This window comes from Euleptes europaea, chromosome 1 (genome assembly GCF_029931775.1).
Source record: "Euleptes europaea isolate rEulEur1 chromosome 1, rEulEur1.hap1, whole genome shotgun sequence".
Classification (NCBI taxonomy): domain Eukaryota; kingdom Metazoa; phylum Chordata; class Lepidosauria; order Squamata; family Sphaerodactylidae; genus Euleptes; species Euleptes europaea.
The window spans coordinates 83,849,256-83,993,434 of NC_079312.1; the positions used below are offsets into that span (position 1 = coordinate 83,849,256).

Sequence of the window (144,179 nt, forward strand, 5' to 3'; positions counted from 1 at the left end):
CCACTTAGATCCAAACACCAGGAACATAACCAAAGCCAAAGCTACAATTATATCACAAAAAAATCAGCACAGGAAGCCAAAATATAATGAAATCTCCTATTTCTAATAGTATTTTACACATACAACAAAGAAAATGACGATTGCCCTATAATGCACAACTTGCTAAGACACTTTAAAGTCCAAAACAAATCAAAGGATCCACCCCCAATCCATCTTGGGTCCCAATCCGTCTTTGATCAGACTCGCCGCTTCACAAGGCGATCTCCATCCTGTATAGACGGTCATCTAGAAACATGCACTGTTTTGTCATCCAACTTCTTCAGTATAACGTAGAATCTGCCGTACAAGAGCTTAACCCATATATATGCAGTCATTAAAGAGCTATCTAACAATACATAAAGACTACAAAACAATTGGATGGAGATTGCCTTGTGAAGCGGCAAGTCTGATCAAAGACGGACCATCGTCATTTTCTTTGTTGTATGTGTAAAGTACTATTAGAAATAGGCGATTTCATTATATTTTGGGTTGTTATGCTGATTTTTTGTGATTGTGCTAATTTAGCATAGAGGTGTTCTTTTCATACTAAAGTTACAACTGAGCCAGAGTGGCACACTGTTAAAGCATGACTGATTTCAATAATGGGACTGAAATAGTCTGCATTTTGTGTCATGCCCCAGACCATTTTATAGAAAGATATCATCTTCGGCAATCTCTGTTGATATTGCTAACTGCTGGTGCTGTATTCTATATATGTAAAATATAGTACTACAGAGAAGAATTGTGGTTGCTGCTGCTGACTTAATAGTATAGCGGTAGAAGACAGATGAGAGCCAGCATGGCGTAGTGGTTAAGAGTGGCACACTCTAACCTGAAGAACCGGGTTCGAGTCCACTCTCCTCCTCATGAAGCCCGCTGGGTAACCTTGGGCTAGTCACAGTTCTCTCAGAATTCTCTTGGCCCACACTGGGTCACCATAAGTCATCTGTGACTTGATGACACGCACACACAGAGAGAAGACAGACACATTCCAGGTTCACAACTCTTTTAAAGGGTAGTTCAGGCTTTAAATATAGTTTTATCCTGAGCGTAAGCTCTTATTTGGAAGTAAATCCCATCGAAGATGACAGAACTTATTTTTAGATAAATATGAACATGATCCACCCAACATTAAAACACACACACTAAAAAACAGATAGATTTAAGTGTGACAGGTATAATAATGTTCCAATTGGAATCAGTGGGAATGTTGTGTATTATTGCTTAGTTTTACAAGTCATTCCACAAACATTTGTATAACTATTGTCACCTACCACATTTTCATCCAAGTTAGACATGGATGCATATATGTGTGTGTGTGTATAGTCTGTGGGCTTTTGTATTCCATTAATTTCAATAGAAAAAGTTGAAGCCTGTGCCTCTGCAATCAATTGGACTTATTAATTTATTGAAAGCATTTTAAAGCTGCCTTTCCCCCAAGGTGACAAACAATCAAAGACATTAAAACAAGCTCAGGAATACATACATACATATGTACATACACACATACATGTATACTTGTAAAAATTAAATAAAACACGTGGACACACAGATGCAGGCATAGGAAGGAGGGTCAGTGAGGGAACTCTAAACAAAACAGAAAAGTCTTCACCAGCTAGCAGAGGACCGTAATAGAGAGGGGGTGGATGAATCTACTTGGGGAGGGAATTTTGTTGTTTTGGTGCCATGATCACCAAAGCCCTTTCTAGGGTTGCCACCTAGCTTCAGATGGCTGGGGCACACTAAGTGTAAAAAAAGCTTAATTTACCCCTCCCCCCTGTATGTATGTTTAGGCAGCTAGAGTTGCATTGCCGAAGTATGTAAAGGGTATATGCCCTGCATAGCAGTATTTGTATACTGATCTTAAGCATAATCACTCAAGGGTGTCTGCATAGACATGCATAGCTGTACATGGAACAAAACACTACTTAGAGCCCCAAGAATTCATCATCTCTCATTTTGACAGGGGGGATGGGGGAACTCTCCCTAAGAGTTAAAGTGGCAAAGCAAACCTTTCCTGTTGATTCTAAATGAAAGGTCAGCACAGTACAGCAGTTTGCTTCTTCTTGGAGTTGCAGTACCCACTAACCCCCAGAAAATATCAAAAAGCACGACAGTATCTAAAGAAGAAAACTTCTCCAAAGTAACTGTTGCACTAGGAGCATCCAAGATCAGTAGAACTGCCAGCTGTGGGTTGGTAAATACCTGGAGATTTTGGGGGTGGAGCCTGAGGAAGGTGGGGTTTGGGGGAGGGGAGGCATTTCAGTGGAGTATAATGCCATAGAGTCCACCTTCCAAAGCAGCCCTTTCTCTAGGTGAACTGATCTCTGTCACCTGCACATCAGCTGTAATTCCAGGAGATCTCCAGCCACCACCTGGAGGTTGGCAACACTAAAGATCAGCAAGGCCTCCAGTACTGTGACTTTCCTCCTCCAAGGGCTATTAGGCACTTACCAGGAACAGGTGCAATAGAGCACCATGATTAAGGTGGAAGCTTACGTTGTGTTCCACAGGCCTGGCAAATTTACAGATGTACATTTTCATTTCTTTTCCCAGGAGAAGATTAGGAGCAGCCTCTTTGCTGCTAATTCTACTTTCCTGGTAAGATGTAGAACTATCTGCAACAATTAAATCTGATCTAGAGGACATTGGCTGCCTTGATGCAGAGATGAGAGGTTGCTAAATTTTATTTTATTTAGCAACCTGCTCACCAGTTGCATCGCAAGGGCTTGTCAAGACTGTGTTCCATATAGTTCAGATTTGCTTCACAATATAACACACCAGCAATAAGCAAGTCAGACCTCATGGCTTCAGAAGAGTTGCTTCAGGAAGCACAGTACGAACAACATCAAGGCCAAGTGGACTGGCCAAGAAAGACAGCCTCCCTTTGATTTCTTTCCACAATGCGGTGAGCCTGAAGGCCTCTTGGCAGATCATCTGCCTTCAGAAAGTCTGACCTCATGGAAGAACAAGAGCTTAGAGAATGCTTCTTGATAAAAGACAGGCATGCCTATATTACATTACAAGCAGATAGACAGAAGAACCCAGTAGTGGAAAGACATGTGCATACACAATCCAGCCACCTCAGAGATAAGCATATGTTCTTCCTGTAGGTCAAATTCTCCCATCATCAAGGGCTGAGATGCTATTTGAGGAGCGGAATATTTATTACATACACTACCACAAATCCTTTATGGTGGCGGGATTCCCACACAACCCATGGAAGTCTGTCATGGACAAATGCTTTGAGGTAAGGGGATCTGCAAACACAGAACTAACCCATTGATTTGGTCACATGACATATGATGTAGACATTTCACTGAAGCTAAGCTGGTCTGGGTTGGGTCAGTGCTTGAATGGGAGACCTGGAAACCCCATGTATGATATAATCATGGAAGGTAGTCAAGGTATAAATGCAATAAAATTGAAAGACCTCACAACATATTGTGCTAGAGGCAATGGGCAACTAAAAGTATCTTTTTTCTGGGTATAGGTGTTAACGTAGATAATGAGGCTGAAGGGTTTCATTGGATCGATAAATGAAAATCCCTCCAGATATCACCAGTGCTAGTGGATGCCATTGTTATCGGCTGCAATCATATACCAAAGAAGTATTTTAAAGTTACCACAGGCATAAGACACAAACAGTACTATTAAAGTATATCTGTAAGGAGGTAGTGGTGGAAGGTTTGATGGTCTCATTGACAGCTCAGTGCTCCAGTGCCAAAAACCGCATGAACACATGAAGCTGCCTTATACTGAATCAAACCCTCAGTCCATCAAAATCAGTATTGTCTACTCAGACCAGCAGAGGCTCTCCAGGATCTCAGGCTGAGGTCTTTCACATCATCTCCTTGCCTAGTCTTTTTAACTGGAGATGCCAGGGACTGAACCTGGGACCTAGGGCTGTTGGGAAAAAAAATTCGGTATAGTTCGGATTCAGATGAATTTGGTCCGTCTGGATTCGGGATATGCTGAAGTCCGAACTCCCCCGCTTCGGGTCTGTGCAATTCGGCGCAAATTCAAAGTTTGGGAAAAAAATTAGGCCGAATAAAGCCATTAAAAACACAACCACTCCTTTCCGCGGCTCCGGGGGGACATTTTTGGGGGTAGAGGTCCCAAACTTTCAGCGGAGCTTCAAAGGACTCTTCTTGCAAGACCCCCCAAGTTTTGTAAAGATTGGGTCGGGGGGGCTGAGATATGGGCCCCGAAAGGGGTTCCCCCACCCTTGATGTGCATCTCTGAGCAGAGCTTGCCGCCCACGCACAAAGCTCCCAGCCCCGACAAACAGCTGAGCTGCGGGGAGCAAGGGCGGGGCAGGTGCGAAGAAGTTTGCAAAGCAACACAACTGCAAAGCAACACAACTGCAAAGCAACACAACCATGCAAAGCAACACATTTACAACCATGCAAAGCAACACATTTGCAACCATGCAAAGCAACACCTGACACCTGGGAGTTTGAAAACCATGGAAAGGGACAGAGGCAGCTAGCTATGCATAATGAGCAGGAGGGGGTGGAATTTCCCCTTTTGCATCGGACTCGAGTCGGGACCAGGCAAATGCATTCTTTAAGTCACCATTTGAAAACCAGTTTTGAGCAAGCATCAAAATAGACCTAACCAATCTTATGATGGACACACAACTGAACCCCCCCCTCAAACCAGGGAGAGTGTGCCGGCGTAGGTCAAGGGCTGGGCAGTGCCCGCAGTCCTCAGACATGCGGGGGGGGGGGTATCTAGCCCCTTTCGGAGCAGGCAACAAAGATTCTGCTATCTCCCAAGGTCAGTATTCAGAGGCGTCGTCAAAACAGGCAGGAGTCAACGGCCGGAAAGATCAATCATAGCAGTAGCAAGAAGGCAGGGAAATTGCACGGTTGCTTCCGCAAAGTGAAAGCGTGCCTGCACTGCCTTTATCAGTCAGTGCACTTCCAAGCTAGGCTTCATCCTGCAACGACTCAGCACCAGTTCTCTGTCTGCTTAGGCTTTCCAGGCGAGCACTCCTTCGCCTACCCTGCAAAACTATACGCTGGCGAGTCCTGACATGACTATCAGGTTCAGGTGAGCTTGGAGGGCTGCCATTCTCAGCTTCCACTGCAGGAGTTGGGGGACGAGTAGCTTCTGTCTGCCTTTGTTCCATCTCTCTGCCTAGCTGTGGTTCCTGCTGAGTTGTTTCAGGCTCCTGTACTACTGACTGCAATGGAGGTACTGAAGGCCCAGAGGCAACCTGTTCCTCCACTTCAGCTTCAGAGTCCTCCGGGTCCTCAGCTCCGAAGGCAGGGCCCATGACAGAGAGAGAGACTCGAGGGGGCACACACACCCTAGGCAGAACAGGCAAAAGCCCCCTTTGGCTTCCTCCCCCCACCCACAGAAACTGCTCCCTCCCCACACACACACAGACTCTGCTTCTCCCCCCCACACACACACACAGGAGAAAAATTATAGATTAAAGCCCCCAAAGGGGTCTTACTGTGGCTGTCTTCTGTTCCATCAGGAGGGGCTGGGAGGACTGGGTAATCCAATATGATTCTATTTAAGCACGGGAGGTTTTGCCTTGGATTTGCCGCTCTGGAGATGCATACAGGATCGGGTGATCCATTCATCCCAATAGGGAAAAAGGGAAAGCCCATATCTTGGGACCACCTGACCCAATGTTTACAAAACTTGGGGGATCTCTTAACAAGGCTTGTCTGAAGCTATGCTGAAAGTTGGGGGGCTGCACCTCCAAAAAAGCACCCCCTGCAGCCACGGAAATGGAAAAGGGGGGAGGGAAAAGGGGTGGAGCCCATATCTTGGGACCCCCTGACCCAATATATTGTCGAAGGCTTTCACGGTCAGAGTTCATTGGTTCTTGTAGGTTATCCGGGCTGTTTAACCGTGGTCTTGGTATTTTCTTTCCTGACGTTTCGCCAGCAGCTGTGGCAGGCATCTTCAGAGGAGTAACACTGAAGGACAGTGTCTCACTGTCCTTCAGTGTTACTCCTCTGAAGATGCCTGCCACAGCTGCTGGCAAAACATCAGGAAAGAAAATACCAAGACCACGGTTACACAGCCCGGATAACCTACAAGAACCCCTGACCCAATGTTTACAAAACTTGGGGGGTTTCTTAAGAAGGCTCGTCTGAAGCTATGCTGAATGTTTGGGGGCTGCACCCCCAAAAATGCGCCCCCTGCAGCCACGGAAAGAGAAAAGGGGGGAGGGAAAAGGGGTGGAGCCCATATCTCGGGACCCCCTGACCCAATGTTTACAAAACTTGGGGGGTCTCTTAAGAAGGCTCGTCTGAAGCTCCCCTGAAAGTTTGGGGTCTCTTCCCCCAAAAATGTGCCCCCTGCAGCCATTGAAAGGAGAGAATGTGCACACGCACCCCCCCATGAGGATTTCTTTCTCTTTCTCTCCCCGGCTGGGCCGCGCAGCAGCTGATTCCTCCAGTACTCAATCCTGACTGATTGGCCAGAAGAAGACCCAGCTTGGCCACCGATTGGCAGGGGGAGAATGCTGCTTACTAACGGTTATGCTGCTGCACCCCGAATTTTCCAAATTTATTCATGAACTCCCGAACTCGCTGAATTCGGCTCCCCCGTTTTCCCGTTATTTTTGAGTTTGGTTCGTCCCGAACTAAAAACCGCTGAATCGGGAAATTCGGCTGTTTTTCGGTTCAGGCCGAACTGAATCGACAGCCCTACTGGGACCTTCCGCATGCCAAGCAGATGCTCTACCACTGGGCTACATCCCCTCCCAACCGTGCTCTACCAGAGTCCCACAAATAGCAAGGAAGAGGTGGACCTGCTATGACATTATCCAGCAGTTTGTTGTGATGATACACTTTTCTGCAAAGGCAAACCTCCCTTCACTAATGGTGGCACGTAAATGGTTTGGGTAACAGTACATTACGAGGAGTCAATAAATAACACATTTCAAACATGGTCATATATCCGCCGCATGGAGCAGCATACCAGCAAAGCTGTGAATGCTTTCCATTCCCTTCCTGTTTAGCTCATCCTTGTACCTTGTGACCACAATGAGATCATTATGTGCATTAAGTCCATAAACCTCTGCAGAACACAAATTGTATCAAAGAAGGACTGCTGAATCAGGAGTTGACCCTGAGCATTCACTGCTTATTAATGTCATTTAACATCACTGTGAATGCTGCATGTAGAGTCTCAGTCACACTATTTAAAGTTTTATGTCAACTTTTTGTTGGACAGGAAAGAAAAATTACCTCCCCCTTCTCTCTTACCCGGCAACAGAAAAGCTGCACAGTAGTATGAGGTGTGCCTCTTTGATCCTAGAGGCTAACCCTTGCCTTACATCATGTCAACACTTATCCCCGTTCAGCTTTAACTCTTGTCAAGACATTTTTCAAAATCTTTCCCCCCCTACTGTGGCTTAATTATTCCCTGAGAGGGGTTTTCTCTCCCCTCCTTTCTTGATCCCACCATCTACTTCCCAGTTCAGGGACGTGGACATGTGGCCATTTCTACAGCTGGTCAGTTTAGGTATTCCTGACATATTCAACGTTGTCACTAGGGTTGCCAGGTCCCTCTTTGCCACTGGTGGGATATTTTTAGGGCGGAGCATGAGGAGGGCGGGGTTTGGGGAGGGGAGGGACTTCAATGCCATAGAGTCTAATTGCCAAAGCGGCCATTTTCTCCTGGGGAATTGATCTCTATCGGCTGGAGATCACCTGTAATAGAAGGAGATCTCCAGCTAGCACCTGGCGGCTGGCAACCCTAATTGTCACCCAAACTAGTGGGTTACATGGCTGGCTTAAAGGATGGCAGGAGGCTAGTAAGAGGCCACTATGCAGAAGGAGGCTTAAAAGGATTCCATATCAGTGGATGCATTTGTTCTCTGCAGTCATGATTCAATGAACCAATAAATAATCACTGCTTTCTAACGGCTTCTGATTTACTAGCACTAGTATTTATATTAAAGCTTCCTAAGTGTCCAAAGAACGTCATGAATATTATTAGCGAGTCTTACCAACAATCTTGTAAAGTAGGTCTGTGTTATCTTAGCCTTGGTGATAGAGATCAAAAGATAGTTTGCCTAAACCCAAACTATAGATTAACCAGTGTTGAAATTTGACTGGGAATTTCAAACTATAAATGCTCTTAACTGTTACCCCCAAATCGCCATAATGCTATCAAGCTTTTCTGCGCAACCCCAAGGACTAGAAAATTAAATTATTTTAGTAGAAGCTGGGAATGTTCCATCCACTGTACTTGTTACATGACTAATAATTTGTTCTTAGTGTTTTGATAGCTCAATAAGCTTGTACAGTGAAAAGGTAAGCAGCCAGCCCTGCAGGGTTTTACCTACTCAGTGACTCATCTCTGCAGTTACATGTTTGGCCTTTTGGCAAATTATCTTGTCTTCCCCCCACCCTTCCCAAACACACGTTTTCAGAAAGTCACAGTGCCTGCTTGTTGTTTTTCTCGGTATTTATGAGACTGTTTATCTGATTTCAAAGGAGCCAGCTCTTATCTCCAAAGCAGCAAGGGAAGGGTTAAACAGAACAGCCTTGTAGACAGCATGGAGCCAAATAAAATACCAATCTGACAGAGGGGGGGGGGGGGATAGAAAAAAAAAGCTGGAATGGGAAAGGCAAGGGGAAGCAAAACTGAAATGAAAAGGGGCAGTGCCTTGCATCTCTGAAACTGTTTTCTCTGTTGGCTGGGCTTGGCTTAAGAAGGCTCTCTATGAAGCGTACATTACTATTGCTTTTCCATCTTAACCTGCCCCCAAAACAGAAGAACTGCCATTGTCCCAACTTTCTGAGCAAAAGGGAAATAAAATGTACTTTGGGGAGCTTCAGCCTCAGGCCTACTCCAAGAGCTCTCTACACACACACTGAGGAGCTGCGCAAGGGAACCCTTATTCCAAACTACAGTTGCTTGCTGCTTCAGAACTGCAGGTCCTGTTAACACTAACAAGACATCTACACAAACATTTCCATTCACTGTCACCAAACAGGAGGGCTCCGTGGGATCCCAGGGGAATGTTTTCAAGCAAGTAAGATTACCTTTTTAAGATATTACCTCCTATTCCCTCTTGACAGCACTTTACACACACACACACACACACACACACACACACACACACACACACACACGCCCTCTTGATGAATTTGAATGCACCACTGTGAACGGGGGGGGGGGGGTAGATCCACCAGGTAGATCTGCTATTACAACTGATCTCTAGCCGATAGAGATCAGTTCACCTAGAGAAAATGGCCGCTTTGGCAATTGGACTCTATGGCATTGAAGTCCCTCCCCTCCCCAAACCCCGCCCTCCCCAGGCTCCACCCCAAAAATCTCCCACCGGTGGCGAAGAGGGACCTGGCAACCCTAGGGGAGATATAGGGTTACCAACCACCAGGTAGTAGCAGGAGATCTCCTGCTATTACAACTGATCTCCAGCCGATAGAGATCAGTTCACCTGGAGAAAATGGCCACTTTGGCAATTGGACTCTATGGCACTGAAGTCCCTCCCCTCCCCAAACCCCACCCTCCTCAGGCTCCGCCCCAAAAACCTCCTGCTGGTTGTGTAGAGGGACCTGGCAACTCTAGGGAGAGATTACGTCTTCTTCTGTGTCTGTCTTAACTGCATGACAAGAAGTCAAATAGCGAGTTTCCATGTTCTGAAAACGGAGGCACAGTAACTGAAATGCAACCCTAGAAAACCTCCCTTCTTCAGAGAAACTGGACTTCTGTTAAGGACATAATTTTGAAAGGCATATATTTGTGCTAGCGTTGGAATATCTCTGTAATTTAAGTAATTATACAGAGAGGTGGAAGGGGCTTGTATCAATATAATCTCACAGTCTTCAAATTAGAGCTGCACTTGGGAAAGAGTTATTTGTTAAAATCTTGGCTTTATCTTTACTCAATATATATTGCAAAGAAGGGGGAGGGGGGCTGTGAGGGAATTTTCAAAGATATTTCCCCCCTCCATAAACCTACAGAAATCCTCCACAACCACCCATGCAATGGAGGGGTGGGGGAAACAGGAGCAACAATAAAAAAAGACACAAAAAACCAGTGCCCTGTTGTTATGGCTTCCTAAATGGCTGCTTGTGTCACTTGTACAGAAAATGGGCCCTAGTTACCATACTACAACGGGGAAGGTTATCGTCCAGCCCTTTTCATGTTGAGCTAGTTTCCTGCTCAAAGGGGAATTATTAATATAAGAAAATTTAATCCCTCACCTGCATCTGAAGTGGTATAGTCCATTCTAGCGCCTCAGCACTTTGCCACCTCATTACCACCTCATGTTGCTGCATGTGTAAATCAGACTGCACCCCTGCCCTAACACACGTGCCATTTTTATTTCAACACACTGTATCAAATTGATGAGGTATGTGTGTATGAGAGCAGTTGCGTGAATTCAGAATTTGTACAGAAAAAACCAATCCAGCCTGTATTGCCAGTGAAGGTATTCCCTTCAAAGATTGTATCCCGTGTGGCTTCTCCTAAAGGGATGAATAATACACAGTGCTTACATTTATTTTTAAAAACCCTAGTAAACTGCAAGCATCAACTATATAGCAAAGTAAAAATGTAAGAGATGTAAGAGATAGAAAACAAAACAAAGAATAAAAACATTAACAGTTTCAGTTACTTGAAAGATACTTTCCAAGATTTTGGTAAAGGCAAAGGAAATAATTCACTTTTAATACCTTAATGCATTTATAACTGGAAAACAATATTAAGATTCAGTGTAAGATACCGACATGAAAGAGTTCAAATTAAAGTATTTAGTAAGGTTAGATTACATGGCCATTTGGGGAGAATACCAATAGACATCACCATTATTCATTTATACCCCATTTTTCTCTACCATGGGTACCCAAAGGGGTTTATAACATTCTCCGCTTCTCCATTTTATCCTCACAACAACACTATGAGGCAATAGAAAAGAACAGGAGTCCAATAGCATCTCAAAGACTAACAAAATTTCTGGCAGGGTATGAGCTTTCATGAGGCACAGCTTACTTCTTCAGATATCTGAAGAATTGAGCTGTGGCTCACGAAAGCTCATACCCTGCCAGAAATTTTGTTAGTCTTTAAGGTGCTGCTGGACTCCTACTCTTTTTTACTGCTAGTGACATGGTGATCTATCTCCACTGTGAGGTAGGTTATGCTGAGAATATGGGACTGGTCCAAGGTCATCCCACAAGCTCCCATGACAGTGGGGGAGGGGGATGGAACCTGGGTCTCCCAGATCCTAGTCTGATTCCCTAACCACTACACAACACTGACTCTCTCAGGTCATCATTCATCATCAAAAATCAAATGTGTTTAAACTGGGTTCCAAATCCTATTAAAGGCCTAAAGTGCCCCTTTACCACTCAAACTAAGAGGTATAAGGCCCCTCGCGAGGCGGAACTTCGGTTCTAAACCTCAGGTGGTCGGCGGGCAGAGGGGTAAATTGCTGGGGGTTTGCCCGCCACCAGCGGGCACCTAGCAACCCTTCTGCTAGAGGATCTTACTTCTTTAAATAGCAGATCCAGGGGGTCCCCATTCAGATCAGGACTGCGATGCAGGTGTTGCTGGTGGTTCAAAGCTTATTCTCTGTGCAATTTTCCCCAGCCACAAATGGTTCTGAAGAACTATAATTTGCCCTGTTGGGGAAACATAGAAGTACTGATATGGGTACCCTGATCTTGTCAGATCTTGGAAGCTACGCAGGATCGACCCTGGTCTGCATTTGGAAGGGATACCAGGGAATACCAGGGTCGTGATGCGGAGGCAGGCAATGGTAAACCACCTCTGAATGCCTCTTGCCTTGAAAACCCCACAGGGTTGCCATAAATCAGATGTGACCCTATCACAAAAAAAAGGGCAGAGATCAGTGAGCTCAACTCATCTGTGGCAGCTGTAATTTTGATTCCAATCTGATTGGAGATAAAGATAGTTAAGACCTTACAGTGTGGCATTCCAAAGTAAAGCCAGAATGAAACTCTGCATAGATTCAAAATCTGATACTTTTAAAACAAGATGCATTATATTTTTTAAGGGAAAATGCTGTTATATTGCTAAACAGAATAATTTTATACCCTGCTTCCTAAAAATCCTTAAACCCAACAAGAACCATTATTGAGAATATTATATTTGAAAAAAACCTAATTACTTTGGAATATGTATTTGAAACTCTTGCTGCCAAATTTTAAGCTAAGAAATCTTGCTTGGGAATTGTATACCCATTTTTGTCCACTTCTAGATTATCAAAAGAAACCACTTGTATATGTTGTGTTCTTGCTCATGCAGGCAGGAGAACGCTTATGAGAAGGTTGCAGCCCTTCTCCACCCATCATTCGGACCACATATACAATTATTTCTAAGGTAAACCTTTACCTCAGGCCAATTCAATGCTTCTGTATGCTGCCTACTTATACACATCTACAAATGAGCTGTACATGTACAGAGGCACAAATGCCATCCTAAGCGTAAAGGATGACTGTGGGGACTGTGTTAATAGCATTGGTGTCATTACTATGAGTTATTTAAGAAAATAACCTGAAACTGTTATTTTAAGGACAAATAACAGCAAAGAGCTGGTAATTTAGGGTAACTGTGTCGAAGGAAAGAAAATCCTGTCACGGAGAACATTCTACCAGGTGCTGCTAATTAGGAGGCAAGGTGAGAACTGAGGCGAGGCCTACTCACACACTTAGGGCTGCTCCCATGAAGGAACGCATGAATGACATTTCCCAGGTGAAAACTCTAGTTTTGAAGCTGTGTGTGGGTGGGTGTCAAGTGCCGTCCAGTCGCTTCCGACTCATGGCGACCCTATGAATGAAAGTCCTCCAAAATGTCCTGTCTTTGACAGCCTTGCTCAGATCTTACAAACTGAAGGCTGTGGCTTCCTTTATTGAGTCAATCCATCTCTTGTTGGGTCTTCCTCTTTTCCTGCTGCCCTCAACTTTTCCTAGCATGACTGTCTTTTCCAGTGACTCTTGTCGTCTCATGACGTGACCAAAATACGACAGCCTCAGTTTAGTCATTTTAGCTTCTAGGGTCAGTTCAGGCTTGATTTGATCTATAACCCACTGATTTGGTTTTTTTTGGCAGTCCAACACTCTCCTCCAACACCACATTTCAAAGGAATCTATTTTCTTCCTATCAGCTTTCTTCACTGTCCAGCTTTCACACCCATACATAGTAATAGGGAATATGATGGCATGAATTAATCTAGTCTTGGTGACCAGTGACACATCCTTACACTTCAAAATATTTTCTAGCCATTGTTAACTTAAGATTGTATTATACTATGTACTATGCTTCCCATCCTCCCTCGTCTTCCCCTCCCTTCCTTCTTCCTCCCTTGGTCCAAGACTGCGGTCATAGACCTAATAATAAATTATTATAATTATAATATTTTCTAGCTCCTTTATGGCTGCCCTTCCCAGTCTCAATCTCCTTCTAATTTCTTGGCTGCAGTCTCCCTTTTGGTTGATGGTGGAGCCAAGGAATAGAAAGTCTTGAACAATTTCAATTTCCTCATTGTTAACCTTAAAGTTGTGTAATTCTCCTGTAGTCGTTACTTTTGTTTTCTTGATGTTCAGCTGTAGTCCTGCTTTGGCACTTTCTCTTTTAACTTTCAGCAGTAGTCGTTTCAAATCTTCACTATTTTCTGCCAATAATGTAGTGTTTTGAAGTTTTGAAGCTAGCTCTGTAGATATTTGTCTGTCATCAGTGTAACAACACAGAGACCATGAAGAAGAATGTGTGAGGACTATTAAGTAAGTTGCCATAGCATATGAACACTGTGAGGTATGCTAACTACATATGTAGTTCTTACACACTCACAGAGACTAAGGGGGCTTATGCCTTACACCATAGCATGTAAACAAAGTTCTCACCTGTGTCCCACACGAGCATTTACCATCTGATGACTGCAACACAGTGAGGACTTGAGGGCCCACCATAAATCCAACATGACACAGTCACATCAACTCACACAAATCAGTAAATCCAGTTTATGCATGCAGCGGATATCATCTTGCAGGTAAATCAAAATTTAGACTCCAGGGTGACCACATTGTGAAGGATACTTGTACTTTGTCTCCTTCTACCTCTTACTGTGAGGCGCTGGCAGACTTCAAGCAGGGAAGCAGATCTGAGTTCTGCTGGCAAAAAAGGCTTCAGCAAAGCATCATTCATGGACATTTAGGAAGACCAGTGGGATGGTTTTGTTCTTTTGGGAAGCGGGAGGAGAGGTGTCAGGGAAAAAGGGCAGTCAGCATGCCCACAAAAAAGGGGAAAGTGTGCATATGGGTGATTACATCAAAGTGGGGCTGTGCCACATCTCTTTTACCTCTCTTTTCCTTTGCTTACCTTTCCTTGTCATTTAAGGTGGCCCTTCAGCTCGAGAGATGGCTCCTTCAAGGAGGGAAATGGGGGCCATAATTTGTTTTTTATGTCAAGATGGCGTCAAAGACAAGATGGACGTTTCTGAGTTTGGGGACTAGAGAGACAGGAGAAATCCTGACCTGGGTCCGACCTCAGAGTAATGACCATAAGCTCCAGTAAATAACAGTTGCAGGTGAAAGATTTACAACCAGGCAATCCTTTGATCCTGGATCAGACTTGCAGCCTCTCAGGCAAGTTCCCAAATAAAATCACTACAAATGTCTTCTTTGCATTGCCTTCCTGCACATCAGACCGACACTACAATCTTCCCAAGAGATTCTGCAATTAGATTGTTCTATAGAGGATATTAGAACTCACATCTGAACAGCTAGCTGCATACTACTAAGTTTGGGGACTAAGGTGAGAAAACCCAGCAGGAGACTTTCCTAAAACACAGGTTAGACACATCCTTGGCTTGATCAAATCACCTGTATTACTTTCTATGCAAGGGTAGACTAGTCTCCTGTGAATGATCCAAGAAATAATATTACAGAGGTCCTACCACTGGTGCTTGATAGACTGATGCTGTTGATGGAACAGACAAGGTTTCTTATGCATGCTAAGTGCCCTCACTGATCAGACCACCAAGAAATGATTCATTTTATTAGGTTACCACACGCTTATTCTCTTTTAGAGCCAGCGTGGTGTAGTGGTTAAGAGCGGTGGAGTTTGATCTGGAGAACCGGGTTTGATTCCCCACTCCTCCACATGAGCGGCGGAGGCTAATCTGGTGAACTGGATTTGTTTCCCCACTCCTACACACAAAGCCAGCTGGATGACCTTGGGCAAGTCACAACTCTGATAGAGCTCTCTCAGCCCCACCTACCTCACAGGGTGTCTGTTGTGGGGAGGGGAAGGGAAGGCGATTGTAAGCCGGTTTGATTCTCCCTTAAGTGGCAGAGAAAGTCGGCATATAAAAACCAAGTCTTCTTCTTCTTCTTTTATTATCATGAAATGAAGCATGTTAGCCATGCAGTCCTGTGCAGAGTTATACCTTTCTAAGACCATTAACTTTAATGGAGCTATAAGGGTATAACTCTCCTTCGAATTGTATTCTATATATCTAATAGTCTTAAAGATGTAGCAAAACTCATTTTTCTGCATTAGTTTCACTATGGATCTAACAAACTCTGCTGAATGCTAGCACAAATATTACCCATCCTAGAGCAGATCATAAAACCAAATTGGCTGCAGAAATTGGTTTAACCCAAATAACACAGCAACACATGTTGAGTTGAAGGCAGCAGTGCTATTAGTATTCCAGGAAAAATGCCTTATCACCGGGCTACTTAACATTATCAACATTTATTGGAACAGACCAATAACCACTGGATGTTACCATAGTATCAATAGTAGTAATCATTTTGGAATACACAATCCTTCTTTTAAGTATGAGACCTCCAGCCTCAAAGATGTGATTGCCATTTTGCATTATTCAAACACATTAACAACATATTAAGAAAATCAAGTAAACAAGCAATTTTTTTATTCATGATTTTATTCATTCTGAATATAATTATCTTCTTGGTTCTCCATCCCAATCCCAAAGGTGCCCATTTATTTACTGGAGCAGCTGGGGTTCTTCAGACAATGTTTGACCCTTTCACACTCAGATTGTCACCATTACAATTTGGAGTACTTTTGCAATACTGAGAATGTATTCATTTGTCTGGGACTTTACCTCTGGTTTAGAAGGTGGAAGCCACAGTGCACTGAAGCAGCTGGCAGAGGCATGATATTGAATCTATGTCATAGCAAGCCTCAAGGGCCTTTTTACTACTGCTAAGAACACTATAAGCCCGCTTGGTGTGTGATGCTTATGTCACCCACCTCACAGATTTATTTTTGAAATATTTGTATCCCATCTTTCAATTGGAAAGTCCCCAAGGTGGCTTTGGGAAAAAAAATCACATTACAAGTTGAAATGACCATAAAATTTAAAATAAATGAAAGGACACTGACCACAGGTGAAAACAAAATACTCAGCTAGTTGGCATGCCACGTTATAGCTGCAACAGTTATAATTGAGGCAGGGAAGAACGTGGGCAGAGAAAGATCAAGATGTTGTGTTATAGAATTGCAAATTCATTTTTACTGAGAAAGTTGAAGGGCACAGACGAAGGAAGGTTTACGCCTCTGCACAATTGTAGTTCTGCAATAAGTTAAAAGACTTGAAGTTTTTTAACATCAGATTTGCCGTTCCACTTTAGAGTCCTCTTGACATCGAGGGGAAAAGGTGAAAATGCATAGCTCCACAAGCCAATGTGCAAACACTCATTTTAGTGTAATTTTGGTTTTAATAATGGCTTTTGTTCCCTTTGGCCTATCCTGATCTGTATTGCCATGGACTATTACAAGAAAAGGTAGAAAACCTTAAAGGCAAATAAAACTTTCTTCCCCTCTATCCTCCCGTTTTATAGCAGCCAAGCAAGAAGTCAATCATGTCTCTGTCTGAAGACTCTAGAGATAGAAAGTCAACTCTGGCTCTTGTATGAATGGGCTAGGAGATCTTCTTAGTCATTTCTTATTTTGTACAAAGGAAAAAATAAAATATTAACCTCAGCTATTAGAGTAGACTTAGGCCTGCTTGATAACAGATATATATTTTTAAAAACCCATTAAATCCCCATTTACATTTTCCTCTATCCCCCAATCTGTCCTTTATAACAGGGATGCTGAGCAAACCAAAGCCTGGTTTCTATCAAGCATTATGGAAAAGGTGGAGAAAAAGACTCCTTCAGGGATCCAATCCGCTGTACATGTTTCGTTTCATTCTCAACCAAGCCATTAAAAAACAGTCAATCCCTTTTTTATGATACCCACATCCCTTAATGCTGCATAATCCTACTTCCGGTATCTGACAAGAACCACCATTTCTACTGGAAAAGCCTTGTTTGTGACAGGAAAATGGCTGTGATCCCTATTACAATATCCCTTGCCCAATCAGCAAACAAAGAACAGAAACTACAGTTCAGGGATCATTACTATTTTAAGCACACACAATGTTGTGTTGCTTAGATGATACTGCCCTCATATGGTCAAAAAGTGCATGAAATGGAACAAGCAATTGTAATACTAAGAAGGATCATAGTCCAGAATTTCCAGTGCTCAGAAGGTAGACCAGTCCTTTAGCATTTGCTTGGCAGGGGAAAGTTCTGTAGGTATTACCTCTCCATCAGAGTACTACAATGACGGAAGCCATGCTGCCAAACCTCTCCTTGCAAATCAAGCAGTTTCAAAACTTGTCTTAGAGCTAATCCTTTAAGGTGGAGCAGCATGAAGTTAATTTTAGAAGGTAGCAAACCTGTTCTAGAAATATTTGAGAATTAATTTTGACAACTGTGCACAAGCAGTTCAAATGGTAAAGTCCGAAGAAAAACAAATTTCTTCAAAAATGCATCTGAACAGGAACCTCACATTAACCCCAAACTCTACTGTCATACCTATGAGTGGGTCAGGACTGGTGCCCTCCAGCTGCCTTTGTTGATATCCCCTACTACAGAACAGAAAGTGCATGATAAAGTGCTTATCTACCTGGTTTGGGTGTGGGGTGATTTGGCGTGAGCTTGCAGAATTGTATGAGAAACAAACTTGAAGTATACATATTTGGGCAGAATGTATAATAACTACACATATGTTTGAGATGTGGCAATTTTCTTTTCAAATTTTTATTACTTCTCAATACAAACTAACATACAAAACAAGTTCAAACAGTATTAACATATTTTACTTGACTATGATTCATAACTCTCAACCAATCAGACCACAGTGATTCACTAAATCATTCACTAAAAAGGTAAGTCTAACCATCTGGTAAGTATCATCCAGTTTATACAGCCATGCCTGTAACATTTGGAGATTCTTTCAGTTTCCAGCATTGTGAGAAATTTAATCTAGCTGTTGCAACTGAATTTAACAATATGATTTGCAAATTGCCCATAAATGACGTTACATAATTAAGTAGTAAAGTTTCAGGTGTCTTTGAAATAATCCCATTTATATAGTTTAGCAAATTGACAACTTCAGCCCAATAGTCCACAACTCTTGGGTAAAGCCACCACATGTACAAGAAGTATCCTGATGTAGTACCCACAATTGCCAAACGCATGAATTATAAATCTTTGCAATCAATTTTGATGTGAGATATAACTGAGAAATCATTTTAAAGACACCTGTTTCTCTTTGAAGTTCCGACAGAAAATGAAAAGCCTTGAGGTAAAGCAAACTTCCAGACATCATCTTCAATTTCACAGCCTACACTCTGAGCCCACTTACAAGTAAGATTACTTGTAGTAGTACAATATTAATCTAGTAGTACAATATTACAAGATTATACAACTCTGAAAGAAAACATTTCTGAGGCTACAAAATTATGTTTTCAAATTCGTTCATTTGCCTTAAGTGTATATAAGATGTAAGTCGTTTTTGCCAAAAAAGTTTTCATATCAAACCATGATATATGACCATCACTGTTTTCCTCACAAAATTGTAATGAATTATATTCCTCTGATGTACCAAGTTCTTTAACAGTCTAGATTGAATCTTTCCCATTTACTCAAGGTAGCTAGTTGAAACTAAATCTCTGGCTGATGATAGAGATGAGATATCTGGAGAAAGCTTTCTTTTGTATTTATCCCATACTAGTGAAAGATGATTAATTATAGGATTATAATTATTGTAAACTCTGTTCCTTGTCTCTTTGCCAGCCCAAAGCAAAGTTGCAAGTGGCATTTTAATCTCCGTTTGTTCAGTTACCAGTTCTGATGACCGGCTGTCTATACTCAACCACCTGCAAGCCCAAATGAGATGTGGCAATTTTCAGGCAACTGATCAAGGAGAGGGGGCAAACAAATCACATGCCCTAAAAGACAGCAGCAAGAAGAAACACACCTTCAAGGTCCAGGGACAAATATTACACAAAGCAAGGGCTTGCCTTTAGTTTGGACACTGAAAGGCTCACATGATCAGGTACAAATGCAAAAAAGTCCTGTCAATGAATGTGCTAGACCGGGGTCCCCAACCTTTTTTGAGCCCGTTGGTACCTTTGGAATTCTGACACAAGGTGGTGGGCATAACTACTAAATGGCCACCATGGGAGGTGGAGCCAACCACAAAATTGCTGCGATTATATAGGGTTGCCAGCCTCCAGGTGGTTTGGTAAATTTCCTTGCGGAAAAAATATATCAACACGCAGCCACTATATGCAATCTCTCTTTGTATTTCAATTGTTAAAGTTACTTATATATCTATTCTTAAAGTTACAAATTATAACACTTGCGAAATAGAACTAAGTGGTATAATTTGTAACTTTAAGAATAGATATATAAGTAACTTTAAGAATTGAAATACAAAGAGAGATTGCATATAGTGGCTGCGTGTTGATATATTTTTTCCGCAAGGAAATTTACCAAATTAGTTGTTCAGCACAGCCTCCAGGTGGTAGCTGGAGATCTCCTGCTATTACATCTGATTTCCAGGCAACAGAGATCAGTTCCCCTGGAGAAAATGGCTGCTTTGGCAATTGGACTCTATGGCATTGAAGCCCCTCCTCTCTCCAAACCCCACCCTCTTCGGGTTCCACCCCTAAATTAAATCCAAAAGAAGCCGAAAAGGCCTTTTTGGATTTATTTTCGGTTCAGGTTTATCGATATTCACAACCCTAGTAGTAATTTTAAAAATACACTGAAAAAGAAGAGTGAGAATAAAACCAAAAGCAACAGTATTTTAAGTTGCACACCAATCAGATCTCCAATGGCCAACAAGAAGCCTTGCTGGATAGGACTTGGAGCCCCCCCTAGCCCCACTTTCTAAAAACACTTGGCAAGCACCATGTTGGAGACCCCTGTGCTAGGCTATCAATTACTATGAGCTGCAATCACAAGATCACTTTTGGTAATTACAAATACATTAACATGGTAGTTAACAGGGAGAGTGACTGAGCAAATTCTTGCTTATGGCCATATTATGTAAAGCTGTACAGAACTACTGGTGGGGCATACTTCGACCAGCCTGAGGCTTCAAGCTTTTGGTCACACTACTAAAGGAGACTCTGCAAATGTATAATCAGTGTGAAGAACATGGCAAGCAAGCTGTAACAGAACCAATAAAAATTTCAACAGAACTAGTCTTTTTGTACTAATCTGACCTATAATATCTTCAGCCTGCAGGTGATTACTTTTTAATTGGTTGTCAAAATGGTCATTCATATAACTTGGAAAAAAATAGCCCAAGCAGAAGCAGTTTGTATCATAGTACCGAAACATTTGACAAGTTTACAAGCACCACTGAAAATGCAGGTGACACAACAGTCCAGAATTTACCTGGCCTAGGTGACACCAGAGATCCAACTCAGTGCTTCTGTAGCAAGGATCTCAGATGTTTCACTTTCTGTATCAGTCTGGGCTATTCCTTTCTAAAGGAGGCTGCCATATTCTTGCATGGCATACACTCTTATTTATTTATTTTATTTTCAGACTTATAACCTGCCCTCCCCAGCAAGCCGGCTCATGGTGGGTAACAACATTTAAAACATGGAATAACATTTAAAACATGAAATAATATTCAATAGTACATAAAATCACTAATAAAATCAAACAGTAAAACTCTAAAACCCCCAACATGATGGCCCACTAATCCCCAAATATACTGCATGCGCCATACAGGTGGCACCCCTTCAAACTATATAATTCCCATATTCAGAGGGGAAAGGAAAGGGGGGAGGCCAGTAAAGATGATATCAGCGGCTGCCCTCAGTTGTAGACCTGGTGGAAAAGCTCTGTCTTACAGGCCCTGTGGAACTCTTTTAGGTCCTGCAGGGCCCTGATGTTACCAGGCAGGGCATTCCACCAGGCCAGAGCCATGAGGTTGTCCTCTTGTCGAGGACAGCCACATGTTCTTAGGGACAGGGATAAAACAGAGTTGCACTTACCTGTAACTGCTGTTCATTGATGTCTTCGGTGCAGACACACATGTGGGGGACTGCGCCTGCGCACAGGCCTACCGCCGGAAAAAACTTATTAGCCTTAAGCCTCAGACTGGGGGTGCCCCTCCCACCGCAGGCGGGGCCGGCCTTCGCGCCGGAATCGCCCGCATGCTGCTGGGCGGGGCATCCCCCTCCCTCCTCAGCTCCTTGCCCGCCGCCGACCAAAGCAAAGCAGGTAAGTAAGGTGAACAAGTACTAACATCTCTTATCTCTCTCTCTCTCTCTCTCTCTTTTTTTTAGGTCGACAGCGGGGTCGGAAGGGAGGGATGTGTGTCTGCACCGAAGACATCAATGAACAGCAGTTACAGGTAAGTGCAACTCTGTTTTCATCTTCTGTCTTCGGTGCAGCCCCACATGTGGGATTTTAACTAGCTTACCCATAAGGAGGTGGGGTGGACTATGAGAATAACGACTGAAGAACTGCTCTGCCCACTGCTGCATCCTTTCTGGCCTGCAGATCGAGTGCGTAGTGCTTCACAAATGTGTCACCGCTCGCCCACGTAGCTGCTTTACAGATCTCACCAATCGGGATCCTTCTGTGGAGAGCGGCAGACGAACCCTGAGCCCTAGTGGAATGAGCCCTGATCTCTAGGGGACATGGAAGGTGTGCTTGAGAGTAAGCAATCTTGATGGCAGAGACCACCCATCGTGCTATGGATTGGGCGGATGCTGGGGAGCCCTTCTTGGGGCCTTGCTAACAGACAAACAGTGTCTTGGACTTCCTAAAATGTTTAGTTCTGTCAATATAATAAAGAATGGCTCTTTTCAAATCCAATGTGTGGAGTGTCTTTTCAGCCCGGGAAGTTGGGGAGGGAAAAAAGACTGGTAGGATCAAATCCTGAGCTAAGTGGAAAGCAGAGATGACCTTAGGTTTACACCTGATACTGGGGTGAAGGACAACCTTGTCCAAGTAGACTTTGAGGAAGGGGTCATCCATATGCAAAGCCGCTAACTCCCCCACTCTTCTAGTAGAGGTGACCGCAATCAGGAAAGCTACCTTAGCGGATAGGAATGAGAGATGAACCTGGCCTAAGGTTCAAAGGGGTTCAACATAAGCTTTGCTAAAACCAAAGATAACGACCATTGGGGGGTCAACTTGGGAGTTGGAGGAAACAAGTTAGTAAGGCCTTTTAAGAACCGCTTGGACAAAGGGTGAGAGAAGGTAGTATAGCCCTCTACCCTGTCATGGAAGGCTGAGATGGCTGCGAGATGGACCTGCACCGAGGAGACTGAGAGGCCGCTCGTGGTCAACTCTAAAAGATAGTCGAGAACCTTAGGGAGTGGGCACAGAAAAGGTGAATAACCCTTAGATTCTGACCATGTCCGAAATCTTTCCCATTTTATATCGTAAGAGTAACGTGTCGAGGGTCTCCGAGCCTGCAGAATGACTTCTTGAACCGACTGGGAAAGGCCTACATGAGAGCGGGAAATACCCTCCATGCTGTAAGATGGAGCCTCTCCACGTCGTGGTGGGACAGGTCCCCCCAGCGAAGGAGATCTGGATGGCAAGGCAGGGTCCTGTAATTTCCCTTGGCTAGGTGTGTCAGTTGGGTAAACCAGATTTGACGCAGCCACCGAGGAGCTATTAAGATGCAGTCGGTGTTGTCCGCTACCAATTTTCCCAAGACTCTCGCTAGAAGAGGGAAAGGAGGGAAGGCATAGAACAGGGAGTTGGTCCAGGTGATTTGGAAGGCATCTCCCAATGAATCCGGATCTCTCCCTGCCAGAGAGCAAAACCTCTCTGCCTTCTTGTTGTCTCTGGTGGCAAAGAAGTCGACTTGAGGGAAACCCCAAGATTGGAAAATGGGCTGCAGGAAAACGTCCTGTAGTTCCCACTCGTGATTGGTAAGAAATTCCCTGCTGAGGGAGTCTGCCCACGTGTTGTGTATTCCAGCTATATGAATGGCTCTTAGGTGTATGTCGTTTGTTAGGGCTAACCCCCAGACCCTCTGGGCTTCTCTGCAAAGTGGGATGGAGCCTGTCCCCCCTTGTTTGTTGATATAGAACACCGTACAGGAATTGTCTGACTGCAGGAGTGTTCTGGAGCCACGAAGGATATCTGTAAAGGAGGTAAGTACGTAACGCACAGCTCTTAGTTCCAGCATGTTAATATGTAGAGAGGTTTCCCTAACGCTCCATCTTCCCTGGATGGAGTGGCAACCACAGTGTCCCCCCCAGCCCTCCAAGGAGGCATCAGTCGTGAGGGTAAACTCAGGAGTCCAATAGCCCAGGGGTACACCGCTTAATAGGTTAGGTTCAGAGAGCCACCATTTTAGCGACCTAAGAATTGTTCTCGGGACAGAGAGTCTATGCCAGTTGGAGTGACGGGAGAAGTCATATGCCCTTATAAACCAATTTTGCAAATCTCTCATGTGTAGACGAGCAAAGGGGGTGACCGCTGTGGTTGACGCCATGAGTCCCAACAGTCTCTGGATAGAGACTACCGGTTGATGTCTGCACCGCATGAAGTGGTGAGTCAGACTCTTGATGGCCAGTACCCTCTCGTGGGGAAGGAAAGCTCTACCTGCGGAGGAGTCTAATACTGCTCCAATGAACTGGGCTTTTGGGGAGGGATCCAACCTAGACTTTTTTAGGTTGACCTTAAGGCCCAGTTTGTCACAAGTGGTCAGGACCAACTGTAGATTGGTGGAAAGAGCATCTGGGTCAGTGGCGTGAGGAGCCAGTCATCGAGGTAAGGGTAGATAGTACAACCCTGGTTCCTAAAATGAGGCATGACCACTGCAATACATTTCGTGAAGACCCTGGGGGCTGTTGCAAGACCAAATGGGAGGACAGAGTATTGGAAAAATTCGGAACCATAGCAGAACATGAGGAATTTTCTATGGTCAGGATGGATGGATATGTGAAAATATGCATCCTTGAGGTCTAGGACTGCAAACCAGGTGTCAGGTGTGATAAGCTCCATAACAGAGGGTAAGGAGACCATCCTGAACTTTGAAATCCTTAAACATTTATTTAACAACCTGAGGTCAATAATGGGTCTGGACCCCCCATCTTTCTTCTCGACTATGAAAATACGTGAGAAGAAGCCAGAACATGGTGGGATAACTCTTTGAACTGCACCCTTTTGGAGGAGTTCCTCTAGTTGGGGTGCAAACTCAGGAAACGGGTTATCGCCTGCCAACGAGGCAGGGGAACAAACTGGGGTAAACTTGAATTCGAGGCGATAGCCCTCAGAAATAACTTTTAGAACCCAGGAGTCTGAGCATATGGTACTCCAGGCCTCCTGGAACTTAGCCAGCCTGTCCAGGAAAGGCAGTTCCTCTGGGCAGGTCTGGGGAGATAGTCAGAATTTTTGACCAGATTGCCTCAGATTGGGGTTGGGCCGTGGTTTGAAGGACTGTTTGCGCTGGCTTTGCTGTCCGGACTGATGAAACTTTCCCTGTGTAGGATACGGCTGGAACCGCTGGAAACGTTGGTATCTGGGGAAGGAGGACGAGCTGATGGTCTGCTGCCTGAACTGAGTCCTGTCCCGTTGCTGGAACTGAAAGGGTTGAGCTACCCCCAGGGATCTAGCCGTCTGGCGATCTTTCTTCAGGTTGGTGAGGAACTCATTGGTGGAAGACGCGAAGAGGGTGGTACCTTCAAAGGGGAGGTCCTCAATGATGGATCTTGTGTCCATTGGGAGAGCTGTGGAGCGGAGCCATGCATGTCGCCTCAGAGTAACGGCCGAAGCCATGGTTCTGGCTACCACATCCGCAGCGTGCTTGCCTGCATTTATCTCTTGCCTTGACAAACGAGTAGCCTCAGACTGGATAAGGCGCAGGGCATTTCTGGATTCTTCCGGGAGAAGCTTGATGTGAGGGCCTGCCTTTTCCCATAGGAAGAGTTGGTACCCCCCCATAATGGTTTGGTAATTAGCAATGCGGAAGCTTAGGGCTGAAGAGGTGTAGGTTCTTCTCCCTAGTTGATCTAAGTGCTTGCTCTCTTTGTCCGCAGATGTGGAATGCAGGCCTTGTCTTTGCTTGGATTGCATTTCGCTTGCTACTATGGAGGAAGGAGAGGGGTGAACCAGGAGGAACTCAGCTGCTTCCGGCTTTATCCTGTAGAGATTTTCAATCTTCTTTGAAGACGCGGCTGATGATGCCGGTTTCTTCCATATTGAGCTAGCAATCTCAGAGAGGCCCTCCAGGACTGGGAAGGCAGCAATCCCTGGAGAGTCGGGGTATAAGCGGCTGAGGATCTTGTCCTTCGGTTTGTTGTCAGTAGTGGAGATGTTAATATCAAGGGCCTCGGCCATCCTAATCATTTGCTCAGTCCTGAGCTTTAAGTCCTCTGATGGAGATATGGCCGCTGTATCGCCTACCAGTTCATTAGGGGATGGTTCGTAGACTTCCTCAGAGCTCCCAGGGGAGCCTCTAGTTTCTGAGTCCCCGCGTTCAGATTCAGGTCTGGGGGACCTCTGAGATAGTGGAGTAAGAGGAGGGGGCAGTTGAGGTGTTCTCAGGACAACTGGTTCCCCTTGTGCAGTCATCTGTCTGAACCTGCAAAATTCTATCCAGTCTTTGACTAGATCTGGAGAGATGGAGGGAGTGGAGGCCAGAGGTGCGGGTTGGAGGATCTGCTGCGGTACCGATGGACTCGGTACCACGATCGTCGGATCCAGGAGCGTAGGATCCGAGATCAGGAGTGGGTCCTCCACGGGGTCCAGTTCCAGGTCGGAGAAACACTGCAGAGGAGAGCCGGAGTGGAAGGATGGTGTCCTCGGTACCGGTGGTATCGGGGGCTGGAGGCTCGGATCCGGGGTCTTCTAGATGGGCGCGGACTTCTTAGGTACCGAGCGGCTGGAACCAGAGGGCTTGTCGTGGTGTTTAGTCTTATGCTTGTGCTTCTTGGGCACGTGGGTTGGATCCGAAAGGGTCGGATCCGGTGACTTCGGTACCGAGCTGGGACCGGTCGTTGGTGCCGAGCGCACGGGGTGCGCGCCTCCCGGGGTTCTGGAGCCCGCAGACGGGGAGGGGGCGGAAAGAGCCTTCTTCCAAAGTTCACCGTTCAGCCGGTCCACGCGAGCATTGCGGGAGCGGGTGGAAAAGCCTTGGCAAATTGCACATTTTGAAACGTTGTGCCCCTCACCCAGGCAGCTTAGGCAGAGCTGATGCTGGTCAGAGTGTGGCATCTTTGCAGAGCATTTCGTGCAAAGTTTAAATGGGGTCTTGGGGGCCATCGTGGCTCTCGGTGCACAGACGAGAGGGCCGGGATAGAGAAAGGCTCTCCGAATATTTAAAGATTATTCCTTTACGTCCTTTAGTTACAAAAAATTCTTTATTTTTAAGTTTCTTTCTTGCTTTTTTTTTTTTTTTAACTTTTGAAGCGGGGAAAAAGGAAGCCGGCCGGGAGGGCCCAGGCGGCAACCGAAGACTTACAAACTTGAAGCAATGGTAGCTGAGATAAGGCGAAAAGCTCCTATACTTGGCGGCGGCAAAAAAAGAACTGAGGAGGGAGGGGGATGCCCCGCCCAGCAGCATGCGGGAGATTCCGGCGCGAAGGCCGGCCCCGCCTGCGGTGGGAGGGGCACCCCCAGTCTGAGGCTTAAGGCTAATAAGTTCTTTCCGGCGGTAGGCCTGCGCGCAGGCGCAGTCCCCCACATGTGGGGCTGCACCGAAGACAGAAGATGAACCAGTAGGTTCTCATCTGCCTCATGATCTTTTACCAGTAGTATGCAACGTCACTAAATTTGGCCTCCCTAATAAAGGACTAGGTGCCCCGTGGAGCAGAGTGGTAAACTGCAGTACTGCAGTCAAAAGCTCTGCTCACGACCTGAGTTCAATCCCAACGGAAGTTGGTTTCAGGTAGCTGGCTCAAGGTTGATTCAGCCTTTCATCCTTCCGAGGTCAATAAAATGAGTACTCAGCTTGCTGGGGGTAAAGGGAAGATGACTGGGGAAGGCATTGGCAAACAACCCCGTAAACAAAAGTCTGCCTAGTAAACGTCGGGATGTGACGTCACCCCATGGGTCAGGAATGGGCTTGCATAGGGGACCTTTACCTATGGGCTTGCATAGGGGACCTTTACCTTTTTAATAAAGGACTAGAAAGTTGCCAGAGTAACACTGATTTTTTTTAAAGGGATCTGGGGATCATTTGCTCCTACCATCCTCTTTCTAACTCCATGAAAGTTAATCTGGTAAGTATTGTGGGTATATTGGTGGACAATTGTTAAAAGTAGAACATGCTGAGGAGCATTCAAAATATATATTAACTTATAAAATTGGTATACTATGATTTCCAAGAACTTCTTCTGCAAAGGGAAATCCTGCCTAATCGAGTTTTGAGAATAGTAACAAGTATGTGGCTATAGGTAAGACAGCAGATTTTATGTACTTTGTCAACAAATTTAGGAAGTCCAGGGTCCTCAACAGGCTCCCAAAAAAAAAGCTTAAGAGTCATGGGATAAGAGTAAAGATCCTCTTTTGAAACAATAATCAGAAGGTAGGAGTAGATGGCCACCTTCTGCTAAGGCAATAAGGATACATACATTTTATATGAATAAATATGGACATTTGTTACAATGAAGGGAAGCAAGCACTGAGATCTCCTAGGGATCTGTATTGGGACCAGTGCTGTATAATATGTTCATAACTAATCAGAGGTGAGCAGTGAAGTGATAAAGTTATGAAACATGGCACAGACCAAAGCAGAGCTCCAAGAATATCACTCTAAATGAAATCAGTTGACACAGTAGAAAATGAAGTACAATTTAAATGTAGAGTAACGCACATTGGGGCAAAATATAAATCTCCAAAACAGTAGTAACCAACCAGGTGTTATGGTTGTAGTGGGTAGTTGAATGAAAATGTTGACTCAGTGTAACTGTGGTAAAATGGCAGATTCTCTGTGTTGCAGGACCCATGTAGGAACCATTCACCATGCAGGTGTGTGTATGGGGAGGACTGTACTGGATTGGAAGAAGGAGACAAAATCACTTTTCTTATCAGTGGAAATATTCACATTTATCAGCATCTTCCTCTAATAAATCCAACCCAGTACACATAGTTATGGTAGGACCATCCTAAAATGGATATAGTATAGCAGGGAAAGGGCAACCAAAGTTATCAAGGGATTCGAGATAAGGATAATTTTTTTGCCACTTTTGAGAAAGATGACCCAATATGCACGTGGTGGGGAAACTGGGGAGAAACAAACCTCTCTCTCCCCAAAATGCTCGCAATCAGGGGTACAATAAATTCAGGAGGGCCAAAATAAATTATTGCTTCACAATACTGTCAAATAGTTAAGTAAATAATTAGTTAGAAATGTAAAAGCACCTTAAAATCTGGATTTTTTATCAGGCTTTTCAGTTTTCCTACCTATTCTCCATCTGACTGTAGACAAAGGCCATGACTCCTTGTTGCCATTATTGGAATTATCTGCAACCTTTGATACAGTAGATCATACCATCTTGCGATGCTTGGAGGCAGAAGTAGGTATCAGGGGATGTGCGCTGAACTGGTTCAAATAATTCCTCATAGATCAGACTCAAAGTGTTGCTGTGGGAGACCAGTTGTCATCAGTGTGGGACCTATCCTGTGGAGTTCCACAGGGTGCAATTCTAGCTCCCATACTTTTCAATCTCTACGTAAAGCCCTTAGGACAAATATTTTCTAGCTTTAGAGTTGTATGTCATCAATATGCGTGTGATACCAAGCTCTATATATCCTCATCCAAATCTCCCAGTGATGACGCAGAGATCCCAAATTGCTGCCTGGCTGCAGTGGTTAACTGGCTAACAGCAAAAATATTGAAACTAAACCCTGAAAAGAAAGAAGTAATGCTGGTTGGGAAAGGGGGGGATCTTGAAAGACATTGTACTCCCCACTTTTGATGGAGTGTAGCTGACCCCTGCTGATTCAGTTAAGAGCTTTGGGGTTATACTGGACCCAACTTTATTATTGAAGAAGCAAGTTTATACAGTTGCAATAAATGTTTTTACCAACTCAGCGTAGCTTGTAAAATGGTCCCTTACCTTGATATGGCCATGCCACAGTAACACTGAGACTAGACTACTGTAATGCATTGTACATTGGACTCCTATCAAAATCAATTCAGAAACTCGTTTCCAAATTGTGCAGAATGCTGCAGCTCAGCTATTATCAGGAGCTAGATGAAGAATGTATATTACTCCCATCCTGCAGGTACTTCACTGGCTGCTCATCAGTTACCGGACTCAATTTAAATTATTGGCCATCACATTCAAAGCCCTTGATAGCCTTCATCTACAAGACCACCTCTCTCCCTATGCGCCACCATGACAGCTTTGCTCATTGGGGCAGGGTCTTCTGCATGTGCCAACCTGCAAATGGGCAAAATCAACATCTGCCCATACACTTGCCTTCTCTGTTGTGGCCCCCACTTTATGGAACGGTGTGAATGAGCAGGTCAGGGAAGCTTCCACTCTCTTGGCTTTCTGCAAATGATGCAAAACAGAATTATTCAAGGGGGCTTTTCTACGCAGGCAATAGTCTCACTGTACTAAATGGTTCACAAAGTTACTTGGATAAATTATTAAGGACTGTGGTCTATACTACTGTGTATAGTTGCTGAAACTAGGATCTACTGTGTTTTTTTGCATCATTTAAAGTGTCATGCTAATACTTACGTATGCTTTGCTTCAGTTCTGTTTTTAGACTTCTGGTTGGTTCTACAACCTTAATTCCTATTGCATTGCTAACTGAATGTCACATCTTGTCAACTGTATGAACTCACTCTGTGTAATCTGTCCTGAGTCCAAGTGAGAAAGGCGGACTATAAATAACATAAATAAATACATGCATGTTCAGAAAAACTGTAATACTTTAGTTTCACGTTGCAAATTCTTCATGGGTGTCCTAAGCAAATATAAAAAACAATACAACAGAAGCATGTAAAACAAATGTGCCTTGTTGCTCAACTGATGATTTATTAAAAATGCATCTCAGGCATTTATATCTTTATCGAACAGTACAGAGTTTAAATCTCATACACAGTGGGAGCAGGGTGCACTATACAGCTTGGAGAAAAGAATTCTACAGTTTCACTATAAGTTACTAGATTGCTTTAAGAGTACACAGTTATATTTCACAATTAAAAATACAAGATTACCCAAAACATTTGGCATAAGTTTCAGTACAACACATGAAGGCCCACCAGAATGAAGAGGAAGGGAAGTTGCTTTGTTCTGGTAAGTCCGTTATAATTCAAAGGGGCTTTAAAAAAGACCTTCTGTCAATATATTTAAGTGTCTTCCTACCTGTGCAGCAGGACAAGTCAAAAGGGATGAAGGCAATGCAATAAAAAGGCAAACCTTGCAAGTATAAGTCTTTGAACGGTGTTAAAAAAACAATGTGCAGAAAAAGATATTGCTAAACATTTCATAATGTGATTTCACTGAAATTCTGAGTTAAGGCATAAACCCCTTCCCCTCCACATTAAAAATTAAAAACACAATTAATGAATTGATGAGCATGGATAAACACTACAGAACAAGAATTGTCTTGCATCTTTTTGACATCTACAGAAAAAAAATCAAAACATCTAGCATCATAGCAGACCATGTGAGATAACATGTGTAGGAGAAACAATACGCTGCTTTATCAAAATAGGCCCTTTAATCAATTCTGTGGGCACTGAAAGGTTAATTTTAAGATGGTTGCCTTGAAGATTCATCAGTCTCTCGTCTCTCATCTCAATACACAGGGTGAAGCACCACTTGTGTACTTGCACATGACAGTTTGCAATTTTAGACAAACATCTTTATCTAAGCATTTCTTACTATCACTTCCAATTACATGTCAAGAGTTCCCATCTTAGTTATATTTACATTAGGATCTATCAACACAAGATAAAGTGCAAGGCTCCCAGTTTCCCTCCCACCCTCTTCCCTACCACAAATATTGCATTTAGCTAAAATTTAGAATACTGTTTAGTAAGATTTTTCTCAGACAAATCATCAACATTTCTGGGATACATCTTGCTCATGGCTATTTTTTACTCTACTTTCGAAGTCTAAAAATACTCTAGCCATGGGCTACTTTGGCTTATTTATTTATTTATTTTGCTGGCCTATGCAGGAAGTTTTCTTACTGACAAATCTTTCAGGTGGCAGAACTTAAGATATAGTCTTTTGAACCCATAACCTAGGAATTTTATAAGATCGATGGCAAAGCTGCTATTCCTGAATCATAATTCATGAAGTTTCTTGCAAGACAGAATCTGAACTTTAACGCAGGAGTCTCTGTTGTAATATTTACACACTGCAGAAACAGCCTTGGGAAGCTGAACCAGCCAGATGAAATTCTCTCCAATAAGGGTCTGACTACTATAAATTGCACTCTGTATTTATGTAATTCCAGTACTACAATTGCCATTGCACATTCCCTTCCCTTTTCTCTCTCCTTCATTCAACTCAAGGGATGAACAAAAATTCTTGCACTAATAGAACTACAGCAATAACAACAACAAATAATGCACCGAGGATCACCATCTTTGATGAAGTTAACCTCATTACAGAAGATGTGCCACATTAAGGTCTTCAGCTCTGATGCAAAGCCCATTAAGAATAACGATGGCCCTTCTTCTAGCTTTCAAGTGGGTTCTTACGTTGGTCTGAAGGCTTTGAACAGTCCTTTTACTTTGGAGCAAGTTTCATTCAATAAGAGAATTGGCCGGCAACATGACCTTCCACTAATCTTCTTCAAATGTGGAAAGCCACTATCAAGCCAAAAATTCACTGAATAGCTCCATGTGAAATCCATACATGATATAAGATTAAATACAACCCACCAATTTGTATGAATGAACATGTCAATGTGACTCTGTTCTCACATATTCTATTTTAGCCATTGCTTAAGGATTCATACCCTTTGAAGCTCAAAAATGCTGATGAAGGTTTTATTAAAACCACAAGGAATTGGAAAGTTTCCTTAAATGGCATGCAGCATAATCTGCCATTATATTAAACAACTGCATTGTGGTGCTTTTGAAGACACAACACTAGATGTTCAAGAACCACAGGCCTCTCCCTGAATATAGGTATTGCTGTTATCAGAATCAGAAGCCATGAAAGTGGCCCATCCTATCCACCACATTTGTTTAATGCTCGTTGGTGAAGCTGAGAGTAAGGCATGTACAGATGTCTCAAAGACAACAGGATTCCAGAGTTATGACATCAGCAATTCCTCAGATTCTATTATGAGATCCCTCCGTCTGACAATCATTTGAAACTTGTATCATAAGACAGGCAAATTTTATTTCATTTGATTTCTTTGGGAAACAGTAGTTTTTGAGATCAAATCAAGCAAAACAGCTCCTGAACAGGCAAGCACCTGCTATCACATTTCCCTGTAAATCATTTTGATGCTGGCTGATACAGCACTGCCCTCGCTTGCTTTACAAGCAGCCCTAACACTGTGGGTTTTATTTTTGGTCTAGGAAGGATGTGTATGTTTCTTGTCTTTCAGAAAAGACTCTTGCCATAGTCTAACTGCATATACCGATATTCTGAATTCACAAAAGTTCAAAGATCTTGAGAAAGAAACTCAAGACTTCAATTATAGACGATGGTGGTTGGCTTGGCTCTTTCCATGAAGGGAGAAGCAACACTGTGAAGGCAGCTTTAAACCCCCAAGCATCAATCTGAAGTACTGTAAGCACTGCCTCTACATATATATGCAAAAGAATGTTAAAAATGAGCTCAATTTACATATGCAATGAGGCTGCGTGAAAAAAATCCAATGAATTGGGATATTTTAGTGATAAGGTGCAATGGCAACAGATACTCTTGTCTCTTGAACATCTATTTTCAATAGAAATAAACACAAACAGCTGTAAACTAATTTTGTGTAAGGGACAAGTTCTAGTTTTCCTCACACTTTGCTAGAACTAAAAATTAAGCAGGCATTGTTATTTTTCTATATACTTGCAAAAACAGATGTACTGAATTAAGCAGCATCCTTCAAAAGGTAATAATTAGCCAAAGCAAAATTAATTTTTTGAAAATTAAACCCCACTATCAGAGTGCTACCCCAATGCCTGAAAGCCTGCCCATCTCTCACAGTAAAAAATTTAACATTGCTTTTGTAACAGTTTAGCTTACACAACATAAAGACCAATTGTTTTCAGTGGAGTTTATTTCCAGAGCAGGGTGATCAGGGCGGCTGTTTTATGAAACGATGCTAAAGACTACAGCAGTAAAGGAGAGATGATGTTTCAAAGTTTATGGTGAATAAGATGCAAAGTGGCCAGAAGAAAGTTACAACCGATTCTTTGGGAAAGTCTTATTTTAGGCAGGCCTCCACAGACTATGACCCACCACATAGTAGTTCAGCAGCTATGCACAGTAGCCCGCTATCAGCGGCTTTTGTTGCCTACTTGTGCTTAGAGAAGAGGTGAAGATATTGCCAAATACCTGGACAAAATACATGGGGGGGGGGGCTTTGTTTGTTTTGCAGATCTGTTTTAGAGAGTAACTCTTCTTCCTATGCTGAGTTGAATGACAACAGTTGTATGTGCACAACAGCACACGTGGGACTTTTGAGCCACAACAGGGCGAGGAGCAGTATGGAATTTACATCACAACAATAATGACGGTTAGGTTACTGCTGCACCTTTCAGGAAGGCGCAGCTAGGAGAGACAAATGGTTTGTCACCAGTTCTCACTGCCAAATAACAGGGCAGAGGCAATTGTGAAAACCAACCAATATTTGTCTACTGGAATAAGCCCTACTATTCCTGGATGGTTTCAATTCCAGACTCAAGCATCAGATGGACCATTAATGCCATAGGCTTAGGCCTGCACAGTGGATATATGTCTTGTAAGAACTAGACAAACTGCAATTCAAACGGCTTACAAACAATAACCATTCTGAACCGAAGATCATAGCTTTAATCTGGTGTTTCATGTACTGACTGAGAGCCCACACCAACTGAAGAGAAGTAACTTTTAGCATTTTAGCATACTGAACTCTAAAAGAACAGTATGTAATATATCTAAATGCTACTATCTCTCTATTAAATGGCATACATTAAGAAAATGTGGAGAAACCTGAAATATTTAATAACTTTTGTGAATTCAGTACAACATTTCTAAAAGTTCAGCAAATAAGCAAGGCAGGCTATTTTAACATTCCTAAACTATGACCCATATACACAAAAAAACTGGGGGACTTGTGAGTGTCCCTTGTTTTCATAGGCGCAGGTAGACTGCAATCAAGGAAGTGTGTGTGGTTAAGCACACTCAGAAATAGAAGCCGCAGACCAGATTTTGTGTAATAATCCCAGTGTTGTGCCTAACCTGTACTATTATGTACTATATAGGGATGATATGGTCTAGTCCAAGAATGATAACCTTGTCTCATGTGGGGCTTGTATTCTACTCAAAGACATACTTCAATCCTCCGGGCAATCACGGACGGATTTCTTGCAGTTTTCCAGTGATACTTTTAAGTTAGATGAAATAGTAGAAGTCATCAAGCACATCCTGGAGTGATGTATTCTATAATGTCTAGTTTACACTTTACAGAAGTGATTAACAGTTCTTCATAGCACACCTGATTTTTTTTTTAAATATCACACTCAGTGTCCAAAGTCTGCCTAACCTTCATTCTAGTTTGCCAGTTTCTGACTTCTGATCCAACCTGCTCTTATTACTCTTCACCATGTAGATGAAATAAGCAAGGGTCTCCTTCTCATTCACTGGGATGTTCCTGAAGTGTCGGCTGACAGTCTGAAAGAGCAAGTGAATTAGAAAAACTTAAAATAATGGACTGGCACATCAGCTACAGTTTTGCCACAGCTAGTGTTGAAATTTTTAAAAACTAAATACAAATAAATATACACCATGGTAAATGGGACATCAGAGTTTAATATCATCGCCATACTTCCTACATATTTGTAAAGCACAGCTCAAATTAAAAGAACTTTAATAAAGTCTGAAATAACAGGTTTATTTCTCACTGAACATGAAGGGAATTTCCATCACCGCAGTATTTACAGAATACTAATAAGAAGCTAGCACCAAGATTTCAAATCTGATTCACAAGGGGAAGAAATGTAGAACGCATTCCTATACTCCACTCTGTCCACTGAAATAACAGTGATGGAACTTACACTGTTAGTAACCTATAATTCAGCCTACTCAGCCATTTTAATGTTTGTCCACATGTAGAGATGTGAAGGCCCGGGGCGGAACATTTTACCCTCTGGAATAAGAGACGTTTTTTAAAATTCTACTCCAGAAGTCCTCACTGTGACGACTGTTGACAACTTTCCTGTTATCTGCTAAGTGTTTTTAGAAAATGGGCAGGGCCGGGGGGGGGGATTTTTCAGTTTTATGTTTATGATATAACATGGACAGTGGCATTATGTAAAGTAATTTACCTATGCAAACAGCAGAGTGAAATTTTAAAAAACACAGTAGGATCTGAGCCTGAGTCAACATGATAGGGCTGCATGGTTAAAATGTTTAATGTACCTAACTGAAATCATCAAAACTTTTCAGTTTAATGTATTTTTATAATTCAGGTGGAAGTTGATAATGACATCAAAGTTTGTTCATTTTTCAAAACTAATTTATGCTCTTCTCAAAATCTGGCCAGAACCAATCTTACTGTCCACATGTGCAAGGAGTTCTCGCCATCTCTTCAGTGCCAACTGGCATTGTTACAAGTAATAGTGCAGGTTAAAAATGGCTGGACATGAGACAAAGTTTCTAACTAGGGGCTGACCAGGAGAAGCATTTTTTCCCTTTTACACTAGATGCCTGCAAAATGAAGATACTGCCAGATGTGGGTTTCTTAGTGCAAAATATTTACTTATTTGTGTGTATGCAAGAACATATTTTAAATGTGTTAATTTTAAAAGGTATCCTGTTAAACAGAGCTTCTGCTTGAAATGCTGAGGAACGATTATCGGAGTTACACATAAATTAACTCCCTGAGATTTTGTGGTTGGCTCTGCCTCTCATGGTGGACATTTTGTGGTTGTGCCTACCTGTCAGCATTTCAAAAGGTGCCTGCAGGCTTGAAAGAGTTGGGGACCCCGTTTTAAAAAGGGAAAGGGGCAAGCACCGGGTCATTACTGATCCATGGGGTGATGTCACATCACAACATTTACTAGGCAGATTATGTTCACAGGGAGGCTTTCCATTGCCTTCTCTAGTTGTCTTCACTTTACCCCCAGCAAGCGGGGTACTCATTTTACCGACCTCAGAAGGATGGAAGGCTGAGTCAACCTTGAGCCAGTACCTGAAACTGGCTTCCGTTGGGATTGAATTCAGATTGCGAGCAGAGCTTTGACTGCGGTACTATTTCCTATATATCCAATCAACATATGGTTATTTTAAAATGTGAATAATATTTGCAAAATTAAAAAGCTCTAATGTGTTTGATAAAATATTAAGAGTTCAATTACCCTTCCTTCTAGTTAGCAATTTCAGTATTACAAAGTTTGATACCCAAATATGCTGGCATTCTTATTGTGACTGTATGAAAAAACTGTTTCTATCCAATTACAACATATTGCTTAATGCAAAATTTGTTTTCTAATTTCAACTTTTATTTTTCCTAGTTTGCAGTTGGCATATGTGCTAATGTTCCAAAGAATGCAGAAGTTTGCAGCTCTCAAGTATTGCATATATTTGCTATTTTGCTTGTAGAAAACTAAGAATTTATAGTTGTAACCCCATAAATATGCTAATACAATTTTACAAGTTAGTTAAGTTATAATGCATTTTAGGTTAAAGCAATAAAATACATTTAAGAAAAATATGTCTAGGTGTGACAGAAAAGTACTACATGTTTATTTTTTTTATTTTTTAATCTCCCAATTTCTTACTTTTTTCCAAAGAAAAAGAAATTCCCATGGCTTCATAATTTCTGGAAATTTTGCATCTCTACCGACGTAAGGTATTACACACCAGGTCTCTTTGAAGGACATGATGGATTAGATTCGGCTATTTCTATGACAGCAGTAATCCTCTGGAAACAGTTTTATCCAAATGGTAGAAAACACTAATTGGATCTAACCTATACTGTTCACTGAAAGCTTTCATAGCACGCAAATTACTTGCTGTCTATCTTGTTAGATCAGGATTAGAAGAAGACTCAACACAAACTCCTCCGTACTTTATTTCATCCATAATAAATATGAATCACCCCAAGACTTACAGTTTTTCCTGACAGGACAAAAACTATTTTCTTTTATATACTTATTACATTCCAAACCCTTCTAAATTTTCCCCCTGTACAAGATATAACATGCACACAGCTGAAGATAATTTAAAACTTGCAGATGTCACCAAACATAACTAATGATAACTACTGTAACTTTAGTATCAAGACTGAGTAAGTATTCTCATGGTGGAGGGGGACTATACATTCCATTTTTTTTGATTAACAGGTGGAAAACCTCTAACCCACTTACTTCTGCTAGTTGAGCTTTATTGAGGCCAGGTCTTGTTTGCAACTTGTAATGCCTTTTATAACGGCGTAGTGTGTTTACCTGGAGCTGAAACAAGTCAACCTGTAAAATAAATGTGACATGATGCACAGAGAAAAGGGAGATGGCTATCTATGCCCTTATCCTAAGTAAGAACCCATAAGAAACATTTTTAACTAAGAAATTATAGATCAAGATATAGGTAACTAACATTTAAACAACACAGCACTAGAATACTGTTAGACCCCCCCCCATGTATTTTTAAGAGAATGGTTTGCCAAATTTTGTGGTCTTTCTTGACTGGAGATATTATGTGGGTGCAGTGAAAGGGCACTCTGAACAATGCCTCAGCTCTTGAAATACTGTAGGAAAGAAAGCTGAACAGGAAAGCACAAATCCCCCCCCCCCCAACTTAAAGAAGCATTCCCATTAATGTAAGAGAAAATGGATCAAAATAACATATCATGCAATTCAATACCTTTCAGCTAAGTTGCATTTACTTAATATAAGCAATGAAAAATACTGCCAGGCTCATGAAAAATAAAAAATGGCTTGCAACTCATCCAGAAGTGGTAGTTTCCCAGTGCTATTTGATAAGTAATGTGAGAATTAAAAGTTTTCCAGTGAAATAAAAACTGAAAAGCTGGATGTGCAATAATCTGAGAGAAGAACCCAAGCATTTTGTGGCTAGTTAATACAGCACTATCCTGATGTTCTGCTAATCAATGTACTGGACACATCAAGTGACTGACCTCCTTGAATGGAGGTAAGGAAAAATAGAAGCATTATTTACAGATGCAAAGAATTATACGTATAGATTAAAGGGTATTTAATATACTACTCATGTATAAGCAGAATGATCCACATTACTTTAGGATACTGAAAATAGCATCACATCTCACAGCTGCTTAGTCTTCTTTACCATCACTTGCTTAGAACATAATAAGAGCCCTGCTGGAACAGACCAGTGGCACATCTAGTTCACCATCCTGTTGCAGAGGGTGGCCAACCACTTGCCCTGGAGGCCAAGGCCTTCCCTTTGTACTGGTATTAAAATTTTTGCTGCCTCTGAAAATGGAGTTTCCCTTAATTTCACAATGTAATTACTTGTTGAGTAAAGTGACTACTGGGCACAGAATGACAGAAAAATATGCAGTAGAACACCAGTGATCAAATGTTGTTTCTGGTGACCCAAAACATTCTAAAATGACATGCGTCAAAAATACAACTTAAACAGAAGGAACCAAATGCCCACACATATTTGTGGAACTCTTTATGAGTATTCTGCCATGGCTGCTTGTTGCTTTTTAAATAAAATGTCAAGAACAGATATATTTTATAGCACATAATGCTTTGACTGGCAAGATACACTCTGCAGCAACAGCAAAAAAATCACTAGAGAAAAGCTTGGAAGAACATATGTGCGTGCATGTGTGTGTGTGTGTGTGTAAAGTGCTGTCAAGTCGCAGCCGGCTTATGGTGACCTCTTATGGGGTTTTCAAGGCAAGAGACTAACAGAGGTGGTTTGCCAGTGCCTTCCTCTGCATAGCGCCTTGGTATTCCTTGGTGCTCTCTCATCCAAATACTAACCAGGGCTGACCCTGCTTAGCTTCCGAGACCTGATGAGATCAGGCTATACCATGCTGCCTTCCCTCACACAGAAAAACATATACAAACGAGTAAATCACTCAATCAAAATAAAAACTCTCCAAGACATTGCTTCAGCTATGACAATTCAAATAATCTGTAGTTGCAGGACCAACTATATAAAAAAAGTTGTGTTGACAATTCCTTGTCCAACACTATCATGTAAGCTGGGCAATGGTGAAGAAAGAATAAGCTGATGCTTATCAAATTCTGACATAGTTCTCATCCCTTTCCAGCAATTTCTCTTCATACATAGTCATGGTGGGTCCACAGACCAGCTGGCTGGGATACCCTCAATTGGGCATGGAAAGGTCAACCTGGAGAGCCCTTCAAGGGGCACATTATGGCTCTTTTGGTTTTGAAGCAGTTGACACGGTTGAAACAGAAGTTTTATAAACACAAGACAGAATCTCCAAGACAACTTAGGCTGACTATTTACTATGTCACAAAGGGTTTTTAAAAAGCAATAATTGGACAACAGTAACAAAACAACTCCCTATTTCAGTAGGTACCTCTGGGACATCTATCTCATGCTCTGGGGAGTCTCCACCATCATCACTGGTCTTTCTCTTCCTTTTGTTACGAACGCTCTGAATGAAGTTCTTGTGGAAATCACATATATATAGATGTCTTACCTAAAAATAAAAAGCAAACGGAAGGAAAAGACATGGGATTAAAATCAGTACAGTACAAATCTATAGTAAAATATACAACATGTAATACTCAGTAGGTTTATACCTCTGCAAGCTCAGGGTTTGTTTTTTTAAATGATGCACCTATCCTTGATGGCCTGGTGAACAACAAGCAGCTGTATGGCACCAGTACCTCATTTAAATATCTTAGGATCTGTTGTTTCCCTTTGGTGCATTCAAAGAGAAAGGTGTTTCCTAAAGTCTTTTTACATGGCAGTTTATTTCAGCTGAATAGTATTAACAGATCAAACCAGGTAATGTTCCTTCCACCATGCCCTCTTTTAGCTGTCAACTTGCCTTCCTCCCCCTAAAAAAGGGGGTTAGTCAAATTTAAGAAGTGACAAAAAATTAATAGCATATAGAATTAGCATGGAGGTAAATACAAACGTTATCAGTCCACTGCACCTACATTTCTGTATTACGGTGGTCTTTATAAGTGCATCTGGGAAGTGACTTGCCTGAAAGGAACTGTTACTGCAAGACTGACTGAACAACAGTACAAAAACTGGTAGTAAAAAAGGCACAATGATTTCTTTCCACTATCTTTAAAGTTTAATATTTCTGCCTGAACCAGGCACAGTCAGTGCTTTACACAGCAGTGCCACTACATTGGCTAGCAGCAGCAATTCCTACTGCCACGTGCAGTGACGCTCCAGTTTGAAAGCCTGATGTGACAGATGTCACTTAATGTTAACACTAATTGCCTGGCAGCAGTCTGCTTGATGCTAGCCAAGAAATAAACATGCTTGCAAAATTCTGGCTTGAAAGATGCTTTCAAATCAGTTTAGCATTGGAGATTTGACAGTTTTTAAAAGAAATGGTTCAATGCAACTGTTTTAACGTTACAGATGCAGATTTGTTAAAATCAGTTACAAACACATGCTATTTACAACAGCTCCCTATTACAGGGTCAGAATTCATACTGCCAAACAGTCTTTGCTTGCAACATGTTTACACTATTTATATAGCACTATGTCTATCCAACCCACACTCTTAAAAACGCAGGAGCTGTTACAGTCTTTGACAACCCAGATAGATATTACAACCCTGCCCTTTGATGTTGTTGTCTCTCCCCCCTTTCATTGTTAACTTTGTGCTATTGGTCTATCTTCCTTACATTCTGCCTCTCACATAACTAATAAATGCATTTATACTGCAAGATCAATTGGCTAGAATTTTTTTTTGTCTTGTCAGTATCTATTAACTTTACTTACTGTTAAGATTTGTATGCAGTTTTTAAATTACAGTGAAAAAGTGCTCACTACAGCTTGTAAAAAAGAGGTTGTACGAAATACAGTTTCAAAGAGACCACTTATCCTGCGTGAGGCACTAAAGCGAGCCTCGTTTCAGCAAAGCGAGCTCTGAATTTACTCAGGCCTCTATGTTATTAACACAAACCACCAAGAAAGAGAGGATTAAAAAAAAAAAATCACCCACCAACTCATAGTGCTTATCAGTTTATTCTTATCAATTACAGTGAAGGTAACCGCATGACTGCTGAATATTGCCGGTCTCCAACTATAGGGAGCAAGGGATACCCCAGAACAGATTTTAGAACCCTTGAACACAGCAGCTACTGCATAGACCAGGGGTTCTCAACAAGGAGGGAATTCCCCACCCCAGGGGGGAATTTTAGGGTTTTTTTGGGGGGGGGGAGATTGGGACCACTATTCAGCAAATATGCGTATTATTTGGAATGCACCTTTTGAGTTCGACTATGGTGGGAAGGGGGGGCATTATATTCGGAACAATGGTGAAAGGGGGGAACAGAGCGAGAAAGGTTGAGAACCGCTGGCATAGACAATCTACACTTATCGATGGGAACCCAATGTCAAGAGAGTCCAGCACCACGCTGCAAGGCCCTCCAGCACAACTCACGCTTTTGTCAATGTCCAGCTTCAGCTTCTTCTGGGAGATGCTCTTCTGGATCCTCTTGCTGAAGGAGGCATTGCCCGCCGGGCGGGCACAGCGGTCCCCGTCGTCAATGAGGCAGCAGCTCTGTCCGTAGAAAGGGGTGGTGGGAGGCCCATCCCGGCTGTCTTCCTCGGTGCTGAAACCATTCATCGCAGCCTCCCACCAGCCCCGGGAGACAGGCGACGGAGGGGCACCGCGCCCGGCCTCCCCCGGCCAACTCCGCCGGCGGGCTTCCCGGGACTTCCTCTTCCAGGCACACCCCCGAGCCTCTCCGGCCTACTCGCCCGCTCTTAAGGGGACATCTCGAGCAGGCGGCCGACAGGGACGCTGAACAACGCCCCCCCCCCGCCCCCGGTGACCTCCCGGGGGGGCAGAAACCCCCAGTTCTTCCACGCCGCCGGGGGCCTCCCAAACGGCTTATGGGGTCAGCTCGTGCGCCCGCCCGCCCCAGGACGCACTTCGCCCCCGCCGACCATCAACACGCCCCGACCGCAAGGGAGACTCCCCACCCCCCTCCTCCACGCGACACCCCAACACTCCCCGCTTTCCGCGAGAGGCGGCGGGGGAGGGGGGAAGGGAGGGGGAAGGGAGGGGGGAGGGAGGGAGCCCCCTCCAGCAACTCTCTCCCCCCCACCCCCTGCCAACGGCCGCCCGGCACGGGAAGGCGTCCCCCGGGGCTTCTCAGCTCTGCGCCTCCGGAGCCGGCAGCCCGGGACTCGCCGCCGTGCCCGGCTGCCGGCCCCTTCCGCCGCCCTCGTCCGCCAGGCAGACCCTGCCCGCTCCGCCTCGACGGGGGACCAGGACGCCGCCGAGCCCAGGCCGGGGAGCCGGGACGCCCGGAGCCGCCAGCACGCCTCGCCCGCTCCCTCCCTCCGTCCCTCCCTCACAGGACCGGCCCGCTCCGCCTCCCTCCCCCCCCCTCTCGCAGCGGAAGTCCCGTCTCTGAGCGGCCAGTGGCCGACAGAGCGCTGGAGGCGGGGCTTGCTCCACGCTCATACAACCGATTGGCCACAGCGGCTGTCTGTCTGCGGCTGTGGGCTACTTCCTGCCAAGGGGGAGTTCGTTGATCTGTGTTTGAAGTGGAGGGGGGGGGGAGAGAGGAAGAAAGAGAAGCTGAGGAACTGTGGAGGTAAGGGGGAAGTCGTGCGTGGGGTGGCTGTGGGGAGGCGAGGCGAGGCAAAAAGGACCGGAGGCAAGCAGCGAAAGTTGGGGGAGGGGGGCTTGAAGAGAATTGGCGAGGGTCGTACGAAGGGCAGGAGGGGAAAGGAGAAGGAGGAGGAGGAGGAGGAGGAGGGCAGTATGCAGAAATCCAAGGTTCGCTGCGGTCCAGAATGGAGTCGGGTCGGGTTTGGAAGAGCAGAGAGCCTGAAGTTGGGGGAAGGGTCAGGAAACGGGGCAGGGGCCTCAGGCAGGAGGCACGCCGGGCAAAGCGTCCTGTCATTCGCGCACGCAGGCAGGCAGGCAGAGCGATTCAAACGCTGCCTCAAAACGTCGGGTCTCTTAAGCTCGACCTTGGCTCATCAACAGTTCCGCAGACGCGGCGACCACTGGGAAAAGCAAAAATAAAAAATGCATTCCCACCACTTTTCCGGTATTAGGATCGCTCATCAGGCGCATCTCCTGCTTGCACTGAGTTTCAGTTTATCCAACCCATTAACATCCGCACTAACAGGCTACTATGAAAAAAAGTTCTAGGATAGTTATGACATCTGATACAGATGGTCCCTGCGACAGCGTATTGCCATTACTCCGCAGTGAATGGGGTGGTCTATGTGGAAGAAAGCTGCCTTTCTGGATTCCTAGATACACACAATGTAGGGCTTTAAAGGGAGCACCTTGAATTTAACTTGGAAACCAGTGGAGTACAGAAAATGATGATAGGTGCTTGTGGCGGCCTAGGCCAGTGTTTAATCTAGCTGCCTCACTCTGGACCAGCTAAAGCTGTCCGCCGTGGCACCTCCACATACAGTTCAGTAGACCTCCAACGGAGACATTAGCGGATCATGCACAATGGTGAGGCCTTCATTATTCCAAGAAAGTGTGATCAAGTTTATTCCAAGAAAGTGTGATCAAATGCATTGCTGGACACAGTATATTTTACAATCCAGGAGAGGACCCAGCTATGCTTAAACTGTAAACCCTATCCATCCAGAACAGGTGTTTCCATCACTTCTTGGATTCTAGGGCCAATGGCCATGAGAAACTCTGATCTTGTTTGGATCAAGATTTCATTTATCCAACCCACTACCAACCTTAGTTACTGGAGAATGAGACTGTTGCACTTTGTTCAGATGAAAAGGTGAAATAGAGCTGCGCATCATCATCGTCTCTAGCATCACCTCTAGGCCTCCAATAATATCTTCCAGAGAGATTTAATTATTTAGATATTTACAAGCTTGTCTTTCTCCCTTAAAATCAGGACCCAAGGTGGCTAGCAACAGATTAATGCACAAACATTAATACACAATATTAAAATGTAACAATGCCATCATTTAACTATATCCCAGAAGGCAATTGGGAAATTTTAAATGGATCCCTGAGTGCTCACATGGAGAACTATTTTCCAGCACTAACTACTAGAATCTAGTCTGGTAGGAATACACATAGTCGATCCAGAAGGACACCATTATCAGTCGTTTCAAAAGCTGTAGAGAGGTCCAGTAGATTCCAAAGGATTACATACAATCTCCACCCCAACAAACTTTCTATATCTTATAACCAGATAGACAGACCATTAATATCTCACAAAGGGTTATTTGGGTACTGTTTGCTCAGCTACTTTGGCTAGAAAAAAGATATTTGATACTGACCTGTATGTGGCACTCACAGAACCAGAGACTGTCTACAATCTTGAGAATTAACAATAGAAACGTCATCAGCAAAATCTGATGAGAAGAACCACTGATGCCTTTTAATAAATGGTCAGAGTGGATGAGGCCAATTTTACTGCAAGTAACATAATGGAATTGCTACAGTGGCCTACTAAAGGTTCTAAGCCATTTGGTGAAAGAGAGCCAGATTATAAACCCTTTAGCCTTTTGGAAATGTTCTGCTGGATAAGAGTGTGTAGACATGACAGAGAAGTCAGATTATCGCTATAGACTAGGCTTCAGATTTCAGTATTTTTCAAACTTTTGGAAGAGTGATCCAGTTCTAAACTTTCAGGACTCACTTGTAAAGTAACTCCATGCCACTTTCCCACTCCCCAGCATAAAACACAGGAATCTCACTTCAGTTAACACTGAATGAATGTGTATTTTTCATGTTTAGTATTTATAGAGAACAAGGAACAGGCTATATTTCATGGCCATTTTACACATTATGCAGGGCAGAGCTTGATAAATCCCAGGTGCCAGGTCACCAAGGTGCCTAGAAATCTCACTGTGGTGCCTGGTATTTTCAGCAATGATCTTATTATGATGACAGCCAGGGTAACCCCATATTTATTTATTTACTACAATATTTTTATCAAATAATAGTTTGAATGCAATTACGAGAAACTGTGAAGTGCTTAGTAATAGGCTTTGTGGTAGCAACAGTGATAAAATATTAAAAATACAACCCCCTGAAGGCTGAAAAATGAGTCTGGTACCTAAATTTTTGGGCTGGCTCCTACAGTCAAAGAAAATTTGTTGAGGCCTGATCCAACTTTTCCTGTTTCTCCTTCCTGAAGGCCTCACAACCCATTTGTGAGCGAGTCACAACTCATTTTTGACACAGCCTAGCCTACTAGACAGATTTTTAATACCTTTGATCCTGCTGGTTGCTGTTGGTTGTGTATATTTTATCATGTTCCTGTGCAGCACTTCAGAAGGACGGTCAAGAGGTGCTACTACTGGTGGGCAGAGGAAGGTATGGCAGTGGGAGAAGGACAGGAAAGGAGAAGAAGGGATCGGCAGGTTGTTCCATCCATTCTTTTGGTCCTCCTTTCAACCAAAGGTTCTGCCACCATTTTTTTAAACCAAGCCTTTACTTATCATATTGGCTTTTTAATGGTGTGCTTCTATTTATGGATAGTTTTTATACTGCTTATGTCCAATGGCTTTTTTATTTAGTGACTTGTTTTTTTATACTGTGGTTTCAATTTGTAAGCCACCTTGAGCAGTACTCTGAAGAGGTGGCATAGAAATATTCTAAATAAATAAGTTAATAATTTTGGGGACCTGATTCACTGATCGAGAACTTCTTCTCTGGGCCATTGTTCCTTCAGTGTTGCTACAAGTAGTCCTCACTGAAGTCATCATCCCTACTGCCTATTGCCTGCAATTAAAATGGCTTTTATTTCTAAGAATTACAAAATAGCAACAAATCACCCAAAGTAGTCTACTGGAAGGGGGTAGGATTGAAGAACTAAATATTTACATATTATACTGCACCAAATGTTTATCTAAGTTATGTTAATACAGTTGGGTAACTTATCTATATTATTTTCTGCTTGTAACTTACCTATATTATTTTCTGCTTGTGGGTGGAGCTATTATAACATCATGAGTCATTTAAAACAGCTTAGCCTTATTCTGTCAAAAAGTGAAGACTACTCTTAATCTTGGTGCTTTGAATTCCAATGTATACACGAAACCATTTCAATTTCTCTTTCCAAATTCCATTTCTGTGTTGGCCTTCTCTTACTAAGAACACAGCATGATTTTTGCTCATGATAGCCATTTCTCATATTTTATTAAACCACTTGTTTCATTTGGGAGTTTTTGTAGATTTCCTGAATTTGGTATACCTTATGAATACAGGGTTTGTTTTTTGTTATTTGGTAAGCTGCCTTGGGCAAGTTCTCTGGAGAGGCTGCGTAGACATTTTCTAAATAAATAAAATTATATGTGTCACAATCCTCCCCTGGGTCTGTGTGTTCTCACATGCACGTTACGTGTTTGCCTGTACATAAAAAAAACATTTCCTTTTCATTTCCACAGCACCTTGGGGAATCCTGTTAATTACACCTCTGAGCAAATACAAAGGGCAGAGCTTCCAATTACTTTAGCTCCCCCCGTGTGTGTGTCCTTAGTGTATAAGAGTGGTCTACAGCAAAGGAGCCAGGTGGCTGCAGAACCCTGACGCTCACGCCATGTGCACCCACTATCATGGGTGGTATTGCCACTCGCAGGATGGCCTCAGCTCCTCCACTGCCAATTCATAAGGGACACCCTGGGCCATGAGGGCATGCACGTATTTCTAAGAATGGTTAAAAGAATTGTTCCAGCGTTTCAGGGTGCACAACTTCATCCAGGTGGCGTGTCTTAGGGCAGAGTCCTGCCTGGATGAAGTTGCTTTCATGCACCAGAAGACATGGTGGTGTGAGGTGACAGAGCTCATCCTAGTGGTCACTAGGGCTATGCTCGCATTCTCTACCACTAATTGCTCCAGTTAGGCTGGTGGTGGCCATTGCCGCTGGCAGTTGTTGGCGCAGCCATGCCACCCACATACAGGGAAATGCGGAGGTGGGGTGAGGCACCATGGGAAGCACCAGAACCCCCAGTCTCACTGTGCCTCCCCCTGTTCCCACGATGGGCCCCTGCCATCAAGAGGAGACCATCCACACAGGGGAGCCATCTGCCGGCGAAAGCAGGTAGGTAAACGTGGGGGGGGGGTTGTCCTACATGAGGTTACTTGCCACTGGATCCTTCCAAGGGGACATGGCTGAGGTCCTGGAGGTGTCCTAGTCCTTGGCAATCTGTTGTCTGCATAGCTTCCTGGTAGCCATGTTGGCCAACCTATAGGAGCTTGTTGCTCTTCCCCACACAAGAGACAGAGCTGGCACCCACCCAGGTAGCGTTCATAGCAGACACAGACTTCTCCAACATATTAGGCACTCTGGACTGCATCCACATTGCCCTCATAGACCCTGAAAGAAGCCACAGGTATGTCGAAACCACCATTGCTTCTACAGCCTGAACTTTCAGGCGTCCTGCAATCAGCAAGGTATCTTAACAGAACTCATGGCCAAGTTCCCAGGTAGTGTCCACGATATACAGAGTTTTGTGGCATTTGGCTTCAACCGCCTGTTGGCCGTGTGGCCAAAAGGCAAAGGATGACTGCTGAGCCAGTAGTCAGGGAAAGAGGGGTGGAACAGCAGGCGGGGTTCCTCAATCCTGACAGTTGTCATTCCATTCATGTTAGGTGACCGCGGATACCCCCTCCTCCCTTATCTGCTAATACTGTATTTCAAGGACGACCCCATTGGCTGCTGGGCTCTGGTGTGGGAGGCGGCGTTGCCAGGGCAGTTCCCAACCTCCAGTGAAGGGAAAAAGGAGGCGGCTTTGGGGAAAGGCCCCCTGCTTACCTGTCAGTGAGTGGCCACCCCTTTGGGTCCAGACTGTTAGGGTTCAGAACTGGGAGAGGTAAGCCACAGACTGTAGACTTTGCTCTCCTGGTTGGGTGTCCGTGTAATGTGCTTGCCCAGTAGTTCTAAGTGCCTTCTCTGTGGGTTTCCTGCCATCAAGGTGCCTTGCCACTTGATCTAGTTCTGCATGTCATAGAGCTGTCAGACAGCATCCCGTGCCGCAAGCCCACCTACTGAGTTGTGGGGCATCCTGGCCAGGGTTTTTGTAGGGCTGGGGCAGCCCAGCAATTGGGTGCTGGGGCAGGGACTTGGCCGCCATAGGGGAGAAGGTGGTTGGTTGCAACTTTGGTTGGCATCCTGAGGTACTTTAGGTCTCATGGATGTGGCAATGGCAACGTAGGGGGCACTTGATTTTTGTCTGTAATGGGCTATGCCATGTTTTTTCTTGGTGTAACTTTGAGTGTCTTTCCCCAGCTGAAAGGGCTCATGGAGTTGACTGACTCTGGCCATGCTCCCAGAACTGCCCACAACCACACTGGCCTTTTGTTTTACATGGGAACCACGAAGGGGTAATCCAATTACCCCGCCCCCAGGAGAAAGGTATAACTGAGGTCTCCAGTAATCCATATCTTACCTTAGGTCTTCCCCTTGCATACTTGCTGTCACTCTGTCGGTCTGGGTAGCAATGCCAGACCACCCAGCTCTCCAGCCTCGCTGGGTAAGCCACGGGAATCCATACCCCTTCCCCCTCATTTAGCCGCACGGAACTCAGGACATCTCCGCTTCTGGACAGGTGCAGTATAACCCACCTTCAGAGGGCCTGCCACATTGGCAAGTGTCTCTACTCTAACACCTTTGATTCCTAGACTCTGTGTGTTGTGTGATGTGTAATTTTGTATGCATGTGTGAACATATAATTTGAGTAAAATTCTTTTAAACCAAATTCCATTGCTTCTGCCTCATTTTCTGGTCATGGTATAGACTCTGGTATACAAAGGTTGCATCCCTGCTTAAGTTATGTTCAGTGCCGGTTATTGAATTCTAATTCCCCCATATAATAATTCGTAACCAGGCATTTTGGCTAACGTTCTCAGTTAACAGTATACATGGCTGTTTGATCCCTCCCCTTACCCTAATATGTTAACATTAATGCTACTTAACAGTACAATAATGGCCAAGGTAGTCAGATGTGTTGGGCAGAAATCTGAATTGCTATAGCATTTGACAAATTCCTGACCTAAAATCACTAAAGTTAATGAAGGTCTGGAATGTTGCTACTGTTCTATTTAGGACATTCAGAATTTGAATGTCAAAGCAGTTCACACATTGGCTGCCCATCAGCTGCCAGGTTCAATTCAAAGTACTGACTATCACGTAGAAAGCCCTGCATGGTCTTGGACTCTTATAGCTGCAGGACTGCATATGTTTTTCTGTGTTCCTCCATGAAAGCTCTGATCATCTGTTCAGGGCCTTCTGCAGGTGCCACACTGTGAATGGGCAAGATCAGCAACTGCCTGAGCATATAGTTTCTCTGTGGTGGCCCCCGACTTGTGGAACGGCCTGTCTAAGAAGGCCAGGAAGGCTCTTACAGTCTTGAGTGGATTTCTTGCTTTCCCTGCCTTGGATATTGGGAAAGGTTCTTTTGCCACTGGACTTCAGCTGCAGCAGAGAAACCACAGAAAGGCATTGATAGGTGGAAAAGACCGAAGACTCATAAAGCTCAGCAGCATACAAGTCGTCCTCCACTAATCGAAAAATGAACAGATCAGCCATCCACATACACCTCATATGGAACAAAAGCTCAGGGTTCTGCCGAAGAGCTGTTTTTAGGCCCCGCTTAAGGAGTCTCAAAGTGGCTTACAATCGGCTTCCCTTCCCCTCAACAGATACCTTGTGAGGTAGGTGGGGCTGAGAGTTCTGAGAGAACTGTGACTAGCCTAAGGTCACCCAGCAGACAATGTGGAGGAGTGGGGAAGCAAACTCGGTCCTCCAGATTAGAGTCTACCACTCTTAACCACTAGACCATGCTGGCTTTCCATATATTTATTCAGCTTACATCTGTCTCCTCCATTTTATCCTCACAACAACCCTGTGAGGTAGGTTAGGATGTGTTACTGGGCCAAGATCACCCAATGAGCACTATGGCAGGGTGGGGATTCAGCCTGGATTTTCTAGATCCTAGCCTGAAATTCTAATCACTACACCACGCTGAATTTTGTGGGGTGGCTGTTGTTGAACAGTAGTAAGCAGCTGGGCCTGGGTGAGTCATGCAAGGTGTGCATGTGGTAGCAAGTTATCCAGTGGTTGCTGCCAGGCCTGGTGTCAATGAGTCCTCCCTCAAAGGCCAAAACAACTCTGGAAAGGGCTCTGCCTCCTCTCCCTGCCTTTTACTGATAGAAACCAAGGCTTGAAGATTGGCAATAACATGTGGTTGCCTAGCAATAGCCACAGAAGGCATCCATTTCTTAAAGCTATAGGCATTGCTTCTATTGTTTTGGAGAGTTTTAACCTCCCAATGTTTGTTTGGTTTTTAGGTTTCATGTTTTTCTGCACACCTGGGGCTTTTTTCAGGTCTGTAGAAAGATCTGTCTTATCTGTTCATGGCTCCAATCTCCAGATTTATGTATCTACACATTGACCACATAAGAATTAGATATATTGATGATACTCTAGGTTTCCAAGTATATCTGTAATTTCAATGGAAATATTGAATAGATGAACTTTAACTGTATTTCTATGAACTGTAGATAATCATAAACATCAGGTCAATGTGTGGTGTAGAATTAGTGTAGTCTGTACAATAGGGTTGTGAGCTCCCACTTGTGCTCTCAGTTCAGGATATTTGTTCTTTCTGAAAAGTCATCAATCCTTTTCACACAAAAATCTTGGTTAATTCAAGACAGGACACTTACATGTCATCAGAAAAGACACAATAAAAATTTATTTTAAATATATTATAAAAGAAAGTCCATCCAGTTCTTAGAAACACTACACTTTACATCCAAATGATTTCCAGTTTATCAAAGCTACTACATTAAAGTGCTAGACCTCCTTAACCTCCCCCCAACACACTAGGCCTTTGCTCCAAGACAAAATAACTGTACTGGTTTATGCAGCACATCCAATTTCAAAGAAATTGTTAGGCATGCAGTACAAGATGTGAAGCAACTTGTAGAGTCCCTGAAGGCTGCCTGAATATATTGATCTTTTCCTTTCTTTCCTCAAAGCACATACTAGGCCACTGCATACTACTGTAAGAAGGAACTAGTGTTTTAGCCAGTTAGATACTTGATAATGTCATGAACCTAGTTCATAAAATTTGGGACAAAAAACCTTGGTTATTAGAAACATGGGCCTGATTGGTTCAAGACTATGCAAATTAAAACTGTTTAGTCTGTTAAAATCTGGAACCTTTAAGTAAGTACAGAAGCATTAGGATGGCTCAGAATAGAATGTGATTCTAATAACCCATTATCAGTGGGTCCCACAATAGACAAAATTTGATTGAAAGGTCATCTTGTTCTATTCATGTTGCTGACATGCAACAAGATGGTTAGCAATTCCTAGATTTTTTAAAAAAGGCCACACTAAATGTGAAAGTGGCAGATGCCTCTCATTAAGTGTGGGTCTGTCCCAATCATGGATAAAGCAGGCTGCATTCAAATTTAAAGAACAAAAAAAGTATAGTTGTGAAAAGTGTTTGAACCTCATCCCTTTCTACAGGTTACCCCCCCCAGGGTCTGTCAATGTGGTGTTAATTTTCCATCAAGCAGGCTTTGGCATATGGACATTTTCTCGATAGGAATGAGCCTGTGGACATTGTGAATATGGATTTCCAAAAGACTTTTGACAAAGTCCCCCACCAAAGGCTGCTAAGCATACTTCACAGTCATGGGATAAGAGGACAAGTCCTCTTATGGATTGAGAGCTGGCTGAAAAACAGGAAGCAGAGAGTAGGAGTAAATGGTCAGTTCTCACAATGGAGGGATGTGAACACTGGTCCCTCAGGGGATCTTTGTTGGGACTGGTGCTTTTCAACCTGTTCACCAATGACCATGAGCTGGGGGTGAACAGCGAAGTGGCCAAGTTTGCAGATGACACCACATTATTTAGTGTAGTTAAAACAAAAAGGGCAGATTGTGAAGAGCTCCAAAAAGACCTCTCCAAACTGGAGGAATGGGCATTAAAATGGCAAAAATGAAATTCAATGTGAGCAAGTGTAAAGTGATAGAAGTCTGTAAAATTATGCATGGTGTGTAGAATGGATAAGGCGAAGCTTTTCTCCCTTTCATAATATTAGAACACAGGGTCATCTGCTGAAGCTGGAGGGTGAGAGATTCAAAACAGACAGAAGGAAGTGTTTATTCACACAATGCATAGGTAAATTGTGGAACTCCCTGCCCTGTGGTGATGGCTGCCAACTTGGAAGGCTTTAAGAGGGGAGTGGACATGTTCATGGAAGAGAGATCTATACATGGCTACTAGTCATGATGCATACCTATTCTCTGCAGTATCAGAGGAGCTATTAGGTGCTGTGGAACACAGGCAGGATGCTGCTGCAGTTGTTTTGTTTTTGGGCTTCCTGGAGGCACCTGGTTGGCAACTGTGTGAACAGACTGCTGGACTTGATGGACTTTGGTCTGATCCAGCATGGCTTTTCTTATGTTCTTATGACTTGAAATGGCCTTTTGGGAGAAGCCATTTGCTCCACTGGGAAAACTGACATGTACAGATGGGCTATTTGAAAATTCCCACCAGTAGGGCAAACAGTATCTCCCTGGAGCCATTTCAGGTAGGAAAAGCAGCATGGCAGGAAAATCTTAAGCCCCTTCTCGCTGTGGTCCTGATCAAAATTGGGCTTCCAGCCACCTGAGGCAGGACCTGGGGCAGACACATAGGGGACCTGAGGACTGTGTAATGTATGAAACAGCCCACACTGAATAAGACATAAAGCAATCTACTATAAACAGTGAGCTCTTTTCAGCTGCAAGTATTCTTACATCACAATTTGGTTGCAAAGCTGGAAGTCAAAACAAAAAGCTTAATTTGAATAATTAATTCATTGCAATCATGGTGAAAATATGTTATTTGGGCTGTAGATCTCTTTTAAGATAACACCCCATCTGCCATTATACCTCCTGGCCTGCAGCAGCATTCCATTGTACTGAAACTACCATACAGTACTTCACACCTATTGGTACTAGTGGGTTTCAGACTCTGAGGCCGCCCTAGCATCATTTAAATAAAATAACATCATTGCAAAAGGTATTCAGAGACCTATGAGGATGGAAGGAACTTTCTCATTGCTCCAGTCAAGCAATTGGCTAGGCCTAATGTGCCTAATTTCATGAAAGCTATACTGGTAACTGTTTATCTATAACCTTGGAGGCATACCAGTGCAAAGCTCCAACAAGCATGCCTGTATGGCATTCGGCAGCCATTCTGGAAGTTCTCTGTCAGGGTTAACTCTGTTTTTGTACATAGAGATTCTTGCTTGTTATTTCATTTGTCCAGATTGAATGGTGAAAGTGAAATACAAAAATCCAGGAATATTCTATTTTCTAATCTGGGTACCCAGCATCTTCCCATTTTACAATTTGAACTTAAAATTGGACATTTAAACAAACAAAAATCCTCCCATATAACCCCACCCCATCACAAATTGCACTCTTCATTGTACTCTTCCACTTCATTCTTAACCAGCAAGGCACTAGGAAATTGTTCAAGTTTAGGCAATTGCTGTACATTTGCATTTTAAAAGGCACATCTTTATTTTAATGATGCTGTTTAATTTGATTTTAATGACACTGATTATCCTTCATTATACCACAGAGAGGTATGTTTGCATGCATGAGCTTCTGAAATAGGAAAATTCTCTAGCTAAAATATTGAACTGGCTTCTCAGGATCTATTACTGACAGTACATATTTCAATTCAAACCCTACAACCACACCCCTGGAAAAGCGAGAAGAGGAGTTAAAGTGGCACAGCCGAATCACTTCATCCATGTGGGAAGCCACTTTATACAAACTGCTTGCCCTATGGAATTATATTACTTGGCTGCATTTCACTCAGCAAACAATCAAGCCAAAGACCAAATTGGGCCTGACAAACATCATACAAACAGCTGTGTAAATCAACATTGTGTGCTTCTTTCCACTACAGTATCAGAACAGGTTAGTGAGAAAGCTGGTCCTAAAAAAACAGGCCAAGAGTTTCATTTCCAATTAAGTTAATTTCTGGCATTTATCCACATGGCTTATTTATCAACTGTTTTACATATTATGCTCATCAATAAAATCGGAGTAATTAGATGTATTTAAATGCAGATTCATTTCTCAACCAGCAGGTGGCCCCCTTACAACTCTTTCTACTAACCAGTCAGGCTCTCAAAGCATTGTATGCCTCATAATGTTAAGAGATCAAGGAATGCTACTCAGCCAAATCAACGGGAAATGTTTTCAAAAGTTTTGTAGAACAAAGAAACAAGTATTTAAAACAGCTGCTGAGAAGCCCTAAAGATCAATATATCATTGTTCTCTCCTTTTTGGCACTTGTGGTAATTCCAGTGGATTGCTAATAGTATTGCCACACTACACAAATATAACGAGAGATTGTGTAGTGCAGTTGCTAAGAGTTCCAAGTTAAACTCTTCTTTTGGGACCAAATGGCAGGCAACATGGAAGAGCCATGTTTTCTTTAACATTAAAAAACTGTTGCGGGGGTATACAATTTGGACTGAGACAGTTGTTTTGGGGAAAGGGGGGAGTTAACCCTTTTCCTCCTGAATGATTTCCTTTTATGGATCACCCTTCCAGAGTGTTAGCTGCAGCAGGGAAAAAAGATGTGTGCCTACAATGTCGTATGGCACTCAGTTAAGACCTTATTAGATACCTTTAGGTAAGCCAGTCTCTCTCAAGTATAATTGCTTAATATGGATGCATCTTACAGTGTTTCTTTTATCCTCTGACCCCTCCTCAGTTTGAACAATTACAACAAAACCCTGGTCTTCAAAATGGCTAACAGCCATGAAAAACACAAAGAATCTCCAACTCTTTCAACTAAACCTATCCTTTTCTTCACATAAATGAAAAACTGCTTCTGTATTTCTGCTGGAGCAGTATTGCTGCTGGAGAATTACGGGGATATTTAAAGAAAGTGAAAAGACAGAATGCAATTTTTCTGTTTCATTTACCCACACACTTTAGAATGTCCTCTGTAAGATGATAATTAAAACGCAGGATCAAGCTACAGAGATAAAATTGTAAAGGCAAAAATTAAGCAGGTTACTTAAAACAAATCTCCCCACATTCCAATTTACAGGAAAGAAGTATATGAAGAAAATTGTATTCCTGTTCATGGAGCTTTCCTACAAATTAGCCATATATTTTGCATGATTTTTTTTTTCATGATTAACCCTCCACATTCTTCTGCAAATGAAAGTATAGTTGAAAAGAACAATATATTCTGGTAACTAACTTGAAGGATCTGTGATTTTCTTCCTAAATAGGGAATACAATATATGAGCTAACTGCCCTTTTGATGTTTACAGATTCTTGTACATTGGCCATCTGGTTAGCAGTCCTTTGTAAACAGAACCAGATCCTAGGTACAATATTAACTAAAGACATATAGACTGCTAAACTGTGCAATGCTTTATTCACTCTTTAAAAAGCTAAAGCTTAGCAAACATATGAAATAAGGAAGTAAAAATTCTAGTTAAAATAGGAATGCAACTGACATAAAACATTCAAGAATGCTAGAACCATTAGTAGCTGTCTGATTTCCTTCCTAAGGCAGAAGAACAAGCTACATACTCAGTGGGAAAACTCTGAATATGCATGGAGTGTTTCCCTTTATTGAACAGAATAAAATAATCTTAGTATGTACTAAGTTTTGGAGTGTTCGATGACAAACTATTTGACAAACAGTGAAAGGCTAGTGAGGTAATAAAACTGGAGGGCAAAACAGCACCTGTTAAGAGGAGAAAATAATCTCTCAACTCCCTTAGCAATTGGAAAATTATTAAAATAACCCATATAAAAAAAAGCCACAGGAAATTTTCACCACTACCTATAGATTTAAAATGCAGGTTTTGTATTTAGAGAGAGTGTAACAGACACAGAAGTCCTACTGAAGTAAAGGAATCAACAGGGATGGTGATAGTTTATACTAAAAATTATTTCAAAAAAGCATATTCACAGTTAAGTATTTATGTGTGGTATGAAGTGTCTAAGTAGTTTCTGCTGATGAGATGTTTTGCTGATGAGATGTTTTGTCCAACACAGTAAAAGCACAGGACAAAGCTGCAGGCAGCACAAAACTGGAAAGAGAAGTTGTACATTGAAATGCTAACCTGGAAAAGTGCACAAAAAAAATCAATGACAGTTTCAAAGAAGATTGCGTAAAGTTCAATAAAGTGAATTCAGATATAAAAGACTGAATTTTTGGAGGATACTAAACTACTTTTTAATGTCAAGGTAGCACCTAGCCAAAGTTTCAAAACAGGCTAATCTGTAAAATACTAGGTCACATTCATCTAAGCATTTGCAGTAGCAATCACCATGCACAACACACGTGCATCTATTTGCAACACATGGTTCTCAGGTCCTGATCTCTCCATCTTCAAAGGATATCTTTCATTTTAGGTCTTGCGATGTGACATTAAAAATGGCCTCTGTTCTGATATTGCAGACCTGAAAACTGCATGATTATTTTAGCAGCAGGCTGTCCAAAACATATAGAACACAGGCAGACTACAAAGAGTTTAAAGCTGAAGTTTCCCTTAACCGAAAAGAGGATGGAAGAGAAAAACCCTACGGAAATCTGTGCTGTTTGTCCTCCACTGCTATTAAAAAGATCAGGGCCCCCAAGAGTGGGGACTGGGGGGACACACACATATGTATGTGTGTACAAATATAAAATTACACACTTAGACACATAGTTTGGATCCAGGTCACAAGGGGTGGGGAGAGAGAGGAAGGTGGAATCTTTATCTGGGGGCCCAAGGTGAGAGCCAGCTTGGTATAGTGGTTAAGAGTGGCAGACTCTAATCTGGTTTGATTCCCCACTCTTCCACATAAAGCCTGCTGGGTGACCTTGGTCCAGTCACAGTTCTCTCAGCCCACGCGGAAACAAGCAATGGCAAATCACCTCCAAAGGTCTCTTGCCTTGAAAACCCTATGGGGTTGCCCTACGTCAGCTGTGACTTGATGGCACTTTCTACCACCACCACCAAAATGGCTCTCAGCAGCCCTGTAGCAGTTTATAAGAGGCCTAAACTAGTGTTATTTAGATTACAGGATTATTGCGCTTGAGGCACATTTTCCCTCAACTTCTTTCATATTTTTGCTTGACCAGAAATCATGTTATTTGTTACATATTCAATCACATTAAACTAAAATTCTCTTTGATAGGTATAGAAGGGGCACCTAGACATAATTAATCACAGGCTACAAATGGTATCACTCTGTATATAGTGATAAGCAACACCAGCCCCTCAATAGGCTTTTGTATCCTTAGTTCAAGTTGCCGAGTGCATTCTAGTGATAATTCTTTCTTTTTTTTAAGTGATTAATTTTTGACAAATATTGCTTGTACTGGTAAAGATTAATAAAGGTAAAGGTAGTCCCCTGTGCAAGCACCAGTTCATTACTCACCCATGGAGTAATGTCACAGCCCGACATTTACTAGGCAGACAATGTTTACGGGGTGGTTTGCCAGTGCCTTCCCTAGTTGTTGACACTTTACCCCTAGCAAGCTAGGTACTCATTTTACCGATCTTGGAAGGATGGAAGGCTGAGTCAACCTTGAGCTGGCTACCTGAAACCAACTTCTGTCGGGATCAAACTCAGGTCGTGAGCAGAGCTTTTGACTGCAGTACCGCAGTTTATTACTCTGCGACACGGGGCAGATTAATAGACCATCACATTGAGTTTGGAATACACAAGATAACATTATATAAATTAACATAAATATTAAATTTTATGTATTTCATTCACATTGCAAATGTAGGAGTTATACATTTAAAATATATTCAGGGGCTGGTGGGAAAGAGTAAAGATAAAACATTAGAGGGAAGCATGTGCAATGCAAAGAGACAAGGAGCACTACAGTGAGATTACCTGTCTTCATCATTAGTAGTCAGGAGTCAGAAAATCCAAGATCGTGACAACACACCTTCCACTACTGTTGCCTGCTGCACAACAAATGCAGCAGGAGTAACTTCATACCATATAAATAAGGAAAAGGAATGACGCAGTGCCAACACTGCCTTCATAAGCATCTGGACTGGAGAGATGCAGTTGCCACAACACTCACCTTTGGCTGTGGTCTGGAACCTGGAGCTTGGCTTTGAGAGGACGTAGTGCAGAAGCCATCTGACAACTTTACGCCACCCAATGAAGCAGAGAGTCAAGAGTGTGAATCTATTTATCCACTCCTACAGGTTCAGAATTCAAGATTCCTGTGTGATTATGGCACCTCAGATTCCTAGACGTCTTGCTTAAGACAAGATACTCAGGTGCAGCATCATTAAAGTAAAGACTGGCCCAATAGTCACATCCTCTCCTGAGATTCTCCCTTTTACCTTAATGTTTTTTAAAAATTATTTATTTAAAAAAATTTGTCATCTCCCCTGTAAAAACTATAGCTGTAATATATACACATATACACAGTCTTTAAAGATCAAGGTTTTTGTTAAAGTTTTCCAACACTGTTGAGTTTGTGTGTTCAAATATCCACTGCTGTGTTGGAGAGGAAGGACTGCAGGTGCTCATGAAGATTTTTCGTTCACTTTCACTACAATCCATGCAGCTGCCACTTACTGGGTGGTAAAGGGTCTTGTCCTAAAGAAAACAATTAGAAGTAAATTTACTAGAATAAAGGATCTCCTAGGCACTCAGAAAACAGCTTTACGTGGCAAAGTTCTCTGCTACTTGCCACTTATCAACAAGTATTATTTAATATGTACTTCTAACAAGCAGTGTTCTGTAATACTGACTGTATAATTACTGTGCTTTTGTAAGCTGCCTCAAAGCCCTTTGAACAAACTTATGCAGCTGAAATATAAAAGTGTACTAATCAAGACTGCAGTTTCCCAAATCCAAACTCAACTGGATAATATCAGTGGGAAACATATTTTAAGAAATAAAAGAATCAACTGGCTTTTGCCTTACATACTTTATTCTCCCCTTTTGAATCTTTTTAAGGCTGGTATAAAAATGACTGTGATACACCCCACTCAACTCTGATGCATCTTTTGGTGTATTAAGAATACCACAGTTTCTCACAGCATGCTTAAGGCAAACAAATTACTTCTGCTGTCAGTGACAGAAATGTTACTATACCATACTTTCCCATGGCTAGCATTAAGTGATGATAGGGTTCACTTCTGTTGTGGCTATTGTACCAAAATATTATAATATGAATCATATTATTCAGCGATCAATATAAACAAAAAAGGGAGAAGGAACCCAACCTTAAAAACCAGGGTTGCGTGAAGAAGGTAAAATTATATAATAGAAAAATATTTTTATTTTAAAGTGCTTATATCAGGGTTAAAAACATTAAAAGTAATAAAACAAGGCACAATGGCAACTCATAAGGTTGATAGAAATGCATATGGTGTGTGGCTTAAGTCTATCAACCTTATGAGTTGCCATTGTGCCTTGTTTTATCACTTTCAATGTTTTTAACACTGATATAAGAGCCTTAAAATTAAATCCCCCCCATTATATCATTTTACCTTCACCCAACCTTGGGTACCCAGCTTTCATGTTATTCAGCGTTCCCAGGTGATTGTGATGGTTTGATACATTCTAACTAACGAGTACAAATACTCACTTTTCTGTATTTCCAGAGTTGATTCCCTTTCATTCCATGGCAGTCATAGAGGGTTACTGGGCTGTTGTGGGAAATAGCATCAAAACAGAATTTCTTGGTGTGCTGGGGATCTCCTGGACGGATATCCTCTCGCCAGCTGAATGTGAATACCTGGTTGGACAGACAAACCCTCAGAAAAACAGTTGGAAGACAAAAAACACAGTTCTTTTTATCTATCCCCCCTTTACAGGCTCAATGTGAAGAATAACTGTTCTTCTCTGCCTGGGACAGGCAATTAAGGTTATACCGAGTGCGAAATGTTTCTGCCTCACACTCATACACACAGGTAACAGGAGCAGGCATATCTAGGTTTTTGAGCAGATCCCCACGCTGTCATGGAAGCTCACTGGTGAGCACACACTCTCACCCTCAACTACCTCACAGGGTTGTTGTGATGATAAAGTGGAAGAGCAGATGATGTAACCTGCTTTGGGTCTCCATTAGAGAGAAAAGCAGGGTATAAATGAACTACATTTTCTATTACATACTATAAGTAGAGTATTCTTTATCCAGAAATCCCATAACCAGACTTATCGAAAAACCGGACCCCAAGAGCTGGCATGCAGGCAGATCTGTGCTGCCTGCTTTCAATGTTTCCTCTCACCTACAATGCAGAGCACACTGCATTGTAGGAGGAGACTGAAAGCCTGCTGTTGTTTGTTTTTGCTCTTGTTTAACAGCTGATACAGGTATTCTGGTGAGACAGTTACACCTTTGCTTTCTAATGGTTCAATGCACACAACATTATTAAAAATAGTGTTTAAAATTACATTCAGGCTATGTGTATAAAGTGTATATAAAATATAAATGAATTTGGGTCCCATTCCCAAGATATCTCATTATGCATATGCAAAAATTCCAAAATATTCCAATGTACGGATAGATCCAAAATATGGAAAACTTCTGGTCCCAAGCAGTCCAGATAAGGGATACCCAACCTATATATTCTAATTGCATAGTAATACCCAGTTTGCATTAAAGGTACAAAACTGAATGCAACATTAGCCATTTTCAGACATTCTGAGAGGGTAAAATGAACACACATGGGCAAGGGGATTGGGATTGTAGCAGCAAGCATTGTCCCTGATCTACATGTGCTCTTCAATATGTTCTAATGAACTTGCATGTGTACATGCACAGGCTTTTTTCTGTTCAATCAGAAACCCCAAAAAACGGGGTCGCCAGTTGTGTAGACTGAGCTGTATCCTTGTATAATATAGGTATATAGTCCAACAAAAACCTATAGGTTGAAGTGGAGCTTGCTGCTGCAATTTTCCTCCTTCCACATGTTTAACAGTTTCTGAACCAAAACCAGGCATGAAATAAATCCAGAAAATCCTGTTCTTTATCTTGGGATGGTAGAAGCAGAAGATTACATAGATGGGAAGGAAAGAAGATGAACTGTTAGTTAGAGGTCAAAAAATTGAAGAGCAGAAGTACAATGGCAGCCTTGGCAAATTTGTTGAATGGATACTTCCAAAGAACACAGAAGGCAGTGACTTGTTTTCTTGGGTAAAGACCTTTAGGGGAAAGAGGTCAAATACAAATTTTCAATTTGACATAATCATTTATCAATATCATTTCCTTCAAGTGAAACCTATTGGCAATGAAAATGACGGTCAGAAACAACAAGTGGGATTAGTGTAGTATTAAACAGTTTAGGAGAATGAAAATCGAACAGTAAACCTATAATGTAACTATAAACTCTGCAACACAGTTCTGTAATGTGGGGTTGTTAGAGCTGTATAAGCATACATTCACTTGAGAGGGCAGCAGGGAGATTTTTTCAACTAAAGTAGTACCCTGCTTGTTCAGTGATGAGAAGACTTGACAAGCCAGGACATTATGGATGGAAGTAATTGTTTCACATTGCCACTGTTAGCATTAATAAAAACAAAGGAAATTGGTCTCTCTTTATGGAGGAATTAAGACCAAAAAAAGCAATTTCAACATCCACATTCATTTCAACAAACAACCCAACATATAATTGCAAATGAAACTCTCTGACACAGCCATGGTTTATTTTTGGGCTGTGTTTCAAGGTAAATTAGGTGACCCAGCATGTGTTTTTCATATGGATTAAGTCAATTGAGACTTAGCACAGAGGATTCTTTGAATAACTGTGAAGATGGTGTCATCATCCTTCCTCCACTCCCCACTTCATCTGATCAAATGGGCTTTAATAATCATATTGCCTGTCCTGAGTAGGACAACAAGACACCTTCAAAGCCTTGAAAGGAAGACTATTCATGGCAAAAGAGTGGCTTGCATACTGTTTACGGTGAGTCTCTCCTCCTTGAGAGTAGCACAGAGAGTCATTCCTCCATGGAGGCATCCATAGTAGGAGGCTGACTAGAGGGGCTAAGAGGATTTGACACTCCCTTCTACCGGAATCCTCCCCAGTGTCGAACTGAGGTGTTCTATACCCACAATGTGTTTTCCTACCAAGAACTTCAGTTTATTTACAAATAGCATGTTTACTTGGTACTTAGGTCATAAGCTATGCTACATTCCACTCCCTAAGCAAAAATCCTTTTATTGCTACCACAGCACCCTAAATCTATTAGAATACTTCAGCAGTTTTTACTTTGCAAAAACACACACTATCTGTTTATACAATCCTCCTATGCAATCCAAGAATAAGCTTGTTCTACAAAAAATAAAGAACATATACCTGTACATTGTTCCAGGCTGCTTCTCCTCTGCCTTTCACACAAGTTTCGATTCTTAGTGGTGAACCCAGGGCTCCGTGTTTGGTATCTGCACAGAGACCGGTCCCTACATTACGGATCTGCAAGAGTAAGTCAATGATTAGTTCTGCAAGTATCGTTTGGGCATACTGGAAGCCATGAAAAGAAAAAGTGCTTAAAATGTTCTCTTAAATTGGTATTAAAACAAAACCTGATGTAAGAGTGACAATTTTTAAAAAATGGGTACAAGGCTCAATAACTGAGAAACTAAAAGAGGAAGCCAGAGCAATCAAAAAGGAATTCAATCAGCATATTCAATATAAATAAATCTGGCCTGGTAGTCATTTAATAAGCAAGTAAGAATGAAGCTTGGTGGCCCTAACTGGTTTCAAAATAAACTATTTTTTAAGTTCGTCAAAACTTTGGATTTATTATCCATTTCTTCCTAGCCTACCCAGGTTCCCTTATCAAAGACTCAAGTTGTATGCACCATGAGTTTAGTGCACATGGATTTCTACAGTTTAACTGAACTTAACACTAGGCGGTTCTGAAACTAAGTCAAAGCCACTTTGACTTAGAGATATAAACAAAGCCTAAATAAATGGTCCAAAACCTTGCAAAAAGATGTCCTGACAGGGATAATTGTATGTTCTCTGTTTTTAAGCTACGGCCGGTCATATTTCCATATTTAAGTGCCTTATATACAAAAATCTTCATTTTGCTAAGTCTTTCCGGCTGTCAGCCATGAGAACTTTGCAACCAACTCTACACCTCTTTTCCCCCTCCCCACTAAACAAGAAGTTTACTGTTGGACTGGACAGGAGGAATACGGAGGCTGTTGTCTTTCTGAAATATGGCATCTTACTCTTTTTTCCCCTTCTTTTCATCAGAAAACAGTATCAAGACTGTGACATTAAAAACTGGTTATTTCTAGTTCTAACTGAAATAAAATTACAGACACGCTCGGGTCAATTCCAGCAAGCAGTCCTGTTACAATCAAGCATAAACGAAGCTACATGCATAACAATGTGCTGCCTACACTCGGGGATGGAAGCAGCAGGTACTGGAAATCCTGTCGTTAGGTCTGCAGCCACACCCCAAGGCATGGCTGGGTGGGGATCCTTGGTTTCGTCTGACATTGCTGAGTTTCTTGAATGAACCAACCTCTCCCCAGGCCGCTGCTGGAGGCTCCACCGGCGGGTAGAACTTTGGCAAATCCCAAGCGACTTCACTCATGAACCACTTGAAGCTTTTGCAGTTGAGATTATTACGGAGTTCCTTCTGAGCAGTCACATCGCCTGCAGAGAGATGTCGATATTCGGGTCGTCTCTGGTAAATATATTCTGCATATTCATCCATCCACACTTCAGCTACACGCTTCAGGTTCTACACAGGTGCCAATATTTTTGCAAAGAACAAGTGGGGGGAGGGGGGAAAGCATATCCATGAGCTGAACTTGAACTAGACATGTAACAGAAGGTCTCAAAAAGATTCCCACACAATTATTGCAAGTGAAATTGCTCTATTAGTGGCACGTATGAATGTTAGGAGAAGTTCTGGGTTTAAAAAACAGATTTCTACTGTTATAGTCACAGGGTTCAGTTCCTTGTGGTTGACAAGGCAGCCTACAGATTTTTACTTCAGTAATGTCTACTGGTCCACTCGACCAGCCACTTTCTAGAAGGCAGGCTGAGTGCTGTCCTGCTCAGTTCCCTCTTAACAACAGTGGCGCCTAGAACAGAACAGATAATCTAGTTGACCTATGACGGGTGCCCAATGTAGATACTTTGAAAACAACAAAAAGTAGTTTTTGCTCCTTCATGGCTCATGCTGTCCCATATCGAGAAGGCTGACTAGCTGCCCTAGGTCAAAGCAAGCATGAACAAGAACTCTGCAGAAGAGCAAGAGTCCAGTAGCACCTTAAAGACTAACAAAATTTCTGGCAGGGTATGAGTTTTCGTGAGCCACAGCTCACTTCTGAAGAGCTGAAGAAGTGAGCTGTGGCTCACGAAAGCTCATACAATGCCAGAAATTTTGTTAGTCTTTAAGGTGCTACTGGACTCTTGCTCTTTTCTACTGCTAGTGACAGACTAACACGGCACTTGCCAAACTGTAGCATCTGCCTGTGAGCCTCAAACCCAGAACTTACAAAGGCTGAATTAAATCAGGCTATCAGTAACAGAATTCACCAATAAACAATATCATTGTGAAACTAGACACATAATTTAGTCAATAAGGGGCAAATGAGAGGGAAGGGATGGCATAACGGCTTTTTGTTGTTGTTTCTTCCTTTCCCCACCAGAGGGAGCGCCTACCCATTTAAAACACCCATTTTTGGAAGCCAAAAACACTCCAGTTTTTATTTGAATTTTACTAACACTGGAAGGGCAAATTATTTTTAAGCACCAGCAACTACCTTCTTCATATACAGTTACACTGGCAATTTCCCCTCAAACTGGCAACTTCATCTTTTTAGATGTAGAAGTAAATACTGCAGGTTAAGACATGCATGTATTCATTGGGACTTTATGGCTTTGTAACTGACCAAAAGGGCAATTTCAAATGCCCTGCCAATTATATTAAGTGTAATTTAATTACCTTATTGTTCCTTTATTGAAGGGTGGTTTTGCAGTTAATAATAATAATAATATATTTATACCCCACTCTCCACCCGGGCTCAGGACAGCTCAAAACAGATAAATAGGCACATGACTACTTAAACACTCTACCCCAATTTAAACAGCACTATAATGTACTTATACAGATGGCACCTAAACATTGGTTCTTGTAGGTTATCCGGGCTGTGTGACCGTGGTCTTGGTATTTTCTTTCCTGACGTTTCGCCAGCAGCTGTGGCAGGCATCTTCAGAGGAGTCACACTGAAGGACAGTGTCTCTCAGTGTCAAGTGTGTAGGAAGAGTAATATATAGTCAGAAAGAGGTTGGGTTTGAGCTGAATCATTGTCCTGCAAAAAGTATCAAAGGTAATGTGCTAATCACTGTCCTGAAAGTATCAATAGCCATGCGGATTAGCTTTGGATTTCACACATTAACAGATCACTTTATGATACAATGGTTCCATATTAACATACCACACCCTCATTAGCACATTACCTTTGATACTTTTTGCAGGACAATGACTCAGCTCAAACCCAACCCCTTTCTGACTATATATTACTCTTCCTACACACTTGCCACTGACAGACACTGTCTTTCAGTGTTACTCCTCTGAAGATGCCTGCCACAGCTGCTGGCGAAACGTCAGGAAAGAAAATACCAAGACCACGGTCACACAGCCCGGATAACCTACAAGAACCAATGAACTCTGACCGTGAAAGCCTTCGACAATATTTTGGGCACCTAAACACTTCACCTAAGAAGGATGTGTAAGAACAGGTAGCTCCCATTGATGTTACTTCTATCCTTAAGCGGGGGAGGAGCGGCGCACGGTCAACAGCGGCGCCTACAGTTAAAAATGGGTGAAGAGTTCAAGAGGAAAACGCTAAATTAATAAAAAATAAAGGAATCCTGAGACCATTTGGAGATTATTTCGGTGCAGAAAGAAAGGGTTTGCTCCTCCTTGTTCTTTCATGAAATAAGCACCTCTTGTTCTCATACCCGGGAAAGCAAATGTTTGCCATTCTTAATTTCTGGACTGTCCATCAAAGACAGAAACAAGCTTGCCATGTTAACAGGTAACTTCTTTTGGCACAATGCAAGCTAAAGAAAAAGATGAAATCTTTTCTAGAAAATTTTGTTCCCTGGGTTTGGTGAAGATGCAAAGGAAGCACAGTATGAAGAGCTCTTACCCTTGCAAGGCTAACTCCTGTTGGCACCTTATAAGGGACATATTTTCTGTAGATATGGCCTACTCGGGAGCAAGGAATATCTTCCATGCGACCCCCACACATCCAAACCTGCGAGGCGGTAGAAAAAAATAAGTATAAATCAGTTTTCTTTAAAAAGAATGAAATCAATGCCTTTCAAGTCATCCATAATAAGTCACTGTGGTACAAAGTTTTGTTTACCATACATACATTCAAATCTCATGTGTATTAAGTGCTGTCAAGTTGCTTCTGACTCATGGCGACCCTATGAATCAATGTCCTCCAAAATGTCCTATCTTTGACAGCCTTGCTCAGATTTTGCAAATTGAGGGCTGTGGCTTCAAATCTCATCTGTACTGCTAAATCTGGCTGTTGGCTTTCCCAGCTACATGTATCTGATAATGTCTAAACATCATGACAGTCATAAAAGCACTGCAAAATTCTACACCAAGAAGAGGAAATAACCTAACATGTCATTTGGGAAATGAAGAATCAAAACCAGGGCACAGCTCTGCCTTTGGTGACTTTTGTAAAAAATATTTCCCATCAAGTTGTAGCTAACTTACAGCAACCCCATAGGGTTTCCAACCCAAGAGACATTCAGAGGTGGTTCACCATTGCCCACTTCTGTGTAGCAACCCTGGACTTTCTTGGTGGTCTCCCATCCAAGTACTAACCAGGACCAACCCTGCTTAGCTTTACAAGATCTGATGAAACAGGGCCAGTGTGGGCTATCCAGGCGAATACTGAATGTTAATGCCTATTTTAACTTGACTTGCACAAATATGACTATTTCCTATGCACAGCTAGGATAAAACAACTCCAAACAGCAATTACAGGGAACATCACAGGATTTTTGTTTTATGTATTAACACCTGACTGAAAATTCTGCAAAAGTGGTACAAATGTGCCTTTCTGTGTAATATACTGTAGGCTTGCAATTAGCTACAGCCCATAACAAATTAAAATCCTTATTTTGTATTAAAAATTGAGCATCATCTGATTACTTTCAGAATTATGGCTCAATTAATGTTCTAGCTACTGCAAGAGACATTGAGCCTATGCCAACATTCTATAAGAACTTCCTTTCATACTAGATTATATATGGATATAATTTTTGCCAGCTTCAGTGAGTGAAGTAGATCTACTGTTGAATGCAGGCATTCCAGTAGGCTTAAACATGAACTTAAGTGCTTCAATCAGTAATAATGTACTTAATCTGTTTTAAACTATCAAAGGCATTTATAAACAGACTGGCTCCTGAATGACTTAAAGATTGTCTGGCCATGTTTGCTAAGGTAAAACAGTTTAATGTTCCAACAAAGGTTTCATTAAGGCCACTGTTGGTTGGCTGCCCCAACAGCGTCAGACTTCCTGCTTTTATTCTGCACAAGAATCTCAACACTGAACTGACCTTTGGCTGCCTTTTCAATATAAATTTAACCGTTATGGTTAGCAGCGTTGAAGCATTTGCTGCTGACCAGTGACGTTGACAGGTGATAGTACTTTCCCCCTGTGCGTTCATCAGTTCCAGAATGTGAAGTGAGCAGCTTCAGCAAGAGACTGCTTTTCATCAGTAGTCAAAATGTTGAGGAGATGCTTAAGCAAAAATACTGCGAAAATACTGGGTGATCATCCCCCCCACCCAATGCCATAGTACTACTACTGTGATTGGGAAGATTCTGCAGAAAATTTGTTTACATTAAGCCATAGACGGTGTTCTGCTAGCACAAAACTATTTGATAAAATAGTTGATTATTTGAATACCACCTTTCTGCCAAGGAACGTGGTATGCTGCATGCAAACTCTAACCATTTTACGTTCACAACAACACTGAGTAAAATTAAGCAGCCAACTCATGGTGACCTCTTATAGGGTTTTCAAGGCAAGAGGTGGTTTTGCCAGTGCCTTCCTCTGCCCAGCAACTCTGGTATTCTGTGGTGGTCTCCCATCCAAATACTAACCAGGGCTGACCCTGCTTAGCTTCCAAGATCTGACAAAATCGGGCTATACCATGCTGCCTTCCCTCCTAAGAGACTAGCATTACAGCATGGCAAAAACTATTGTGTAAAACCCCTATCTAGACAAATATAGTAATAACTTTAACTATTCATGTAATGAAATGTGTTATTCTACAATCTCAAAAGACTACCTTTAATTTAGAGATTATAGAATAACTGTGAAATGAATATAGAATATAAAAATAATTTCTTTTTGGACCATATAACAATTCTGCCTATTCACTGGCTTATGAACGGACTGAATTCTATGTGGGTCCATGAAGATATACTGCAAATGTTATTTCCATCATACTTAAGAAGCTCCACTCTGCATCTTTAAATTTTTTCTCATGCTTTCAGCTGATGATTTGTCATGAGAATATAAATCCAATTTCAAAACCAGGCTTCCTATTCATTTTCACTGCTGCTTTGATTCATTTTATTAGCAACTCCTTTGTGTAGTGCCAGATTTAATTACAAACTGAATAAAGGAAATTGTCAGTTCTCATTCTAAAAAGAAGGGACAGCAGAAAGGTAACCTCTTATGGATTAGAAGCATTTTTTTTTAAGTTACAGATCTGAAGACAAAAAAAAATCAAACATCTGGAAAGAAATTCCTGAGGTGACAACCAACAGACATATGGATTGAAATCAAAGACAACACTCACCACTGCATTTGGGGAATGTAATTATTTTGAGGCAGAGGAAATGTTTGATTCTTGGGCAGCTGGAGCAGTAGACCCAGGAGACTATTTTCTGTTTATTCTACAAAGAATAGGTCTTAATTCCTCTCCACATTAAATAATCTTCACTAACCAAATGAAAACTGGGGTTCCAGAAACAGCACTACTTCCAGTGATTTTCTCTCGTTTTAAAAATCTGTGCACATGCACAGATGGCAGGAGGAACAATAGTCATAAAAATGCCCCAGGAAGGATATTGTAATGTTAGAAGATCAATTCTAAGTGAAACCAACTACGCCTCACAAGACTTCCCTGGGAGACCATGCATTCTATTCTTTGACCTAACCGTCCACTAGACAGCATGACATGCCATTTGCACCTATTATTTTTCCTTTGGAACAAAAGCAAGCACCAGGGAGGCCAACATTTCTAGATAAAGGTAGCAAGATGCATGTGAGCTAGATTCAGAAGCAAAGCTCCCCTCCTACAAGAAAAGTATAAATAAGTACCAACAGGAAGCAGAGCAAAAATAGCAGGCTGCTGGTGGGAAGTGCATTAATGTGAGGGAACGAGGAGTACACCAGAATAAGCAGAAAGAAGCAGCCATGCTCAACATCCACTAAATCCTGAGCATTGGACACCAAATTTTAAATCTCAATAATCCACTTAAAAATTAACCTCTTGCAGCAAGATGTACTATAAAATGATCTATGCAAACTTTATACCAGATTGAATTGCTAGAGTTCAGACTATCTAAGGGGCCAGTTTATACATCAAGTCTATATACACACACAACAGTGGCTCCAAAGCATCAGATAGGTCAGAAAGATGCCATTCTGTAGCTCGAGTGCAGAACACCCTTATTTCTCTGACCAATCTGGTTCTGTGGAAGACAGCATAGCTCCTCTTACCTGCACAGTTTAGACTCTGGAGACAGGATAGACCCTCAACTATGCATTAAAAGAATGGATGTGGACTGAAAGTTAAAATCTATTATTGTTCTTGTCATTCACTTTCTTAAACGCTTTTTAAAATTTAGAAATGCCAGGCTTAAAAAAGCCCTACTCTGACCATGCCTTTGCAAAGCAGCTAAGTGTGCATAGTTTGCATGCAAGAGATCTGTAGCCCTTGCTTGGATCCAACAAAGGGTCTCCATGTATGGTGTGGGGGCACCTTTTACCAACCACCCTCCTGTGGCAGTCCCCCCCATGCTTTCTCTGGGGAGTCCCCTTTCCCTAGCAGCAGCATTTGTAGGGGTATTTGAGCTGCAGGGGAGGAAGGAAGTAGGGAAGACACCTGTATTTCATTGAAACTGGGCCTAACATTTTGAATTTGAAGGAAAGAGTGCAGAGAGAAAAAAACTAATGGATGCAAATGATGGTTTCACAAGATATAAGCAATCATTACAGCTGATTGTTAAGATAAAAATTGTGTAATTTCTCCAAACTGCATTTTATTTTTCAGTACAGTCTAGCTGTATTATTTGCTTGTCTTATAAACCATCATTATAGATATACTTAGGCAATAACCAAGATGTCTATGAAGATGCCAAGGTGTCATATTTTATTACCACTTACCACTGACTATCACAGATTTCAATGCCACTTAGATTTAATAGGCATTCATATTTTCATTCTTCCACATGAAAAGGAATGTTCCTATTTGACCATTAATTATTTGGAAAGGAAATTTACTTGATAGAAGTTATGAAAGCTGGAGAAAGTACCTGAACATAGCCTGAGACAACATTCCATTTTTATTCATGCTGCCTTACTTTGAATTAAAATGCAGGCACTGTATAAACAATAACAATGCATGGTAGTTAAAGGCACAAAAATATTGCTAAAACATTAAAATGGTAAATTCACTCCATTTAAACAGTAAACTCACTTTATTCTGGTCCAACTCATTATTTTAAAAATAAAAGGATGGATCCAAATTGTGGAAATAAATATTCCATTTCCCCTTTCCCCAGCAATTGCACAACACTGCTGCTGAGGATCAGGGGAACATGTATAAAATAATATGACATGTGGTATAGAGTACTGTTATCAAAAATGAGAATTGGTCAAAATTGCTCCCTCCCACTTATTCTTGCGTATATGTGTGTGTACACCCCTACTCTCAGAGTGCTGGAGAAAACAGTGTTGCTTACCTGTAACTGTTGTTCATCGAGTGGTCCTTTGTGCAGGCACACATGGAGACTGCGCATGTGCAGGCCAGCCGCAGACATCTAATTGGAAAGCTTCTTAAATTTAGCCCAGCAACAAGGATTGTTCCCCCCTCCTCTCTGTCAACGGTCCTTCCTGCCCTTTTGGACACATGACAGAGGGGCGGGGGAGCAACCTTCCCTCAGTTCTCCTTCTGTTACCGTGGAAAAAGACCCACAAGGCAGTGAGTCAGTCCACAGCAGGGAAGGAGGGAGGGATGTGTGCCTGCCCAGAGGACCACTAGATGAATAACAGTTACAGGCAAGCAATAATGTTTTCATCTTCGTGGCCTCTGTGCAGTTCCACATGGGAGAATAGCACACTCACTTACTGTGGAAGTGGGTGTGAGGCTGATCATTGAAGAATGGATTGTAATACCACTTTTCCCACAGCAGCATCTGTTCCTGCACTGACATTCAGCAGGTAGTGTCAGACGAACGTCAAAGGTGTGGATGACTTCACTGCACAGCATATGTCCTGCAGGTCAACGTGCGAGGCAAAGGCAGCTAAAGAGGCATGTGTCTGCATATTAACGTGCACATTAATGTGAACAGTGCCTTGGATTGTAGGATCCACGGCTTCAGGAGGAGATGGCTTCCAACCCCAAGGGGTCAAAGCCAAAGGTTCCTTCAGAGGCAAGGATGCCTTTGAAGTTGATGGGGCTGACAACCCATTCTTTGCATGTTTAGAGCCCGATTTCTTCAAGTGCTTCGAAGAAGAGGAATTCTTTTACTTTTTGGAAGACTCCAAAAGTGGTTCGAAACCCACTCTCTTCGAGCCTGAAGGAGATGACTTCATCTTGTAAGTCTGAGGTGGAGGCATCGACATGGTGGACGGGGATTTCATTTCTGGGGGTCCAAATTCTACAGGGAACTTTATAGCCCATTCCCATAATGTGGCTTTCAGCCTCAGATCATGTTCCTAGCAGGCTTTGGGGGTAAACAGGGCACATGCCTGGCAAGTAGTAGCTAACCAAGTGTTCTCTAACCATGGCGGCAGAAAGAGAACTGAGGAAAGGTTGCTCCCCCGCTCCTCCGTCATGTGTCCAAAAGGACGGGAAGGACCGTTGATGGAGGGGATGGGGGAGCAATCCTTGTTGCTAGGCTAAGTTTAAGAAGCTTTCCAATTAGAAGTCCGTGGCTGGCCTGCGCATGCGCAGTCCCCATGTGTGCCTGCACAGAGGACCACTCGATGAACAACAGTTACAGGTAAGCAACACTGTTTTCTCCAGCACTCTGAGGGTAGGGGTATACACACACATATGCACTTTCTCTTACGCAAGAATAAGTGGGAGGGAGCAATTCTGACCAATTCTCATTTTTGATAACAGTACTCTATACCACATGTCATATTATTTTATACAGGTTCCCCTGATCCTCACCAGCCCAGGTGAGGTATGCTTCAGGTCAAATATCTAACCCTGAAACCAGGTCATCCCTCAATTGCTCAGTGCAAAAAAATTAAATCCAATTTGTAACCTCATTTATGTGTTAGGCCCAACACAATTAGATAGAGGCCCAAGACAGTCAAAAAGAGTATAAAATCCTTGGCTGTTCCTGGTGAGGTATGCTTGGTATGGATATTGAAATCCCCCAGAACAATCAGTCTAGGAGTCTCCAGTACCACATCTGCTAACTCATGAAGTGTGCCCACTGGGGAACTAGGTGGCCGGCAGACAAGAGGAATGCCTAATCAATCTTTAGTCCCTAGTGTAAGGAGCATACCATTAATGCCAGTGACAGTTTGCCCTGGAAGTTTGTGAAAGTTGAAGGACTCATGGAGGATAATAGCCACACCTCCCCCTTGGCCAGTTGGTGGAGGACAGCATTCCAATTGATAGACATGTTTCTGTTAAGCAAGCCAGGTCATTTTCTTCTTACAGCAACATCTCATCGGGTAAAGCAGTTTTGTGCTTCACTGATCTGGGGTTGACAATATTCGTGTAGACGTGGGGGGAAAGGAGGCCTTGGTATCATCAACTCTCGGGATGCTACGGAGGTTAGACAAGCAGCCAACAACCTTGCCTAATACTGGCCATTTTTTTATAAATCCCACCCCCATACCTACCAGCTCCCATTTGCAATGAAACAGTGCATTCCTCAAACATCCCGTTCCAGGTAAGGATTACACACAGCTCCTAGTAATAAACCTCCCCAACAACCCATAACCAACCTTCCAGTATTCACACAGTAAGCCAGTCAGGGCAAAGTCCAGGGCAAAGTCATGATGTGCTAGGGACAGAGTTGTCTAACAGGCATTGTTCTCTGTAGGTATGGTTTCTGGTTTCCGGGTGAGTAACTCTCTCTCCATTTGGGGTCCTTCTTTTAAATAATACAATACGGACACTATATAGAGGTTTTAAAAGCCTAAATATCTGATTTTTAACATTTCAATTATATAAAGCATTTCTGGTTTAAAATAAAACTGGAATTTTACACAATCCTGTTAAAACCCACATTTATTATCTCTTTAAAAGGTTAATTATGGCCATCTATCAATTAAATTGCATTCAAAGCTACTTTTCTATGTTTAAAAAGGAATGATGAGGGAAAGTGTCTTGTAGGAATTTATTATTATGGGCTTCCTATTGTGCCTGACGACTAGCAAGTCATCTCAGGTGCTTGGTCTGAAGATACGCAACCTATATATTCAAGTTCATCCACTGAGCCCAAAAATTGTCATCCTGCATCCAGTGATGTGTTTTTTCTGGAAAAATCTGAATTGGAATATTTTCCAGAAAATGACCCTTGTGTACTCACCGTGAAGGGTCCTTCTCTCTGAGGTAAGAAGGGCATCTTCAATTCTGGGTGGTTCTCATTTGCTTGCCCGGGGAGGCAGGAAGAAAAGGGTTAAAAAGGGTTCCGCCTCCTGCTCCACGGGCAGGAAACCATTCCTTTCAGTTTTCTATTCTTAACGAGCTGAAAATTAACATTGAAAGAATAGGAACAAGGAAACAGGAACAACTGACTAGGAAACTCGACAATAGGTTGCAACATTTAAACAACATCATGAGTTAGTAACTGGGTTTCCTAGTTGACCTAAGTAATCCCTTGTAAATATACTGCCTCTTTCCCCCCTTTATTTTATTTGTATTACATTTCATTTTCAGTCTCTTCTTCAGTCTTCTCATCCGGGTGGGGAAGATGCCCTTACCTCAGAGAGAAGGACCCTTCACGGTGAGTAAACAAGGGTCATTCACCATTGAGGGAAGGGCATCTTCAATTCTGGGACCTCCAAGAGCTGTCCCTTGTTACGGGTGGGAATGTCATTCGCTCGTCACCTGTTGAAGGACTTCCTAAGGCCGCATCTGCTGAGGAAAAGGGATTTATTCTATAGTGCCGTACGAAGGTTGAAATAGACGACCAAGTGGCCGCTTTACAGATGTCCTCCACAGAGGCTTGTCTTGCGAAGGCTGCAGAGGTCGCTGCACTACGCACTGAATGTGCTGTAATGCCCTCCGGAACCCGACTGGAGGAGTATGCTTGGACGATACATTGTCTGATGACCTGGCTGATAGAAGACTTAGATAACTTGTTACCCTTGCTGGCCGGAGACAAGGAGATAAACAGAGCTTTGGTCTTTCTAATGGATGCTGTGCGGGCGATGTAAATCTTTAAGGCCCTGTGCACGTCCAAGGTATTCCAGTCCTTCTCCATTTGGCAGGATGGATTTGGGCAAAAGGACAGAAGGTGGAGCTCCTGGTCTCTGTGAAAGGGAATAAAGGTTGGGTCTGGGCGCAGAACCACTTTGTCTTTATGGAAGACACGTAGTCCCTTGTTAATGGAAAGAGCGCCCAGTTCAGATACTCTTCGAGCCGAAGTGATGGCTACTAGGAATAGAATTTTCATCCAGAGTAGGATCACTGAGGTATCCTTGAGGGACTCAAAGGGCGCCTTGGTTAATGCAGACAGTACAATATGTAACCGCCAGGTTGGAAATCTGTGTACTGTGGCTGGAGAAACTTGAGTTGCTCCTTTCAAAAAGGTACAGAATCTAACTCTCTAGGAAAAATAGTGCAGAGCTGCTACAAAGCGTGCACTCCCTGGCAAAGGCAGGATGAGAAACTGAAAGGGGTGGTTTCCCGCCCATGGAGCAGGGGACGGAACCCTTTTTAACCCTTTTCTTCCTGTCTCCCCAGGCAAGCAAAGGAAAACCACCCAGAATTGAAGATGCCCTTCCCTCAGTGGAGAATTATCTGATACCCTAAAAACATTACAATATCCCTTCTACCATGTGAGAACAGAGAAATTCTAGAGCTGTGGTTGTGCAGTTCAAATCAAAATATGTGAATTAATAACTCGACTTTTTGATTGCATATATTTATGGCTTTATCCCCTTCTTCCCCATTTACAAATCAACAAAATATACATGTATTCTCTCACACACAATTCCAAGGGCTAGTCACCAGAAAAAGATTAACTGCAATTTTGAAACAACAAGCTTCCATAATACTGAATTGGCAATGACATCCATTCACTGTTATTAATTTAAGAAAACAGTAAATATTTAGAAATGGGTCATTTTCTACAGGCAAACAAAGCACTAGAAAAATTTCCACCTCTCATCCCTACCATTTGAGATCATTCACTGAGGCCATCTGGGTGAGTTATGCTTCCATTTTATGCACAAATAGTGCTTTACTTTCCATCTCATGAAACAAAACTACTTTACCCAGTAACTACTATCCCTTGCATCTAGAAATTTTCAGGCATACAGTTTTGCTTAGTATTCTTGCAGGTGTATGGGGGCGGGGGGCAGGTGGAAGTGCCAAATCAGAAATCTGCCTCTTGTCTAAGCAGCTATAAGTCTGTCATGCAAAAGGCATGACCAAGGGTTTTAGGTTATGTTACCAGGCTGTAGAAAGGCTCTTATAGTAGTACACCAATGTTTCAGTTGTTTTGGTAAACTAGTATGAACACAGGCACACATTTCTCTTGCATCCAGAAGACTAAAAGCATGGGGCAGTGGCAGACTTCTTTCGGAACAGTTTCCCAAGATGGTTCTCACTACCTGTGCTGCTAGCCCCCACCTATGCTATTTGGCAACGAGTAGGAACCTGGAGATGGACTCCTCCTAAAGACGTAGTCAAGCTTGCACCTACAGGCACTAATCATTTTGGGACTTTGTAGGAAACACCAAGAATGCAGAAGTAACACTATATATCAAAATAATGTACCCTCTGTGACAGAATAGCTAAATAAGGAGGGATGCTGCAAAATCCTATGTGACCTTACATGAAAAAACAAAACCCCAAACCGCTAAAAAATCTTCACAGCAGTTAGTTCAAATAATTTCCCTATCAAATTGAACCTAAATTGTACATTACCGAAGTCTACCTGAAGAAAGCTGGCCTGAGTACCAACAAATGCATCGTAAAAGCTCAACCACTGAATGGGCTGTTTTCATCCACAGAAAGCCTATCAAAAAACCACTCCATGATAATGTAATCTGTGTGGAGAAGCATGCCCTTCCTACAAGCTACATAAAACAAGATATTTGGATTTTTTGTTGCCATGCACACATGCACTAATGATTAAATAAGGAAGCTCTCTATGTGAAAGTTAAATCTTCATTATGTGTACGCTTCATAGTTTTGAAGAGTTTCCTCTATCTAAATGCAGTAATCAGTGTAACTCATTTCAACAGTGAGCTTTTTTTATCTTAATCTCTCTCCTGGAACTGCTAGAAATGAATGGTTTCCCCCTTCTTATATTCTTATGCCAAGCTGATTTCTTAGCAAAAGAAATGAAAATACTTGATTAAAATAGGTTTCAAACTTGAAATATGAAAATTTTCCCACTTGTTTGGGTTATTTAGAAGATGCTCAAAGTCAATTCTTTGTACTCAATTGCCAATAGGATCACAGCATCTTTTATGTAGCTTTTAACTGACTGTGAGGTTTCATAGCTTTGTAAATTGTTTCTCTTCTTTTTTTGCTATGAATAGACCTTTTATTCTTACAGATTCAACAGAATAATGAAATTTGTCAGCTACATGTGAATGCATCAATTTATCTTAATTTCTGAAAATACACTGAGCCTCTTTCAGTTAAATATCATTTTCTGTCACACAATATATAAAAGAGAGGTCTCCTTTGCTAGGATTAATTAGAGTGAATTTAACCCATCATAAATTATCATCTTTGGCCTGGAATAAAAGGCACGACTTCAGAGGGAGTAAGTGGGCAGATGAATGGTCTTATTTCCTGCAATCAAGCAGTGAGTCTGCTCCAGCATTTCAAAGATAAAGAGCTTGCATAGTCACTGTCATCACTCTTGGAAGCCACTGCTTCAGAAAAGGTCCAACTCAGAAAAAGATGAATGCTGATTCTGCACCCCCCACCCTCAGAGCATTGTATTATTACACCATTCCTTTACATACAATTGTAGAAAGGCTAAATGGAACAACTGTGAAGGAATCTCAAAGGGGAAACAAGAAACCTTTAGTATGTCTTTATTACTCAACTTTGGGTAGAAAAAGCAATGGGAAGAAAGAGTCATTTGCTGTGCTTTAATTGCCAAATGAATGCTGTTTGATGGGTTCTTATAACATCAAGTAGGTCAAATTTAGAAAACTATTTGAGGAGAACAGAGTACAAAATTCTAACCATTTCATCAACAGAGGGATGTGTTGCTATTTGAAAAAGCTATATTATCCACCTGGTTCTTTGTTCACATCTGATTGATTCCTAAGACAGTGTGATTTATTCAGCTGGATGCAGGACCAACTATAAGAGATATGCTAATTACCTCCTAGAAGGAACTCTAAAGTGAAAGCAAACTTATACAAACGCATTCCAAATAGGGAATGCGTTTGTATATTAGTTGTTTATTAATATTAGTTGTTTCTTAATTTAATACTTGCCTGAAAACACTTGGTGAATTGTACCAAAAGTTTCAGAGTTGCATTTATCCTGGTTAACTAACTGTACTCAATAAATGTACAGATCAGTGCAGTTCCGTTATGACTCACCATCACATATCTTGCTTTTGGTGCAAGATGGTTGCATGTATTTACTTACTGTTTACCCCAATGTTATCCTCCTCCAAGTATACTGTCTTATACTGTAACTTTTCTACAGTGGTTATCCACCATCACGCTTGAATGAGACCCTTCCCTAAACTGGACAGGTGCTAACACTATATTTCCTTGATGTTTTCAAAGACTTGTTGCTTTTTAAAAAAACAAACCCTGAATTTCAGTACATAGTGAAGATTCAGATGATTTCAGTTACAGAGTCAGCGGCTGTATCCCCGTGTTCTCTGATGTAAACAATTTAATCTGAGAAATGAGGAAGAACTTCAGCAGTTTGTCATGGCATTTTTTTTCCTGAAGAGAGAGAGCACTTCAATCTCTTGAATACTGATTTAGTCCTCAAAGTTCTACAATGGCCTGTACACAAAATGAAACCAGAACTCTGCCCATAATTTGCAGTTACCTCACACAGTAAATGGCCACCTAGATGTGAAATACATACATATTTTTGCACTGATATGTACTTGAGTACAGCACAAGCTTTGTTACCTGGCACTTGATTACCCAAGACACTCTGTTAATCTATATCACCCAAAGGGCCTCTCACTCAGCCACTATAACATCTGCAACTTTGGGTGCTTGTGTACCCCACTCCCACCTCTCCAGATGGTCAGCTTGATGCCTCCAGCCACTGATAGGCTTCTGAGAACCAGCGCTGCCAGCTGACTTTATCCTCGGGCACCCCCTTCCTTCTCAGCCTGCCTCAAGGTGTCCAAACTTTTTCTGAGGTTCACAGATTTCTGCTGTGGTCAGTTTTCTGTAAAATCTATTTGGCTGATCATCCAGCCACTTCTATACTAGTTATACAGACACAAAAGAATCCAGATCAGGCCCCTCATTAGAAGCCAATAAATTGTGGTTTTCCTGTGACCTGGCAGATGTTTCTTATCCTTAGTTTCACTTCATAATAGTAGTGTTAATTACAAGAAATACTACAGAAGTCGTCCTAATTATTGACAATTTTATTTATAAATATATACCCGAGAAAAACCTAGAAATGAATATACTTGCAATTTATGCCTTTATCCTCAAGCTTCTTACACTAAAGCAATCTGAAGACAATGGAGCTCACCTTAAATGATATTTCATATTGTTCTCCTCCCCATATCTCCAGACCTGCATCATATCCTCCCAGCTCCCAGAACCACTTTCTATCCACTGCAAACAGTCCTCCAGCCATTACAGGAGACCTTAAAGAAAATCACATTCCACATTAAAAAGAACGTTAACAAAGAAGTCTAGAAGAATTACATTGCCACTACCAGCTTGATCCTCCCAAATTTTGTTCAATATTTGTCTACCATTGCATCTTAGTGCTTTTAGGCTGTCTCTGCCAAGTACAAATTGCTTTTCAACAAGCCTTCGTACTGTGGAACCAAGGAAGGCTTTACAGAACTCTCTTCAGAAAACAATCAATGCCAGCCTTCCGGAAGGCAAAAACTATCAGTATGGAAAAATGTGAAACTATGCTTTCAACAAAAACGCAATGTTTTGAATATTAACGTCCTCTCTTGGTTAGATGAGCTGACAAGAAACCACAAATCAAACCTAACATTTCCAGAGGAGCAATTACTGCACCAGTACTTGAATAGCTGGCCTTCAATTTAATGATGCAGCATTCTGACCCAGGCATAGCAACAGCAAAAATAGTTGTATACCAGAAAGTTATTTTTGTACAGCATAGCAATAATTACAATTCATTAAAATTATTCAATAAATGTCCCTTAGCAATATATACTAACTTACAGTGCTATTGTTTGGCACAGTACCAGAGTATTAAACTACATTTCTGTGACCACAGCAATAAACTATGTTATATGCCACACTTTATCATAGTGTTAACTTTCCAATGGTGGCAGGTTTGTAAAATATGTTTCACGAAAGAGGTCACATCTCTAGTAACAAACCACTACCTACACAGAACCAAAGGGCAGTTCCCATCAGGTCGAAAGCCAGGAGCCTACCATCTCCACAACAGCCTAGCTTGTTAGATACCTATTGATGCATTGTTTCAAGAACTTACTCAAAAGGGTCACTGGGGTCAGGTTTCTGTAATTCAGGAGGAATTGGAATACGCTTGTAATACATCTCCCAGTCAAATGCTCCTCTCATTGCATCTCCAGCTTGTGTTTCATAGCCAAAATGGTCATGGTCTATTACATCAATCATTGGACAAACAATAGTCTTGCGATTTCGAGCAATGCGGTCTGCGGAGCACAGAGAAACATGTTAGGTTCATACTTTCTCCCTTTCATCTGCTGCAAAGAATGACTCTGTAGTCATTCAGCACAGCATAAAGGCAGCAATTAGAACTGCTATGGAATGACTACATTCAATTTTCTTCATCTTGTTACCACAAAACATACCGTACTCAGTTTTGTTTGCAATTCAATACCATTTCTTCCAATATAAAAAAATCTCCTCTCGTTTCTGAATATAGGACTTCTGTTTTGCATTTCAATTTTATTTTTTCTCTACAATAATAATGTAAAAGGAGTATCTAATTACAGCAACTGTTATCAAGAGCCAAACATTTCCTTTTGAGAGGCATTTACTTTTTACCTATTGATATAGGAACTTGTTCATAAGTTTGGGAAGGGGGGGGGGTTGCTTAATAGTTTTATGCCATCTACTTGTATTGCACTTCTGACAGTGAAGCCTGTGACACTAACTTCACAAGCTGGTATGACATTCAAGAACATTCCAGCTGCTCATGAATCAGAATAAATAGTGAATACAAGGGGGAATAAAGGTATGAAAAATATCAATTCTGCAAAAGCCCACAATAGTACCTCTTATCAAAAATGACAATGAATCCAATTGTAAGTTTATATCTTTTAAATTAAGCATACAAGATTGTCAATTCACCAGGTAAAGTACATAATGAACATATGCTTAATGAAAATTAAACAAATTCAAATTATAGGTCAACAGCGAAGCAATCTTTTGCTCAAGTTCATAACTAGTTCAATAAGCTAATGTGCCACTCAATCCTAATGTGTTTTCAAGTTCTGAGCCAAATTCAGGCAGGAAATAATTCAAAGTAGCATAACATATCTTGGCAAGATAAAGAAATATATCTGCCTCCCCCCTCAAATTTATCATAACAGCAGAACTATATTAATGTAAGACTAGTACATTCCTAAACATCTAGGACTTCTTTTATATACTACTATAGTTACTCCAAAGAAAGACAACCTGGGATGAATGTAAAAAAGGTATACACTAAAGTGTTGTTTTTTTATTATTGTAAACAAATGTTACCTTGTATGCATATTTAAGACAGTGTCCTCTTTTTCTGAATGGCACATGTGGGAACAAACTGCAGTCCTCCTTTCAGGTAAACAGGGTAACTTTATCGCTTAAACTTAATTATAACAAATTTACTTGCTATAAATATTGCAAATGCTTTTGGACTACCTCTCTTCTAAAGTTCAGGGCCTCAGAAGCTAACATGAAAGCTATACAGCGTTTCATAAGTTTGGCAAATTACAGAATAACTAGAACAATCACCCATTAAAAAAATTGGGACAGAATTCCTGAAATAAAATGTCTGTTACTAATATTAATTTTGCTAGGTCTGTGCCCTTTTTCTAATTAATAACGGATATTGGCTTCTTCAGACACCCCTTGTCCTTACACTGCAATTCTTCAACAGAGCACTGGCAAGCCCCCAAAATTCTGCCAGTCGAAACAACTGGAAGCAAGTATATGGAAAAAAAATTGTGCTGTGCTTAGCTTTTCTCAAGCTAGAAACAGCCCAAACCAACAGCCCAATTCAGAGTCTCATCAACACTACAGTCAATAACATGTACAGAGGACAGGGAGGAGTAACAACTAAAACCAGCTTGCTGAAGTAAATAAATGTAACAATGAAGACAAATTGCGTGAAGGATTAAAGGTAAATCTCTGGCTGATGCAGAGGACTTCCATTTCAAATATAAAAAAGGAAAGAGGTTTATTTATATGGCACATGAGGAAGTCTAATTGCAAAAGCAGTTCAGAATAAGGATATAAGGGGAATGCTCATCTGAGAACAGAGCTGACACTGATTTTGTGGGGCCCCACTGATGCAGCAGTCTCAGAGCTCTCATGGCAGCTGCCCCAGCTCTTACAAAGAACCAGCTGTCACAGCTTGATGAGTTTTATCTACCGTAACACCTCTGTCTAACTGCAGGGGAGAAACGAGGCACGATATGAGAGATTATCTGAACTGCAGGGATCCTCTGTGCAGCCCTCCCTGGTTCATGTCAGGCTATACAGCATTTTGCTCAAGGGTAGTATACAGTTTGGATGATGAGCAACATTAATCTCAAGCCAATAAAGGTTTTGCATGTCCTAATCACACATCACTCCGCCACTTTTCTATGATGAAAGAAAGGCCATCTGTGTTGTCCGATGTTTATTTGAACATGCATCAAGGAGATACCAGGGTTATCAGATAACCATGGTATATATCACTACACATCACAATTATTTAATTAGATTCTCTGTGACATAAAAGGGGTGGGGGTGGGGAAGGCAAGTCTCTTACTAGAGTACAATACCTCTTCAAAGGAACCAGATTCATAGTTTCAACCGAGGGCTTTCCTGCATGGGTTTTTTCCATTGGTTTTGGCCACACACTGGTTCAGTTTATCCCCTGATTTCCACATGCATTTTTGTGCCTTTAGTTTCCACTTAGATTTCTTTTTTTTTGGGGGGGGGGGTTATTCCCCAGGTTTTTTCTGATTCTTTTGAAACCAATTTTACCCCGATCTTTTTCTGGAAGCCAGTTTTGAGATGGCTTTTGGCTCATGCATAAGGTTTCTGTTGGTTTTCTTCATTCCACCCACCTCCAGCCTACTTTTTAACAACTGGACTGTAGTCATTGTCAAACCACTCCCTCTCCTCCCCCCTGAAGACTAGTGGCTTCAGTTTTTATTTAAAATGGCCCTAAAATATCAATATAGTGTTGTAATGATAGTTTAAGCAGGTTCTCTGAATTCCCAGCTTTCATTAAAAAAAATAAGTTTCCAGCCCTTCCCTCACAGAGATATGCTTTCCCCCTTATAACTTCATGAGGGAAAGCACTAGAGAACCTGCTTAAACTATCATTACAACACTATCAATATATAGATATTTTAGAGCCTTTTTTAAAAAAAAATAAAGGGAATGTTGTGATGCCACTGATGATGACAGCAGCATCCTCCCTTGAAAATTGATTTAATCTCTTTATTTAAGGCACATGCAGAAAAAATAAACTGACTCCACAACTGTGAAAATGCACAGGGAGGGCAGATGTTCAGAAGAATCGTACCCAAACTGACTTCAGTACTTTTAGATCAACTGCCAAGAAAATCAGGAGTAAGTCAAGCATGTAGAAAAGGTCTGCGAAATTATAAACTGTTATAGGAATATTATATAGTTTGATTTTATTGTAGATGAATGTTAATGGTTAACCTCTTTAGGTTCCAGTTACAAAACATTAAAGCTAGCTAGCATTTCTGGTGAATAACTGAAGGGTACTTAATTGTATGGTTGCTTTCAGTCTCAGAATGATCAAAAATTGCAAGTATTTTATTATGGAGTAAGATTTTGTGTATGAGATCACACACTGGATGAAATGGGCTCTTGGCTCATGAAAGTGTATGATATAATAAGCTTGTATTTTATGTATCACAAGGCTCTTGTTTTTACAGCAGTGTATATGCCCCATAGGTATACCCCCCATGTTCATGGTACCAGTCAATTCAATTCAATAACCTTTAACAGGCATAGTACAAAAGACAGTGGGTACCAGTCACTCTAAAACAGGAGTGTCAAAGCATTATACAACACTCCTGTTTTGGGCTGGGGAAACAAGTTTTCAGAAGGAGTAAACGTAACAGTGTGATGTAGTGGTTAAGAGTGGTGGACTCGAATCTGGAGAACCGGGTTCGATTCCCCACTCTTCCATGTAAGAGGCGGACTCTAATCTGTGAACCAGGTTGATTTCTCCACTCCTACACATGAAGCCAGCTGGGTGACCTTGGGACAGTCACAACTCTCTTCAAGCTCTCTCAGCCCCAAGGTGTCTGTTGTGGTGAGAGGAAGGGAAGGAGATTGTAAGCCGGTTTAATTGTCCTTAAAAAAAAGATAAAGTTGGCATATAAAAACCAACTCTTCCTCTTCTTAAAAAACCCACCTCCAGAAACCTCTCCCCACCCTCTGCTATAAAGCACGGGAACTGACTGCTTCAAACTTTCCCCTTAAGTTATGATTTCTGGCACGGGGGCTTAGCCCCCAAGAAATCTGCAGTGGCACAGAAAAAACTTGGGCTGGCTGCTCCAAATCTCAGCCTTTTAGTGCTATGTAATACAAGGTGGAAGATGTCTCTCGAAGGTGGAAAGGCAACAGATTTTAAAAAAGGATCAGAAAGCAGATGATACAAGAGGCCTCTTCCTGAGACCCTGGAAAGCTGCTGCCAGCAAGAGTAGGCAACACTGACCTGGATGTATCAATCATCCAACTCAACATAAAGCAGTTTGATGTGTTCAAAAGGAGTCACATGAACACAGGGATCTGCCTTACCCTGAATCAGACATTGGTCCACCCAGGTCAGAATTGTCTACTCATACTGGTTACCTCTAGGTTACAGATAGTCCTATTTTGCTGATTTAATGATCACACAAGGTTATATTGTGGATGATTTAAAGATATGCTGGATTGATATACAACTTGTAAATGTCATAAATAGTACAGCAGCAACTGTCTTGTAATTGTCAGATTAATACATAACATTTCAAATCACTTACCTAACAGAGGTGGCAGCCAGTTCACATTGGCCTCACAATGAGAATCCAAGAAGGTAATAACATCTCCTATTGCTACAGAAGCCCCAAGCATCCGGGTTCTTATCAACCCTTCTCTTTTCTTGGTTCGGAGAATCCTCACTTTGGGAAACCGTGCCATATAGTCCTCCAAACGCTTCTTTAGGTGTTCTGCATGAAAGAGTTAAAAGGTTTATCAAGCAGTTTCTGATTACTTACCCAGATTCAGAAGCACATTTTCAGAACAGGGAATAACATTTCAGTTACACTCCAATAGATCTATATTTTTATATTTTGGAAATGTTGAATTTACTTTTGTAGCTGAGTAGTAAAAAAAGGACAAAATGTAAAAAAAAAAAGTAAAATGTAAAAAGACTGGAAATAAAGCTAATGAAAAAAACAAAGAAGGGTCTGAAACCAGAAAGATACATGAACATCAAAATACACTCAAAATCACTTTATGGGCTTGAATAGGAAGCCTGCATTCAACAGTATGGGTTGGACGGTCCACTATGAGAACATGTATTTCCTTATCCACAGATACTTTCAAATAGTCAAAGCTATCAGTGTGGTTTAATGGCTAGAGTGCTGAACTAGGACTGCGGAGGCCAAGGTTCAGTTCCCCATTCAGTCCTAAAACTCTCTGGGTGATCATGGGCCGGTCATTCTCAACCTATTCTCACAGTGTTGTTGTCAGGATATACTGTATGCTACCCAAAGTTTTTTTCAGAAAGGAGCAGAATAAAGGATGATTTTTAGATGGAACTAGGGTCCTGTTTCATAACAAATCACATCAGCCCTTCATTCTAGCTACAAATGTCAGGCTAAGAAAATAAGTTTACTTCAGCAAATCCTTTTGTCAGGCATTGATTAATAGCAAAAATTTGTTGATTAAAGTCATGCAAATGTGTGAAATTGAATACAAATACAATTACCTAGCTGATATGCATGCAGGAATCTCACCTATAAGTGTGCTATTAATAATGCAAGCAACCTTCTTCACCACTGCTTAGTTAATCTGTTCACTGCAACATAAAACTCATACACTTTTCACCCCAATTCACTTGATACCAGAGTTGTGAAGCTGCTTCATCCTAACACTGTGTCTTAGGCAAATTGCTCTCTTTCAAGCTAATCTACTGGACAGGACCGTTGAAAGAATAAAACATTACCCACTGTGCTCCTGGAGAAAGGGCAGGATATAATTGTGGTAGTATAGTAGTGAGCAAATCATGTCATATGTTTTTAATATCAGTATTTTTATTGCTGTGTTTTATTGTTGTAGATTGCTTTGAATTCTTGTTTAAGAAAAGTGACAAATAAATCCCTAAATACGGAGTTCAATCTAGTGTAGTACTATACCACTCATTGCAGTGTGATCTAGTTCCCTCCTCTGCTTAGAACTCTAATGTAAATGAGCCAAGGTAGCTGAGAAGTACTTTGCTTGCTAGCCAGGCTTCTTTCATTCCTTCTTTATACAGAAAGAGAACTGTTAAAAGTTGTAAAGACCATAGGAAAGAGTTTGGGAGTCACATACATGGCTGCAATCACCTCCCAATCATCTGAAAAGCAGCAATAAGAATGCCATGGAATCTGGGAAATAGCTATTCATCATAAAGGGAAATTTATCTTTGTGCTGCATGAAGTGAACTAACAATTTCTCGCTTAATGACCTAAAGGATTTTATTTTAAATACTGAATCTCAAAATGTTTTGTAACCTCAGAGTGCACAACAAACTTTCTCACATAAGTTTTGCCTGCAAAGTATTCAGAGTTATTATTGTAGCTGAAGGAATATATGTTAACTTATTTTAAGTTTACATGATTTTATACTACTTGGTTGCAGAGACTGTTTATATGAACTTCAAGATGAAAAGTACCTCGGTCACTGAAATCATCCACCAGCACAATTTCAGCTATCAGTTTAGGAGGAGAGCGATTCAGAACACTGTGGACTGTTCGGAGAAGTGATGACCACCCTTCGTTGTGGAACGGAATTATCACACTGGTGTTGGGGAGTTTTTTGAGGTATAGTTTGTTGTTGCAGCTGGAAGACAGATGAACACAGGTAACTATGAAGTATTACTAGCATAAGGTACAAAGGAGCACTTACTTTAAGTGCTGATATATAACATGTATGATATAAACTCATGAAGGATAGGACCTACAGTAGCTCATATCAGGTGGAGTGGTACAATCTCTTACATCCTCCTCCACTTTCCTGACAAGAAAACAAAGTGACCTCTGGTCAAAAGCCTCCCAATGCAAACAGAACCAACAAGCCCAACAGAACCAATGCAGAACCAGGGAATCCCAGCAGAACCATGGGTCAATGTTGTAAGCCTTCCACAAACAATGTCAAACTAGAGAATCGACGCCAATGTCAAGCCACAGAATCAAAAACAAACCAGTTTAAGAAAGAGACACTGTTGCAAGACCAACAGAACCAATTTCAAACCACAGAATTCAAGTCAATACAACCTGGCAAGCCAATACCAAGACCTGGCCAGAAGATGCTGACACACACAGTAAAACTGAAGAAAAGCAATCCTTGGAGCCTTAAAACACTGGCTCCCAATATTACCATATACGTCCGAATATTTCTGGGATTTTTTGAGACCCGTTTCCAGGTATCCCGAATACCACCTGGATACTGGTAAGGTTTTTTTGGGATATATTTTCAGACCAGAAACATCCAAATGCACATCCCTAAGTTACAGCTTTTCACAAAAGGAAAAACAAAACCACCAATATAAGGCCACTTTCCATCAGCTCATACAAACAACAAAGTACATCCACACTATAACAAACCAAGTAATCAAAAACATAGTAGAAAAAGGCATTTGCACTCTTCACCACTACTTAAAAGGACATGTACAGGCAAGACATCATACACAAAAGAGAGTTAAGTTGCAGTTGTGGGTAGCTGAGTATGGCACAACTTATGCTTCTTGTTTAATGTTTTACAGAATTCATTCTGTCACAATACCCTTGAGATATGATCAACACTAGCTGCAACAGTATTTTAAGGCAAAACAACAGCTCTCTCCTGGCCCATGTTTCAGCAGCTTTTTGCCTAATGCACATCCCAAGAACAGCATAGCAACAGTTTCATCCACAGCAGCACCAGTTAGGGGAAATTTAGTAGAGGTAGCAAACGCTGTGCTGGCAACAGCATTTCCAGCAGTTTCAAAGCACTGGACCTCATCGGGTCTTTGGCATCTGGCACACAAAGAGCTATGCAAGAAGACTTGGTCACACACAGTTAATCACAGTGATGTAGCCAGTGATGAAGAATGAAACAGGTGATTGATGGGACACCTAAGGAAACTGCTAGGCCAGAGCTGGTAGGGGCCAAAGAGGGGGGTTCAGGAAATGTAAGGTAGGGGAGCCTCCACAGGTACTCAAAGACAGCTTATGTTTAAAGTGGAGCCAACTTTCTCCCAGAAAAAGGCGAGTTAATGATGTTTGTTTTAGTGAATAAGTTTATCTTTTAGTATGAAACAATGGATCTCAAAATAGAGAAAAACATACATATTACTTTACACATCAGGATAAATTTGATTGACAGCATCTGTCTGTATAATGCCTGATGTTTTTTAAATTGATTTAAAATTGTTGTTGACCGGTAAAAGAGATTTGTTGTAATTTTATATTTTAAATGGCTAGATTGTATTTTAAATTGTTATGCCTATAAGAACACTAAGTAAAATAAAGCTATTTTTCTAGGTTGTATTGTGATAGATTTAATTTTTCAGTGCTGCAGTATTTAAATAAATGTAACTTTTATGTTTGAAAAGACATCAAAATATCTGTTGCTGGTGTCATTGGGTGCTCTTGAAACTGTACCACCACCCACCCTTCAGCTGTTTAACAGCAGTTAAACAGTATATTTCTAGGAAATCATACTGCAACAAGTATTGACTCGTGCCCCAGGGAACATGTCTGCTGATTAAAAGGATTTCTTTCAGTGGAGCAGATCAACTGAGGAACCGAGAACATTAGAACTTGTATATTGTTACTAACAAGAAAAAGTTGTACTCACTTTGGGTGTCTTATATCTGGCAGGGACCGATTGAGAGAAATTTTTTCACTCACAAAAATATTAAAGCCATTCTCCCTGTATGCCTGGTCTACTCGCTCAGCATCAGTCATAGGATATGGTTTTCCCTGCTCACCATTTCCTATAGACAAAAAAATAAAACAAGTTGATTAATTAATGTTTATCATACTAATTGGACTACAAGTCAGCTGTATATTTCAGGAATCCATTTTTTTTTGCCAGCCATTTCTTTCTCCACAACTCTACAGAATGGGTTGGATTCTGCAGAGGGCTTTTGTGAGCTAGGGGGGAGGGCATCGTTACTAACACTCCCCCTCTTGCTGCAGACCTCTGACTCTTTCCTCTTTGCACTGCAGGCTCCTGAAAGGATGCTCCTGAGGGTGAGAGGATGTCCGGAAGCAGCATGGGATAAAGCGAGGGGGGATGTACTGGATCTTAAAAGCTGCAAGAAAATAGGCAGACACCCCCCTACACACACACATTTTTTAATGTTCTTGGACACAAGAGCTTATGAAAGAATGGGAGGAGATCTCTCCAGATCCCCCTCAGAGCATTCCTAGTGGTGAGTGGACACCGTGGAGCAGCTTTTGTGAGGGCTCATGGGCTGCAAGGGGGAAGCAGTAAGGATCATTTGAGTGAATCGTCTTCCATTCAAAGTTCTTGGCATCTAAGCTACTATAAGATCTACTGTGGTAGGAGTTCTGGGTTTCCTTGGTCAAAATGCACATCAGGCACACTACTGGCAACAGGTCTGAAGACTTTACCTTGTAGACTGTATCAATGTTAATTTATACAGGGTTTCATTAATTTCATTCATTAAGCTCTACAATCATTATTGCTGAAGATGGGATCACACTATAACCGTTTGCATGAGTATGTCTCAAGTTATTATACATACCTGTACGTTCCAAATCTCTCCTTATGGCATCTCTATCATGCCAGTCCTTTCTCTTTTGCCCATTATCAAGGTGGATATCTTCCGTTTTCCTTCCATGGAAACCCTTTAAACAAATATTAGAACTATTATATTAAGCACTCTAGCACCAAGCTGAACAATTGATAAAAATTACATTTACAAAATATTATTTTAATTCAGCAACATATTACTTCTGTATCAACACTTCAAATTAGTGGGTAAGTGACTAAGCTGTGGACCAGGAAGTCTCTGGTTCAAATCTTGCCTATACTGGCTGAGTATCCCTTATCCAGACTGCTTGGGATCAGAAGTGGTCCGTATTTCAGATCTTTCCGAATATTGGGATATTTTTTAATTTTTGCATATATATAATGAGATATCTTGGGGATGTGACCCAAATCCATTTATGTTTTATATATATTTAATACACATATGAATGTAATTTTAAACAATATTTTAAATAATTTTGCATACACTGAACTATCAGAAAGCAAAGGTGTAACTGTTTCACCAGAATGCCTGTATCACTGTTAAACAACAGCAACAACAAAGAACAAACAAACTAACAGCAGTCTTTCAGTCTTCACCTACGATGCAGTGTACACTGTATATTATTTTTTTAGGTGAGAGGAAACATTGAAAGCAGGCAGTACGGATCTGCCTGCATGCCGGCTCAAAGGATCCAGTTTTTGGATCAGTGCAGATATGGGATGTCTGGATAAGGGAATTCAACCTGTACCATAAACTCACTTGGTTGATATTTGTAAAAAATTAAATGCCACAGTTAAAACAACAACAACAAAGCAATAAAATAAATGTTTTGGGGTGGGGATAGAACAGATTCAAACAGAGAATTTTAAAATACTAAATTTTTAAAGATCCAGAAACAAAATATGAAGCCTTCAATACGGGTGGTGGTGGAGGTGATATTTACTTCATCTGAAGGGGAGCATCAGAAGGGGAAGCTCCAAGTTGATTCAGGAAAATAGGAACATGATGCAATCTCTGCCATTATTTCTTACTGTCTTGAGAGTAGTTTGCTTTTTGTGGCCATTGTAGTGGAGAAAGTATCAGTCAGTTTGATGCAGGTGAATAGATAGACTTTGTCTGCCTCCCTCTCCAAAAAATGGGACATGGACACATGGATCTATATATATACAAATGCCATGAGTAAGGCCCTATGATTTGTAACCTAACACTGACAGCAACAAAACAAAACTCCAATCTCTATTTATTCAGGTGGCTACAAGTATACAGAAAAATAAGAATGTGTAAATTAGCCAAAAAAACAACCTTAAAAATAGCATGATGAGGTCTGAAAATGCTCTTGAAACAATGGATTATTGAGAGCAGTCTGAACAACAGATAAAGGGGAAAGGGGATGAAGAGCTTTCTCAAGCCTTATAGAGGTTGCAGAGTCCTAGAAGGGAAGATATGGAAAAGAAGATTATGGGGGTTTCCAAATTTCCTCCCCTCTTACGATTCCTTGTGGGCCCCCAAGTGGACCCCTTAAACTGTCACACACTCTAACTTGAACTGAATCATAGAAGAACTAAATGCAAGAACCATGAGGTGACTGTACTCTTAAGATTCTCCAAATGACATTTGGGATGGCATTCTTTAAAAGAAGTGAAACAAATTCCCTGCTCAGAAAATTTAAATGTGAATATTAAAAGTGCTCCCCCTTATAAACAGTTACGAGGGTTTTTTATATTACAGTACATAACTGTAACTTGTATGCAAATTAAAGATGGTCCCCTTTGTCTTGATGGTACACATGGGGGAAAATCTAATAGTCTAATAGGCACAATACATGCATACACAAAGCACATGAAGTGTACAAATGGCAATGTATTAACGACTTATACAAATCAATGTAACCATAACTGAGATTAAGTATGGTAGGAATGAACTTTCCATATATATCCATCGTGCTACAGTTTATATGAGACTGGGACACCTGACCTCTCTGGTTTTTGCCAAGTGTAAATGACGTAGAGGATTACTGAACTAGAGCTTTAACATTTACATTTCAGAGCAGAACAGATGCATTTGGCTTTATTTTCTACATAAATGTCTACAGGACTTTGCCATAAATAAGCCCTGCTCCTAACCACTACACCACGCTGGCTCTCATCTCATTAGACAACTAGCACAATCACCTACTAGTAACAACATATGTTCCCTACACATTTATATTCTTCTTTGTTTGAAGGGAAAGAGAAAATAGTGGGGGAGAAGAAAATGAAAGTCTTTGTGGGTCCCCTGCCTGTACTTTGCCACTTCTCTACCCATCTTCCTGAGATCCTAGCAAAAGGAGAAGCAAAACATTAGTGAGCTCCACACAAAGAACATATTCCTTTCCATGTCTCTTGACCACAGAAGCCAAACTTTTTAAGGTCTAATAATTTCAAATTAAAAAAACAAAAAACAGACTGTGTGTACTGCCAAGAATTTAACTGTATTGAATCCTAACTCCCAACAAATGGAACAAGTTTTCAGAAGGGGATCTTATTTGCATCCCCAAAAGCAACCAGGAAACTCTTCTGAATATCATAGGTGCAACTGATGGCTACTGTAAGAAGGAACCAGGCTAGATCCTTTACTCTCCTCACTCATGCAAAAGCAAGGGGAAGGACAATTATCACTTGATTCCCTCTCCTAAAAACAGCCACTTATGCCACATGGCAGCTTGTTCAGGACTCTCAGTAAAGGGTGTATGGAGAGTGCCAGGTGGGGGGAGAAAGTGGTGAAATGTGCTACCAAAAGCTCCTTTTAATCACAGTAGTTACATTCCAACCCCATACTATTAACAGAACTTCAAACAGTTTCAAAAGCATATAATCAAAAAAAATGTGAAATTCGTGTAACTGCTGTAGTCTACAGTGAAGCAAGAGTTCAATGAAGTTTCTATAGCAACGTGAATTATTTAAATAATCCTTTTTTCATCCTTTAAAGATGACTGCAAGCAAAATGATGATACTCATGTATTTAACCGTCATGATTTAATCCCCCAGCCTCCATAAGAAAAGGTCTGAGAGTCTGGCATAATAATTTATTCATTGATTCTAATTACTGAAAGTCAAGGCATGACATCCATGAAGGGCAAGTATGGAGATTCATTTTACAAAAAAGAAAAAAGTCTTGATAATGACACAACACGAAACTCTTCAAATCTTCCAAAATATAAATAATCACTTCCAACAAGCTACCATATCTAAAATGAACCCCAGACTTTATTTTTTAGAAGCCAGTTCCTGAGCATAGCTGAGACAAGCAGAAATATCAGCAATTGCTCATCTAGTGTTGCGCAAAGTGTGCCAACTTTACTCAGCATTAAAAAGTGTCTAGAAAAAAAATCAGTACATCGAATCTGTAATGGAAAACAGTTTATTTTAAACATATAAGCTTTACTTCTCTCTCACATACACAGTCATCTCCATCCATCCAAGTCTCGAAAGAGGTAAAATTCCTACAGAGAACTCTCTCTTTTTAAATGTATATTTCCACTTTAAACCTACGGATCCAGAGCAGATAACCAATATTTACGAGGTTATTTTGAACAAACAGACCAGTTCCAAAGTCATCACAGTACTGATAATATTGCTGTATTTATTTTTCTTGATCTCTCAGGGATTGTTTCACACTTGCCTGCAAGACAAAAGTGTTCAATGCTTTCTTGTCAGCCTGGCAGAGTGGCACACCAAAAATAGTTAAGCAAGATTTTGCATTAGCTCAGACGAGTGCAGGAACTGGCTATATGGTTAGCAACTCTATCACGGACAGTAAAGAGTGTTAAGGCCAAGGCTTTTTTTTTTTTAATGTGAAGTATATTGTGTGAACACATGCAGCTTGTACTGAATCGAACCCTGATCTACTTTTAACTGCAGACTGAATCTGGGATCTTCTGTATGCAAAAGATACTCTACCACTGAGCCACAGCTTCTCGCCTTGTGTGCATCTATATTAATTTATATTTATTTTGTGTGTGTTTCTACTCATATATATTTATTTTGTCCTTCCATCAAGGATCCCACAACAGCAGACTTTGCCGTTACCCATGTTTCGCTACGAGGCTGTGACACAGTTTGTGATAAGAGTAGTCCAAGATCACCCAGCAAGCTTTGTGGAATAGTAAAGATACAAACCCAAGAACTTCCAGTGTAAATTCTGTACTAGATAACACACTACACTGGCTCATTAACACCAAGTAGTGGTCAAAGGTTAAACCATCCTTTTATAAGATCACCTTCAGTCCCAGATGTAGCCAAAACCATCAACATGATTAAGAGTAATTAAGCTAAATTTACAGGCAATAAACCAGTCATGCCGCCTATTTTATTTCTAAAACACTATTAATGAGGTCTGCTGTATACTAGTCATCCACTAACTTTGGTCATGAATTCAAACTAATGAGGCAAGGCCACAGTTTGGCTACAAACATTACAGCAGTGTTTTCTATCTTTTACAGACACATGAAGAATAGAGTGAACATTAGGGATGGCAGCAGATCAACTTATTCAAGCCTATGCTTTCTTTTGGTCTTGCTGCATTTTTTGAGGGTAATGTATTTGTATTAATTGTAATTCAATTTAAATTTTGGTCTTCTATGTTTTTCATAACTGTTGTTTAATTGTAAGCTGCCTTGAGTTCCACAAGGTAAAAAAAGGCAGCTATTGAATGTTTTAAATAAATAAGTAATAAATAAAAAATATCTTAATTGCAGTATCTTCTCCAATGAAATAAAGAAAAAGGAAGTAAAAGGAGTATGCTATTGAGGGGAAAAAATGGATCCCTCAATATCCATGTACTGCATACTATGGCAGGAAGAGTACTGGCTGAAGAGGGTGTCTTCTAGTACTGGAGATGGAAACTGCAATATAATTTCCTGCCTCCAAAGCCCCCATCTGTCAAGGATGTTCACCTCTCCAAGTCAGAACCACAGGATAGACTAGTAATTAATTTTCAGCCTCAAGGCATGGAAAGTTTTTCTCTGCCAGTGTAACTTGTCAGAAATACAGCAAGCAGTGCCATGGTATTTTCCTCACCATGTCTAGATGCTGCAGATAAATGGATCCCTGTATGACTGCATACACACACTGGCAACTTTACAAGCAGTGACAGTAGAACAAATGACCTGTAGCCTCTTTTACTATGAATGGTGTATACACATGAATGTTAGACAGTCAATTTTTGCAAAGGAGTCTCTTTCCCAAACCAGATCCTGATTTTACATTAAAATGTTCCATCAAGTATAAAAACTTTCCATCTTTCTCTCACTCCTATACTAAAAGGATCAGCTGAATTTGGTTTCAAAATGTAACTAGACAATAATGCCCTCTATTTTAGGGATCTTCATTAAAATGATGGCACCCCAAGCAAATATGGAAGAAAAATGGTAGATTAGATAGTCCAGTCAACATTACTTCACTGAACCAGACTCAAGTCCTTGCTCTGTAAACCCTGTGAATGCTAGTTGAGGAATGCAGTGGTGCATGGCAAAAAAAAAAACCTTTTCTAAAAAAATTCTCTTGAATTACACAATAAATGTAAATATTTCAAATCCCAGCCAAACACCACAGTATTTATCTCTCTTGAGAAGAGAGAGACTGAAGAGAGGAGAAAGCAGAGTTATATTACTACTCTGAATGCTGGGGGTTCCCAGCAGCTAGGTAGCCAATAATTCAGAAGTGTCCTTGGAACACAATGAAGGAGGTTTGGATCCACTACTAGAGAGAAGCCTGCCATGACTCAATTAGCGGCACAAGCAGAAACCCAGGTAGATATCCAGGAAAAGAAAGTGTCGAATCAGACATGTAATATAGGAATGAGTATCACAAGGGAGCTGAAATACAGAATACATAGCAAGGTAAGCAAAGCGACTTGGAGAAAAATTTGGGCTCCAATTATAGGACATCAGAATACAAATGATTAGATTTTCCCAGGCTTGGGAAAGAAATGTTTTTGCATGAGCTCAGAGTGGAGGTTCTTGATTGGATGGAGGTGTGACAAAGGAGTTATTATGTCATGGGGAAAGTTTCACATAAGAGATAATGTCTTGAGGCAGGAAGGTGGTCCAGTGTTGGAGGTGGTTTTGATTACTTCATTGGATTGAGGGACACACAGTCAATTATATGAGGACCAAACTTAATTAGTAGGGAAGGAAGGTTGGGAACATCTTTTGCCAGCTGTATGAGATCAGGGCTGAGCTTCTCTTTTCCCTCTGTTGCACAAATATAGCCTGTGTATGACTAGAGGCAAAGCCAAAGAACTCCTGGCCCTTTGGCTCTCATCCCATAGCTTGTCACCTATGAGCCGACCTAGTGAAAACAACTCCAGTGCAGGATGACATAATATCATACTGTCTGCTGTTTTAAGCTGTATTTCTGAATTTATTTTGTAAGCCACTTTGTGTCGACAGATGTAGGAGAAAAGTGGGCAATTAATGCCTAATAAACACAATTGCAACTGGAATCTCATTAACTATGGAAGAACGTCAGTGCAATCAGAATACATTGTATTAAAAGTATGTTGACTAGTGATCAAGCCAATATGATTAATAGTATAAAAGCTACTGAAGCTAATTTTTCAAGGCCTTGCCATTAATTCCAGGGATGCCTCCATTTCTCTGCCCCATCTTCTGCCACCTCTCACCCATTGTCCTGAAGATGACCCAAAACAGTGTTTCATGGGCCTCACTTGAGTGAAAGAGATTAATTGGTCACAGAGACAAGATGGCCATCTGTCAGCAATGATAATTCTATGACCTTAGGCAGATCATGAGAGGGAGGAAAGGAAGTTTGCTTCAGTGTTTGATTCTCGTGGCTCTTTCTTGCATGCCCAGGGTAGTGCCGATTGCCTCTGGGGTCAAGAAGTAATTTTTCCTCCAAGCCAGATTGGCCAGGGATCCTGGAGGGTTGTTGTTTTTTTGCCATCTTCTGGGCATGGAGGGAGGTAGTTGTGGATTTCCTGCATTGTGCAGTGGGTTGGACTAGATCAAAGCTTCTTAAACTGTGGGTCGCAACCCCATATGGGGTCGCATATCTGAATGTGGGGGCCGTGAAAAATTTGGCAACAGTGAAATAATTGTCGAAGGCTTTCACTTTCAGAGTTCATTGGTTCTTGTAGGTTATCCGGGCTGTGTGACCGTGGTCTTGGTATTTTCTTTCCTGACGTTTCGCCAGCAGCTGTGGCAGGCATCTTCAGAGGAGTAACATTGAAGGACAGTGTTACTCCTCTGAAGATGTCTGCCACAGCTGCTGGCGAAATGTCAGGAAAGAAAATACCAAGACCACGGTCACACAGCCCGGATAACCTACAAGAACCAGTAAAATAATTGTTTTAAAATAAATTACTTTATAATTTATTATCAGTAAATGTTTGATATGTATACCTATTTTATATACCTATATACCTGGGGTCGTTTAAAAAATTCTTGGGCAAAAAGGGGTCACAAATGGAAAACGTTTAAGAAGCCCTGGACTAGATGACCTTAGTGGTCCCTTCCAACTCTATGATTCTATGGAGAAACAGATAAAGGCCCTTAGAGAATGATGGTTAGAATATTTTACAATTTTATCAATTTTAAGGTGATAATTTTAATCAGGGGTTGTTTTTCTTGATCTTACACCTTTATTTGTATGGGCAGTCTGTGATTCTGCAGTGCAAAACTATTGAGTGGAAATTTTGATGTGTTGGCATGTGATTGGTCAGTTGACTGTATTAATAAATTTGATTTGATTTGACAGATAAAGGCCCATATAATGGCTTGATTGCAATACCAGAAACATTCAACCCAGACCAATACTTCACATTTTTTTCAGTTCTTCATCTTAACTTATTCCCCCAGTAGTTCTTCAGAGAACCAACTGTTTTGCTTCATATGTTATTTAAAAACTTTGAATTAAAGATGTAGCAAGCAAACTAAGAAATGAAGCAATTTTAAAAAGCCTTGCTTTCTCAACAGAAAAAAGGACAAGCACAGTTCACAGCTGATGGCATTTCTTGAAGAGCAACACTTGTTAAATCTCAATCCTATCAATTATGCATACTAAATTTGTGAGATGCCAGGCATCTATTATCACAAACTCTGAAAAACATCTTAGAAATACACATGAAACTAATTCCCCATAAAAAAAATGGGGATGCATATGATTTCAAAACTGTAATAATTGGTGTGCCTTTCTGGCAATAATTTGGAAACATGAGCATAAAATATAAAAATCCAGGGTTTAGGCTTCATGATTCTTAGTGCACAAAGCCTTACCCCCATAATCTACAGAGCACATTTATTGTCCATTCAAAGTTTGCCAAAGCTGGCTTTTCGAAGACATGATCAAAGGCCATCAAAGAGTGATAATTTCTAAGATGTTCAACGGCTGGTTATAATTCACCAGGAAATAAAGTTGTATGTTGTATTGAAAAGAAGAATCAAAACCATGTTTGATTTAGTTTGTATGAAAGGATCCGCACAGTGTGTGTTTCAATGAATTAAATGGATTTAATTAACCAGACTTTCCCTCAGCATGGTTTAAAGTATCCCATTTTACGTTTGTATTGCCACTCCTGAACCCAAGATGGAGGAAGAAATTGGTATCCTAGAAAGCTGGCCAGAAAGGCGTGTTAGCCCAGTAACTGTTTCTGTTCACCACAAGTCTCCTCCCTTCACTGAAATCCCGTATTATGCACAGAGGGGGATTCTGCAAGAAGCAGGGATTTCTCTCATGTGCACTGCTTTTTCTCTGTATCAGTAGGAAAGGTAGGTCTCTTGGAGGGATTTTTGCAAGGTAGCCTGTAGGCCAGTGATGGCGAACCTTTTAGAGACCGAGTGCCCAAACTGCAACCCAAAACCCACTTATTTATCGCAAAGTGCCAACATGGCAATTTAACCTGAATACTGAGGTTTTAGTTTAGAAAAAACAACACATACATTATTAACATCTTTTGCCTTAAAAGAAAAACACAATAACAGAGCTTTCAATGATACAAAAAACTTTTTATTGAAAGGTAAAAGTTTGCATTTGGCATGCTTTTGAACAATTAATGTTTGTTCAAAGCCCCTAAGCTGGGCGGCGGGGAGTCCAGGGAAGGGGGGGCTTTGAACTGCTCTGCGCTGGGAGCCCAGGGAAGGCAGACGCGACGGCTGCTCAACTTACCCACACGTGCCCACAGAGAGGGCTCGACATGCCAAGTCCGGCACGCGTGCCATAGGTTCGCCAACACGGCTGTAGGCCATATTGTACCATAATTTGAGTAATTTTGTGTTGAGCCACTACAGTTACAGTTTCAAAGACCCGTAGGTAATAACAATTTTCATGTTCTTAAGATAATTTAGCCAGACTTTAGTCAACAGCCCTCATAAACAGATACAGAACATTCAATTTAGCAGTCCCTCCCCCTGCCTTTTACTCACAGCAACTGAAGTCTGGAATGCTGTGGTTGCCTAGCTACAGCCACTGAGGGAATATGTTACTTAAAGCTACAGGTTTGGGTTTTTAACCCTCCCTATGTACTTTTTAAAAAAATCATATTTTTCTGCAAACCTGGGCCCCTTTTCAGGTTTGTACAAATATTTGTCTTGCCTGTTCACAGCTCCAGTCACCAGATATAACTATCCAATGACTTGGCTGAATTCACTATTATAATAGAAGTTAACTCAAGAGCTTTTCTTAGCTACCATTTGATCCTTGTGGATGGATGCTACTCCAGATAATACCAGGACTTAGAACCATCTGTAAAAATTGTTGGATAATGATGTTCCAGGTACAACCACTAGTATCATTCTGAGCAAGTAAACAACATCTGTAGAGACCTCATGGTCCAAGCGAGAGGAGTCACCATAGTAATATTATTCAGCAGAAATTGCACTTGTTTAAGAAAAGATTGCAGTCTCAATGCAAATGGCGTACAGAAGACCTTCAAACACAAACTAAAATTTACCATTATGTCATGAACAAGTTGAGTGGCTAGAGAAGGAATGCAGTTTAGCACCATACTGCCAGGAGTGTGGTGCACAAGGGTTCAAGTGGTTCTGCATTACAGGCTATGCACATTTTGAGACCTTGGTGATGATATCACTCCATTTCTTCAAGGCCAACATTTATTCACAATTGTATACTATAATCAGACTGGAGCAAGCCAAGGCTCTCTAGATGCTCAGCAAAGATGTAGCATCTGCTTCCTGTGAAGAAAAAAAAGCAGCAGCAACCACTGGGATGATCATCTGGTCTAATTTTAATTCTGGATTAGGAGGCAAACTATATCCTAGCCACAGTACATACTTTGTCCTAGTTGGGAAAACTTGTAACCATTTAGTATTGGTCATAAATGTATAGTGAAGAGCTAGCTGGAGCTGTCTTCCTATCAATTCTTCTAGAATTTGCAACATACCCGAAGTCATTCACATAGAGTCAGAGAAAGCAGTATCATCATTAATCTTTATGGAGAGGAGAGTCAACGGTAGTCAATTGTTTGTCATTGTTGCTTTACAATTAATACCATACAATTTTATTGGATGAATTTTGTTAATTATAGAAGAACCAGAACCTTGCTGACAGTGCTTGAAGGTTTTGAAAGCAGTAGAAACTACTTAGTCAGTATCTTGAAGATCTCAAGACTTCCTCCACAGAATATTTTTCATGTCAATCTTTGGTTTTGCATTATTTTGACTTATTGGCAATCTCCATTTTACCAGTGCTGATTGCAGGGACTTCTTGCATTGAGCAAGAGCAAAAGACTCCAAATCTAAATAATGGGGAGGATTACTTGCTCAAAAGATGTATGTCCAACCACTTAGATGACAAGTAACTAAAAATGGAAAGGAAGACAGAGAAAGGAAAATTGCTCCTTGTCCTTTGCTCTTACCCTACTGAATCCAGGAGAGTTGAATAACTACTGTCCAGTGTCAAATGTACCATTCTTGAGCAAGGTAACTGAAGAAGTGATTGCTGGCCTTGGTGGATTACATGGGGGGAGGGGAGTGCAACCCTGTTAATTCTGCTGGACCTCTTGTTGGCTTTCTATACCACTGATCATGGTACCTGGATCACCTTTCAGGACTGGGAGACACCATTCTGTGGTGGTTCCCTTGCTATCTTGAGGGTAGGTTTCAGAGTGCTAGGGAACTGCTGCTCTGCTCCTGGGCCTCTGGCCTACAGGCTTCTTTTAGATTCCATCTTGTCTCCCATGGTTTTCAATTTCTATGTAAAGCTGCTGTAAGATGTCATCTGGAGATCTGCGCTAATATGCAGATGAGAGCTACTAATATACAGATGACAGTTTTCCTGGGCAGAAAAGATATTGCCACTGTGGTGCATGCCCAGGTAACATCTAGTTTGCACTGCAATGTGCTCTACATGAGGCTGCCCTTGAAGACTGTCCAGAAACTGCAGTTGGCACAAGGATGCTGCTGCCAGAATGTTGACTAGAGTGGATCATAGGCACCATATCACTCGTTTTGTTTCACCTACACTGCCTTCCAGATTGCTTCTGGGCTCAATTCAAGGTGCTGGTAATGACCATTAAAGCCCTGTATGGCCTGGAGAACAGCCCCATGGCACACAGTGATAAGCTGCAAGCTCTGCCCAACACCTGCGTTCGATCCCGACAGAAGTCAGTTTCAGGTAGCTGGCTCAAGGTTGACTCAGCCTTCCATCTTTCCAAGGTTGGTAAAACAAATACCCAGCTTGCTAGGGGTAAAGTGTAGAGGACTGGGGAAAACAGTGGCAAACCACCATGTAAACAAAGCCAACCTAGTAAACGTCATAATGTGACATCACCCCATGGGTCAGTATTGACCCAGTGCTTGCACAACTTTACCTTTTTATGGCCTAGAACCAACATACCTTAAGGACTGACTTCTCTCACATGAACCTATCTGTTCACTATGGTAATCTTTAGAGGTCCTGCTTTGGTTGCCACCACCATCTCAGACCAGACAGGTGGTGACCCAAGACTTTCTTGGTTGTGGCACCAAAATTCTGGAACTCCCTCCCTGAAAGATTTGTCTGTCTCTCTCTATTGGTCTGTCTCTCTATTTGTCTGTCTCTCTCTCTATTCGTTGTTTCATTTGCCATGTCGCCAATAATGGTTACCTCCTCCCTGGTTCTGATTTGTTTTTATTGAATTATTCTATAATATTAAATGTTGTTTTTAATTGTTCAAATGTTTTACTGTTTTTACATGCGCTGCCTTGATGACCCTGATCAGGTGGAAAGGGGGCATAAAAATGTTTTAAATAAACAAATCAGTTATTGGGATCAAACCACTGACTATGCTTTTTACTCCCAAGTACATTTGGGAGTAAAGTCCACTGGAATCAAGTACACTTAGTTCCAGTTAAAGATGACAATGAATATAGGAACAGGATGGGCTGCACTATTTTGTATCTTGGGATTCCTATCACCAGAGATTCAGAAAATTATACTGAAGTAAATCTAGAACTTCATACCAGAACACTGCCACATCTCTTCTTCCTTCAAATCCCTCCTCAAAACCAAAAAACCTGTGGGTGTACTAAACAACGGCCATGTATAAACTGCAATTTGCTCACACTGACTGACCATTCTCTGTTCTTGCCTCTTTGTCAAACCGTCTTTATGTCCTCATATTTTTTGCTTATATAACTCTAACATACATCACATAGCCATATATGAACAATATTTTGACAATTTGAGGGATGACAAGGAAACAGCTGACAATTCATATTATGAACTACTGAATGCTATGGTTCCTAGAGAAGTACATGAGTAACAATCAATGTTACATTAACAACTGGATGAGAGTGTCAGTGCCAGCATAGCTATCACCGCAATATACAAATATTCTATCTTTTGGCTGAGCAAAGTAATAGAAAGAGGAAGAACTGCTAGAGTTCCACATGTATACAAGTAGCAGTTTGCAACATGCTGAAGAATCAGAGGCGAAAGAAAGCGACAGTTTCTTTAATAATATTTGCATTTTAATAGGAGATCTGAAGGTAGGGTTGCCAACTTCCAGGTGATGGTTGGAGATCTCCTGCTGTAACAACTGAGCTCCAGATGAAATAAATCAATTCACCTGGAGAAAATGGCTGCTTTGGAAGGTGGACTCTATGGCATTATACCTCATCAGTCCCTCCTCTTTCCAAACCCCACCCTCTTCAGGCTTCACCTTCCAAATCTCCAGGTATTTCCCAACCTGGACCTGGCACCCCCATCTACAGACAGGAAAAGGAAACAACCTTTAGAAACCCTCCTGTATCAAGCTTCTGTTATCTTAATGTAACAGAACATCTTTGGAAGTGACAGATGAAGATGGAACAGGTTTACAGTTAAAGCTAATAACTTCAACATCTTATTTCTTCCTTATGTCCTTCTGGCTAGCAATGAATGGTGAGCCTAAATGACATAATTATGTCTAAGAGAGATAACAGAATATTTCACAAAATTGTAATAAGTGCCAAGTAATATTATGGTAATTTTAATTCTAAGCCACATTGAGCAGGACTCTGAAGAGGCAGCAGAGAAATATCGTAAATAAATAAATGTACCCATCAAATTTTCTCCTCCGTATCCTTTCTATCCAGTACCTTTCTATCACATGTTGAGTGAAAGAGTTCCAAGTACAACAAGGCTATTTAAGTAATTTCAAAATGGGACTATATCAAGGGTGGATTTAAATCATTCGTCAGGAAGATTTGATTTTTTAAAATACATATTTGTCCCAACTCAGAAAGCTGAAGACTTTGATACAGTCATTTTTAGAAGCTAAGTACTATGCATTTTAAGCCCCTCATTACCGTAATTTATATATAAGGTAAATTTCACAAGAACGTTAGAAAATGGAATGATCTGATTTGCCTAACATGGATACCTGTGAAACCATTGGGAGGTCAACCATCTCTAGTTCAACAGGTTAATCATGGAGGATATTTGAGGAAAATTTTTCCTACAGTGTATTAAAAGAACAAAAACTGAAAACATTTAAATTGTTTTATTTAATTAGACCAAGCAGCTAATGTTCAAGGTATTTTTCTTTAACGCCACATATAACCTTTAACTATAATAGGTTTAAATGTAAACTATGATTTTAAAACATAAATTAAGCAGACTATTTTCAGTCAGGTCAACAAGCATGCCTGTCTTACTCAAAGGTAGAGAAATTCAATCAAAATATTTCCAAATGATGCCCCTTTCACATTCTACTGCTATGGTTAGGTTTTCCTTTCTAAAATAAATGGAGGCTGTAATCAGAACCAGGCAGCCCAATCCTGGAGGAGCAAATCCGCAGCAGCTGGGAGCGGCACAATTGCTCCAACACCTCAGAGCTTCCCAGCCACCGTGGAGGCAAAAAAAGAGATGAATTTTTTTAAAAAACTACAAATGGGGCCGGGGGGGGGGGGGAGAAATCCTCCATTGCCTACAACAGGCCTGCACCACTTAAAAAGGTGGTGCAACCCTGCCGGAGCTCTTCCAGGAAAGCCCTGCTGGCATGGCAGCGGGGGCTGGAGGAGCCTGGACGTTGGCGTGTTTGCCCCCACATTGATGTAGGTGCCACCTTATTCCATGATAAGGTGGCACCTATGCCGACGTGGGGTCACGCTGGCTTCAAAGGAGCTTTGCCCCCTCCTCCAGGGAATATTCTGGTCAAGCAATTTCACTTCATAAATCATAAAGTGATTTTAATTATTTTAGGTTGCTATATGTTATGGTTTTATCATATTATTATACTGTTACGTATTTGACATTGTAGCTGCCCTGAGCCTGGCTTCAGCCAGAGATGGAGAGTGGGTTAGAAATTAAATAAATAAATAGAAATATCCTACACAAATAACATAAACAAATAAATATTGAGATAGGTTCTCTGGAACAAAGTTTGTGAGTGGCTTATCCTTATGTCTGAATGTTCCTATTGGTTCATGGAGGGTTAGTATCTAACGCCAGGCAACAAAAAATAGCTTTAGTATCACTGATTGTTGCTTATTTCTATTAGAATAGACAGGACACTTATATTCATATAACACCAGTTATATGAATTTGCAAATTACAAAAGTTCTACATCTTTCCCCAACAAACATATTTCCCGCATGTGCACCAGTATTTCTTACAACACATTATGCCTGACATAAGCATTTGAGGGCTTGGTTAACCAGGCCCACATACTTTCCAAATACACAGAAAAGCAAATATGAACACCTTGTTTCAGTGCCGCACATTTTACAGGGCATAACATATCAAGAAAAATTACAGAAAAAAGCAGTTTATGGAAATGAGAGTATCAACTAATTTTAAATTGAAATGTTTACTAACTTCTACAATAACACCATAATTGGGTTAGTAAAATAATTCACTACCTAATCAAGAATAAGAGTACATGAGTAAGAATTAAATTCAATATGATATCCCAGGAAGAGCTACTTGGCTCAGAATGTGATTTAAAAAGAAGATAAAAATAATAATTCCTTTAAGGTGAAATTCATAATGAAATTTGCATTACTCCATAATACTTAGTCCCCAAGTCAATACAACCACAGAACTTCTGGGAGTTTAGTCAAGCAACAGCACACTGCAAAAGAGATTAATTTACACAGGTAAGAGTCAATTATAAAACAAGCACAATTTATGGAGCAACTGAGTGAAAAGTAACAAATAGAGCAGTCTATAAACAAAAGTACAGCTGCAGGGAACAACTGGTCACAAGGTACTACACTGTCTAGCAGGATCAAGCCAAGGTCCATGTAGTTCACCATGAAAGGGACTAAAGACTTACTTTTTAAAAAATGAAAGCTGTGATTCAGAGAACCTGCTAAATCTATCATTACAACTGTCTATTAACAATATTTTGATGCTGTTTTTAAAAAAAATGCAAAACTGCTGTGGGGGTGGCCACTTTCTGCACCAGAAAAAAGTGGCACATTTTGAAAAGGACATAGCACTTCACATATAGTTCATAAACACATGGGTGGCAGAGCTACTCCCCTTTTAGGCTTCCCCATACAAAGGTAGGAAGGCATGTGGGGAACTTGAACCAACCATCCCTAACAGCTAGTTGCAGCCCCCCCCCCCCCGGAATGCTACCCTTCCCCTCCAGCAGTGTGTGTCAGTGAAGCCCCCCCACTCTCTGTTCATCCCTAAGCGTGTGTTCATTTTCAATCTTTTTAAAATTCCACCATGATATCAACATATCAATACGAGCATGTGCAAAATATACAAAGGGGGGGAGGAAGTGCTATGACGCCACCAATGAAAAAACCTTCCCTTGAAAATCCTGATTATTTAAGACATGCACAGAAGAATATAAACTGACTCCATAACTATGAAAATGCAAAGGGAGAGCAGATGTCCAGAAGAACCATGTCCAAACAGATACCAATGCTTGTGGATTGACTGCCAAGAAAAAGGGGAGTAGGTCAAGCCTGAGGAAAAGCCCACAGTGGTATTGCTTGTGGTAGCACTTAAACATTGCAATCTAACTTGCAGGCCCACAGTATAATCTTTAATCCACACCAGATGTTAAAATACATGGCAAGATGCCAGACAATGTTTCACAGACAATTTAACAAAAAGATGTTGCTTAACATTATTGGTAGAGATAAGCTTGCTGAAAACGCATCCAGCAAAATGGAATACAAAAAAATGGTTCTAAGACATTACTGAGAATACATTTACATTTTTACAATTATCAAGTGTTACAATAATAACCACAATGAGATAGCATTGTGGTTATTATACTCTGTAAACGTCAGATAAATCTGTACTGCAGTAACATATACATGTGTATTTTTGGTAATCATAGATGTGCAGTATTGGAACATTTTTACTGAGATTCAAGATACTGCTGTAACAGAATTTAGAAAACTGTCACAGCTTAGCAGCACTAATATAACAAACTTCTTCCTAATGAGGGGAGAGATGAAAACATGCGATGAATTAAAGCTTTATGATCTGAATATTTTGCCAAAGCTTCCAGTAATAAACTAGTGCTGCAATAAGCCACAGCCCTTAGTTAACATTCATCTGCTAACATACTAAAATAAATGACTGGGAAGGAGGTAATAGTGAAATGGGTTCAATTGACACAGGTGAAAAGACCAAGACACCATTATCAATTATGAAAAGTTTTAGAACAGATGGTGATGAAGCATGTTAGAAGCCACTAATTTCTCATAATGATACCTTCCACAGATATCAGCCAAGTAGTCTCTGATTATTGGCTGAGCAGGATAAAGTGGCAAATATGATAAGTATTTATTACAATGGAAATCAGCATAGACTAGAGCATGTATTAGATCTTCTAGTTTTTCTAAATGGTCATTCTGCAAAATAACGTAATTGAAGGCAATAGACTAGCCTCCCACCAGAAAACTCTAGCAAAAGGCTATGTTTTCTCAAAAAAACACAACTCTTCCTCAAATCCCGAAATAAAGTGAAGCCAGAAAAGAGGCTCATGGCCGTGACAACGAGAAACATAGATAATCTAATTTCTACCTCAGGCTCCCTCTTCTGGTACCTTTCCTCTCCTCTGTAAATCCTACAATAACTCCCTAATTACATGATTTTGCCACTGATGTTTCCTTCTGACACCCACCTACTTTCTTCCTTTACTGTGGTCAAACACTTGTTGAAGACTCAATTCTTCCTTCTCTCCCTTTTCCTCATACATCCAGACTCTGACTGTTAAACTGGAATAAGTCATGAATTGTTTATGTACAGTACCTAGTTACTTTAGGCTCTTCAGAAATGAAGAATAATTGATTTTGAAATGTAGTAAGGAGAAGGAAATTTGAAAACAGAAGGGACAAAGATGAGCCTAGACATGAGATGACCAGAATAAGGACCCAAGTTTAGGGTGGAAGATGAAGACTAACCAGATTTGCTAATGACAAGCCAGTAAAAACTGTCAGCATTTATTGTACATATTGTCAGTGCTCTTTTCTATCAAAAGTTATTCTAGTTATGGCACTGACAAAACCGGCTTCGCTACTTTCACAACCAGCAATTCCAAAGTGGGGTGGGTGAAGCGCCATAAAGAGCCAGTGTAACCCTGCACTGGCGCCTGTGCCACTTTGCGCCATGATAAAGTGGCACCAACGCCAGCATGGGAGCACTTATGCTGGCACCATGGAGCAACGCAGCAGCACCAACCTCAGCCAGTGATGCTGCTGCACAAGCAACAAAAACCCAGAAGTGGGTGCCAGCACTGGCAACTGGGGGGGGGCACATTCCCAGGGAGGGGCTGATTCCAAACCCTTTTTGGCCAGGGAAAACCCCTCTATGCTACAGTGTTGCTACGCCAACAAAACAGCTGGCATAGCCCTGTGTAACCCCATGTAGGAGTTTCACAATTTGTTTGTTTTTTAAATGCATTTTTAATCTTTATTTTTCGGCTTGGAAACTTCTGTAGAGGTGGCGCGGCTGTGCTGCTCCAGGCCGCTGCCTATCTACTCCCTCTTCTTCAGGAATGGGCTGCCTGAATACCATACTGAATAGTGTAACAGCCAGGTGGCTGGATATTTCCTTCTTGAAGAAAAAAGTTTGTTCAAGGGCCTTAGTTGCTTAAAAAAAATTCATTAGGTAAAGTATAACCCACCAATATTTTAATATATCTGTGGAGCTGATTCTAAGTAATAAAAATTAACAGCCTAACCAGTCTGATCTGAATGCTGCTTTGACATAAATCCCAATAATTTCAATGGGATTTACTCCCAAATTAAACATGCACATATCTGGAACCTTAGACAAGAATATAAGATGTCCTGAACTATGAAAGCCTTCCAACACATAAGCTTAGTTGAGAATTACATTTCATGCTATTGAGGTTCAAGCCTTCTTAATGAAGTAGTGGCAAACAAGGATGTCAACATGTAAACTGAGGAAATTACAGGTGCCCTTAAGTGTTAAAAAAAACCCAGTAAGAGTTCCAAATCTCAGGTACTTTAGAATACCTGCCAACATTCAATATTATCATTTTGTTCCATCAAGTTTTAAAAGGAGATTGCCTTTTTTCTTCCAAAAAAGAGAAATGCATGCAACTCTGCCTTACTTCCTCCAATAATAAACATTACACTGTTATTAATGGAATAATTAGAACCAGAAGACGTATGAGAACAAATCCTGCCCAAGAAACAGAAAACACTGATGACCCAGTGGCATGCAGTACTTAAGACCAGAATCAGGGAGACCTGAATTTAAATCCTCATTAAGCCTCTGCAGATACTACATTGGTACACTGAGACGTAGCTCACCAGTCACACGTTTTGGAAGCATGGTTCACATGAAAGCCCCCATCATGTGCAGAGGTACAACTTCCATATTTATTTTTAATACAGGTTCAGCTTCCATTCACACAAATCAGAACCCAGGAAAATCAGAGTTCTTGTTTGCATGAACAGAAGATGTACCTGCATGGAAAATCCACAGGTTGCTCTACTAAAACAACACGGTGACAGCACACAGTGCGGGCAATGTGGAGACCCACAAGCTGCCCAACCCGCACAGCTGGTGTGCTCCCAGTCTGCACGAGCAGGATGCTAACAGAACATCTGGAGAGGGTGACTGCATTAGGAAACTCCCTCGGTGACCTTGGGCCACTGGCTTTCCCTGAGCCTACTTTTCATAGGGCTGTCCACAGGACAGAACAGGAGAAAGGAAGTACCCATGTACACCGCTCCGAGAATAGTTCCTTAAAGACAGGATCTATCTATAGACGGGAGGGACGTAAGAATAGCTGTGGAGAGAACAACGTGACAGCCTAAAGATGCGGGGAGGAGGCATTCAAGCTTTCAGGCGGGAGGGTTCAGCGACAGTCACCCCTCAGCCCATCTGCCCCGGCTGTGCAATGCAACCCCGCCGCCGCCTCCCAAACAGCGTTGCATCCCCCCCCTCCACCCCCATCCACGAAGGCTCCGGCCGCTTTTGGGGTCTCGAGCCCTGAATTCGCCGGCGAAGAGGAATCGACCCCCCCTCCCCTCCCCTTCTCCATCCCTCAGCCGGAGGCGGCTCCGCTTCCCCAGCCGTGCCTGGACTTGGCTCCCCTCCCCGTTCCCAGCCTCTCCTTCTCACCACGGCGGCGCCCCACGGAGAGGCTGGCGGGTTCCTCTTTCGTCGCCAGGCCCACAGAAAGGGACGGGGGGGGGGACAAAACAGCGACGGGTGGGTGAACCGTCGGCGCTCGCGCTCCCCCCCCGTTGACAGACCCCCCCTTCCCTCTCCCAATGAAGCAGCTCTTCTCCTCACGACTGGGGAGCGGGGGGGAGGGGGAATTGCGCCTCCGCTCCTCACCTGCGCCTCCCCGCGGGCGGCCGCCGCTGCCGCCACCACAGCCGCCGCCGCCGCCGCCATTCCGCGGGCTCCCCCCGCGCCGCCGCCTTCTTTCCCGCTCCCGCCGTCCAGCTGCCGCTCCCGGTACAGGGACCAGAGCCCCACGTTGGGGAGGAAGACCAGGGCGGCCAGCGCCAGCCCCACCGCCTGCAGCAGCCGCTTCTGCTTCCGCCGCATCCGAGAGCCGCCGGCCGACCGCGCGAGGCAGGAGCCGCAGACCCAACTTTCCTCACGGGCTGAGCGAGGCGGCCGCGGCAACCGCCGAGCGCCAACTCCAGGCAGCCACTTCCGCTCCTCTCCGGAGGGGAGGGGAGGGGAGGGGGCGCCGGGCGGGCACGCCCACCGCCAGCGAGCCAGCGAGCGAGAGAGCGGGCGGGGCTCCGCCCACGCCGCCAGCCAGGCCACGCCCACCGTCTGTGGCGGCGGCGAGGAAGCAGGAGCCGTTGCTTGTGCTCGGTCGCGGGCGAATGATCCTGGCTTCAACCGCCCTTTTGGGCTGCGCTACAAGAACCAGAAGCGAGGAGGGGGGGGGGAGGAGAGGGTGGAACTGGCACGAGCCTGCTTCTTTCTCCCCTTCCTCTTCAGAGACTAGTAGAAAAGGGCCAGAGTCCAGGAGCACCTTAAAGACGAACCAGAATATTTTCTGGTAGGGTGTGAGCTTTCGTGAGCCACAGCTCACTTCTTCAGATACAGCTAGAATGTGAATCTTAAAGACAGGTGGATTCACATTCTAGCTGTATCTGAAGAAGTGAGCTGGGGCTCACGAAAGCTCACACCCTACCAGAAAATATTCTCGTGAGTCTTTAAGGTGCTCCTGGACTCTTGCCCTTTTCTACTACTGCAGACAGACTGACACGGCGACCCACTGTGAATTATCTTCAGAGACTAGTGTGGGTAAACAGTGGGCTGTTTAAATGCCAAGGGGTCGGGAAAGCAAAATTCCAGCGTGAGGGCCAAGTAGGGGGGGTGGGGTTTCTATACAGAACAAGCCTAGGCATGCCTACTCAGAAGTAAGCCCCAGTATGGCCAATAGGGCTTGCTCAGGATTATGGCCATATTGTGTGTGTAAAGTGCCGTCAAGTCGCAGCCGACTTATGGCGACCCCTTTTGGGGTTTTCATGGCAAGAGACTAGCAGAGGTGGTTTGCCAGCGCCTTCCTCTGCACAGCAACCCTGGTATTCCTCGGTGGTCTCCCCTCCAAATACTAACCAGGGCTGACCCTGCTTAGCTTCTGAGATCTGACGAGATCAGGCTAGCCTGGGCCATCCAGGTCAGGGCTATCAGAGAGGATATGAGTACAGTATTTGCTTAACACTTGCCCTGACCAACCCGATGAGTTTCTGGCTAAGAAGCTTCTCACGGATAAAAAAAAATCACAGCTTACACTCTTGACTGCTAAATTCTGTGCTGCAGCTATTAAAATACGTCGTACCCTGAAAGGATAAGAGTAACAGAAACACTTTATTACTCAAAATATTAAGGGGGTCACACCTAGTTATACAATGTTTATATAAATTTTATTCATACACATAATATGTAATATTTAGGCTCAGGTTAGTAGCAGTAGTACCGGTGGCTGTTGTGGTTTTCTTATCTGTTGTAGCTGTTGTTTGTTTTTGCTGGTCAGTGACCGTATTAATAAATTATGAGTATAGTAGGCTGACAAGTAGTGTAATAGCAAAGTAGCTCTCAGGTGAGAATAGCGGCAAGGATGAGGGAGATGATGCTGTGTGTCTATGTGGGAGTAAACCCCATTGTATCTCTGAGGTTTCTTTCTCCGTAAGCATGCATAGGATTGGCCTGTGTATGCATGTGGTAAAGGGATTTTGTTGGATAACCACCATTAGCAATATATTTGCAAAGGCAGGCTGTACTTCTTTTTCTTCTTGTGTTAAACTAAAGCCTCTAATGGCCCTGTGGAATAGAGAGTATAGCAGTACCAGTGAAATAATGGAGCCAAGGGAAGATATTTTCAACAAAGCTCCTGCATTGTAAGATATGCCATATGGCCATTTTTTAAAACATTTGTATTGGTGCTTGGTTCATAGATAAGCAAAGAAGTGTGTTGTGGTGGCCATAGAAATGAGCACTGAAGAAGGAATGGGTATTAAACATTAGGCATTGCTTGTACAAAGGAAGTAACTGAAACCTGATTCCCATGCACATTTACTAGAAAGCAAGTCCCACTATGTGCTACCTATGTGCCAGGTAAGAGTTCATAGATTGCAGCCATAAAAGGTAGAATCAGTATGGAGATAATATAGAAATGAACAGAGTATGGAAGAGAAGGCACTTCAGTGCAAACTATGTTAGCTGAGCAAAATATGCTGTTATATTCACAAAGAGTTAACTTTCTGTTTTAAATTGTGCATTTAACTGTACTTCTTTTGCAAACACTCCTTTTGTTTGCCAACTGCAGCAGTTTTTCCCCCTTTCAGATTCATTGTGCACTTCCTAGAGTTCAATGGCTGAACGTTTTATTTTGTCTTTATAGACTTGTCAGTAATTATAGTCATAACAAGGGATTGAAAAGGCTGCTTTTCGCCACCACCGCTAGGAGATGTAAATGGCTTTAATTACCATAAAATTGTAATGCAAAACAAGTTAGTGTCTTTGAATTTAAAAATTCCAGCTGAACCCAATACAAAATAGCTTCATGATACAAAGTGGATCTTAGTTTGAACCTTTACAAGCAAGGGAATTTTCAGTTCATGAGTACTAGTATGATGGAGTGAGGACCACAGTTTTAAAGAAACAAGTAGAAGTTAGAACTTCTTTCTTTTATTTATTAAAATACTTTTCTCCTGTCTCTAACCCCCCACCAAGGGAAGTCAAGATAGCTCACCCCCCAACCATGTTTATACTCCTTTTCACTTTGTAAAGCTATACACAATAATAATGTTCTGATGAATTACTGGATATACAATAAGCATGTAGACAATTAATGTCCTGATAGTAAATATTGGTTAATATTTGATTTCAGTAGTGGTATCGTGGTTAAGAGCGGTGGACTCTAATCTAGAGAAGTGGGTTTGATTCCCCACTTCTCCACATGAGTGGTGGACTCTAATCTGGTGAACCAGGTTGTTTTCCCCTCTCCTACACATGAAGCCAGCTGGGTGACCTTGGGTTAGTCAAAGTTCTCTTTGAGCTCTCTCAGCCTCACCTATCTCACAAGATGACTGTTGTGGGGAGAGGAACAGAAGGAGATTGTAAACTGGTTTGATTCTCCTTAAAAGATAGAGAGAACTGGCATATAAAAACCAACTCTTCTTCTATTTCCAAGGAAGTATGATTACGATATCAGCCTAAAATTTTAAAAAGAAATATCTACTTAATGTGAGTATGCATGATTTTGTCCAAAATAAACCTTTTAAAATCACTGTGAGTTCACATGCTCATATTTTACTGTTGGTGGGGCTTGAAAGTACTTGTTTTGAGCAGGATCATGCCCTATGTGTCTACAGACACATAGTTTGTTCCCCCACTCAATTTACAGAGTTCTCAATAAATGTCATGGAGGACAGTGATACCTAATCTGGAGCTACTTGTCCTGTTTGCTTCAGGATAATGCTTTATAAGAAAGGAACAGGATTTGTAGTCTATTCTAGTGTTGTTTTATGTATTATTCTGTTCTAACAGTGCCTTCCTGAGAAGAATGCCTGTGCCGGGTTTTGGAGGCAACGTGGCTGTGCTGCCTCCAAAGGAGGTTTAGGCCCTGCCGAAACCTTCTCCTGGTGTCAAAAATCAGTGCAACCCTCATAGGATCAAAAACCCGTGCAACCCTCACCAAAAATAAAAAGGGGCGTTCCTGGGCCAAAAGGGCTTTGGAGGCTACCTAAAGGCGGCCCCAGCCCAGCACCATAATACTCTGGGAACGCCTCCCGGGATGCCATAACACCCCGAGAACACCTCCCAGGACGCCAGTGTGGCCTTTGACGGCATTCTGATGCCGGCAGAAAGCCCCATCGGTGTCCCGGGCTGGCACAGCCATGGCAGCACCCTGCAACCAGAGTCCAGGCCTTCCCGCCAGAGTTCAGGCCCCTAACGCCAGCGTTAGTTGCCCGGACACCGGCACGGGGGGGCCCAGATGCCGTCGCTGCACCTTTTTGACCTAAGGGCTTTTGCCCTTAGATCTCAGGAAAGCGCTGTTAGTGTATTGCCTTCTGGTTTTATAATGATATTTTCTGCATTGTTTATAACGTATCATACCTGATACTTTTTCCTCCATTGTTTTCCTAACTTTTGTAATCCTCGATTTATTGCATTATTTACTGAATGTTTTATGCTGTCTGACTATATTGTTTTATGTTGCATGCTATGCCTTGAGACTCAACAAGAAAGACGGGCTACAAAAAAGTAAATAAAAATTTAAAACATTGCTTGCTACATTATTTTTTTTAAAAATGCACAAGATACTGCTATGGATGCTTTTCATTTGCATGGCTACTGTTTACAGTGAAGAATCAAACTTGCTCGATTATAAGTTTTAGAACTTGTTCTGCAAGCAGATAATAGAGAACCCTTAGCTCATGTATAGGGATCTGTACTTTTAGGTGATCTGTGTTCTCTTGCTATACATTTATAAGTTGCAATAATACATATAGTAGAAATGCCATGTTTTTCAGTAATTAAAGTTTCAGCAGAATTAACACTACTACTGTTGGCATACCAGTCAGTTGAACAGTCAGTATTATCAGTTGTTCTGCCATTATTTGACTGTGTACTCATTTATGTTAAAGATTCTGATAAGGTATTAAGTGTAATGAAGTAATTGTATAGTGAAGTTAAACTGTATTGGAACTTATAACCTTGTTGTTGTATAAATTGTTAAGACAAGTTAAGAAACTTTGGAAAGAAAAGAAAGAGAAATATATTTGAAAGCAAAGTTGTGGCAGTGTACTGAGATTTTTTTCTTAGGATTGCACTATTTTTTTCTTAGGATTGCACATTATTTGACTGTGGTCAAATATGCTGTGATGCCCAACATCTTGTGTGGGTGGCAGCTAACCTATATTTACTTATCATTAAGGGACAGTGAGTATGGGACAGTGATCTGGCCCTCTAGTCCGGCAGCAAGCAGAAAACAAATCTAACAGTATAGCAAAGCTTATTTTTATTTTCTGCCCACCTGCTATAAATGCAGGCATCTCCCCCAAAAAATTTTTTTTTGCTTTTTAACTATTATTACTTTGCTTTGTTTCTATTTTAATTTCATTTTAAAATTGTGGGCTGACCCTGGTGTTACAGGATAAACTCTAGTGAGCAGTAAGAATCCTGCAGGTCCGTAGAAATGTTACATTAAACAGTATAATAATTTGCAGTCAGTTTTAAAAGGTAAATTGCATTTTTTCATAATAATGAACAATTCTGCTTTTGTAGTTAGCATGCATCTCAAACATGTTGATTATTCAGTACAACAAATGATGCATTCATCAAACTGATGGTTTAAAAATAGCTGTTCATTATTTGGCAATGTCTTGTTGACCAGCTGACTAAATCTTTTTTTGACCCAACCCTAGTGATTTCAGCATTTCTGATTCAATTATCAAGGATCACTGTAAACAAATTGCAGATAGGGAAAGCTGAGTAGATGTTTCTGAATTTTAATCCTGAGGAAAATAGTGTGAATAATGAATTTTTAACTTATGATTTTGCAAATATGAGCTGTGTCACATAGTTTGAAGCACATTAGAAACTACATGCATTTTGTAGCAGTAATGTAGCAGAAACAAAGAACAGTGTTCCCATAGGAATGCAGGGGGACAAAGGGCACTTTCTCTGGTTATATAAAGACATATGTTCTAACGTACTTGGAAACATTTAGGCATTGATAAATATTGTTTCTTGATACAGTCAAACTATGTCAATATGTGTCTTGCCAAGGGAAAAGCAGACAGTGTCAGGATCTTATGGAGATAATAAAGTCAGGCATGCAAGAAATGGTATGTGTGCCATTTGAACAGACATCACACAGTTATCAGAGCCATTAATCTGTTGCTTGGCATCCACAATTTCCCAGCAAATTGGCACAGCTGACACTAGCATCAGCAGCCCACCATTTAAGCAAATTCTGCTGTATCATAACCAAACCAAACCTAGCAATGGCACAGCAATTCAAAGAACAGTATGGCAGGTTCCCCCCTTTCAAACAAAGAATGGAGAATTACAATTAAGAACAACAAAAAGAAAACGAACTGGTTTCTATATGCTGACTTTCTCTACTTTTTTTAGGAGAATCAAACCAGTTTACAATCCCCTTCCTCTTCCCACAATAGACACCTTGTGAGGTAGGTGGGGCTGAGAGAGTTCAGAGAGAAGTGTGACTGGCCCAAGGTCACCCAGCTGGCTTCATGTGTAGGAGTGGGAAAACAAACCAGCTCCACCAGATTATAGTCCGCTGCTCTTAACCACTACACCACACTGGCTATGTAATTAGGAAGAGGTAGACCAAGCGGAACAGCACATGCCCAGTTTAAATAGCTAAAATCTAACAAAAGCACATCCTGTTGCAGTGGCAGCTGAATGAAAGCGGACCCTTGCAACTAGAATGGTGTGAGCTCCTCTCCCTAGAGCGGGCTCACTAGGGGGTTCCAGCTCTCTACTGCGCTGCGTTGCTACCCCCACCTTCTGTCCCAGCCTCCCCGGAGGAGTTTAGACAAAGCCTCAGATTGAAGGGAAGTTTGGAGACCGCTCATCCCACTCGTCACTTCTCCTTCCTACCAGAGTATTGCAAGCGTAGTTTTCTTGTGCGTTGTCCTCCAGTACCCACATCTCCTCAGCTTGTCAGTCACCCCTGCTTTTTATTATGGCCTTCAACATTGGCCGCCCACCACCTGACATGTCCACCAACTTCCGGCCCACGCCCAATTCCTCTTTTTCTTCCACCCCGGCCTCCTGCCTTCTCTAGTAACAGTGGTGAGTGCTGCTCCATCGTCTGCTCTGGCTTCCAGCTGTCTTCCCTTGTCTCATTCCCCTGCCTGTGTCGGTGTTTCTGACCCCGTTTGTGTCATACTTCCCATGTGGTCTCCTTCACCTGCTCTTCCCTCGCCTCGCTCTCCATTCTCTCCTGGCATGCTATCCCTCTGCACTTCCCATCTTTCTGTACCTCGTCTCTGAGTCCAGTGTTGGAACCCTGCAGTGTTCCCTCGGCGTCCCTCCCCCACCTGTCCCCTTTCCCCCCCTTGACTCCCTGTGTTCCTGTGCTGCCCACCCCTCTCCCCGCTGAAGGTAAGTGCCCGGGGCGGCACAAATGGCTATTGTCACAATTTTATATATTTTTTTGTATTGCCAAAAAAATGCAAAGCTTACTGTGCCTTTTGTCCCCTCCCCATAAAGAAATCAACACATTTTGCCAGTATATAATCCACTAGATGGCAAGATTCCAGCAAATGTGAAATTTATCACATGCCAGGCAAATTATTTCCCCCCCCCCCCAAAAAAAGGAAAAGAAAAGTAAGGGAAGGTGAAACTTGCAGCACATGTATTTTGGTGTGTAGTTTTAGCATAGCCGAAGTCACAATGTATTTCTTCCTTAAAAAGCTAATGTTTTCATTTACCTTTGGTGTTTTAAGGGGAGAGAGCCCCCCAGATTGATTTTTCATCTCTCTCAGGATGCACTGTGTTCTGTTTGTCGTCACTGCATCTTCACTAGTGCTTCTGCCTTAGGCAAATGTATAATTCCTAACCACTTACCTCTTATAGCAGTAAAAAGTCTTTCAGTAGGACAGAAGTGCTCAACTTAAATCACTTTTATGTTTGATGTGTTTACTAAGTTGAGAAGGCTGCATCAGTACCACAGAAAAGCATTTAAAAATAATTTTAAGTTGGTTCATGCCTTTTTGCTAACTCTTTCTATCTGCACCCAGTACTATGAACTCTTGTCCTTCTCTGCATTATTGTTACTCTGATGTTCTTTCTCTGTTAACCATACTTTTTCTTTCTCTGCTCCCCTGTATGTACTCCCCCACATGATATAGCATGTGTTACCACCCTTTGTTACCACCCTCTATTACCACCCTTTTCTGTTTCCCCACCTCATATGTAATTTCTCAGTTGCACCTTTCCCTCTATGTACCCGATAGTACATTCTCTTCTTAGACCACCCTAGGTTTTTTCTGCATTCTTGTGTATGTTGTCATCTTATCTATACTTTGTTTCTGTTTTCCTCACGGAGCTTTCTACTACCCATGGCACTCTTCTCTTTTCACTGCCACCAACCTTTGTGCAGCACCATTTCTCCTATCCTGCATTTTCCCCCCATTTGCCAACCCTACAGGTCGTTATGCACTCCCATCTCCTAAGTCCCTTCTTTTCTTTTTTAAGTGTCTGTTTTCATTTATTTATTTAGTACATGTATATGCCACCTTTCCATCTTCTTGAAAAAATGGAGCGGTGGACTCTGATCTGGAATTTAGATGACACCAGATAACCAGCACCAAAGGTATCATATGCCAATGTGGGGAAGAGTTCCAAGAAGCCAGAGCAACTTCCAAGAAGGTCTGTGTGCAGATTCTGATTGGATGAAATTCAACAATCATAGTGTCTTCCAGCAGAGCCTCCTCTGCCAACCTTAGAACATGGCCAAGTAAATACAGGTGGAGATAGTCCTCTAGGTACCCTAGTCTGGAACTCTAGGCTCTGAATGTCATGCCTGGGATGAAAAATGGAAGCCAATATAGGTCATATAGCAACGGTGTAACATTTTCATTGCAGCAGGCATTTGTTAACATTGTATTTTATTTTCCACACCTTACCTCTTGCTTAATTCAGTCACAGTAGCATACAAGCCTTCTCTTTCCCACAGTCTCAGATGCAGGATGGCCATCCACTGTGAGTGGCTGGCTGCAACAGGATCGAAAATGTACTTGTTCCAATAACATCCATGTCCTCTACTAGCTGGGTTACATTGGACACTTATAGAAAAGCTTTCTACATTATAACTACTTTAGAATATATGCAAGTTAATTAATGGATGACCAAATCTATGGATGGTTCTGAGACAAGGACTGAATCTTTTGACACCATTCCCATTGGCCCACGTGTTGCCTGCTTAACTAGTTGGCCTTCAGAGCTTCTTGTGGATGACCCCACAGCAGGTCCTAGAGATTTCTTTTCGCCAGAGGGACTGAATTCCTGAAAGACAGTCAGGAAATGTGTCACCTCCATGTCTGGCCAAAAATATATAGATTTTCATATCAGGGCTAGATTTCTACATGCCTCTGGAGTTGGTAACTGGAGATTTCTATTCCAAGATGTTTTAATCTGCTAAGGGAGAAAGCATTGTCTCACTCACACTTCACGGTTGATGGGCTTGGGAAAGCCTTAAATGTCCTCACAAAAATCATTTATTTATTTACATCATTTATAGTGTGCCTTTCTCACTTGGACTCAAGGTAGATTACACAGAGTGAGTCAATACAACTGACAGATACAGCAAAGGCAGTATATGATGGGTATTTGGAATTTATCAGACTGCTGCAATTGGCCTTATGTTATGCACACCTGTTCTAGGAGAATTTAGATTGCAGAGCTGCCGTAGCTAATGCTTCTATGGGCATTTTTACTGTATCATATATTTGCTTTACCTGTGGAGGTCATTTTGTTAAAAAAATAATGAAACACAATATAGCCTCACAGATATACCAAAAGGGGCACATGGTTTCCTTGGAAGACCATCCTTAAATAAATATAGACAAGCATGCACCTGCGAAGAACTGCCTTTCCTTTTTCTCCCTCACCCCATCTTCATTCTAGCTGTTCTGCCCACCCACCTATCCTTGGAGCTGCCTCCCTTTGCTTTTGCTTTCCCCCAACTCACCCCATACTTCCTGCTCTACCCCATCACCTTGTCTGCTTTGCCTAACCAACCCCCCCTTCCGCTTACTGCCTCCCCTTGCCTTCCTCCCCTCTCACTCACTGTACCCCCATCTTCGCTGCTGTATCCCTACCCTTGCTACTCTTACCACAGGTAAAGGGGCAGTGGCCTTATCTCATTCATACAGTGCCTCCCCCTCACAGCTGATCTAACTAGCTGATCTAGTTTGCTGTTTACTACATGCGTGTGCAGACAATGCTCCTCTGTTGGTGGGGATTTGCAGCCCCTCCATTTCCCTCTGGTTTTCAGATTTTTTCGCAAACTTGTGTGTGTGTGTGGGAGGGGGGGGTTCCCCCAAATATTCCTTGTGTACAAATGGGTCTGATCTGCAGATTTAAGTATCAGCAGAGGCTCCCTCCTTCACCATTATATAATATGCAAATGACATCATTAGAGAGAGAGTTAATGCAGAATGGGCTCCTTTGATACATACTCAAGATTTAGATATGCTAGCTTCGTTGTGCCTAATGTAAATTGAATCCACTGGAATTGCATTGGAATCTGCATAGCACACACTCTTTCTGGACACATGATGTTTTATATGCATGTGTCATCTCAAACAGAAGAATAATTCATATGCTTCTTTGCATAGAAAAACTTATAGCACTGAAATAATGACAGTTGTACATGGACTGTCCCCTTCAAAGTACACAGAAAAATTCCTTCAGAAAGCCTGCTTTTGTTTATAGATATCTGATATTTTTAGATAGCATGCAAACAAAACTGATTGGTTTGCTAGCACTAAAGGAAATATACTCATAGAAACATCACCAAGTACCCTGGAGTACATTAAACTAAACTAAGGAAGCACCCTATTCAGTCCAGTTGTAAGAATTTTTTTTTCATTTTAGCAAGGCATCTCTAATGAATTAGTAATTCAGATATCTACTTTAATTAGATTTTAGAATGTGTTGACCAGGTTCCAAAATGGAATTCATTCCATTAATTAAATGACACATGAGACAGGGATAACTGTCACATCTTGGGATCTTTTCCAGAAACTAGCAAATGTTAAAATTATGGAAATAGGATATGCTATGAGATCCTCTGTGAAGATCTATAATGCGATTATATTTTGGAATAAGATGTAAACACTTGTTACATTATATAAGCCCATAACAGTCCACAAAAAGGAATTTATAGAGTTCCTAATTTTCTACTTAATTCTGACCACTTCAGTCCTGATTGGCCATCGGGTGTCACTATGGTGACCAATACAAAGTAAATTGGAATATTTTGCCCTCAGTCTGGTTCAGCACTCTAGACAGCTCCTAGGTGACATGGGTATGGCTCAAATGCATTTCTTGGATGAGGATAAATCTCCCTGCATGAGTCACTCTTCAGTTCTATAACAAGACTTCACATAGGAAAATGAACTCAATTTCTTACAATGGATGTCACTAAAAACTGGATTCCCCCTAAAACAGGTTTCTGTCCAATCTGAAAGTAAATACTACATACAAGTTGGTAGAGCATTGCCTTGGAGCAAAGGCCAGCACAAAAACCAAGGGGTGCAGTTATAGTTTGTATTTATTAACTGTTTATTTGTTAGGTTTCTGTGCTGCTTTTCCAAAGGCAAGATTATCTCAGACGTGGTTTACAACATCAAAAACATATACAGTAAAAATGTAAAGGTTGAAATAAGAAGGAAACCCAACGTAATTATAGCATAAAACGTTAGGGGAAAAAACTACTTAAACAAGTTTAAAAGCCATAAAAACCTTTACAGTCATAAAAAGCAGCATGCCTAAATCTAAAATCATTCAGAAATGAAAGAAAAGGAGATCACAGTACAATCCTAAAAAACACTTTCCAGGAGAAAACCACATTGAATAGACTTGAGTAGGATGCTGAGTAGAATTGCTTAGGATTGCTGTCTCAGACATTTCCAAACGTCTGGCTGAATAAAGAAGCTTTGGCCTGGCACTGAAACTCTGCCAGGCAAATTGACTAGGGGAGTTCCATTGGTTAGACACCACCACAGAAAATACCCTTTCCTTTGTTGCCACCCTCCTCACTTTGGAAGATGGTGTGGCATGAAAACAGGGTTGGATACTGTGTTCCATGGGTGCAAAGTTCACAGGATATTCCTTACCAACTCCCTGGAGCCAGATCTGATCCTAGGAAGTGTCCCTGGGGTCAAGGCTGTGTACTAATAGCTCCACCAGTAGAGCGGCCATAGTGGGAGGAGGAAGGGGGTGAAATTGCACCTGTTTTTCTCTTCCGTGAGCAGAACTCCACTTATGCAAGAGAGAACAGAGGGATCTCCTTCCCTTCTAACTCCCCTCTACAGTCATCCAACAAGTACGGGTGTTAGTACACCCAAATCCCTCAGTTCTGGGAATAAATTTTCCCAGAAATGGAAATGGCTCCAGGAAGACAGGAGGGTGGAGAGGATCCCAGACATCAGTGCTTTCTGCTGGCAGTTCACAGAATCTAAGCCAGGATTTCCAAAGATCTTAACATCCAAGCACCATCCTCTGAACATCTTGCTTTCTGAAAACAATACCCGAGTCTATTTTAAAACTGTAGATGACAATATTCTGCTGGGGTCATTTAACAATTTTTTTTTTTTTACAGTATAGAAAAGTTTTATTTAAACACAAACATATGCACATTTAAACATAAACATAAAACAATTATTTTTCAAATGAGTTGAAACTAATTATTCATTTTTACTAGTTTGAATTTGTCTTCTGAGCCTGTTTGCCCTCCAGCAATAATGACCTGCATTCAAATGCTTCTTTAACATGAAGGCCGATTATGCATGCTCACTTTACTCTTCTTTATTCCCCATTTCAGCCAGGATCAAAGCAACCTGGGTTGGCTTGAATGATCAGGGAATAAACTGTGTGCAATTTGGGGGCATGATTACAGGAAAGCAGTCTCCCAAGTTCAAATCAAATCCCACCTCTTTAATTGCTGGTCTGTGATTGGCTCACCTCGTGAGAGAACATTTCCTTTCCCCCAGACCCAACTGCTGCATAAAAAAGCATTTTAAGAACAAAAAACAAAGCCTTTCTTTCTCTCAGAAAGAGCTCCCAGGAAGCAGGAAGCAATTGAATCCCTGCCTCTTCGTGATTGGTTGTGAGAGATGCCAAACTTCGCTGCTTCCCCTGTATGGCTATCAGCAAACAGAACAGAAGAGGGGTTTGGAAAGGGGGTAGGGAAAGCTCAATGCGAGGCAAGTCTATGCACGCTCTTTGGATCTGGTTTCAGCTAGGAAAGACGGTTTGACTCCGGCAAGAAGAGGAACGGGAAAAGCCAAGTTCGTTTAAGGTTGAAACGGGGTTGAGCCGAAAAGGAATGAGGTAACGTGCATTTTCAAAAACTTGATCCTGGCTGAAACAGGGAATGAAGGAGGCTAAACCTACCATGCATAAGTGACCAAAGTGAGTTTTACTACCAATATGGCATCCACAGAATTAGAATAACTTCTGGTTAAGATGGCAAAGTAATCAGAAGTAGAGTTGTGCTTATAAGAACATAAGAAAGGCCCTGCTGGATCAGACCAAGGCCCATCAAGTCCAGCAGTCTGTTCACACAGTGGCCAACCAGGTGCCTCCAGGAAGCCACAAATAAGACGACTGTAGCAGCACCATCCTGCCTGCATTCCACCGCACCCAAAATAATAGGCATGCTCCTCTGATACTAGAGAGAATAGGAATGCAGCATGACTAGTATCCATTCTAACTAACAGCCATGAATACCCCTCTCCTCCATGAGTATGTCCACTCCCTTCTTAAAGCCCTCCAAGCTGGCAGCCGTCACCACATCCTGGTGGAGGGAGTTCCACAATTTAACTATGCGTTGTGTGAAAAAATACTTCCTTTTATCTGTTTTGAATCTCTCACCCTCCAGCTTTAGCAGATGACCCCGTGTTCTAGTATTATGGGAGAGGGAGAAAAATGTCTCCCTGTCCACTCTTTCCAAACCATGCATAATTTTATAGACCTCTATCATGTCTCCCCTCAGCCGCCTTCTTTCCAAGCTAAACCGCCCTAAGCGTCTTAACCGCTCCCCATAGGACAGTTGCTCTAGTCCCCTAATCATTTTGGTTGCTCTTTTCTGCACCTTCTCAAGCTCTGTAATATCCTTTTTTAGGTGTGGTGACCAGAACTGTACACAGTATTCCAAGTGTGGTCTCACCATAGATTTGTACAAGGGCAGTATGATATCAGCAGTTTTATTTTCTATTCCTCGTCTAATTATGGCCAGCATGGAATTTGCCTTTTTTACAGCAGCCACACACTGGGTTGACATCTTCATTGAGCTATCCACTACCACCCCAAGATCCCTTTCTTGGTCTGTTGCTGCCAGCACAGATCCCATCAGTGCATATGTGAAGCTGGGTTTTTTTGTCCCAATATGCATCACTTTACACTTACATTGAATCTCATTTGCCATTTTAATGCCCATTCTTCCAGTACGCAGAGATCCTTCTGGAGCTCTTCACATTCCGATTTTGTTTTAACCACCCTAAATAATTTGGTGTCATCTGCAAACTTGGCAACTTCACTGTTTAACCCCAACTCCAGGTCATTGATGAAAAGCTCTGGTCCCAACACAGATCCCTGAGGCACCCCACTGCTCACATCCCGCCATTGTGAGAACTGACCATTGATTCCTACTCTCTGCTTCCTATTTTTCAGCCAGCTCTCAATCCATAAGAGGACTTGTCCTCTTATCCTGTGACTATGAAGTTTGCTTAGCAGTCATTGGTGGGGGACTTTGTCAAAAGCTTTTTGGAAATCCAAATACACAATATCCACAGGCTCATTTCTGTCCACATGATTATTGACACTTTCAAAAAGCTCTAATAGGTTAGTGAGACAAGACCTACCCTTACAGAAGCCATGTTGGGTTTTGCCCAGCAGACCTTGCTCTTCTATATGCTTGACAATTCTATCTTTAATAATGCTTTCCACTAATTTACCCAGAACAGACGTTAAGCTAACTGGCCTGTAATTTCCTGGGTCCCCCCTGGAACCTTTTTTATAAATGAGTGTTACATTGGCCATTCTCCAGTCCTCTGGTACAGAGGCTGATCGAAGGGACATATTACATATCTTTGTTAGAAGTTCAGCAGTTTCCCATTTGAGTTCTTGAAGAACTCTTGGATGAATACCACCTGGTCCCTGTGACTTGTTAGTTTGCAGTTTGTCTAGATGTTCTAGGACTTCCTGCCTTGTTACCACTATTTGCCTCAGTTCTTCATTTTTCCCTCTCCAAAATTTCTGTTCAGGAGAAGGAATCTGCCCTGTATCTTCAACAGTGAAGACAGATGAGAAGAATTCATTTAGTTTTTCAGCAATTGCTTTATCCTCCCTTAGAGTTCCTTTACTCCCATTGTCATCTAATGGTCCAACTGCTTCCCTAGCTGGTTTCCTACTCCTAATATACTTAAAGAATTTCTTATTGTTTGTTTTGATGTGTTTAGCAATATGCCCCTCAAAATCTTTTTTTGCATCTCTAATTATCTGCTTGCATTTCCTTTGTGCAAGTTTGTGTTTGCTTCTGTTTGCCTCGTTTGGGCAAACCTTCCAGTCTCTGAAGGAAGACTTTTTTTCTCTAATTGCTTCCTTCACCTTACCCGTTAGCCATGGTGGTGATCAATAAACCCGAACCAAAAATAAACCCGAAAAAGGCCTTTTTGGCTTTTTTCGGGTTTAATTAAAGCTGAATATTAAAACTGGGAATAAAGCCGAAGCCAGATAGCCGATCACTAAACCAGCCAAATAGGTATTCGGCTTTTCCCCACTTCTGTTTTCCCCAGGATTTTCCCTATGGGAATTTTAAAAAATGAGCTCTGGAAGAGGCATTTTTGGAGGTAGAGTTCCCAAATTTTCAAGGTAGCTTCAAGGGACTCTCCTTGCATGAACTCGAAGTTTGGTGAAGATTGGGTCCGGCGGTCCAATTTTATGGGGTCCCGAAGGAAATATCAACTATTACAAATAATTGAGTGTTCATTTTATGTAAGGAAAAGACAGAATACACCTAAAATGCAGCAAAGGAGATGACAACCTAATGTTAGAAAATGCGTTAAATAGTAAAGTTGCAATACTACAGACCCTTCAGAAACGTAAACATGGCCAGTATTCACAGTGCCTTGCAGAAGGAGATATGAGTTCATACTGGGAAATAATTTTTTCCGCATTAGGCACATGCTTAATCTCCAACTCCTTGATGCTCTGTCTGTACACACACACAGAGGTTTGCTTTTGACAAGAGAAATTTACCATATCCCTGTTGATTGTTAGGATATGATATACTAAAAATAGGGCGTGACAAAACGAGCCCTGAAGCAGGATGCATATTATTGCTGGATTTTCTTACTGATCCTGCCAGCTTAAGATTGTTTACAGTCGTAAAGCATATCCCAAAAGTCAATGTTAGCAGCTGCCTTGGTTTACTTTTAACAAGCCCAGGCTTAGCTTGGTGAAAATTAATGCTCTGTTCGCAAAAGTCTCCTTGCCTTTTGTGAAGCCATATCTCTAGAGATACTTAACAGTGTGCTGAAGAGGCAAAGAATTGCTCTCTTTTTAGAATGGACACATGCAGTCAAAATTTCCATTTTAGACAACTGGAAAGACAGAGGAAAGGTAAAAAACAGTCCAGAGCTGTGGCATGTATAAAAGCAACAAATCTCTTGGAAGTGCTTCCTGGAGTGTAACTATTTAAATGGATGCTGCTCCTCCTATTAGCCCCACATTTTTTATTATCCCTATGATAATCAAAGATTGCAGCTAGGTAAGGTTAGGAACAAATGGAAGAGAAGTGGTAGCTATTCACAGGAGGCTTAACTAGGCAATAGAATTCATTCCACATTGGCCTAATAATTTTGCTGACACAAGGAAACAATTGGCCTTCCCTTGAAACAAAATTTTTGATTGTTTTTTTTTAGGGGTCTTGAATAAAAATGTTTGTATTATTTACACTCATAAATCTCTGTCCACTCTATATGTGTAAGAAATATAAAACGGAGGAGAAGGGCGTCATTGTAATGATTCCCAATATGATATAGAAAAATGAAAAGCATACTTAAGATACTGGCTTGGATTCCACTTGCCTTGAAAACCCAACCAGGGGTCTCTATAAGTCAGCTGTGACTTGATGGCACCTTACGCACACACAAAGGACACGTTCTTGAAAAATAAGTCTCCTTTAAGTCAATGGCCTCACTTCCCCAGTGCTTAATATCAGAATGTAAGCATATGGATTTGAAATACTGGCAACAGTTTTTCCCCATCCGGAAACAGAGATAGTATTTATTGCTTGGCAGTAAATAGACCAGATAGAAATAGACTTAAATAGACCAGATAGAAAAAGTGAAAGATGAAACTGTATTGGGTAGAGTGGGATGGGTATCTCCAAGAGATGGGTGAATGGATTTATGACGTTAAACAGTGTTGATTTAATTGGCTCCACTGAAATTGCAAGAGTAGCACTATCAGTTTTGAGGGTACAAAAGCTTCTTGGCATTCCCTTCTTCCTGAACTGTATTGATTCATAGTAACATGAGTCTCTTATGGGTTGTAAGGACTTTCAATAGATAGCAAGCAAGAGAAAAGGTATAATTCCCAGCGTGGGATTCTGGATTTCAATTGTACCTGAGGGGATGGTTGCATTAGTGGGTCAAAATATATCTGCAATCTTCTGAGTGTCTTCCACATTTTATTTCTATGCATATTCTACAGCACTTCGGGGGCTCGGGTAAGTAAGTAAATGTAGAAACAAAATATATATATTTCTTATGAAACTGGCATGACATTGAGACTGATAGTACATTCAAAGCATAAAATGCAATTCGGAAGAACAATTTACCAAAGGGGACAATTTCAGCATTTCCATTTTATTCCAGACAATTTTTTCCAAGGCCAATAACTATTTTCAAAGAAGCTTATTAGAGTCCATCGCCAGTCACTTTTGATTTGCTGATCCAGAGAAAAGTGTAGCTTCTTAATACTCATCTTCCCAAAATAGAGTGGATGTCTCAATAGCATCATTCTGTGGATGATGTATAGTAAAGTGGGGAGAAATCAGAAGCTGCAGCTCAGCAGGCTCTTGTGTGCATACAAAAACCGCTGGCCACAATGAGACCTTTGTCCATATAACTGAGCACAGACACAGATTTCATTTCCCCCCCCATTACATATTAAACCTGCAGATGGTCACTAGATTCTCAACAGCATTTCTAAACTGCTTTCCTAAGCATAGTAGCAAAAGTATGTGAATGGCCTATCAAGCAAACTGTTGACACAAAAGCATGTGTGATGAAAAGCATGTAAGGGAAATTGATTGTGGCTGCGAGCAACGATGTGCTTAATGCCTTCCTCTGCATCGTTTCTTTGCTCTTTTCGGTTTTCCATATTTTATTTCAGCTGCATAGATTTGAGTAAATGCTACATTATTCTCAAATGGCTGTAGTTCAATCAGTAGATTCAGCCAGTGGAGATTATTAATATATCAGCCTCAGTCCATGGTTTGTATATGGTGTACATCCAGAGTTGTATTGGAAAAGCAACAGCAGCACCAATGAGTGGGGAGGTTGGGGTGGCAGGAACTAAATTCCTTTCCTGTTAGCCCAATATTTCTGTTGAGAGCCCAACATCTGGGGCGGGGGTATGAAAAAGGCAATACCTGTGCTCAGTTCTTCTTCTGGCTAGGCATACATACACAGAAGCATCTTGTTAGCAACGTTCATCTGACCTTTAATTAGGCAAGTTTCCTATTGCTATCCCAGAATTTTGAAATACAGTCTTAAAATAAGAATTTTGAAATATACCACCAGTGACAAAGATGTGGAAGTCATATACCATATGTTCCAGTATTTCTTGATTGGAAATAAAGGCACTAGCTTGAGATCTTGGAAGAGAGTGGAACTTGCAGATCAGGGCTTTCTTACCCCGCTTTCTACTGCAGTGCCAAATTTTGTTCCAGGTGAGTCAGCTGACCTTCCTGAGAAGCACAGGAGCAAAAGGAGGGTATGGAGTGGAATGGGGAAATCAATGGAAATCCCTCCTGTCGATAGAGGTGCCCTTCCATTGTTGAAAACAGAAGGATATAACTCAAACCAAACCTAAGCATGCCCCACCACAGCGTTCACGTTGCCCAAAGTTCCTTTCTGCTTATAAATGAAATATTAAGACCAGACTGCAGGAAATAGTGGAACTCCAGGTGATTCATGTGGCCTTAGGAAGTGATTGGTGAGAGAGGGAGGTTTCTGTGGCAATAGAGAAAGGTGGGTTAACCTTTCTACCAAATGTACCATTTCCACAACTGGAAGGCCCCTTGTTGCTTCAAACTCCAGAAGGGATAAAGATAGGAATGGAAAAAAGTCTCTACTAGAGTTTAAAGTAGCATAGGAGACATTTTTTATCAGAGAAACCACGCAGGGGCAAAAAGTTAAACATCCCTTAACCACCATCTCTATAAGCCCTCCTCCCCATGGCTGCTTTTTCGGGCAACAGGAGATGTCTGGAGCAGTCAGAGAACTGCCATAACACTTGTAGTTTGGCCCTTAGTACACAACTGTAATAACATCCTTTTAAAGAAATCAAAGAATGTTTAACAGAATGTACAGTATCACATTGGAACTTATGCTTGTTATAGAACAGCTGCAACTCAAAACCTTTCAGCAACATTATCTGAGGAGGTAAGGCCAGCCTGCCCACTAAGTGGACCTTGGTGATGATTTAGGGTGCCAGTCTGAGGAGGCAGGCCAGCTTCCTCTGCAGTGAAAAGTTGCCATTTGCCTGGGAGGGGAGATCCTTCATGCCCAGGCCCAAAATCCCACTGGGGCTCCTCAATACAGTGGAAGCAAAAATGTGTGTGTGTGGGGGAGCAACATTGCACAATGTTGCAGCTTAACTTCTGGTTGAACCTGGAAGTGCTGTCATAACAGTCTAGGAATTCCTCAAGTCTCCATGGTTTTATTACTGAGTAGTCAACCATAAGTGACATTGTAATGTCGAGCCACATTGCTTTCCAAGTGCCCACCCACAAAATACTCCTGTTGGCTGTCAGCACTTGGCTAGCAACACTATTTATTTATTTATATTTATATCCTGCCCTCTATCCAAGCCAAAGCCAGGCTCAGGGCAGCTAACATCATGAAAACAATACAATGTAATATAATACAACAAAATACAATAAATATAAAATCTATTATAATTATAATATAATTTATATTAATTTATAAAATATAAAATCCTATTGTAATTAGTAATCAAATGACGCTCATCTGTAGAACATAGGGCCCCAGTGGCCCTGGAGACCACAGGCAGGGTCCCCAATTCAGTTTGATAACAACACAAAAGGTAGGGGTAGGAAGGCCAGCTCTGATGAAACACCGTCACTGTCCTCAACGATAGGCCTGGCAGAACATATCAGTCTTACAGGCCCTGTGGGATGTGGCTAGATCCCGCAGGGCCCTGGTCTCACTGGAGAGAGAGTTCCACAAGGCCGGGGCCAGGGCTGAAAAAGCCCTGGCCTTCTTTTGGGCAGGCAGGGCCTGTGCTCAGCCGAGCCACGCTTGGCAGGCTGGCTCAGTGGGGTGGCTTGCCTGCTTACTCACTGCCCCCCTTCCTTCCCTTGGGAGGCTGGCTGGCTTGGGAAGGTAGGCTTGCTGACTGGTTTACTCTTCTCTCTCCCTCCTTTGAGGAGATGGGGCCCATGTGTGGCTGGCTGGCTCCCTCCCTCATTTAGGGAGGTATGGCCGGGGTGAACCTGGGAGGTGTGGCCTTTTCCAGGGCTGTTTTTCCCTCTAGCTTCATCCCTGAAGCTGCACTGCTGATGCAACTGGATTGCCTGCCTTCCTCAGCACAGTGCATGTCTGTGGGCAGATGTGCACAGCAGCCCTGGCCGTTACTGCTGCCAAGCAGAGAAGAGGGCAGCCTGCTGGGGGCAGCTTCCCCAAAGCATGAGGGGAGCAACATAGTTGACAAGGGTGCCCAAAACTGTTGGACTGGTCCTATGAGCAGGTTGGAATTAATGGTACGAAAAGGAAGTATTTTGGCTTGAATCCTGTCAAGGAGTTCTGTGCACATAGGGTTGCCAACCTCCCGGCACTAGCTGGAGATCTCCTGCTATTACAACTGATCTCCAGCCGATAGAGATCAGTTCCCCTGGAGAAAATGGCCTCTTTGGCAATTGGACTCTATGGCATTGAAGTCCCTCCCCAAACCATGCCCTCCTCAGGCTCCGTCTTCAAAAATCCCCAGGTATTTCCCAGCCCAGAGCTGGCAACCCTATGTGCACACTAGTCTGCGCCATGGAGTGCATTGCCTTTTCCCTCAAAGCTTTGTTTGTGCAAGGGCCCATTGAAAACTACTGATCTTATGCAAATAGAAGTTTTAGAGGACAAGGAAGCGTGCTCCACAGCAGAGACTATTTACTCCAAGCTGTATAGTTCAAACCTGGAGTCCCCAGTGTGGTGCCCATGGGTGCTATGGCACCTGCTGACACCTTTATTGGCACCTGCGAAGTGTTTTTAGGAAGTGGGCATGGCCAGGTGGGGCTTCTGGCCAGCAGGGCTTTTGAGTGGTTGGCTCCACCTCCCACAGTGGCTATTTTGTAATTGCACTCACTACCCTGTGTCAGAATTCCAAAGGTGTGGGTTTGGGATTCCTGGTTTAAACTGTCAGGGAAAATTCAGCTCAGCCATTGTTTTGATCTCCTTATGTGATTTAAAAGCAAGGAGGGTTGGCTGCCATAGAATGAGATGTAGAACAATCGTTAAGACCCCTTTTTAAAGCTCAAAATTGTGGTGTGCCAATTTTGGCAGAAATTTAGCAGTAATTGATGGCCAGACATTTAGGACATTTCCAAATATTCAGGAATTTCCACATCCAGTATCTTCTGTGCGCAAGAATGAGTTTGGTTATGCCAATTCCTCTATCAGCAATCAGCTCACTCAGCACATTTCATTGAGATATTTTTATCCAACTCTAAAAATAACACATGAATTCCAGTTTTGGGGAGAAAGGTCTTTGAGAAATAGCATGTCCCAATATCGTAGCAGAAATTTCTCATGGAACCTAAACTTCTTACCAGTTTCACCTCTACTGGTTGGCACTGGAACTGTCCCTTGGGAAAAGGTAAGGACATGATTGTAAAAAAATAATAATCTGGGTAGATCAACTGATTCAGGGAAAGACTTGAATATAGCATATACTGTATAGTGGGAGAAGCATGCCTTGTGGCTATTCCCCACTCCCATACAGGGTCATGTGCAGACCCCATAGTGTCTCTGGGGGACAAGTGAAAGCCAGAGGTGTAATTTGGGATGGGTCTGTAGTAAGCCCAGCCTATCTGGCTGATATTGTTTTGGTAATTCATTTAATCTTTTAGAAAATAATATAAATAATTAGAAAATTAAAATTCAGGTTTTTAAAAGTTTTATAAAAATATTGTTTTGTACTTGCACTAATATGGATTGTGGTAGAGAGGGAAATGATGGTTCCATAGCATTTGTGGGAGCCTGCCTTCTTCTTGAGTTAGAATTCCATCTCGCACTGAGTAAAAATTATACACAAGGCCCAGAAAATCTTCCTGGTGGCCCTATTCAGTCAAACATTTATGGTGGCTTCTCTGAGCAAAGAATTGACATGCTTGGATTGTTTAGTCCAGAAACAAATTCATCCGTACTTGGATGGCAAAATTTAATTTATTAATTTGAGTCAACCAATCAGTCACAAGTGGCTAATCAGAAATAATAATGGACTGAAAATCTGTGTAATCAAACAGCAAACATCACTGCTTAATTGCCTCGGTAATATTTTCATTTGTATGTGTGTGTCTGTGTGTTTTTGACAGCCATTCTAATGTGGTGCTGGTGGTTTCAAGCATAAAGAAAATAAATAGAAAGTGAAAGAAAGAAAAGCTTTTTACACTTTCTGGCCTGCAAAGAATAAGGAAATGAATGCATCCACCATGGGAAAAAAATACACAAAAACCTTACTCCATCTCAGCAGTCACCAGCTGCACCAATTCTGCTTGGGAGAATTCTGAAGCAAACTGTATGGGGTTGCTTGGTGAGCTTGTTTGCATGTCAGTGTCTAGAAATGTTTTCCTGCTCACAGTTCTTTTCTCACAGCTCTGAGCACGAAACAGAAAAGTTGGAACCCAAGAGAATAGTCTTTCTTATTCACACTCCCACATCAATTCATGGAAAACGCTCCACCGCCTATTTTACACAGGCTTTTTGTTTCACTTCTAAACCTGGTAATTAGTGATGATGGGTCTGGGTTAGACCCGGGTAACCCAATACTGAGGTCTGCTGTAGTAATGGAAGCCAGCAACCACTTAAAAGTAGCTCTACTGGTCTGTTCCTTATGGACATAAGGCGTAGACAGCACAGCAAGTGTGCCAGTGTCCATAGCAACACCAGCAACACCCACCAGTTAGCAGCAACCAATTATGTCCCTATGAGTAGCATACACAGGTGCAACCAATCACTACCCACCGATCCAGTCACTGCTTCTTGACACCACTCCCTCCTCCCCCGTGGAGAGCCATTGGACAGGTAGGAAAGACACAGCAACAGTGCAACCCCAACAGAGACACGTGGTCTGAACGTCCCTCTTTCCAGCCCATAGAGGAAGGGCACCTATGCTGTGGACAGGACATGCACATCTTCCCCTGGCAAGGGTCTTACTATCAGCAAAAGTAGTGCCCACACACAAGCATCCCTGCTCTGAGCCAGGCACATCCTTTCCCTGAAAAAGTAAAGTAAGAAACAAATAGACAGAGGCCAGTTCAAACCTGTAGCCCTCACACCCAAACCCAGCATCCTAACTAGGATTGTGCACATAAAAAAAACTGATAAATTTTGGGTTCGGGCTTATCGTGCCCGATTTTTTCCCGGTAAACCTGAAATGAGCCGAATACCCATACCAGTACAGGGGTATTTTGGCTTTATTTCCGGGTTTACCAAAAAAATATTGAGTCCATTATAGTCTATGGGGATTTTTCCCCACAGCTCCTGTGGGTGCATTTTTGGTTGTAGAGTCCCCAAATTTTCACGGTAGCTTCAAGGGACTCTCCTTGCATGGACCCTAAAGTTTAGTGAAGATTGGGTCAGGGGATCCAATTTTATGAGGTCTGGAAGGGGTCGCCCCTCTTCCTCCATAGAAAAGTATGGTAAAGTTTACAGTGCTTCTCTATGGAGGAGGGGGTGACCCCTTCTGGACCCCATAAAATTGGACCCCCTGACCCCATCTTCACCAAACGTTGGGGTTCATGCAAGGAGAGTCTTGTGAAGCTACACTGTGAATTTGGTGACTCTACCTCGAAAAATGCCCCCCCCTGAGAATTTTAAAACTACTTACTTTTCACAGTCCGTAATGGCCACACCGTACCCAAGAATTGTAGGAAAACTCAGTTTCCCATTAATGCTTGCAGTGGACCTGCACAATAGCTAGTTAGTCGTTTAAAGGTGTTTTAGAGTGAAATAGAGTGCTTACCTGAATTTGTGTGGATTTCTGTAGCAGGAAGGATACAGCGACATACTGATGCAGAGCTTGTATGTCCTTTCCCAGGAAACTCCGACTAGAGGGGTTCTCTCCTGCTTGCCCTCCTGTGCTGAACTCCCAGACTCAACTCCCCTGTTTAGAAACCCTGTTCAAAGCTCGGGCCCCATGCAGAAGTAAGGGCTCCTACAATGTGATGAAAAGTATCGGTTATGTCTTGTCTGCTGTTTAAATAAACTTTTTAGCCAGTACAGCAGGAGCTTACATGGGAAAGGAGAAACCATAGCAATGCTAAGGCTGAGATTGGATCGGTTCGTTGGTATTACATTTCCTGTTATTGCGTTGTGATGGCAAAACATGCTTAAACTTCATGCAGTTTGCTCAAGAGGTATAGCACTGGATAGGAGGATCAATCCCGTAATCCTATTTCAGGAAATAAGGTTACTTGACGGAAAGTCAATGGGCTTGCAATGGGTTAAGTGCAAAATACATCCGCTTCAGCAGCTTGGGACCAGCAGTCAGAGTTTGGCAGCAGGTAGTTTCACTTACTGTTTAATCTGTTTAAGCTGTATGAAAGCCCCCATAAATTCGTTGTGCTGGCTGCTTGTAATTGTGAATAAGAGGGAAGAGCAACAGTCACGGCTAAGCCCAACAATTCCAACACAGTTTATTTCTTTAATAATTTCTACATGTTGACCTTCTCCAAGAGTTTCAATTGTGAGACTGAACTGCAGAAGGGCCGTAGCTGGCATATCATACAAACAAATGCAACTGCAGGAATAAAGGTTCCTTGGGCACTGGGGCATTTCAGTTTTTCTGCCAGTGATTCATTTCTGGCAAATGTTGATGTACAGCATATGTAGTTGTGGGGGGAGGTGGAAGGGGAGGAAGCATAGCCTCAAGCAGAAACAGCATTTCCAAAGCAGTTGTAAAAATTTCATGCATTTGGAAGTTGAAAAAAGAGAGAGCAAATTAAAAAAAAAAAACACCCGGTTACTGCAGGATGATCAAGGAATGACTGTGTAAAGGCACCCTGAGCCATTCATCAACCTCTATTCAAAGGCGACACATTTGGAGGTATTGATTTTGAAAGAACTGTAATTCCCCACACCTGAATCCATCCTCTCAGCTGAACCTCAAGAACATATGTACCAAGCCCAGACCACTAGAACACAACAATAAAAACACAGTATTCAAGTGTTAGAGTATCCAAGTATTAGAAAAGCATACTGGTTCCTCAGAACTAGCAGCTGAATGTGTGAAATGAATCTACATTGCATTTGGTTCATGTGAGGAGAAATGAATCATATGCAGTGTCATATATCTGATGGCCATTCACTTGTGCAAGGCTTGAAACTGTAGTTCTAAAGAGATGAATTTGTGTGTGTGTGTGTGAACTGGCATACACAAACATCAGCCTTCCTTGTAACTGCAGTATTCCTGATTTCATTTTTTAAAATTAATATATATTTGGATTAAAGTAATCAATGTTTGAATTAAGAGAGAATCGACTTATCATAGTTTTACAAATAACAGGAAAAGCTGGAAAGTTTTACAAATAACAGGCAATAGAATTATTTTCTGTATTAATGGGTAACTGTTTTCCTTTGACCCTGTCAGGCTGTACTTTGTAGCTAAGCCCCACTGAATTGTTTACAAAGAACAACCTTCATGTCAGAGATATAGACATGGTACCACAGCCTGTCTCCTTGCAGAGGAAGGCTGCCTAGCTCTAAATGTAGGGTTGCCAACCTCCAGGTACTACCTGGAGATGTCCTGCTATTACAACTGATCTCCAGCCGATAGAGGCCAGTTCACCTGGAGAAAATGGCCGCTTTGGCAATTGGACTCTATGGCATTGAAGTCCCTCCCCTCCCCAAACCCCGCTCTCCTCAGGCTCTGCCCCAAAAACATCCCGTCGGTGGCGAAGAGGGACCTGACAACCCTATCTAAATGAGATATGGACTCCGGAGCCTTTCCTCTTCATGTTGTATCTCAAAAGAAGGCCTCATCTCATTGTGACAAGAAAATGCATTCTTTATTAAGAGAGCAGACAAAAGCCATTGTCTGGTCTTGTTCCAGTCACATGGTCATGTCCATGCTTGAGAAACAAGTGCACCAATAAACATACAGTTTTGTGTCACTTGATTGGTCTAATGAAAGCTATAGCATGGTTTCTTTTTTGAGCTTTTAGTTTGGGCCCATGCAGATACCTGAAGCCTCTTTCTACACAGGATTCATGTTGTCATATCTGGAAGAGACGTTATGAAGTTTAGGCCTGGCTGTGAAGGTTTTGTGTGCGGTTGGAATAATGCCTGTGAGTGGCTTACACTGCTGAACTCTTAGTGTATACGCACTCTTTTAAGAACAAAGAAACATTTCTAGAATCACAATGCATCCCTCACAGTTACAGAGATTATATAGAAAGGGAAGATGACTGATTTTATGGAGGCTTAGTTGGAATTGCCCCACTGGGTTCAGTGTGTCTTACCGTCAAGTAGGTATGCATAGGATTGCAGCCTAAACTTCAAGGGATACTTCTGCCCTCCACAAACAATAGTGAAATCTTTTTATCAGGATGAACCAAAATACAATCAAATAGAATTAAAAATGTGTTGTTGTTGTTCGGGATACTTTTTCCATAGACCAAAATGGCGACCTACAATTTTGTCTTCTTTTCTCTGAGGAGGAGTACAAAGAACTGAACAATATGAAGAAAAACCACCTATTGTAAAAAAAAAAAAAACTTTCTTTAAGAAATTTGGAGCATCATTAGTTGTTGCCATCATATTAGAAAGAACTTTTTATGTTTCAGGGACACATGCAAGCAAAACTTCAACCAGGTAGCAAATGGCGAAATATACTGGGCAAAGAGACTGAATCAAATTATACAAATGACACCAGGGAAATACCTTTCCTCAGTTGTTATCATCACAGGAGTTGTCATGTCACAGTGTGCATGAAGACAGACCAAGACAGGTGAGAAAGAATGAATCAAGGTTAATTCTCTCTGTTAGTCTAGTACAAACCCATCCTTTCCCAGGAAGCTCAAATTGTGAGCGTTCTTTGCCAACCAAAAGGATTCTTTGCTCCAGCTTGAGTTTCCATCTTCTGGGAATTGTCTGTACAGTTCATCCGAAAGAAGGAAAAGATGTGTCATTGTTAGCCCGGCTTTCAGTTGTGAGCTAATATTTTTATACATGTGTGGCTGAAAAAGTATGGGGGAGGAAGTATGCCTATAAATCAAAGAGCTCAGATAAACTTCTTACTTTGCTATTGAGCTGTCAAAAAACAGAAAAGCTGGCAGCGGTGTATCAAATTATTTCATTTTGTATTGAATTCCAGCCAGTATGAGAGGCACAACAATGCAGGTTTCAATTCAGTGCCACAGCCAGTGTGTCGATCCACCCCCCAATCTAGTATTCATGAGCCAGAAGGTTCTCCCCTCCCCACACACACACACTCTCCTTTGCTGGAGAAAGGAGCTTTGGAGCTGATAACGTTTGCCTTTTCCCATTTCCTTTTTGGGAAAAGTGCTCAGCTGTCGTGTTGCATTATCATGACCTCAGGACAGCAGTTTACAGAGATGAATGTAGAGTTTGCTTCCCACTCCTTGGCTTCTGTTGCTGAGAGAAGGAGGGGTAAACGAATGAACCAGGCATTGCCATTGGTCTGAACTACTGGGAGAGAGATGATTCAAATCCACTTGGTATGGTAACTCAGTCTAACAGCATATGTAGTAAGAGTAATGAATTGCTGTCATAAACTTATGCAAGCATCCTATCTGCTTCAGAATATATCACTCCTCAGTACCTTGAAGACAGAAAGCAAATAATCTAATTAGGGAGACAATAAATCATTCTGTGGTCCCGCTGCCAAATGCCGGAATTAAAGCTGTGCATTAACGGAGAGGTTTTGCATTCGGCAGCCACGATCTGCAAAGCCTCCTACTGGAACCTTCCTTTCCCACAAAAGTATGAGAGGCAACTTCACTCCCTGTAGGCACATAATTTGTGCATCCCAAATTTGGCTTCCTTACAGCACTGAGCTTGCCCTTGGCTGGAAATGCCAGCTTTCAGAACAAATAAAAGTCAGAGCAAGGCTCATTAATAGCAACATGCAGAAATACTAGAAATTAGAAAGAAAGGGCGAGGGAGGAAGTCTAGCAGGGGTAATGTATTGGTTTCAATTCTTTCTGAGGACAAAAATATAGTATTCTGTACATTCTACTAAATATAAGTGGCTTTACTTCAGGAATTCCTCAAGAACTCTTACTGATTGAGGTTTGATCTACATATACGATAGAATAATATGGCAATGAGGTGGTAAAGATATGAGGTGGCACAATGGACTTACCATATCAGATTTCAGGTGGGGAACATTTTTAAAAAAACAATTTACTATATAAACTAGTAGAGCAGGGAGTGGGCCAAGCCAGCACTTGAAAAAGTTCAGTTGGAGGATGAGATTAGTCACAGTGCAGTGGGATGTTCTGTGGGATCCACATGGAATGATGAATGGTTAGCACTGAGCAAGCAAGATTTTTGCAATTTGTCAAAATGGTAGGACTAAATTAGATGCATAATAACAACTGATGTAATATGCAGCAGCCATAGATTAAAGAGCATATGATGCAGTGTGGCTGAGACTAAAGGCATAATCCTGAGGGGGGGGGGGCTGATAAGGCGCACTTACACCGGCATGGAAGGCATTTATGCTAGAGCCTGGGCTGCCCAAAGCTGCGCTGGCCTTCCCTGCCAGCACCGCCAATCTGGGAACTAAATCCCGGAAGAGGCAGCATACACTGGCATAGCCAGGGGGGCGGGCAGGCAGTTCTGGGGCATTCTTAGGGGCCAAGCTGCCTTTAGACAGCTTCTTAACCTCTTTCAGCAAAGGAATGCCCCTTGGCATGGCGGCACAGCGATGCCACTTTTTTGGTAATGTAGCCCTGCTAACGTCAGTGAGGTTTTTTTTGTTCTTTTTCAGTTTTATAATTTTTTAAAAATAGGGTTTTTATTTCTCCACAGCAGCTGAAAAGCCTCTTTGGCAGTGGTATGGCTGTGCCACTCCTAGCCGCAACACAATACCCCCACCCCCCACCCAGGAATGGGCTGTAAAAGTGCTCATGCACAAAACCATTCAGGACCTGAATCGTGTTTAATATAAGAAGTATGGTGGTACCAGGACAAAGAGGCAGGCCTTCTGTGGAATTCTAGGGTGGGTAACTAGGTTGCAGAATTCCATCTTGATGGCAGGCATGTATAACTGAAAAATTAGTTCACATTTAGTGCACCAACAGACACACAAAACTTGACCAGCAGCTTCTGTGCAGGTGTGATTTGATTGTAACATTATTAATGGGTTTAATTTCCAAGTACCGAAACATGAAGGGTGCAACAATAATATTAGGTTAGTGGGGAAGTTTACAAACAATAAGAGGGGATAACCTTCCTTTAAAAAGCAGTTGGCAATCTCCTTTTGAGTGATGTCCTTACTAACATTTGCATATGTGTAATTTTTATTGTCAAAGTAAGCTAGAAAGTCTGCGGAGAGAAACAGGAAAGGGAGGGAAACAGACAGTGTGTGGACTGCCATCACACATGAAATTGCTTTGTCCTGAAATAATATTGCTGAAAAAGAACATAAATCCCGAAGATTACCTCTGAAAGGCATCTGTTCAAAATAAGTGGGGTTTTGTGCAGGGAGGGGTTTGTACTAGCTGTAGAAGATGTTTCTACAATAAAAGAGTTAAATGAGGTAGAGGAAAGCACAGCAATAAATGATGTTTAATATAGCAGAGCCCCGTAGCACAGAGTGGTAAACTGCAGTCAAAAGCTCTGCTCACGACCTGAGTTTGATCCTGACGGAAGTCGGTTTCAGGTAGCCAGCTCAAGGCTGACTCAGCCTTCCATCCTTCCGAGGTCGGTAAAATGAGGACCCAGCTTGCTGGGGGTAAAGTGTAGACGGCTGGAGAAGGCAATGGCAAACCACCCCATAAACATAGTCTGCCTAGTAAACAACGGGATGTGACTTCACCCCATGGGTCAGGAATGACCAGGTGCTTGCACAGGGGACCTTTACCTAATATAGTAGAACAAGAGTGAAACAAAACTGGAAATTTAAGCTCTTGCTATGAGCCAGGGATCCCTCATGGTTGCAGGTGCTCTGGTAAAGTACACAGAACTCCAGCAGCAGCAAGAACTCCCCTTACGTGGAGAAGGCATATCCATGCATGCGATAAGCTATATGAATGTAAGGTGCGCTCCTCCATTGTGAGGAATGGGAAATCACGTTCATGTTAGAGTTCCATATGTCATATGGGAATTCAGATGTCTGCACCTCTATTGCTGCTGTTCTGATGCAACAAGAAGTGGAAAACAAAGGTCATGAGGCATATCTGCACTGGATGGGGTCTAGAACGAATTCCATTCCAGGCTCTGTGTTGATTCTATCAGCCCAATAGTGCCTGTGCTTTTGCAATATGTCTCCCTCTTTTACTTGTTTGTGTACTGATATATAGCTGAAGTATAACAGACACATGCAGAAAAGACAGCTTGCTTACGAGGCTTGAGGTGAAGGCAATCTGCTGGGATAAGGAGAACCCTGCTCACCATTTATTGTCACAGAATGCTACCCAGATGAAGCTTCAGTGGCACTGGAGAAGAGTATTCCTCTCCAGAGCAGCTGTGTGTGTGTGTTAAGTGCTGTCAAGTCGCTTCCGACTCATGGCGACCATATGAATCAAAGTCCTCCAAAATGTCCTATATTTGACAGCCTTGCTCAGATCATGCAAATTGAGGGCTGTGGCTTCCTTTATTGAGTCAATCCATCTCTTGATGGATTGCAGCTACTGGCAGTGGATTGGTACCAGAGGCTGGCTCACTGGGGCAACCCAAACAAGTTGTCTCTTCAGGTTATTGCTTTGGGAAGTACTGAGAGCCACCCCTTTTTGATGTTGTCTGAAGGAGCTCAACAGTTCCTGTGCCGGAAGTACTGGTTGCTGTTTTGGTGGTGTTGGCTCTATGGAAAGGAAGAGCTTAGAGTTCCTTGTTTCATTTCCTTCATTGCTACATCACAGGTGCATCAGTAGCTTTTAGCTCACTGACCTAGCATAGAAGCTCTTTTGTGGCTGTACAGCTCTCCTACTTACTTACTTCAATGATCCTGCTTATGTAGCCAATTTGGCCTTGAACAGAGACACAGTTCTCTTAGTAGTTGGCAGGTTGGGTGTTGAATGGTTGTTCCCACTTTCCTTCCTTTTCTCTGATGGGTTTGGGCTGGTGGAGCAGTGGCCTATGTGGAAGGAGTTGATGGAGACACTATTAGAAGTGAAGGGTATGGTGGTGGGAAAGGTTAGGATAAGGAAGTTCAGATGATTGCAGTCTACTGTTCCTTCTAATCCCTATTGCAGCTAAGGGGTCTGAGCTGCCACACTACATAACTCTGGTCAGAAATTGCTGCTGGTTAATACCTGGTAGATAAAAGGGAAAACTGACCATCATCTAGGATATACTCTTTTTACCTTGTGAACTGTCAGTCTGATATAATCCTGGAGGAGAAGGCCAACCTAGGTGGACAAGATGGGTAGAGTTAATTTATCTTAGCTCCTTCTGCCTGGGTTCATAGCTCAAAGTAAACATTTACTTATAAAGACAAAAATGAGCACATCTACCTAACAACAGCACGTCACAATCCTTTCGACGGGACCACTATTCAATGTCAACATATGCATTAGACTGTATTTTTATGAATGTGTAAAATAGTGACCCACTTTTTGTACTCCAGTCATAGAACACAACTTATAGTTGTATGTTATAGGTGTGACAATCCCATATGAATGTTTTGTATATATTTTATATTAGTGACACATTGTTGTTAGGTAGATAGATAGGTTGTTTATGTGCTCATTTTTGTCTTTATAAGTAAATGTTTAGCGTTCATCACCTTTGAGTCATTCTTATATCTTACAGGTGTATTTTTCATTAAGGTCATAGTGCTGTTTTTTTTCCAGTTTTACTTGCGCTTACAGCACGATTGCATTTTTTGCGGTTTCATTTACCTTGGGTTTATAGCTCAGCAGAAGTCAAGGTTAAAAAGATGGGAAGGACTCTGGTTCCCTTACCATTTTCTCTCCAAAAGTCTCCAGATTTTGAATATTTTTGCTTGATGCTGGGCCCAGCAGACAAACCTGGGATTCTGACCCTGCTGGCCAACAGGATCCCTGTCTGAACCTACAGAGCTGGTCTTGGAGTTGGTGCTCAAGAGACCCACATTTATGTTATAACATCCACTCTGCAATATGCCTGAGGATCTAATAGCCTCTATGACATCACTGGGTCTAGCTCAAATTATATTCCCAACAGATTCATTGGGACATACCCTCAATTTGGTATTATATTCCTGGCATGGAGAGGATGGTTGGGAGTAAAGGAATCTTCAGTGGTCCCTTTGTTACAGTTATTCCATTTTTCTTGGCAAGCTGTCTACTGCCCACAAGAGTGGAGATCTTTTAGATTATTCTTGATGATTTTGAGGGATTTTCTGGTTTGTATGACTCATTGACTTGCCATCCTATAAAAGCCCTGGAACAGACAATGAGCTAGTCAGTTGACATGATCACTCCTAAAGAGTTTCTCTCACTAGTTATTACATTTCCTGGCCATCTGACCTGGTCAGTTATACATGCTTTGGTGCTTCCAGATTAGTAGGGTTGCCAGATCCCTCTTCACCACTAGCGGGAGGTTTTTGGGGCAGAGCCTGAAGAGGGTGGGGTTTGGTGAGGGGAGGGACTTTCATGCCATAGAGTCCAATTGCCAAAGCAGCCATTTTCTCCAGGTGAACTGATCTCTATCGACTGGAGATCAGTTGTAATAGCAGGAGATCTCCAGCTAGTACCTGGAGGTTGGCAATCCTACCTAGATGGGATGCTACGGTGCAGTTGCTGGGGACACATGCTGTTGTGGCCTCAAAAACCTACCTACCAACTCTTTTTCCTGCTGGCTGCTCACAAAGCAAACCCTTCA

At 41.9% G+C, this 144,179-nt stretch overlaps 2 protein-coding genes across 2 annotated transcripts; both read right to left on the reverse strand.

Moving 5' to 3' along the window:
* Positions 1–35,014: 35,014 nt before the first annotated feature.
* Positions 35,015–42,301, reverse strand: SAP30L (SAP30 like). The gene is made up of 4 exons (XM_056857943.1): positions 42,087–42,301; positions 40,029–40,151; positions 37,855–37,953; positions 35,015–35,158 (listed from the first exon to the last, which is right to left on the reverse strand). The coding sequence occupies exons 1-4, from the start codon at positions 42,270–42,272 to the stop codon at positions 35,033–35,035; spliced, it is 534 nt and encodes a 177-aa protein (XP_056713921.1). The 5' UTR covers positions 42,273–42,301; the 3' UTR covers positions 35,015–35,032.
* A 16,732-nt stretch (positions 42,302–59,033) lies between these two features.
* On the reverse strand, positions 59,034–110,985 carry GALNT10 (polypeptide N-acetylgalactosaminyltransferase 10). The gene is made up of 12 exons (XM_056856974.1): positions 110,770–110,985; positions 90,494–90,596; positions 89,578–89,716; positions 87,413–87,579; positions 85,518–85,703; positions 80,765–80,948; positions 79,814–79,931; positions 66,796–66,903; positions 64,152–64,373; positions 62,972–63,088; positions 60,259–60,408; positions 59,034–59,261 (listed from the first exon to the last, which is right to left on the reverse strand). The coding sequence occupies exons 1-12, from the start codon at positions 110,983–110,985 to the stop codon at positions 59,094–59,096; spliced, it is 1,878 nt and encodes a 625-aa protein (XP_056712952.1). The 3' UTR covers positions 59,034–59,093.
* Between the last annotated feature and the right edge of the window lie 33,194 nt (positions 110,986–144,179).

Coding starts and splice junctions, on each gene's coding strand:
- SAP30L (XM_056857943.1), bottom strand. CDS start 42,272: ATGAATGGTTTCAGCACCGAGGAAGACAGCCGGGATGGGCCTCCCACC. Junction 40,152..42,086: donor AGCTGGACATTGACAAAAGC/GTGAGTTGTGCT, acceptor TTTTATTTTTAG/GTAAGACATCTATATATATG. Junction 35,159..37,854: donor ATAAAGCTCAACTAGCAGAA/GTAAGTGGGTTA, acceptor TTGCTCTTTCAG/ACTGTCAGCCGACACTTCAG.
- GALNT10 (XM_056856974.1), bottom strand. CDS start 110,985: ATGCGGCGGAAGCAGAAGCGGCTGCTGCAGGCGGTGGGGCTGGCGCTG. Junction 79,932..80,764: donor GACCCCAGTGACCCTTTTGA/GTAAGTTCTTGA, acceptor ATTTTCTTTAAG/GTCTCCTGTAATGGCTGGAG. Junction 66,904..79,813: donor AATATGAAATATCATTTAAG/GTGAGCTCCATT, acceptor ACCGCCTCGCAG/GTTTGGATGTGTGGGGGTCG.